Here is a 144,179-nt window from a genome sequence, read left to right on the forward strand (position 1 = left end):
ACAGTTAGCCCAGTATATGACTTCTATGAGGGCAGAGAAAGATGTCTGTTTTGTTGACTACAGTATCTTCAGGGTCAACAGGAGTGCCTGGCAGTTAGCTGTCAGTCAGTACGGTTTGGTGCATTTTCCAAATAGACTGGAAGTGCAAAGTAGGGTGGGTTCTAGACATGGCGAAGTCTAGCTCAGGGATGTCATCAAGGGTTCAGATACTTTCCCTCTGTTTTCCTCCGCCACCTCAGGGTCCTCATCATTTTGGTCCCCAGATGTCTGTAGCAGTTCAGGGCTCATATCTAGGAATGGTAATATTTAGGCAAAAAGGGAAAATATCTTCCAGTGTTCCTTTTCAAAGAGAAAGAAAACTGACATGATACTTTCCAGAAGATATCCACCCGCATCAACCCAAACATATGCGACTGAATCTGGTCACATGACCAACGTAAAATCAGAGATTGTCAAGGATATTGGATGCATCATGATCGGCTTAGATGAACATGAGATGATGAGGAGTTTATCACAGTGTTCCCTGAAACACATCTGTGCACTGGTGTGATAAGATGAGAGGGAGGTCGGGGGCGGGGCCAGGAGAGAGAGAAGAGAGAGAGAGAGAGAGAGAGAGAGAGAGAGGTTGTGTGTGTGTACTTGATAGGGGGCGGAATTCTGGTACTCAGTGGTTTCAGATTGTAAAGAAACAGATGATGGTAATTCAGGAGGCAGAAGATGGGGGAAAGTTGACGTCTTGCATACAAACTCCTGGTCTGTTAACGGCATGAGGCTAACATCATCTGATATGTCCATCTCATACTAGGTAATGCTTTGACAGAGGCACCAGAAATACTCACAGTCAAGTTGGTAGAGACACTTTTACCCACACAGTGTTTAGATAGGCATTAAAAGTGTTTTATTTCATGGATGAGTAACCAACCCCTTCTGACTGATAACATCTTCTTCACATAGCCATGTTAATACCTTTATTCAAATCTCAAGGCTTCCCTGTCTTGGGACCTTCCTATTCTCTTATGTTGGGTTCAGTTTTGAAATAATATATACCTGCATACAAAAGAAGCATAAAACATATCTACAGAGATTTATAATGAACAATTATAACGTGAAAACCTATGTGACCACCACCCAAAACAATGAATCAAATAGTATTAAAACCCCAGAGCCCCTGAGGCTTCGCTCCCTGACCACAACCGTGTGCCTCCTTAGTAGACAAGTCTGCCATCCTAATCATTCTTCCGTATCTCTTTTTTTATTAATTAATTAATTCATTCATTTTGGGCTGCGTTGGGTCTTTGTTGCTGCGTGTGCGCTTTCTCTAGTTGCGGCGAGCGGGGGCCACTCTTCGTTGCGGTTTGCGGGCCTCTCATTGCGGTGGCTTCTCTTGTTGCGGAGCACGGGCTCTAGGCACGTGGGCTTCAGTAATTGTGGCATGCGGGCTCAGTAGTTGTGGCTCGCAGGCTGTAGAGCGCAGGCTCAGTAGTTGTGGCATGCGGGTTTAGTTGCTCTGCGGCATGTGAGATCTTCCTGGACGAGGGCTCGAACCCGTGTCCCCTGTCTTGACAGGCAGATTCTTAACCACTGCGCCACCAGGGAAGTCCCCAGTATCTCTTCTTGTTGTTCATTGTATCTTCACCTACCACCTATATAAAGTACACTAAACTATCTAGTTTCATTAAGAAACAAAAACAAAAACAAAAAACCCTTATGGCATCAGGCATCCCATGTCTGCTTTGAGTTTTAAGTGTACACTCAGAAAACCACCTCATGTAACTTGTTTCTAGAGGCTCCTTGAAATGTATAAAGAAATCCCTCTTCCCAGGTTAAAGGGACAAACCCTCTTCCCAAATATGTGCTTGGCGGTGAATTCAATGCCAGGGTATATATGAGAGCTAAACGGTGTTCTCTACCTCCAGTGAGTCTATAGTCTAAGTAGGAAGATGGTGCTTACCGATGCTGTGCACTGGCAGAGCTCAAGACAGCTCAGGTTAGCAGCAAGGCCATGGGTGAGATATTCGATGTGCCGCCTCTCCCTAGTTTGTGATTTGGGGTGAGTCTCTCTACATCTCTGAGCCCGTGTACTTACTTCTTAAAGAGAGATTTAAAACCTGCTCCCCAGGGTTGCCATGTGTGGACGTTTGTAGCTCTCTGCTGTAACCCACTGCACTGGTCCGAAGGAAGGGTGAACAATATTTCAGTTTTCTCTGAACAGTCTATAGAGCATACATACGAGTCTAGTGACTTTAGTACCTACTAGGTGTTAATGTGAGGATTTCTTTGGCCCCAGGAACACACCAAGGCAGCTAAGTGGAGTGGTAGGAGGCTGGACGTTAAGATCAGAAATATCGGGCTTAATGATTATAATCATGGTGAAAGCTAACTTGTACTGTGCACTGTAAGCCCCCACAGGCACAGGGAGTCTGCCTCCTAGTGGGCACCTCAGTGACACAGTAAGATCTGTGTACTGAGACCAGAAGCGTCTAGGTTAATGATGTACTTTACTTTTTAAAGAATTAAAAACGTTAGAGAGGCTTAAGTTCTGTTGAGTATTCCCTGCATCCAATCTATTGCTCAAAACATATTATATGCATCATCTCATTTAATCCTTACCATGGCCTGAGGAGGTAGGTAAACTCAGTGATTACCCCTATTTACCAGTCAAAAACCTTGAATTCAGAGATTAAGTAACTTTTCTGTGATCACACAGTTAATCATGAAGGACACAGGAAACGATCCCAGTCGGTATCTAGAACCCACATTACATTTTGTGAGGGCGATACTTTTTTGGGGAAATAATTTCAAACTTAGAGAAAAGTTTCAAAAATAGCGCAAGGAACTCCCATTTCTACTTCACCCAAATTCCACAATAGGTAATAGTTCCCATATTTGTTCTCTCTCTTTCTCTCTCTCCTCCACCTTTCTCTTTCTGTCTGTCCCACTGTCTTGTTTTCCTGTCCATACACACACCACACGCAGGCGCACATACATACAAACTTTTTCTAAATCGTTTGAGAGTAAGCTGCAGACATGTCCTTTGACCCCTAAATACTGCGGTGTTACTTCCTGAGAACTAGGGCATCCTTTGGGGTAAGCACTGTACACTTATCAAAGCCAGGAAACTAACATTGATACAGTACTATTATGTATCTCATCACAGACCTTATTCAAATGTGGCAATTATCTCAACAATGTCATTTATAGAAAGTTTTATAATTTTCTGTTCTACTCTCCAGTCTAGAATCACGCTTGTATGTATTTGTTGTTTCACTTTAGTCTTCTTCAGTCTGGGACAAGTCCTCAGACTTCCTGTCTTGAACGACCATAAAAGTTTTGAAAGTATGAACCATGCCACTCAATTTGGGTTTGCCTGATTTTTGATTCTCATGACTAGATTCAGCGTGTGTATCTTTGCCAGGGAAACGACGAAAGTGATAGTATATCCTTCTCAGTGCATTATATCAGTCTGCACATGCTATTTATTTATTCTGTACTGGTGAGGTTAAATTTGATCACTTGGTTAAGGTTGTATTCACCAGGTTACCCCAAAATAAAGTTATTATTTTCCCTTTGTCCACTTATCTATATTGTGGGGGGATACTTGGAGACTATGGAAATATCCTGTTCTACCATCATTGATGATTCTTCCCTAAACCCACTAATAAATGATGGTTGAAAAATCATGCATTTCCAACTCCATCATTTCCCCCCATTTACTAGTTGGGATTCTTCTGCAATGAAGAGCTTTTCTCTGACCCTCATTTGTGAATTATTCATGTCTTCATTGATATCCTATGAGCTCATGGACATATATTTTATTCACTGGGTATATAAACCCATTACCATCGCGATTCAGTTTGATGCTCCAATTTGCCCACATTTGGTCAGTGGAACAGTGGAAGCCCCGTAAATCCTGTTCCTGTATCCTTTTAGATGTACCCCTATTTCTCTTTGAAAATTTCTTTTGGTACAGCAAGATATTCCTGGCTCTTCTTGTACTTTCCCTGTTCCGGCCCTGGAATCAGCCATTTCCCAAGAAGCTCTGGTTTCTTTTGTGTCGAATGGTATTTAGAATCAAGTCTGTGCTTTTAACTATTGTTCTCTTACTGGCAGTATGAATTTATACCCCCCTACATTTCCCTTAACTTCGTTACCCAATATGTGGAATTGGCATAAAAATAGGAATTTTTTTTTGGCCATGTTGCACAGCTTGTGGTATCTCAGTTCCCTGACCAGGGGTCAAACCCAGGCCCCAGCAGTGAAAGCGCTGAGTCCTAACCAATGGACCGCCGGGGAATTCCCAAAAACAGGGTTTTTGTTATTGTTGTGTTGTAAGGTTTAGATACAGTAATGAAGCATGTAGTACAGTGCCTGGCACACAGGTAGTTTTTAAAAAATAGCATAATTTCAGCATCAAAAATAATAATAATAATAATGGTTTATCACCCAATGAATAAAATAAGAATCTATAAGTCCATTTGAAAATAAGTCTTAGCTATTTTCATCATCATTTTTGTTACTACCAAGTACTTCTGACTGTCAATAAGAGATACCTCTGGGAAAAACCTCAGGTTTACAATAGTAGCCTTGTCAAGTCAAGGCCAACTCAACAGCATCACAGAGCTTGCAAAAATAGAAACATGAAGCATGAGCACAGAAGCAGGCCTCAGGCCTTGGTGACTGACACCACTTCAGTATTAGAAACAAAGGACATGAAGTGAAGAGCACCAGCTACTCCTACAGCCTTCTTCTGGCACCCAGGACCTCCCTTATCATGGCCCTAAGAGCACTGTGCTGTAAACAGTTGTTTGTCTGCTTCATTCATTAGACTGTGAGCTGATGGATGTAACTTGTTTATGACTTATTCTCGGCACCTAAAACAGTACCTGTCAGATAGCAGACATTCGACAAATGTTTGCCGACTGAATGAATGGAAGTGTTGAGCAGTTTGAAATATCTCATTAGGATAACTAAGGAGAGGAGGAAACTAAGGCTCCAAAAGGTAGAGAAGCATCCCCAAGGTCATACAACTAGTAAGAGATAGAGGTGGAATTCCATCCTGGTCTGACTCTAGAAGCCAGAAGTCTTAGTTGTATTGGCCTCTTTGGACATTGGGCCTTCCCAGAAAGATTAACTTGTCCAGTTTCCATGTTTCCCAGAGTCAGGTGGGAGACCCATAGGCACCAGATTGCATATCCGAGACTGGTTCAAGGATCAGGCATTTAATTCAACAAATATTTATGGATCACTTACTATAGGCCTTTCCGTCTCGGGGGACAGAGCTCTGAGCACAATAGTCAGATCCCGGGTGTTCATCAATATTTCATTCTAGTGTGAAAAGACAGACAGTGAAGAAAGGGATAGATAAGATTTAATATGGTGGAAAAGTTACAGCTTGATGATCAAATAGGTAATCATCCATCATGTGTGTGTACAGAAGAGAGAGTGGATGTGGAGGTGAGAGAGAGCTTGCTGGGTTCAGGGAAGTAGGAGTAGTTTGTAATGGCTGGAGGTAGAATGAGATGTAGACTGGGGGCTGAGGTGGGAAATTGGAAAGCAGAATCCACAAGAAAGTGAGTCACTTAACTTCCCTGAGATGAAGTGTTCCTTTCAAGAAAATGGGGATTTGAATATCTGAGAAAATGCATGGAAATGTCTAAGGCTGAAATCTAAAAACAGTAATTTTATTGTTATGAAGTAATACGCATTTAAGATTCTTTCATGTCTTTTCATATCTTGAGAGTTCATTTCCTTTTAGCTCTGCATAATGTTTCATTGGCTGGATGGACCACAGTTTATTTATCCATTCACCTACTAAAGGCCATTTATTGCTTCCAAGTTTTGACAATTGTGAATTAAGTTGTTATAAACATTTGTATGCAGATATTTGTGTGTTTATAAGTTTTCAATTCATTTGGGTAAATACTAAGGAGCATGTTTGCTGGATCATATGGTAAGAGGATATTTAGTTTTGTAGGAAGTGCCAAACTCTTTTCCAAACTGACTGCACCATTTTGCCTTCCCACCAGTAATGAAGGAGAGTTCCTGTTGTTTGACATCCTTGCCAGCATTTGATGTTGTCAGCATTTTGGGTTTGGCCATCCTAATGGGTGTGTGATAGTAGTTCATTGTTGTTGAACATCTTTTCATATGCTTATTTGCCATTTGTACATCTTCTTTGGTAAGGTGTCTCTTCAGATCTAGTTTTTAAGCTTTATTGAGGTATAATTTGTATACCAAAAATTGCACATATTTAATGTATATATTTTGATGAGTTTGGTCACGCGTATACACCTGTGATATCCTATCCGCAATCAAGGTATTAAACATATCCATCACACCCCCAAATTTCCTTGTCCTCTTTTGTGTATTTTTTGTTGTTGTTTTGTGTGGGGTAAGAACAATTGACCTAAGATGTATCCTCTTAACATATTTTAAAGCACACAATATTATATTGTTAACTATAGGTACTATGTGGTACAGCATCTCTTCTTGTTGAGTTTTAAGAATGCTTTGTATATTTTGGATAACAGTTCTTTATCAGATGTGCCTTTTGCAAATATTTTCCCCAGGCTGTGGCTTGTCTTCTCATTCTCTTGACATTGTCTTTTGTAGAGCAGAAGTTTTTTATTTTAATGAAATCTAGCTTATCAGTTATTTATTTCATGGATCGTGCCTTTGGTGTTGCTAGCTACCATGTAGGGCTGCTAAAATTTTTTTGTTGATGAGATTCTCCCAGAAAGGCTCACAGTTGCCGAGTGGTCTGCTTGGAACCTGATCTCAGAAGTTGTAGAAATAGCGTCTGCAAAAATAGCATCTACTGTATCAAGTCCCTATTGGAAGTGGGTATCTTTCCAATCTGTGGTCTCTATAAAATATTAATTTGTTATTATGACAGCAAATACTCAGTTATTCCTACCATATTTCCATAAGTGTTCTGTACCCTGGATATGCAAAGACCAATGAAATATATGGTATATCATAATCATGGATTTCACCATCTTGTGTTGGAAACAGACAGACAAATGAAAAAAAGAAGGAACTGTAGACTCTGAGATATAAATCTGTACAGACTACAGTGGAAATGCTAAGGAGGGACACAGGAAAAGTGGACCAGAGAAATGGACAGAGAAGGAGTATCCCAAAATGTAGGATAAGGGCAGGAGAGCTGTCTCTTCCTTGTTAAGGTCAGAGTCTTCACCTTTACATGACCATTGATTTCTTCGTTGAATTCATATCCTTGTTTTTATCAATATAAACCTGAATGAAATATATCTTTATTATGTGAAATTAAATAATTTAATTATCAGACACATATTTGTTCAACTGTTTCTCCATCCAAAAAATAAATACTTGAGAAGCTATGTTAAAAATTAATCAGTTTATAGTTGATAAGTTTTTGGAGAATTACCAAATCAAGTCCAACTGTAAGTTCAGATCAAACGGTCAGAAAATAACAGACTGTCCCAAGTACATTGTGAAATCATACGTTAAGAAGTTCAGAATGTGCTGGTACCAGATATTTCTCAAAACAGAGCAATGATCAAGTACATAAACTTTCTCTAAATGAGGGTAAACTGAGTACAGTGATATCCTATATCCAGTAATTGATCATGGAGTTTCCCCAATGAACAAATGGCTCATAAAAAATAGCCGTGTTTTATTGGGTGATTATCAGATCATGGGTCATCCACATTTATACCATGAATGTTTATTCGGCACCTGCTGGACACATTTCCAGGCTATGTGCCAAATTCTGTGAACACGTGTGACGTAGACTGAGTCCCATTTTTCAGCGACTTCTCAGATTAATGAACATAAGAACACAGAAACATAATTTCTGGATTATTATCAAGACAACATGACAGAAGTAAGCACAGTGCACATTAAGAACAGAGAATGTGCTGCTAATTCACAATTTCTAAACTGCTTCTCATTCTTTATTAGATAGTTGCTATTATTATCATTCCCATTTTTCAGATAGGGAAACCTAGGAACAGAGAGAATGGTGCCAGGAAGATAGCAGACACTCGAAGTATTTGACCAACATTTCAGAGACAGATACTGTATGGAAGTAATTTTTATATTAAAAAAATTAATAATCTTTTTAAGAGCAGTTTTAGGTTTATGAAATATGAGCAGAAATTACAGAGTCTCCATATACCCCTTCACAACCCCCTTCCCCTGTTATTAGCGTCTTGAGTTAATGTGGTACATTTGTAACAATTGTTGAGCCAATATTAATATGCTATTAATAACTAAAGTCTGTAATTTATATAAAGTTTCACTCTTTGCATTATACCGTTCTCTGGGTTTTTGTAAATGTATTAGATGTATCTGTCATTACAGCATCATACAGAGTAGTTTCACTGCCTGAAAATCCTCTGTGCTCCACCTATTTTAGCCCTTCCTCCCTCCCCCCCACAACCCAAACCCCTTGCTGCCACTGATTTTTTTACTCTCTCCATAATTTTGCCTTTTCTACAGTGTCACGTCGTTGGGATCGTACAATATGTAGTCATTTCAGATTGGCTTCTTTAACTTAGCAATTAGGGATCCTCCATGTCTTTTTATGGCTTGATAGCTCTTTTTTTATCATTGAATAATATTCCATTGTATAGGTGTACCACAATTTGTTTATCCATTCACCTTTGAAGGATATTTTGGTTGTTTCCAAGGTTTGGCAGTTATGAATAAAGCTAGTATAAACATCTGTGTGCAGATTTTTGTGTGGATATAATTTTCAATTCATTTGGGTAAATACTAAGGAGTTTTGTAAGAAACCGCCAAACTGTCTTCCAAATTGGCTGTACTATTTTTCATTTCCACCAGCAATGAATGAGAGTTCCTTTTGCTCCATATCTTTGCCAGCATTTGGCAGTGTTTTGGATTTTAGCCATTCGAATAGATTTATAGCGGTTTCCCGTTGTTGTTTTAATTTGCAATTTCCTCAATAAATATGATGTTGAGCATCTTTTCACATGCCCACTTGCCATTTGCATATCTTGTTTGGTGAGATATTTGTTCATATCTCTTGTCCATGTTTAATCGGGTTGTTTTCTTATTGTTGAGTTTTTTCTTTATATATTTTGGATATCAGCCTTTTATTGTATCTATGTGTTTTGCAAAGATTTTTTCCCCAGTCTTCAGCTTATCTTTTCATTCTCTTAAGAGTGTATTTTGCAGAGCACAGTTTTTCATTTTAATTAAGTCTAAGTTATCAGTTTTTTCTTTCACGGATCATACATTTGGTATTGTATCTAAAATGTAATTGCCAGGGACTTCCCTGGTGGTCCAGTGGCTAAGACTCCATGCTCCCAATGCAGGGGGCCCAGGTTCGATCCCTGGTCAGGGAACTAGATCCCACATGCCGCAACTACAGATCCTGCATGTGGCAACGAAGATCCTGTGTGCCACAACTAAGACCCAACACGGCCTAAATAAATAAATGTATGTATGTATGTATGTATGTAATCGCCAGACCCAAGGTCACCTAGATTTTCTCCTATGGTTTCTTCTAGGTGTTTTATAGTTTCATGTTTTACATTTAGATCTGTGATCCATTTTGAGTTAATTTTTGTGAAAGATGTAAAGTCTGTGTCTCCACTCATTTATTTTGCACGTGGATGTCCAGTTGTTCCAGCATCATTTGTTGAGAAGACTTCCTTCGTCCATCAAATCGCCTTTGATTTTTTTGTCAAAGATCAATTGACTGTATTTGTATGGATCTGTTTCTGGGCTCTCTATTCTGTTCCATTGATCTATTTGTTTATTATTTTGCCAATATGACAAGGTGTTGATTTTGTAGGTTTATAGTAAGTCTTGAACTTGGGTAAAGTCAGCTACCAACTTTGTTCTTCTTCAATATTGTGTTGACAATTTTGGTATTTTGTCTTTCCATATAAACTTTAGAATCAGTTTGTCGATATCCACAAAATAACTTGCTGTTACTCTGATTGGGATTGCACTGAATCTATAGATCAATTTGGAAAAGCTAACATCTTGACAATGTTGAGTCTTCCTATACGTGTACATGGAATATTTCTCCATTTATTTAGTGCTTTTCTGATGTTTCATCAGAGCTTTATAGTTTTCCTCCTATAGATCTTGTGCTTATTTTGTTAGATTTTTTTACTTAGGCACTTCATTTTGAGGGAAATGTTACTGTATATGGTGTTGTGTTTTTAACTTCCAATTCAAATTGTTCATTGTCTGTACATAAGAAAGCAGTTGAATTTTGTATATTAGCATTGTGTCCTGAAACTTTGTTATAATTACTTATTAGTTCCAGTTTTTGTTGTTGTTGTTGATTCTTTGGAATTTTCTATATAGACAATCATGTCATCTGTGACCAAAGATAGTTTTATTTCTTCCTTCCCAATCTATATACCTTTTATTTCCTTTTATGTCTTATTCCATTAGCTAGATCTTCCAATATAAAGTTGAGTAAGAGTGGTGATAGTGGACATCCTATCTTAGGGGGAAAGCATCTAGTTTCTTGTCATTGATGTTAACTGTAGGATTTTGTAGTTATTTATCAAGTTGAGGAAGTTCCACTCTCTTCCTTGTTTGCTGAAGTTTTTAATCATGAATGGGTATTGGATTGTTTCAAATACTTTTTCTGTATCTACTGATATGACAATATTATTTTTCTTCTTTACCCTCTTGATGTGATGGATTACATTAACAGATTAGTAAATATTGAACCAGCTTTGCATACCTGGAATAAATCTCACTTGGCTGTTGTGTGTAATTTTTTATACTTGTTGGATTCAATTTTTAAATATTTTGTTGAGGATTTTTGCATCTATGCTCATGAGAGATATTGACCTGTGTCTCCATTTCCTATAATATCTTTGGTTTTGGTGTTAACGTAATGGCTGGACTCATAGAGTGAGTTAGGGAGCGTTCACTTTGCTTCTATTTTCTGCGAGAGATTATGGAGAATTGGTATAATTTCTTTCTTAAATGCTTGGTAAAATTCACCAGTGAACCAGTCTGTGTTTGGTGCTTTCTGTTTTGGAAAGCTCTTCATTGTTTATTCAGTTGCTTTAATAGATGTAGGCCTATTCAGTTTATCTAATTATCCTTATGTGAGTTTTGGTAGACTGTGTCTTACAACGACTTGGTCCATTTCACCTATGTTATCAAATTTGTGGGCATAGAGTTGTTCATAATATTCCTTTATTTTCCTTGTAGTGTCCATGGGATCAGTAGTAATGGCCCCTCTTTCATTTCTGATACTAGCGATTTGTGTCTTCTCTCTTTTTTTCTTAGTTAACCTGGATAGAGGTTTAACCAGGTCAATTATTTTGGCCTTTTCAAATAACAGATTTTGGTTTTGTTGATTTTCTGTATTGATATCCTGTTTTCAATTTCACTGACTTCTAGTCTAAGTTTTATTATTTTTCTTTTTATTTTGAATATAATTTGCTCTTCTTTTTCTAATTCCCTAAGGTGGAGACTTAGATTATTGATTTTAGGTTTTTCTTCTTTTCTAATATATGCATTCAATAGTATGAATTTCTCTCTCAGCACTGCTTCCACTGCATCCCACATATTTTGATAAGTTGTACTTCCATTTCATTTAGTTCAAAATGATTTAGAATCTCTCTTGATGTATCTTCTTTGACTCAGTATTTATTTAGAAGTGTGTTGAGGAAGTGTGTTTAGAAGACGTGATCTCCAAGTATTTTGGGATATTCCAGGTAACTTTCTGTTATTAATTTTTAGTTTAGTACCATTGTGGTCATTTTTGTTTAATTCCATTGTGGTCTTTGTATGATTTCTATTTGTTAAAATTTGTTAAGGTGTGTTTTAGGGTACATAATGTGGTCTGTCTTGGTGAATGTTCCATGTGAACTTGAAAAGAATTTGTATTCTGTATTCTGGTTTTGGATAAAATACTATATAAATGTCAGTTCATTCCAGTTGATTGATGGTGCTGTTCAGTTTAACTAAGTCCTAACTAATGTTTTGCCTGTTGGATCTGTCACTTATATAGTCTCCAACTATAATAGTGGATTCATCTATTTCTTCTTACAGTTCTGTCAGTTTTTGCCTCACATATTTGATGCTTTGTTGTTAGGCACATGCACATTAAAGACTGTTATGTCTTCTTTGAGGATTGACCCCTTTATCATTATGTAATGACCGTCTTTATCCCTGATAATTTTCCTTGCTCTGAAGCCTGCTTCCTTTGAAATTAATATAGCTATTAATATAGCTATTAATATAGCTACTTAAGCTTTCTTGATTAGTTGTAGTTTGGTAGACCTTTTTCCACCACTTTACTTTTAACCTGTGTCTCTATAAAAGTGGGTTTCTTGTAGACAATATATAGTTGGGTCTCGTTTTTTACCCACTCTGTCTTTTTATTGGTATATTTAAACCATTGACATTTCAAATGATTATTGATATAGTTGGATTAATAGCTATCATAAGTGCTACTATTTTCAAAACCAGGTTTTTATCTTATTTTTTTAAAGAATGAATACTCTTTTAATCATTTCATCTCCTTTACTGCACAGATACTAGCTACATTTCCTTGGCTTTGCTTGCCCATAAATTTGAAAACTAAATTTGCTCAGGATAGTATAAAATTGACCAGGAGAAAACGTCCAAGGCAAAACAGCTAAAAATCTCTGTTTTTGCCTAATGCCTAACTTAATCCTCATGGGAACATTATGAACTATTTTCTGACATACGGTATGTGCAATGATTTTCCTAATTCCACAATAGAGAAAGCAGAGGCACTTGATGAGGCATCTCAGGTCACTTGCTGAAGGTCCCGCTGCCAACAGTGGCTGAGGCTGGAATTTGAACCCAAGCGGTCTGGCTCATTGCCCATGTTCTTTAACTTATTCACATTAAGCAGTTGGGGCCCTGATAATTTTCAAAGGGGTTGTGCAGCTGCATACACCAATATCTTCTGTGATCTGCTACTGGGGCTAGTGAAGAAGATTGCTCCTTCAATGCTGTCTCTGTCCCCCAGGATCTTATTCATGCTGTTCCTCTGCCTGGACAACTCACCACCCACTCTCCACTGGGCTACCTCCTACTCATCCTTTAAACCTGAACTTACCGGTCACTTGGGAAGACTTATACCCTTAAGCAGCATTATAGTCCCCTGCCGTATGCTGCTAGAGCTCACTGAATTCCGCTCATCACAGAGTGCACTCATCACAGTTGAAGATTATTTGTGGTCTGCCTCCCCTCAGCTGACTGTGAATTCCCTAAAAGCAGAGTCTATGTCTGCTTTTCTCAGCTGAGAACCCCCAAATCTTCACTCTACAGGAGCGTGAGGTCCATAGATCTTAGAGGAATTCTGTTCCTGCTGGGACCAAATGATTGGTTGAGGGTGGGTGCTAGCATATATATGAATAATTCCAACATCTTTTTCTTATTCATCCAGGAAAAGTTTAAGAATGGATAAAAAGATACAGCTAAAGATTGACATTTTGATGGAATGAAAAATGATGGATTTCTAGGGAAGAGACTGGTTAGGTTATTTTATTAGAACATACTTACGTGTGTAGTACACACATGAGATTATATATTTGAACCATTAATGTATTAACAAAATAAAATGCTCAAAGTATTTTCCATATATATTATATGTAGTATATAACATATATAATATGTTAATGCAGTATATATATAGGCAGATACCTAGATAAAGGGAAATATTCACTTTACACAGTAATTAGTACTAGAACAGCCATTTAGGGTTTACAAAAGTGAACAATCTAGTACACTAAGCAAATGAAGCAGAAATTAGTAACTGAAATTAAACAGTGTCTCTAACAGAGTGCCTGTTATATAGTGGGTGCTCAGTAAGTATTTGTTGTGTAAATAAATCTGTGCGTCATTTTCCCTTTTAGTTGGCATTCATGGAGCACTTCTTATGAGCTTCACCTAAATGCCGCCTGGAAGGCTTTATGTTTTTCTGTAGTAAGTACTCTCTTCCATCCTGCACACAGCTTTTCAAAACTTCTCACCTCTCATCAGACCTTTCCTTTCACTTATCACCTCCACCTCAGTCATAACATATAAGCCTGACTACTTAATCAAGGAAGGAGGAAAGAAATCTAGTCATTTTTTAAACAGTTCTACTGCATTATAGTTAATATATCAAAAAAATTACCCGTTGTAACTCTAAATTTAGAGAACTTATAGGAAATGTTTACAGTTGTTCAAACATTACCACCCACAATCCAGTTCAAAAACACTTACATTATGGATAAAATTCCCTCATACTTATTTTTTAACAGCTTTATTGTGGTATAATTTTCATATACAAATCAAATATACAATTTGATCTTTTCACATATGTATATACTTTTGAAACAATTACCACAATCAAGATAGTGAATATATTCATGTCTCTTTCTCACTCCTCCCACCACTCCTTATCCTCATGCAGCCATTGATCTGATTTCTATTATTTTTTATTAGTTTATATTTCCTAATTTTATATAAATGGAATGACACATGCAATTTCTTTCTGGGTTCTTTCACTCAGATAATTATTTTGAGATTCATCCATGTTGAATTATTTTGAGTTATTTCTTTGTGGTTGCTTTGAGGATTACAATATGCATTTTAATTAGACCAATCTACTACAGATTAATACTAATCTAAATGCAGTAGTGTATAGAAAGTTTGCTCCAGTATAGCACCCTTTTGTCCTATTATTTCATATGTATTACCTTTATGTTATAAACCCAAAAATACAACAATGTTGTAATTTTTCATTAAACAGTCTTATATTTTCAAAGAAACTAAGAAAAAAATATATATATATAATATATATAAATACTGTATATAGTATTTACTCATATATTTACTATTTCTCGTGCTTCTCATTGCATCTTATGTTTTCAAGCTAATGCCTGATATAATTTCCTTTCAGTTTATAGGACTCCCCTTAGGATTTCATATAGGGCAGGTCTGCTAGCAATAAATCCTCTTAGTTTTCATTTACCTGGGAATGTCATTATTTCCATTTATTTTTAAAGGATAGTTTCACTGGATATAGAATTTTGGTTGACTTTTTTTTTCCTTTTAGTACTTTGAACATATCACTGTACTATCTTCTGGCCTCCATGGTTTCTGGTGTGAAGTCAGCTATTATTGTATTGTTATTCCACTATAAGTGACTGGTCATTTTTCGCTTGTTCCTTTTAAGATTTTCTCCTTGTATTTTAGACTTCGACTATGATGTGTTTAGGTAGGGATACCTTTCTGTTTATCCTACTCATGGTTGGTTGGGCTTCTTAGATCTATATATATTGTTTCTATTAAATTTCAAAAGTGTTGGCCATTATTTCCTCAAATGTTTTTCCACCTTTCTCTCTCCTCCCCTTCGGGCATTCCCATTAAATATATATTTAGGTGTATGTTGTTTCACAACTCTCTGAGGCTCTGTTAATTTTTCTTCATTTTTTATTCTCTCTGCTTTTATTTTAAAATTTTTATTGACGTATAATTGACGTACAACATTGTATTAGTCTCAGATGTATAGCATAGTGATTCGATATTTGTATATATTGTGACATGATCACCACAATGTCTAGTTAGCATCTGTCACCATATATAGTTACAGAATATTTTTTTCTTTGTGATGAGAACTTTTAAGATCTACTTTCTTAGCAACTTTCAAATATAGAATACAGTATTCTTAACTACAGTTGCCATGCTATAAATTACATCCCCAGGGCTTATTTTATAACTGGACTCCCTTCACTCATTTTGCCACCAACCAAGCCATGCCTCAGCAACCAGCAATCTGTTCTCTGTACCTATAAGCTTTTTTTTTTTTTTTTAACATCTTTGCTGGAGTATACTTGCTTTACAATGGTGTGTTAGTTTCTGCTTTATAACAAAGTGAATCAGCTATACATATACATATAATCCCATATCCCCTCCCTCTTGCATCTCCCTCCCACTCTCCCTGTCCCACCCCTCTAGCTGGTTACAAAGCACAGAGCTGATCTCTCTGCGCTATGCGCTGCTTCCCACTAGCTATCTGTTTTACATTTGGTAGTGTATATATGTCCATGCCAATCTCTTACTTTGTCCCAGCTTACCCTTCCCCCTCCCCGTGTCCTCAAGTCCATTCTCTATTAGGTCTGCGTCTCTATTCACATCTTGCCCCTAGGTTCTTCATGACCATTTTTTTAAAATCACACTATCTTAATGATTATGGCTTTATAGTTGCCCTTGTAATGTAGCTTTGAAAGTCCTTCAAATTTCTTCTTCTGGATGGCTTTGGCTGTTCTTGGATCTTTGATATTCACATATATTTTAGAATCAGTTGGCTAATTTCCATTTACAAAATATCAGCTGGGATTTCAACTGAAGTTAGATTGAATCCATAAATCATTTTGATGAGAAGTCTCTCTTTGATTTAATTTTCATAATGTTGTCTTCTAATTAATGAACATGATATATCACCAATTTATCTAGGTCTTCTTTAATATCTCTCAGAAATGTCATATAGATTTCTGGGCAGAGGTCTTGTGAATATCTTTTATTAGATTTGTTGCTAGGTATTTGATGTTTTCTGATTTATAGTGAATGGCATTAAGATTGTTTTCTTTATAATTTTTGAAGCTAAAATATAGAAATACAACTCAATTTTATAATAGTGACCTTATAACCAGCAATCATGCTAAATGCATTTATTAATTCTAATATTTGATATATACATTCTTTAAGTTATTTTATGTAAACAATCTGTTATGTCTCTTCTACTTTTCAAAAGCGGAGAAACCATTCCCCAAAGACCCCAAAGCTACTTACATTTATATCTCATTAACCACAACTGGGAAATATACATTCACAAAGCAGTCACTGGAGTAGTAATGAAGTTACTATGACCTGGTTAGTCAAACACACTGCCCTTTATATATCAAATACATTGCATTATGATTATGATGCCACAATTTTTCCTTATTTTAACCAAATATATAAATATTTACATATTAATACTTTGATTAGAAGGTTGAGAATCAGTAAATATATGATGATGGATTTTTTGTGGAATATTCCTCCATGTAAATGAGTTGAAATTATATTTCTTAAGTTATATAATTTATTAAGCAATGACTAGTACGTTTCATACGTGCAAAACATTTGTAGCTTGTTGAAGAAGAATAAATTTTTAAACTGAAAAAAAATTAATTCATTTCAAAAAATACCCTTTTGCTATTTATTAAAACACAATTATCATAGAAAATTTAATACATACACATATCAAACTTTTAGCAATACTGATCAATAACTGGTAGGATAGATCATGATGTAAAATTTGTCTTAAACTTTTTTGAATAATGCAAATGCTCTACTGCAGGGTTTGTCAAAGTGGACACTGTTGGCATTTTGGGTCAGGTAATTCTGTGTTGTCAGAGGCTCTCCTGCACATTGAAGGGACTGATAGCATCCTTAGCCTCTGCATACTAGATGCCAGTAGCACCTCTCCCTCCCCAATTGTGATGGTCTCCAGACACTTCCAAATCCCCACACCTGGGGGGCAAAATGCCCCCCTCCCTGTTGCACTATAGTGAATGAAATTCTAGTATATGTAGAAAGCTAGGTAGATGTAAAAATAAATATACAGTTGTAAACATAGATCAGTAGATAGAATACATCATGTGTTTTCTGTGTAACTATCATGGCCCACAGCATTAAACTTTTAAAAAAAAAATCCTATAAATGCTGCATAGGTTTATTTTATGGACATCCAGTATCCTATTGGAAATAGGATTTCAGGTTATTTAAAATAAATGACACTATAATAATCACCTTTGAGCACATAACAGTGTGAGTATATATGAGTATTTCTTTAGAGTTAATGCCTAGAAGAGAAATTCTAGTGTCAAATGGACATTTCATCGGCAAGATGCTATGAATTTATAACCCCATCCAGTAGTATATAGGATAGCCTGTTCTTTTTGTCTTGTTTTTACAACAGCTTAAAATCTAAACAAATATTATAAATTGTTTTAAAAATGCAAATAGCTCTATGTTTTCTGAGTACAAGAGTAATGTATGCTCATTGAAAACATTCAGAAGATAAAGTACGAGAGAACAAAACTCACCCTTCCGGATTCTTTTTCTATGAGCACAAACATACATAAACACTATCTCTTAAACAGGAGCACTGGGAAAGCAAAAGGAGAGGGCACTGAAGACACACCAATAGAGTTAAACAGAGGGACTTCCTTAGCATAAAGTTTGAGATCTTAGAGAAGAGCAAATCAATAAGTGGGGAAAAACTATATACATCTCTGTATCTATATAGATAGCTCCTTTAAAGAAAGCAGGGATGGGGGCATTTTAGTTATTACTAAGTCACGGATCATGACTAAGACCCAGAGATTCTAGAAAGGAGGAGGAGGAAAGGAAAGATCTCAGAGAGTAAACTGAAATGACTCTTAAGAGGAAAACTGCATCTATGAAACTGGTGAAAGTTGACCTATAGAATTAAGAGAATGGCCATGAGATAAGTTGGGGTTCATAACCCTAAATCACTAGGACAACTACAGAGCACATAGTGGCTAATATGGTCAGAACAGATCACTGATTCCCACTGTGACCCCAATATTCAAGCCCTCCCTATTCCAGGAAGTGACACCATCTACCCAGATACTCTGGCCAAATGATTGTTGTCCTTCCCTTATGACCTCACAGCCATTCAAGTTTTCACACCTGAGGCTCCAGACATTGTGGAGCAGAGATAAGCCATTCCTGCTCTAACTTATCTGAATTCTAGCTCTACAAAATCCATGAGCATCCTGAAATGGACATTACTCCACAACACTATATTATGGAATGGTGGATGACCAGAACACATTCTATTCATTTATTCTTCATTTAAGTCCATCCTGCATTTCGTCAGTATTTGATTTTACATATTCCATTAGCATTCAATTCCTATTCCATCCTTCATAATCTTGGATTCTGTTTTTCATTCCAAATTTCATTCCATTCTTTTATGGTACTTTTAAATCTATAGTGCATATTTCATGGTCCATTTATTTCAGGCCATTGCATATTGTACTCCATACTATGGTCGTTCCTATTTTGATTTCCTTCTATTTTCTTTAATATTTTATATCACACCATACTCCATTTCATTCCTTTTCTCATATAACATTTTTCTTTTATTCCGTAGGCCATTAGATATTGCCATTTTGCATTCCATTCCATCTTCCCATTATATTCCATTCAATTTTCCATTTGATATGCTGTTCAAGTCCATATTCCTTTTCCATTTTATTCTAATTTCCACTACAGTCAGTGTCAATTTCATGACATTCTGCATTCCATTTCAAATCCATTTTCTACTCTCTATTATTTAACACTCCAAACACCATTCCATTCTATTCCTGTGTTGTTTCAGTCCATTTGTTCATCCATTCCACTAAATATCCCATTCCATTCCACCAAAATCGCTGTAACAGCAACTTTCAGGAGAACCACTTTCCTAAATTCTTATCAAAGAATTACGAATGTGTATGGCCCGTATTCAGAATATCCTTTTCTGGGAATTTATCCACATCAAGTTCACATTCGAGGATATGAACAATTTTTAGTAAAAAGGAAAGGTCTTACATTGATGTGTTATAGAGAGTGAAAAGTTGGAAACAACATAAATGTTGATCACTATAGCAGTTTGAAAAGGTAAGCTTCCTGGACTTCCCTGGTGGCGCAGTGGTTAAGAATCCACCTGCCAATGCAGGGGACGCAGGTTCGAGCCCTGCTCCAGGAAGATCCCACATGCCATGGAGCAACTAAGCCCATGCGCCAGAACTACTGAGCCTGCACTCTAGAGCCCGTGAGCCACAACTACTGAGCCCACGTGCCACAACTACTGAAGCCTGCATGCGTAGAGCCTGTGCTCCACAACGAAGAGAAAGCCTGCACACAGCAGCACGAAGACCCAACTCAGCCAAAAATAAATAAATAAATTTATTTTTTTTTTACAAAAAAGCAAATGTAAGCTTCCTCCATAAAAGGAATATTTTGTAGTTACACAATGGCCTTGTGGAAATGTATTTATTGACATGGAAAGTGTGTTTTCTGGACACAATAAGCAGGTTACAAAACAATATGTATGCATGAATAATTCCAGTTTTATAAAACAAAAGGACTATGAATTATTTATGAATGGCCATTCTACCAAAAAATAATGAAACATTCCCAGTACTTGCCTGCTGGTCTGTGGGAATCTAGGTTCTAGTTTTCCTACATTTACTTTTGTTTTGGGTACTGAACATGCAGTAATAATGACTTTTATAATAATGACTAAAAATGTGTCCAAATATTGCACTTCAAGCCTGTGCACCACACCATATTTATATGAGCAGAAACTAGAGAGTAGGTCAAATAAATTTATGTACGTTCATCAGTGGATTACTATGCAGCCCATCTTTAAGGGCAGCATCACCCTTAATCCCAGGCAACCTGTCTGTGTTCAGGGAGCAGGGCAGGGGGAAGCATCTTGCTGAAGAACTAACTTCCCCCCCGTCCCGCATATGTGGCAGCATACTGAACATCCTGAGCCAAGACCCCCGTGTAGGACCCATCCGTTTGCTCGCTTTCAGGCCACTCTCCAAGCAAACCTTCCTGTGGGGTCATCTAGATGCCCGGAGCAGTTCCGGGACCATCCCCTCCAGGGTCACAGTTACGGGTCCAGAGTCCTGACTATATTCCAGGAGGGACACCTGGCTAAGGGTTGAGCCACCAGAGTGGTGCTATAAGCTAAGCTGATTCGGTGTGACCCGAGTCATTTATATAGACAGCCTTGTGGCCCTCAACCCCTCTTTCGAGACGCACACACTCCTAGGGTAAGGATGGGGAATTCCCAGCATTGACCCAGCATGCTGAGCGGGGCGGGGCGGACCAAACTCCTGACGTGTGGAGCACACCCTCCTGTTTGTCGCTGGGTGGAGCCAAGTTGGCCCCTCCCCGGAAGACGAAGGTCACGTGACATCCAGCCCACCAATCAGAAGCGAAGACTCCACGGGGCCCGCCCATCCTCCTCCCTCTTGGCGCCCAGGGCTTCTCTGAGGTAACGGTCGGCAGCCACGTTCTCGTGTCTCTGAGTGAGAACCTGGCCTTGCGGCCACCCAGTCGTGCTGTGAGAGGGAGCCGAAGCCTCAGCAGGGTAAGATGCCGGCCAGGCCAAAGAACAAGGTCGCCTCTGCCCCTGGCGACACCCGTGAGACTGAAAACCCCGATCCCGGTGCCCTGGTCCCCACAGTCTCGAGCAACCCATCTCCGTCAGGTGGCGGCGCCTCAGGCGGTGGCACAGCAGGTTCTTCATCCTGCAAGATGGCTGCCGCCGGCGCCATTTCGCTCACCGGGGAGGACCCGGGGCCCCCCTCCGTGGACGGTGTGCAGGAAGGGGGGCGCCCCGACCTCCATGGCGGCGGGAGTCCCTACGCAGAGCTGAGCTGTGTGGTGCCCAGGACGGGCCAAGGCGTCCAGACAGTGCCTGTGCTCAGTGGGGCCTCCATCTGGCAAGCCGCTGGGGGCGCTGGCCAGCGTCCAACCCAGACCAGGAGCCCAGGGGATGGGCGTGGGAGGAAGCGGCCCAGCCGCGAGGAGGCTTCCGTGTCTCTGAAGCTTCCACGGCGCTGTCTGTTTCCCAGACCTCCGGTGTTCCCGTGGTCGGCCAAGCCATCTTTTCCAAGGTCTGAGCCTAGCAGCAGTGGCCATTTTCAGGTTTCTCTGGGGAACCATGCATCACAGCCGGGTCCTGTCCTTGAAAGCCAGGGTAAAGCACCAGGCCCTGCTATCCGCAATCAAGCAGTCAGACCAGGCCCAGCCCTCTGCCGCCGCGCCACCCAGTCTGGCCCTGCTGTCCGCAGCCGTGCATCGGTGCAACGCCCTGCTCGCCGCGGCCGCACCTCCCCGTCGGGTCCCGTTCTCCGCAGTCAGACAGCCAGGGTAGGCCCTGCTCTCCGTAGCCACACATCTAAGTCCAGCGCTGCTCTTGGTCGCCGTGCAGCTGAGCAGAGACCTGCTCGCCGCCACCACCATTCACCCAAACAAGGCGCAGCTCGTTGCCGTCCATACGTGCCGGGTGCTGGTCTCCGGCGCCCAGCATCAGTGCCAGGCCCTGCTCAACGCCGCTGCTGTACACCCAAGCCCGGCCTTGCTCATCGCCGCCGCCGTGCTTCCGCGCCAGGCCCTGCTTCCCGCCGCCGTGCATCTGGGCCGGGCCCTGCCATCGACAACCAGTCCAGCCCACCACGCCCTGCTCATCGCCGCCGCCGTGCTTCCGTGCCAGGCCCTGCTTCCCGCCGCCATGCATCCGGGCCAGGCACTGCTGTCAACAACCACTCCAGCCTGCCAGGCCCTTCTCATCGCCGCCGCCGTGCTTCCGCGCAAGGCCCTGCTTCCCGACGTCGTGCATCTGGGCCAGGCCCTGCCATCGACAACGACTCGAGCCCACCAGGTCTTGCTCATCGCCTCCGCCATGCTACCCGCCACCGTGCCTCTGCGCCGGGTCCTGCCATCGACAACCACTCCAGCCCGCCAGGCCCTGCTCATCGCCGCCGCCGTTCTTCCGCGACAGGCCCTGCTTCCCGCCGCCGTGCATCTGGGCCGGGCCCTGCCATCGACAACCAGTCCAGCCCACCACGCCCTGCTCATCGCCGCCGCCGTGCTTCCGTGCCAGGCGCTGCTGTCAACAACCACTCCAGACCACCAGACCCTGCTCATCGCCGCCGCCGTGCTTCCGCGCGAGGCCCTGCTTCCCGACGCCGTGCATCTGGGCCAGGCCCTGCCATCGACAACCACTCCAGCCCGCCAGGTCTTGCTCATCGCCTCCACCGTGCTACCCGCCACCGTGCCTCTGCGCCGGGTGCTGCCATCGACAACCACTCCAGCCTGCCAGGGCTTGATCATCACCACCGCCGTGCTTCCGCGCAAGGCCCTGCTTCCCGCCGCCGTGCATCTGGGCCAGGCCCTGCCATCGACAACCACTCCAGCCCGCCAGGTCTTGCTCATCGCCTCCGCCGTGCTACCCGCCACCGTGCCTCTGCGCCGGGTGCTGCCATCGACAACCACTCCAGCCTGCCAGGGCTTGATCATCGCCACCGCCGTGCTTCCGCGCAAGGCCCTGCTTCCCGCCGCCGTGCATCTGGGCCAGGCCCTGCCATCGGCAACCACTCCAGCCCACCAGGTCTTGCTCATCGCCTCCACCGTGCTACCCGCCACCGTGCATCTGCGCCGGGTGCTGCCATCGACAACCACTCCAGCCTGCCAGGGCCTGCTCATCGCCGCCGCCGTGCTTCCGTGCCAGGCCCTGCTTCCCGCCGCCGTGCATCTGGGCCAGGCGCTGCTGTCAACAACCACTCCAGCCCGCCAGGCCCCGCTCATCGCCGCCGCCGTGCTTCCGCGCAAGGCCCTGCTTCCCGCCGCCGTGCATCTGGGCCAGGCCCTGCCATCGGCCACCACTCCAGCCCACCAGGCCCTACTCATCGCCGCTGCCGTGCTTGGGCAACAAGCCCTGTTTCCCGCCGCCGTGCATCTGGGCCAGGTGCTGCCGTCAACAACAACTCCAGCCCGCCAGGCCCTGCTCATCCCCGCCGCCGTGCTTCCGCACAAGGCCCTGCTTCCCGCCGCCGTGCATCTGGGCCAGGCGCTGCTGTCAACAACCACTCCAGCCCGCCAGGCCCTGCTCATCGCCGCCGCCGTGCTTCCGCGCAAGGCCCTGCTTCCCGCCGCCGTGCATCTGGGCCAGGCCCTGCCATCGGCAACCACTCCAGCCCACCAGGCCCTACTCATCGCCGCCGCCGTGCTTGGGCAACAAGCCCTGTTTCCCGCCGCCGTGCATCTGGGCCAGGTGCTGCCGTCAACAACAACTCCAGCCCGCCAGGCCCTGCTCATCCCCGCCGCCGTGCTTCCGCACAAGGCCCTGCTTCCCGCCGCCGTGCATCTGGGCCAGGCCCTGCCATCGGCAACCAGTCCAGCCCACCGGGCCCTGCTCATCGCCGCCGCCATGCTTCCGCGCCAGGCCCTGATTCCCGCCGCCGTGCATCTCGTCCAGGCGCTGTCGTCAACAACCACTCCAGACAGACACGCCCTGTTCTCCGCGGCCATGCACCCCGGCCCGGCTCTGCCCTCGAAGCAGCAGCACGACTCCGGGCTTTGTGCACCGGAGCCATACCACTCAGAGAAGATCAGGCCGTAGCATCCGCCCTTTTCTGCCTGGGCTTAATAGTCAGAGTCCTCCTTCATCGCCTGGGTTCGCCTTATGAAGGGTAGTCTTCCAGAGCAGCTCAAGCTCTTCTGATTCTGAGGTCCCAAACTTTCCTACCCAGCAGGTTTGGCATGCAGTTCGTATGCGTGCCTCCTCACCATCACCTCCTGAGCCATATGCTGACAGTTTCTCCTCCTCCTCCTCCTCCTCCTCCTCCTCTTCCTCTGCTCCTTGGTCTCCGGGCCAGAGCCCCTCCTCCTCCCCCACTAATTTTCCTGGCAGGAGTTCCCATAGGTTTCCTGGCCTGAGCTCCATCTCTACTCCTAGCCCCACTAGCCTTAGGCGCATCTGGCTGCTCGAATTTGATGCCCTGAACCCTCTCTCTTCAGAAGAGCTGGCTGAAATAGGGAGCATGCCTCCCTCTCCTACATTTCCTATGTTGTGATCCTCCATGAGCAGACTCATAAGGCCTGCAAAAGAAATCAACATCCGCCCACTGTCCTGAATGGGCTGCCGGCTCTGCCGGTTAACTGTGAGGTTTCCAAATGCTCTAGCTATTAAGCAACATCATGAGCAGTTTTGAAGTTGTTGTTTGAAGAGGCAGTTTTGAAGCCTCCCATTCCCATAATAGCAGTACCTAGCACTTATCTGCTGTTGGCACTTGATTCCAGCACCCCCTTATCCCCCAAAAGGGCCTGCCTTGGCCTCTGAGATTTCCCTTTTCCAAGTTGCCTTTCCATAATGAAAGTTTTGAGTGAACAAATTAAAATGTTGGTTGCATTTAAAAATTGTAGCTTTTTTTATTGTCCAAAAAACGGTTAATCCTGTGTCTTATTTAGAGGACTTAAGAAAGTTGTTGGCATACTAGCTTACTCATTGGTAGGGAGGGGGAATACAATATTATCCTAGCAATCATTTATTTCCACTGTCTAACATGGAGTTCTGTCCAGGAAAATTCCATTTATATATTATATATGCTCTTTGCATAGGTGGTTTGCAACTATGGACAAGAAAAGGGGGCAGGGTTTAACTCAAGGTGGCTAGAGAAAAGGAGGGGTGATGGAGATATCCAGGTTGAAGAAAGAGGCAGGGCATGACCCTGTATGGACAGGGAGAATACTTCCTCCTCAGATGAGAGTAGGGGGTGCTAGAAGGAAGACTCAGGATCAGGAAGGGGGAGAACAGCAGGAGTCAGGAGCAGAAGGGGGAAGGTCTCAGTTTCTAGGGGAGAAAAAAATTTATGTGTTGGGAACAGGGGCTCTTGAGGTCTGTGGGGAGAGGGGAGGGGAAGGTATAGGAGAGTGATTCAAGGTTAATGACTATGTAAAAATGGTCGTATATTTAGTGAAAACTGTGTTAATGGATAATCCCATTGAAAAAATTATTGTGCCTAAGTGTGAGCAGATATGCGAGGGTGAGTGTGTATGTGTGTGTTTGTGTGTGCACATACAGACGTATTTGGAGACAACTGGATGGACATACACCATGCTGTGATCAGGGCATATATCTCATCTTTGGAATAACTGGTGGTATGGTCTTCTATGTTCTACATTTTCCACCATGACCGTATTGCTGGTTCTATGATGAAACTCAACTCAGCTGTTTTTTTAAGAAGTTTCGTTGTAGAAACATGGTAGGAGACCACATTAAAAGAATAGAGTGAAAAAAATTTAAGCCAAACCAGTAAAAGGAAACTCCTCCCTACTTTCCCATATTTTTTTCTCCTTGCTTTTCTGGTATGTGGCCAGTACTGGCATAGTACTGGCCAAGAAGAACCCTCTTCCTGGGCCCCACATTATAAAGGTTCCCACTCAGGCCCTCTTCGTGCTGTATTCAGACCAAAAAGCTAGGGACATTGACCACAAGGACAATGGGATGTTCTCACCAGGTCCCAACACCCTGCAACATTTGTGTAAAATGTTTAGGTTTCCTTATTCCCCAAGGGTGCTTCCAGGTCCTGTGAGGCCTTACTTTCAGGGTCCTTCCTAAGGAAGGGAGGTCTGGGCCTATGGTATGCAAACTCAGGCCCAAAAGGTGGCCAAGTGGCCACTGTAGAAGCAAAGGGTAGACGGAGCTTGGAGATGTAGGCTGAAGTGTTCTCTGGGTTAGGTGTGAGCGATCTCTTGGTGTAGGACATAGCTGGCAATGGGAAGAGATCAAGGACATGGACCAAGGGCCTACATTTGTACTTTTGTGCCAGACATACTGCAAATGTTAGCGACTGCCCTGGATGTGTAGTTAGCTCTGTAGCCCAGCCTCAGAGAGTTAGAGACACTAAGGGATATATCAATATATTTAGGAAGCCACATCTTGTCCCTGGAAGTGGCTCTGACCATACAACAACATCAATATCTCAAGATGTTGAGGGAAGCAATAGTTCAGGTCCTAGGTTTGGTCCTTCCTGCAGTGAGCTAGCATTCAGTGGGCTGAATCAGAGATGCCACCACTCTACTGCATGTTAATGTTTTAGTGCGTCTCCTGGCATTTGATCTGTTTGGGAGTGGACCTCAATCCAATGTCCTTAACTCAAGCCCACCATACTAAAATTTACATAGCTGCTATTGGCCATAAGCATTTCTTCCTTCTCTGGACCCTCCCTATGAAAGTATCAATTGTCATCACATAGCAGACCTTCCTTCTGCAAAATCCAGTGGACAATTCCTAGATTTCATCTTGTTTTTTTTTTTTTTTGGCTGTGCAACGTGTGGGATCGCAGTTCCCTGACCAGGGATCGCACCTGGGCCCTTGGCAGTCCTAACCACTGGCCCACAGGGGAATTCCCTGTACACGTTAAATTTTTTTTCGTTAATTGTGATAAGATACGTATAACAAAATTTACCATTTGTAAGTGTACGGTTCTATGGCATTTACTGTTATGCAACCATCACCACATTCCATCTCCAGAATTTTTCATCTTCTCCAACTAAAACTCTGTCCCATCAAACCATAACTCCCCATTCCTCTCTTTCTGAAGTCCCTGGCAATCAACATTCCACTTTCTCTTTCTATGGCTTTGACTACCCCCTTTTTAAAAATATTTATTTATTTGGCTTTGTCGGGTCTTAGGTGCGGCACACAGGCTTCTCTCTAGTTGAGGCGCATGGGCTCTCCAGTTGTGGCGCTCGGGCTTAGTTGCCCTGTGGCCTGGGGGATCGTAGTTCCCCGACCAGGCATCGAACCCACTTCCCCTGCATTGGGAGGCAGATTCTTAACCACTGGACCACCAAGGAAGTCCCTGTTTTGTTTTTTGATAGCAGCCATCCTAATAAATGTGGGGTGATATCTCACTGTGGTTTTGATTTGCATTTCCTTAATGATTAGTGGTGTTGAGCATCTTTTCGTATGCTTGTTGGCCATTTGTGTATCTTCTTTGGAGAAATGTCTATTCAAGTCCTTTGCCCATTTTTAAAATCAGTTTTCTTGTTACTGAGTTGTAGGGGTTCTTTATATGTTCTGGAAGTTAGCCTCTTTTCAGATGTATGATTGGCAAATATTTTCTCCCATAGGCTGCCTTTTCACTCTATTTAAAGTGTGTCCTTTGATGCAGAAAGTTTTCATTTTGATGTAATCCAATTTATCTATTTTCACTTTTGTTGCTTGTGTTTTTGTTGCTTGTATTTTTAGCGTCAAAACCTAAAAATCATTGCCAAACCCAACATCATGAAGCTTTTTTTAAAATTTTTATTTATTTTATTTGTTTATTTATCTTTGGCTGCGTTGGGTCTTCATTCCTGCACACGGGCTCACTCCAGTAGCGGCGAGCGGGGGCTACTCTTCATTGCGGTGCACGGGCTTCTCATTGCAGTGGCCTCTCTTGTTGCGGAGCACGGGCTCTAGGCACGTGGGACTTCAGTAGTTGTGGCTCGCTGGCTCTAGAGTGCAGGCTCAGTAGTTGTGGCGCACGGGCTTTGTTGCTCCTCGGCATGTTGGATCTTCCCGGATCAGGGCTCGAAACTGTGTCCCCTGCATTGGCAGGCGGATTCTTAACCACTGCGCCACCAGGGAAGCGCTAGATTTCATCTTAATTCACCTTTTGGCAGCATTTGACACAGTTAATCATTCCCTTTTCCTTTATATATGTTCTTCTTCTTCTTTGTTTTTTTTTTTTTGGTGGTATGCGGGCCTCTCACTGCCACGGCCTCTCCCGTCGCGGAGCACAGGCTCCGGACGCGCAGGCCCAGCGGCCACGGCCTATGGGCGCAGCCGCTCTGCGGCATGTGGGATCCTCCCGGACCGGGGCACGAACCCACGTCCCCTGCATCGGCAGGCGGACTCCCAACCACTGCACCAGCAGGGAAGCCCTAGATTTCATCTTAATTCACCTTTTGGCAGCATTTCACCTTTTGGCGGCATTTGACACAGTTAATCATTCCCTTTTCCTTTATATGTGTTCTTCTTTAATCTTTGAAGACTGTTGTCTTTATGTCCACCCCACATTCTCCTAGACCTTTCTCATTTTCCACACCTCTAAGTGTTGGATTGCCCAAGGCCTCCGTTTTTTTGCCTTTATTGCCCTTTTTTTCGCTATACACATTTACTTCCTAGGTGTAACCTTCCTAGGTGAGACCTAGGAGACCTACATTTTGTTTATATATTCATCAGTTGATGGACATTTCGGTTGTTTCCATTTTTTGGCTATTATGAATAATGCTGCTATAAATATTCATGAACAAATCTTTTTTATGGAATATGTTTTTATTTCTCTTGGGTATATATCCAGTAGTAGAATTGTTGGGTTATGTGGTAACTCTATTTGTCATTTTAAAGAACTGCCAAACTATTTTCCAAAGTGGTAGTAATATTTTACACATGAGGTCTCCAATTTCTCCACATCCTCAATAGTGCTTGTTACTTTTAGTCTTTTTCATTATAGTAATTCTAGTGGGTGAGTAGTATCTCATTGTGGTTTTGATTTGCATTTCCCTAATAGCTAATAATGTTTCATGTACTTATGGTTCACATGTGTATTTCTTTGGAGAAGTCTATTCAAATCCTTTGCCCATTTTTAATTGTATTATTTGTTTTATCATTGACTTATACATATTCTTAATATTCTGGATATAATACAGATTGTTGATCATTTCAAAGAACCAACTTTTAGTGTTGTTGATTTTCACTATTGTTTTTCTATTGTTTAATTTATTTTCATTCTATTCTTTTGTATTACTTTCTTTTTGCTTGTTTTGTGTTTACTTTGCTCTTCTTTACATAGGAATTAATAATTATGAATTATCCTTTAAAGTACTGCTTTAGCTGCATCTCAAGTTTTGGTGTTTTAATTGTATCCATCTCAAAGTATTTTCTAATTTCCATCATGATTTCTTCTTTAACCCATTGGTTATTTAGGAATGTATTGTTTAATATCCACATATTTGTTAGTTTCCCATATATCTCTCTCTTGTTGATTTCTAATTTAATTCCATTTTGGTTAGAGAACATAATTTGTATGATTTCAATCTTTTAAATCTTTTGAGGCACGTTTATGGCCTAGCATACAGTCTTTTTTGGAGAAGGATCCATGTACTTGAGTGGAATGTTCATTTTGTTGTTTTTTGGTGGAGTAGTCATTAGATGTATATTAGTCTAGTGTTTTATAGTGTTGTTCCCCTGTTGCTACTAGTGTCCTGGAGCTACCAGGCCCCTCTTAATGGCTCACCATTAAGATCCCCATCGTTTTTTTTCAAAAATGCCCTTAGGCATAAATGTTTCCAGGTTCTTTTCCAAATAAATTCAGTCCCTTCAGGCAAAGCTGCTGTGCTTAGTTCTTACAGCCTGCTTCTGCACCCAGGCAGAAACTTCAGACAACTATACCTGAACTGGGGGTGGATATAGCAGGACACTTCTCCTGCCGTAACACCCCATTGGGCATTCAGGGGAGATAGTAACACCTGGTTATTTCAGCTTGCCTGTCTCCATGTAGAAACTTCACCCTATCAATGAACTTGGGCAGAGGAGATTGGGATCCCACTTTTACTGGCCTCTCATGCCTGAGGTCAAGCCCTCACCCTATAATTGGGAGTTAGTCCTCTAGCCCAGGCTTGCCTGGAATAGTGCCTTGGCAACTGTGGTGGAATAAAAGACACTGGTGCCCACCTCCTGGGATGAAAGTATGGCCCTAGACTAGGAACTGAGGGGATAGGGAGCCATCGTCTTCTTGGGCACATCCATATCTGGAGTAAAGCTTGTCACATAGAGCTGTGGGAGATGGAACAGGTTATAGCTCAAATGCCAGATTCTATTTTTACAGAGATTTAGTAGATCTTTTTGAACAAATGTTTATCCATTTGCTGTATGCCCTTATGACAATTTCTAGGGACTTTAAACGTGTGTGTGTGTGTGCGTGTGTGTGTGTGTGTGGTATGTATGTATGTATATACATATTTGTCACCAATTAAATGGTGTTTCACTGGGGAGTGGATCCACCAAGATCCTCACACAACTATTCTGGAAGTCCTGCACCCACCCTTAAATGTTGATATCCCTCAGGGAGAGTTTCACTGTCCTCTCTGTACACCCTCTCCTGGATGACCTTGACCCACCTCTTCACCTATTATCCATCTACTGATGATTCCAAAAATCTACACTTGCAGCTCATTCCTCTTTCCTAAGCTGCTTGTCTATGTATCTCTGGCCTTTTGGACATGTCCAAGTTAATGTCCCTTGGGTACCAGAAACTAACAGTTATAAAACTAATCTCATCTTCTCAGTCCTCCGTAACTAATGCTTTCCCTCTATTAAATTCCACCTAAGGGGATGGTACCATCAACTCAGTTGCTCTAGCCAGATATCTTTAAATATCTCTATATCTACCTCTCTCTAATCTCCTACATCTAATCAATCAACTCATACCCCTTTAAACCCTATAAATTTCTAAAATGTGTCCACGCCTATAAATATACTCAATTACCCTAGTTCAGGTCACCATCATTTCTCACCTGAACTACTACCACAGTCTTCTCTCCCTTTACAAATAGTTTTCCATTCTTCAGACAAATTGATGTCATGTCTCCTCTCCTCAAATCCCTGAACAAGTCACATCAGACCCTCTATAATCTTTTTCTTACCCCATTGACTTCATCACTAGGAGATCCTTTCTTCTTCTCTACATGCTCAAACTATGTTCCAGACATAATGAACAAGTTCCTGTTCCTAAAAGCAGCATACTTTATCTGGCTTCTAGAATCTCACACCTGCTCTTCCCTCCTTCTGGAGGAATACTCTCCCACTACTTCTCCTGGCTAAGCTCTATTCACCCTTCAGGTGAAGGCACTTTCTCTGATAATCTCTCATCCCCGCTAAACTAGGTTGGTTTACTATGTGCTGCCAGAACCCACTGAATCCCCACTATCATAAAAACTGTACATTTTGCTGAGATTTCTTGTTTTATCATCTGTCTCCCCAGTACACTGAGAGCTCCAATTAAGGACTGAGGTACTAGATAAATGCAAATACTTTCCTATTTATCTACCAGGTTAAAGCTAGATGAAAGAACACAGCTTAAAGACTTGAAATTTTATTGACTGGGACATGATAGAGGGTCTTTCTTCATATATAACATATTAAGATTTAATTCAGGATTATGAAAAAAATTGTAAATAGACTTGGACAGCAAGGTGCTCTTGGGCAGCAAAGTACTGATATTCCTGGGAAGGGTTTCCTTGCTCTAAACAGAATGCATCCAGGACTGGGTTAATTCCTAAAATGCCCACTAGGGATTGTGATGCCATCGCTGATACCACCTACTACGAAGGATTTTGCAGTCCATTTATCTTTTGTAACACCCAAGAAAAGAGGTCTAAGTTTGAGTGCGTAGACAAAAGGAAAAGAGAGAATTGATACCAACTCTGTTCCAAGTCCTCTATGCCCTCAGCACTGGCCCCAAAGAAGTCTAAACTTCTAGAGGTCCTGCCTGCTTTTTCACACTGCTGTGTAGGATTACACAGGGGCAGGGTGTTAAGTCTTCTTGGACCATGGATGGACATTTTGGTTCCCTATGTTTACTATCCTGGGAAGAGGTGGAGCACTGAGCTCACTGTAAGATATTGTCAGCCCTGTTCTTCTTCATCTTAACATGAATCATGATCTTTGGAGTAATAGGAGACTGAATTTCTATATCCAACCCATCACATTCTAGCCCTTTGCTCCATTCCATTGATTTCAGGTAAATTGGAGACACTTTGAGTACTTTTTAGAGATTGAGTTGTGGGAGCAGCTTTCCCTTCTCCATGGTGAGGATCAGTTTATCCATGATGTGAAACTGCAAACTCTCAGGTTTTTGGTAGTGATGGGGAGTGGGGGGTTGAGGGACTTTCCTAGGCCATTTGGAGTCAGCCTGCATTAGGGAATTGGTCTAGCAATGGAACCTAGAAAAGATATGAACTGTGCAGTAGGTGTAAATTGTGTTCTTTGCCTCACAAAATCTGGTAATCTTCAATAAAATCTCATCAAAAGTTACGGCCTTGTCTCTGGAGTACTGTAGGAAATGAGGGATGGATAAGGGCACATTCTGGGGTAAAAAGGTAGAAGGGTGAGAACAGGGTTCCATTTCCTGAGTCCAGAGTGGTGGTGCCCTTGTTTACCAGTTGAAAATCACTGTCCCCAGAAGAGCACATGAGGGTCAGAGGCTGCAGACATGGTAGCTTGCTGAGGAGTCAGAAAAGACAGAGGGAACTTTCTGGAAAACAAGGTAGTATCAGGCCTGCTTTTAGCCAATACATTGCAATGTGTGATTTAACAAAGGGGCACTCCCTCTGAATTGATACTTCCCCCTCCCCTAGCAGCCTCAGTGCTTGGTGAGTAGAAAGTTTGTGTGGGAATTAGAAGAAAAACCAAACCAAACCAAGCCAAGCCTATTCTGCCCTACATCAGGACTTGGTAGAGAGCTTGGTCTGGATTTCACCCCCAAGTTTTGTGCCATGCCTGCCGCACTTGTGCAGGAAAGAAGTAACACAAATTCCATGACGGCCCTGAGCCTTAGCCTAAAAAACTGAGGAACAGCAAGGTGCCTGTGTGGTGTGTGCTTAACAAAAGGGGTCATGGATTTTGGGAAATATTCTGGAGGAAGGGGCTCACCTGTGCCATCTGTGCCTGGGTTACGTATGTTTGTATTTGGAAAGAAAAAAGGCTGGAATACACATATACACACACACACACACACACACACACACTTTTTTGAACTTGGTTATTCTGGGTAGGGGGATCATGTGTGATTTTTGATTCATTTATTTTGGGGGGAATTTTACAAATTTTCTGAAATTAAGATGAATTAATTTTGTAATCAGGAAAACAATTCAATTTTTTTAAGGTAAATTGTAGAATGGGGAGTGGAACCTAAGCTTATGTCCACCACTGGGGTTCAAAACTTTCTGGTCATATCTGACATACTGATGCGACTAAAAGTCTTTTTACATGTAGAACTGGGAGACCTCCAAGGAAAGAATTCACACTAAAGGAAGAGCAAGTCTGCTAACATGTCAGCTCGGGAACAAAACCTAGGTTTTTGGAGGGGAGGAGAGAGTCTGGCAGCTGGGCTGTAGATTGATGTTCCAACCAAACTTCTCTACTTAAGTCTTAGGGATAGAGGGGGGCCTACAAGTAAACTCTGAAGAATTTGTTTTCAATTTTTATTATGGAAAATGTCAAACATATACAAAAGTATAGAGAATAGAATAATGAACTCCCAAATATCCATCACGCAGCTTCAATAATTATCAATTTATCACCAATTTCCTGTCAACTGTATGCTCACTTACTCCACCCTCAGATTATTTTGAAGCAAATATCAGTAGCATATCACTTCATGTGTCAAATTTACAGTACATTTCTCTAACAGATAAGAATAAAAAAACATAACCACAGTACCATATCACACCTAAAAAACCCCAATATGTTGGGGAGGTGTGTTTTTATTTCAAATTCTGTAAAGGTTGGGGGAACAATTACTAAATAAATACATTTCACTGGTAACATGAGGAAGGGTGTAACACTCAGATGGAGCCCATTTTTTTCCTGATGTAATTGCTTTACAATGCAAAAGAAAGAAAACTACCATATTAAAGCCACTTTAGGGACTTCGTAGGGAGCTGGGGAAGAGTGCTGACATCACAAACCCCACGGCAGAACTCCATAAAACTTCCTCTAAACACCATTGTCATTTTCTTAAAGTTGATCTCCTGGAGGTAGCTGACCCAAGTCCTCTCTAAATCTTTCATTTTTGGTTCCCTCCCAACAGAAGTTTTTTTTTTTTTTTCCCCCAATGCCTTTGCCAAGTGACAACAATTTAGTTGTGTTTCAGTCCTCTGCATTCTCACATACAGAAACCAGGGGGGATGAGGAGCTAGCTGATGTATTGGAAAAGGGGAGGAAAACTGTGGCCAACTGAATCACTAAGAGATGCAAAAGAAACCTAGGCAAACTAAGTGGCATGATTAACTTTGGAAACTGCCTATAGCAGTCTTTTTGCCTCTGGCATCAAATAATACAGTACACTGAATCTGAAAAATAAGAAAAAACATCTTTTCTTCAAAGAGATGTTAAGATTACATGAAAGAGCTGGTTAGGGCAGTGCAAAAACATTAAATTTATTATTTGTATATCATTTTAAAATTTTTATAAAAAGCACATTATCTTATGTTCATTGTATTTATTTTTATAGTTACTTTTATAGCAAGTGATATTTTTGAATAAAATTTTAAGCAAATTAACAACAGTACAAAAACACTGAAGTTGTTACACAAAGGACTGATTCTACAAAATGCTGCCTTAAGTGATGGGTAATCTTAAAACTGCCAGCCACTGTGTGGTATGACTTAGAAATATGAGTAATAATTCTTGTCCTTGAATATCTTACAACTGCCTTGAAAAGTTTCTGAAACACCTGATACAGACAAGCCACACACGTGGTGCCTGGACAGCATATACTCTACTAGCACCAGATTGGAAGGGGGATTGTTTTACCATGTAGTGATTATAAAATATGAGTTGAATCAAAGAACCTTCAGTGATGCCAACCATATTTCAAGTAGTGTCTCAGATGCAGAATATGCAAAGAGTAAGGAAACGTGGTCCTTGCTCTCAAGGATATCATAGTCTAATGAAGAAGGCAGACATATCAAAAAAGCACAATAAAAGGCTACGGGTGCTGAATAAGAGTCTGTTCACATACAATAGTACAATCACCAGGGCAAGAGGAGTCAGTGGAATAGACAGGGAAGGAGTGTCCCAAGATGTACGAGTAAAACCAGATGAGCTGTCTCCTTGGAAACATGGAAGTGCTCACTTATACTTGCCAATTCCATTCATCAGTGGTTCACATCAATGACTCTTTCAAAGCAATCCTGGATATCTTTGCTGTTCATCTGGAGAAACAAACCAACATACAATTAGCAGGCTCATACTAATTTGACAATTCTTCCAATTGATAAATTTACAAAAGGTTTATTATCTGCATCACTCACTTTGCATCTGGAAAGCCTTCACAGAATTATCTAATGCAGATGCAATGTGAGTCTGGATCCGCAGCTGAGGGAGTTACAGGTCAGTATATGTTACAAAACAAAGAAGTCAGGAAAGCAGTGATACCACAAGTTTTGCAAAGGGGGGAGTGGTCATCTAAGACATAAAAAAGTCCTAAAGTCCATGTTCTGGACTCTAAGCTTATGGCAATTATTCAGGCTGGTTCCTACCCATCAAAAAGTTTGTGGTCTACTGGCCACACAGCCATGCAAATAGAGAAGTACAATAAATTGTGAGAACCATGACACGCACAGAAGAGGATATGTTGACCCAGGTGGTCAGAAAAGGCTTCTCATAGGAAAAGTTTATGAATTAACTACTTTTATTATCTTCAATTTTATATTAAAAACCCCTGAGCATCAGACAGTTAGACAGTTTGGCTGAAGTTACAGAATTTACAAAAACTGGAAGCAGTTTTCAACCCTAGGTCTGTTTGACTTCAAAGCCCAATGTAGTGTGATGTATCACATCAAACTCTCATAAAAATGTCAAGTTTTTGGGCTTCCCTGGTGGCGCAGTGGTTGAGAATCTGCCTGCCGATGCAGGGGACACGGGTCACAGCTGAAAATATATGCTGTTTATAAAACATGCAGAACATAAATTTGATTCATTTCTGCAAACTTCAATTAGCTATGGAGAGTACCCTTTCTCCGTTTCTACCAAGGGGAGGGCTGAAAAACCAAACAAACAACATATAAGTGACTTTTTAACACTCTTAGAAGGAAAAAGAATCCCAACTGTACAATCTTTGGAGCACTGAGGTGGTAGAAATTTTCTATATATGACCTCTGCTCACCTGTTTAGCCTGAAACACTTGGTCTTAAAGAGAAAAAAACCAAAATCTCCTTGGAGCTTTAAACTATTTTAGGCTAGGTTCCAGAGAATATTTCACAAAAACTACTTAGATGAACCTAACGGTCAATCCTAAAAAATAGCATGACAGGGCTTCCCTGGTGGCGCAGTGGTTGAGAGTCCGCCTGCTGATGCATGGGACACGGGTTCTTGCCCTGGTCCGGGAAGATCACACATGCCGCGGAGTGGCTGGGCCCGTGAGACATGGCCGCTGAGCCTGAGCGTCCAGAGCCTGTGCTCCGCAACGGGAGAGGCCACAACAGTGAGAGGCCCGCGTACCGCAAAAAAAAAAAAAAAAAAAAAAAAAAAAGCATGACATATTCTAAATGTTTCTGGCAAAAAACAACAACGACAAAAAAAAACCCAAAGAAACAAACAAAAAAAACAAACCCACAACATATTTATAGGCTAAATTCTTTATAACGGGTTAATATGAATATTGTACATTTTTGCCTTTGTCAGATACTTAATTTAAGAACCAAATAAGAGGATGCATTATTACCTCTAAGAATCACAAGTTAAGGCTCCAAAGTATTTGTGATAGCATTTCAGGTGGAAGGGGTTTTTATCTGCAAAATTATCTGTAAAATAAGAACCCAGTATATCTGCTGTGTTAATGTTAATGTAGAATTTAAGAATCTTCTAACCTAGAATAACTAGTTATTGGGGGAAAATATCTTTGGGTCTATTTGAGATTGAATGAATAGTAAAAGTCAGATTGTTTGGAATTAAAAATATGTACTCAAATATATATTCGATATATATCACTTTTGCAGAGAAAAACAGAAAAATACACAATAACCATAATTAATCAAATGATATAATTCAGATAATAAAACTGTCATTGGTTTTAAAAACCCACTCATTTTTTAGTTTACTTTGATAGCATTAGTACCGAAAATGTTTTGTGAACTGAAACTTGTACATTGTTTATCTGTGCTTGAATGTGTAATAAGATTTGTTTTCAAAAGAGTGGTACTGAATTTCTTTAGAAAGTGGAACAGAACCCACTTTTTAGAAGCAATCGTATAAGCATGTTACCAATTTGTAGAATTAAAATGCAACCAAATAGAGAAAAATATTTGAGTATTTTGAGGAACAAAATACACATAGCACACAAGGGGGCAGCACAAAAGAGTGTGTTCTGAAATTCAATATAAAGTTCAAAAGCAGAACTTAAAAGATAGGAGGGCGGAGTACTGATTAGGAAGAGGAATGCAATGGGCTTTTGAGTAACAGGTAATATTAATTTCTGGATCTGAACTCTGGTTACATGTATGTGCTCACTATATAAAGATTCATTAAGCTGTAAAGATTTGTCAACTGTTCTGTATGTATGCTGCACAACAGTAAGCTATGAATTAATTTAAGAAAGGTAACTTCCATTCAATCTTCAGCAGTAATTGTGTTTAAAAAGGTGACTTTGAGAACTAACAAAATGTTTTAAACAACCATTATTTTCTACCTTATTTATTTACTAGAAGAATGTTTTAAAAATGCTTAAGCGTTATATAAGGAATGACCTTTCCACCCTGATGTCCTCTTCAGAAAGTAGATTTTCCCACTACCTAACTGACGACATGGCTAGAGGAATAAAGGTAGTTCCAGAAGACAGACCTATGCACTTTAGACAGGATCCCTGATTTCAAACAAGTACTGAAGCAAATGTAAGAGCTTTTAATTTGGTAGCTTTTAAGTCTGTCATGTGACACAAAACCTTTATCCTAAATCTTCACAAGAGATTGTTCAGGCGTCCTGACAGTTTGAGAATTCTGTAGCAGCTGAATATCAAGAAGGCTAACTCACTCAACTGGGATGTAATTACCATATAATATTCCATTCCTTTGGCTACTGGTGTTCAGACAAGTTTAAGTGGACTATCATGAACTCAAATATGTGAACTAACTTTCTTTCAAAGACTAGTTTATAATGAGAGAACCATGTTGTTCTAGAGCACTGAGAAAGGAGCAATGGGAGTTGGAAGTTGAGCACGCTAAATCTCACTCAGAATACAGTTTTCATAATATGTACATATCAGGATATGTACATAACAATACCTTCCCGAGAGGGTCCTTATTCTATAAAATAATATTTTGCTAAGCTACATTCAGGCTCAATGGGAAATGGCCATTTCAAGTAAGAAGTAAAAAACTACCAGTTGTGAAAATGTTCTGAAAATCGAATTATCGACATATGAATTAAGCAATTTCTGAAAAGGGCAAATTAGATCACATATCTGAAGATAAAATTATTGTTCAGTGTGGAAAGAGCACATGATGTAAAATTCCTTAAATGCTTCTTTGAAATTCAACACTGGTCCTTCAAACCAATCACAGAAGGGCTTTCTGACAAGGGCTAATGCTGTGAATGAGAAAACAACTTAAGAGAAAAAACTAATGAAGTTGCCATACAACCAAGGTGATCAGATTTTAAAGGCCTTCACTACAAAAAAACCACAAGACTGGTACCAAAAGTGCATACACACGCAGACACACGCAGACACATACGGACACACACACACGTGTGAACTGTTAAAAAAAACAAACCACAACACGTATACACGTGTACACACACACACACACACACCCGCCCCCCAAAGACTGGGTTAGCAGTTAAGGCACCTTTATAAAAAACAAACAAACAAACAAACAAACCAAAAAATCCCATGTGGCTTTGGCTTTCCGAAATGTGTTACAGTGCTACCAAGAAGCGATTCTGAAAGCATCTGAAAAACGTGCAAAATGTCTGAAAACAGTGCCTGGCAACTGAGACAGTTTGCAAGCGTGATGCAGAGGTCTGCCAAGGAAACAAAAGAAGCCTCCCTCCTCCCGGTGAGACCGCACACGGCACCAGGGGTGCCCCGGGCACTATTTACTGTCAGGTAGGTAGAAAGCAAGAGTCTGTGCAGGAGCGGTACATACTAGGGATCGCTCTCTGGCAGGGACGGGGCCATGGAGTTTCCACTGGTTGGGGAACCGCCCAGCTTTAGTTTTTGCAGATATTCGGCATGCACGGGCTTGTGGCACTGGAGAACCTTGATCGCATCTTCGATTTTGAACCACTCTCGCTTCCTCCCAATGCTAACCGAATCTTCCCAATCCTCCAGAATCTCAGTGACAGTCAGTACATACACGTACGTTCTGTGCTTGCGATCTTGGTTCTGCTCGAAAATGCCCAGGAGCCGGCCTAACTTCCCCTTGACTCCCGCCTCTTCGTACACCTCGCGGACTGCAGCACCGCCCGGCTCTTCCCCGGGCTCCATGCCCCCGCCCGGCACGATCCAGCGGTCCGGGTACCGACTGCTACTCACTAACAGCACCTCGTCCTCGCGCTCGCTCCGGAAGCACAGGCACGCCGCCCGCTTCTTGAACCCCTCCGGGTCGTAGGTCCGCGTCTGGTTCGGCTTGCACTTCATCCTCGAGGCCGCTCGCCGCTGCTCGGGTCCCCGCTGCCGTCGCCACCGGGCCGAGGGACTCCGAGGTGCTGTGGAGAGAAAGAGCCGCGGGCAGGGGCGGGGAGAGAGAAGCGTCTCAGCCCGCGAGCCACGGGAGCTCGGGGAAGATGAGGCGGGGGCGGGGACGGAGGCGGGGGCGCACGAGGTACGTCAGTAGGTCCTTCCCCCCGCGCGGCCGGGGGGTCCCGGGCGCAGACGCCTGACTGGAGGAGGCGCCGCCGCCACCGCCCCCATCCCCGCCTCCGGCCCGGAGCCCGCCACTCTGCGCGGAGCCTAGCCGCGTCTCCAGTGCGTGTCCCCTTCCCTCCCTCCTCAGCCGACGGGGCCGGGGTTGAGCGAGGTGAGGCGCATTCGCGGGCGCGTCCCCGTCCCCGGGCACGTGCGCGTTCCCGTCGGAGGGCGGGGGGCGGGGGGCGGGGGTCTCGTGGCCCCCGCAGCGCGTGGCGCCTGGGGCGCACTGCGCAGGCGCCCCGCACCTCCGGGCTGGGAATGTGCATCCCCCGGGATGAAATGCCCCGCCTTGTGACTTGGGCCAAGCTTGCTTCCACGTGTGCCTTCGAGCCAGACGTGGCTGTGGCGCGGATGGACGTTTCTCCTCACTCTCCCCACCAGGTTGCAGGAAACACACACGCAACCGTTTTACACAGAGGACGGATGGTCAAGTGCGTGTGGTCTTCGTCATCAGCCATAAGGTAGAGTACCCGCTTACTTACAGGAAGGTCCCGGTTGTGTGAAGACGATCCTTGGTATTCTTGACAAAACAGAACCTAATCTTTGCTTTGTCATATCATGCGGTTTTGTTTCTTCAACAGGTTCTTCACCTTGCCAGGCATCTTGGCACAGCCCATAAGTGAACACCTTTCTTGAACCCCTGTTGACATCTTACCTAACCTCTGGTCCTCGGTTTCCTCAGCAGTAAACTCCTCACCTACTTGGTTCAGACCTTTGCATTTGGGGTCATGTTCACCCAACAGCTGGAGAACCACCCCAAGCAGTGTTTTATTAAATCCCAGGAATCTCTCCCCTCCACACACTCCACCCTTGTCTCTCTTTCTCATTGAGAAGTACTGGTTGAGGCTTTGGGAAACGTGCCTCTGGCAATCCCTTCATATTTTGCATTTTGATTTTTAGAAGCCTCCTGGCCAGGGAATCCAGCAAGGCCACTTGGTGCTCTCTCACCTCTGTCTGGTCATCCTGCCCCCTTGGCCAAGAAGTGGCTCTCCCACAGCCCCAGTTGTAACAGCCTAAAGCCTTCCCCCTCCTTTGTAATTTTTCTTATTGTTTCCCTGCTCTCACAGTAACCTATGGAGAAGACCTCTGATATCCCCTCCCTTTTGCCTTATTGCAACTTAGGCATCTTTGTCTTTCTCTTACCCACAGACCCTCTGCTGGCATCAGGCAAGCAGGATCACAACAGCTCACTTTTCCAGTGAAATAATCCACTCATGAAGGGGAAATTGAATCGGAAAGGTATGTGGAAAATGGTTATGAAACATACAGTCCGGTTTTTCAATAACAAGTTAGTTCAGCTTGCCAGGGTCTGTTCCATGCCGTGTATATGTAAATAGCTCATAAAAATGATTCTGTTCCTGGTGGCAAGACTACCCTCAATATCTAGAGCATAATAAGACAAAAATATATGGTCATAATATAATAAAACTGTATGAAGAAAATGATAAAATGGAGAAATGAAGAGAATGACCTCAACCAATAGCGATACTGGTGCTGATGACCATATTTTACCGATATATGGATGATCAAGGAACATTTGGAGGAAGGCAACATACCATGATTAAAAACAAACTAGGAGGACTTCCCTGGTGGCCCAGTGGTTAAGACTCTGCACTTCAGTGCAGGGGGCACAGGTTGGATCACTGGCTGGGGAACTGCCTCATGCCACGAGGTGCGGGCAAAGCAAACAAACAAACAAAACAAAACAAAAAACCCCAAAACCCTAGGAAAATAGATTTCAGCACAGGCTGTATACCTCAGTGTGCCCATACTCACAAATACACAAATGATGTTAAATAACTAGAAACAAAATCCATTATAGTCAGGATCTAGGCAAATATACCAATTATCACCCATATTATTACATATCATTTTAGATTTTCTTTCCCGTGTAATGAGATTGTAAAGAGAAAAAAGCCTACCATTTTGGTAAAGAAGACAAAATTGTCATTCTTAGCAGATGGTAGGAATATATTCTTGGGAAACACCTAAGAAACGATGTAAAAATAAATTTTTTTAGGGCTTCCCTGGTGGCGCAGTGGTTGGGAATCCGCCTGCTGATGCAGGGGACACGGGTTCGTGACCCGGTCCACGAGGATCCCACATGCCGCGGAGCGGCTGGGACCGTGGGCCATGGACGCTGAGCCTGCGCGTCCGGAGCCTGTGCTCTGCAGCGGGAGGGGCCACAAAGGTGAGAGGCCCGCGTACCGCAAAAATAAATAAATAAATAAATAATAAATAAATAAAAAATTTCTTTAAATGGTAGAAGTTAATAAACATTAACATTTAAAATCCCAAGAACTTTCATGTATGCCAGCAATAACCCTCTAGAACATATAATGGGGAAACGATGACATCACAGTAGCAATATCAACCACTACAGAATAAACAAAATACTGAGGGATCCTAAAACATATGGTTAGGGCATTGTAGTAGAAAGTGATAAAACTTGTACTCAACTCTAAAAGATATTTGAATAAATTAAGAGGAACTTTAGCAAAGCTGGGAGATTGGACTGGTGCCTGCAGGGAGGTGTGGACCAAACAGGCCCCAGCCACATCACAAGTCTGCTTCACAGTTACCAGGTACTATGTCCTTGTCTCACCAGAGGTGCTGTTTTATGGTCTGCTGCATCACTCCCACATCAGATTATGCCTATGCAATATGTCTGTGCCGGGGGTGGGGCATACTTATTGGAAGGGGGAGGAGAAGCAACATTATAATATGGAAGGAGGTAGAGACTGAATTCCTACTGGCAAAGCCATAGCATGTTCCTGGATAAAGAGATCCACGGGTTGTAGGTTTAGTGCAATGCCAAGGAAATTTTCAAATTAGTTTTTTTCCAAATTTCATAAAATAATTTTATTTTCTACCTGTTAAAACAATAGGGCAAGACAGTTTTAACTTCTTCTAAAGAGGAGTAGAAATCTGTTTTGGGAGACTAGCACTCTGCTGTCTGGTTTATCTATAGTTCATTGTTTCTCCACTGATGAACAGGGTTGTTTTATGAGCCACTGTGGTAGCAGACTTTTACAGCAATAGCTGTGATACGTGCTTGCCTCCCGCATCATCCTTGGCCTTGGCATGGAGCTTGCTTTGTGCCATGGGACCATAGCAAGTGTGAAGCAAGCAGAGAATTGAAAAGTGCCTGTGCACTGGGGTTTACCCTCTCTTGCTGCTCTTGAATCAAGATGACAGGAATGTGAAGAAGCCTGGGCTAGGTGGATGCTGAGAGATCCACAGTCCATGCATCGCCTTCACCCCACCTTACAGTGGATCCTTTGTCAGAAATGTAGGTGGGACCATCCTAGACCATCCAGCCCTCAGCAGAGCCAGTTAGCCGATAGAGCACCAACCACGGATGCATAAGTAAGCCTTCTGAGGAGAGCAGAAGGACCAGTCACCCGAGCCCAGCTGAAGTCGTTGAGCTGTAGAATTATGAGCAAAAGAATCAGTTGTTGTTTAAAGCCACTAAAATTTGGGGTGGTTTCTTATACATCAAGAGCTAGCTGACACCACCATTAACTGCCATCCATCGAAATCCAACCAAAAATAAAGAAAGTATGTTCCCCAGTAGAAATTCCACCTCTTCTTGAAGAGGTTGCCATTGAACTTTCCCTGGAGTCAGAAGGAGAGGGATGAAGTTAAGACATGTAATATTTGTACGTGTCAGTCTTTGTGCCAGACCCTGTGTTGAGCCCTGTATCTTGTTTAACTGACAGCCCATTAAATCCTAAGGAGACAGTTATTATTTCCGTTTCACAGAAGAGAAGGCTTAGAATGGAGTTAGTATTTGAATTCAAGTCTTCATATCTCTATAGCTGTGCTCTCACAAAGTCACCATGTCTTGTCAAAAGGATTCTTTTTATCAAGAGCTACGGTTTATTGTGGCATTTAAAAAATTTTATTTTATTGAAGTGTAGTTGATTTACAACGTTGTGTTCATTTCTACTGTATAGCAAAGTGATTCAGTTATACATATGTATACATTCTTTTTCATGTTCTTTTCCATTATGGTTTATCACAGGATATTGAATATAGATCCCTGTGCTGTACAGTAGAACCTTGCTGTTTATCCATTCTATATATAATACTTTGCATCTGCTAATCCCAAACTCCTAATCTATCCCTCCCCCAGCCTCCTCCCCCTTGGCAACCAGGAGGCTGCTCTCTGTGTCTGTGAGTCCTTTTCTGTTTCATAGATAAGTTCATTCGCGTCATATTTTAGATTCCACATATAAGTGATAGCATATGGTATTTGTCTTTCTGTTTCTGACTTACTTCATTTAGTATGATAATCTCTAGTTGCATCCATTTTGCTGCAGGTGGCATTATTTCATTCTGTTTTGTGGCTTAGTAGTTTTCCATTGTATATAAGTACCACGTCTTCTTTATCCATTCCTCTGTCGATGGACATTTAGGTTGTTTCCATATCTTGGCTATTGTGAAGAGTGCTGCAGTGAACCCTGGGGTGCATGTATCTTTTCAAGTTATGTTTTTCTCCGGATATATGCCCGGGAGTGGGATTGCATATGGCAATCATATGGCAACTCTGTTTTCAGTTTTTTTGAGGAACCTCCATACCATTTTCCATAGTGTCTCCACCAGTTTGCATTCTGTTGTGGCATTTTTGGATGACGTTCAGAGCTGACTTCTTAGGTAAGGTGTTCATTTGCTAAGGGTCACTGAGTTCAAAGGAAGCTATTTCCGCTCTGGATGTTGTTCTCCTGACAAATATAGTGAAAAGCCCACCAGACGGCCCATCTCACTCCCACCAATGAAGGGTGTCACCTTGACATGTTACTTAACACCTTGAAGTTCAATTTCCCCTGCAAGCATAAAATGGAATTAGTGTTACAGAGAAGAAGATGTTCTATTTTGTCATCATCCTGGGCATTGATTTTGATTTGTCGAGCGTCCGCTTTATGCATGTAATATTTATTTACCGGCTAAATTGAAAAATGAGTATCAAAATCTCCTTTCAACAGATTAAGAGACAGACTGAGATGGGTTTAAGGAAGTGAGGCAGCAAGTGATGGAGCTGAGTCACACGTTGGTCTGCCTGACACCAAAGGTAATCTTCCCTTCACTATGACAGATTTCGTGTGTGTTGAGAGTTGCTGAGATACACACACAGTACATGTCATTCCTTGTGGCACAGACTTCCTCCGCTCTCCTTTTTTTCTGCCTGGGAGATCTGGGCACCCAGGAGAACACAGCTTCTATGTAATGTTCTGAAACTGAGAGGATCTGCTCTGAGCGCAACAAGTCTGGGATACATATTTCCACATGTTTTCTGATTTAGGAAAGAGCAGGCAGATTGGAAAGTGACAGCAACATTAGAAGCATGGTCCTGGGAAGTTGGGTGCCTTTCTTGGTGAGATGGGCATGGAAGCTAGAGCTGCCTCTTTTGCCATTAATTTTAAGTGGAATGCAATTCTAAGAGGGAGGAGCTCTCCAGAACAGCTGTCACCACAGATGGAGAATGTTACAGACCTTCTGAGGGCCTTGTGGTCTTCACAGCTGGACCCAGCTTTCAGGAGAGTGACCACACATACCTGAGAGGATTCCTAGATGTACTAAAGGGAAGGAGAGTTGGGAAATGTGATTTTAGTAGTAGTCAGTGAGTGGGAAAACATTGGTGTTTTGTAAACCAAATGCCCTAGAACTTAAGTCTGGCTCTCTCAGTAGCCGTGCAGCCTTAAGCAAGTGAAAATCTTGGACCTTGATAGTTCTCATCTGTGAACTGGGGATAATAAAAGCACCTACCTCATTAACTTCAACCCTCCCCCAAAGGCTTTCCTGACCATGTGTACTCACCCAGCCCTTACACTGCGATTCAATGACCCTCGTCCATTTTACTGGGCTCCCTTGACTTTAATTCTGTCATGGCTCTAATCAAGGAGAACTGTGATGATCTGTCTGTATGTTTGTAAGCACCTGAAAGGCTAGGGTCCAGCCTGATACATACCTGTTCCCCCTGAGTCAGCACAGTGACCTGAGCTCGGCATCCAGCAGGATTTCAAAATACATTGATTGAATGAAAGAGTGTGACAAAGCCTACATGGATCAAGAAGGATGGTCTCATTGCACCTAATAATTGTTTATTACAAATATAAAATGAAAGACGAGTGAAGAGAGGCAACTCCACACATAGCTTTTCACGTGTGTGAAAAGGAAGGCTTCATCATGATCCTTGGATAATCTGTTTTTCCTTGAAGCGCAGCAAGGGCTTCAGAGTGGGGCTACAGTATGTAGTTCAGTAGAAACTCCGCAGATACAAAGGGATTGGAACAAAAAAATACCTCCCCATTTTTCTTTTTCTTTGCTTAACGGAGGCACCATGGGGATGAATACAGGACTTGTACGTTTGTGATTTTGTGAGTAACGGCACACGCGTGCACAGTCACGGGTGTGAGCCCAACGGTCAATGGAGGTCAAGTCCAGGCGAGTGTTTCCACTCTCTGGCAAAGGGGCAGCGCTCCTTGATTTCTCCTGCTTCTTTGATCACTCCCTCCGGTCCCCTGACTGCTGTATCCCCTGTCTTCACTGATACCGTCCTCTGTACAGACCTCTAATTCAGCAACTAAACCCTTCCTAGCGCTGTTCCGTTCATGGCTCAGAGTCAAATGCGAAACCCTCAGAAAGGTGTAGGAGGCCCTACAAGATCTGGCCCCATTTCCTCTCTGACTTTACCCCACCAGCCTCCCTTCAGTCACTCAGGTCCAGGACTCTGCAGTTTCTGGGTCTTGTCAGCCAGGCTCCCTCCTCAGGGTCTTTGCTCAAGCTCTTCCCTTTGCCCGGATGCTCCTCACCCACATCTGCCTGGCTGACTTCCTCATTTCCCTGGAGGCCTTGCTCAGTTCTCGCCTTCTCAGTGAGGGCTAACCAGGCCACAGGACAGCATATTGCCAAGTGCACCCGTCTTTCCCACCCTCCACCCTATCCCTGATCCCCTTTGCCTTGGCCTAAATTGTCCTTTTGTTATAACACTTATCAACTAACAGACTCTGTTATTTACTTCTTTGTTATGTTTGTTGCTTATCTCTGTCCTCCCCCAGAGCTCCCAGCTGTGAGGTCCTTGGTCTTAGGGATCTTTGTCTCTTGCCCACTGGTCAATCTCCAGCAGCCCAGAACTTTGCTGAGCGCACATTGTAGTCATGCAGAGGATATCTGTTGATGTAATGAATGTGTCTGCCTCCCTAGGTACATTGTGATACCCTTGAGGGCAAGGGCCATGTTTCACTGGTCTTTGTCAGTCCATGATCCAGGACACTTTCTGATACAACTGGGAAGGCACTACTGAATATTCATTGAATTAATCTATCCGTTAATTAATTAATTTGTGAAAGTGATCCTAACAGGGAAAACATTCTGTTTACAAACTGCAGTTATTCCAGTAGGTGCCATCTGTGTGAGCACCACGTCTGTATCAGCTGCCATGCAAACTCTGCTAGTCGGCGCGGCCAGATGTCTGACTCATTTTCCGTGGATCCCTCCTAGGCCAGCCCTGTGCTTACTACACAGCATGACTTAGGGTGGCGTTTCCAGACCTCAGGGCTTCGTCACCTAAATAGACTTTGCTTTATCTGCGCAGAACATGTACTAATTTACATAATATATTTTCTTCAAATAAAATTGTATCTTTGAGAATAAAAGGTAATCATACAGTTAAACATGGTGAATGCAAAAGAATGTAATGAGCTCGTTGAAATGGAAGTTGAGATTAATGTGAAGTGATAGTACACGCAGTGAAGGGCACCAAGCTAGGCTCTTCACTGATCTTCTGTAGTTGAATCCTAGGACTACAGGATTTGTAGTTGAATTCCTTCAAAGGAAATATTGTCATTCCCACTTCATAAGGGGGACTGTTGAGATGACGGACATTCTGTAAGTTGCCCACGATCTGGCATAGCGAGATTGCCCAAATGAGAGGGAAACTCGGGGCTCACCGATGATAACACCCCAGAAAGAGTGCAGCATAGGCAGACCCCCGCTTAATTTGCTCCCAGCAGTCCTGTCCGGTTCCCTTCCTTTTTTCACTGATCCAGCTCTGCAAAGCTTTCATCCCATCTCCTAACACTTGCAGAAGCTCTTCATCCCAGAGACCTCGCCCCAGCTGCTTTGGCCAAATGTTGGTATATTCAACAGTGATTCGTGCTGCGGCAGATGGAAGGTGACTATTCTGAGTCCTTGTGAAGGAAGAAAGTAATTGTTGTTTACACTCCTTCATGACTTTTGATGATTGTGGATCCTGGGGAGGGTCCTTTGTTGCAGAGCTAGTTTCCTTGTGTGAGAATCCTGTTCTTGGCAGGATGCCCTTTCCTTCCACAAAGACATCCAACTGGCCCAGGAGGGAAGATCAGGAGTTTACTGATCAATGCTGCTGTGCACCCACAGGCCCAGGCACCGTGAGACCAGTTCCCTCAGAAGCAATACTGCAGATTTCTCAGGGTTACCAAGCTGTTCTGCACATTTCGCAGGCTCCTTTGATGAAGACCACAAGTGAGGTATGGAATCAAAATTGGGATCAGGAAAACGGCCACATTCTCCCGGCACCCCCAGTAAAATCCACCTGTTCTGGGAAGGTGCACCGTTAGTGAGCAGCATGGTAGGGTGGCTCTGACCAGGGGTTCTGAGCCGGGCGTCATCCTCTGGAATTCGAGATTAGTAGGAAAACGGCTTTTCCTTTTCTTTTTTCCCCCCATCTTCTCCTCGGGTGTTTAATTTTTCAGGGCACATTGGAAAATCGGTGGTTTTCTTAGCAGTGTTCCCCAAATACGAGGTCTCCTAGGAGAGGACACCAATTAGACTCTTAGTTTCTGAGCTTCGCTTTAACTTTGATCAAAAAGCTTTTAGTACCAGCCTACATGTCAAAGGAAGTATCCTTGATTTGTTGCTTCAGATGAACTTTCTGCTGTGTGTAATTCGCAAAATTCTTGTAAAGGAATCCTTTTTTTCTGTTGCTGCTTTTTCCTAACTACATATCAGAAGACATGATAAAATCTCTTTGAGGGCCTACCATGTGTCAGGTGTTTACATATCTCACTGACAATTTTCATAAAGTCCCTGTGGCATAAGTACCATTATTCCAGTTTCACAAATGAGGAAATCAAGGCCCAGGAGGGTAGATACCTTGCTCATCACAGAGCTAGGAAGTGGGAGAGCTGGGATTTAGGAGAACTACTGTCTCAATCCATTGTCTGCATATCTCCACATTTTTTAAAAGTTTTGAAAAAAATTCCTGTGTTCTTGAGAGCCACCAATGTAAATTTTAAAATTCCACACCGTTGCTATGTCACCATTCTCTTTATTTTTCGAGTTTTTCTCATGACACATAGTACCTTCCTTTACAGAAAACATTAAGCTTATAACATTAGAGTTGGGGGTGGCAGACATGGAAAGGCTTACACATGGCTAAGTTCTGGGAATTGTTGCTTTTAGCCATATTGTGGTCTAAAGACCGTGCCACGTGCTTTGTAGAGGCCCATGGACAAATGAACCAGATCTCGTCCTCCAACACCTCCTAGGTTCTAGAAGAGTTTGCATGATACTCAAAAACCACACACATGCTACCTATATAGAATGCATCTACTGTCCTACTCCCAGATTGCAAGTGGATGTTTTTGCTGTCAGAGTTTCAGTATGAAAGAAATGCCTTCAGCAAACCTTCAGCAATGCCTACCATGTTTCATGCAGTGTACGTCGTACAGGATAAGCAAAGAGCAAAGAAAATATGGTCCTAGCCCTTAAGGATCTCACAGGAAAACAAACATAAAGAAAGAATGTAATTTCTGAATTAGAAGTATCCACGGAGTACATTTACAGTGCAAGAGAGGAAAAGAGGAAGAGGAGACAAAGATTTGGGTGATAAAAAAGTAGAGGCAGTAGGAGCAGGAGTCAGATCAGGGGAACTGGGACCTTGTGACTGTGAGCATGAAGGCCTCTATCTGAAAATTCCACTGTTTGGGGGCTCATGGATATGATTCCTTAATCCCGAATATTTGTGATCTTCAGCAAAACAAATAATCAAATTACCAGTCTTATATTCACTAATTAATTTCTGCAGTTAAATTTCTTTAAATGATTTTTATGCTTCAATCACTTTTCACTTACAAAGCCTAGGGGATATAAAAAAGCTCCCACCGTGAGGACATTTCAGAAACTGAGAGATTGTTAGAACGGCCAACACTGATCACGAAGCCAGGAAGTCCGCAGTGCACTGGTACTAGAAGCTGCTGAATACAGGGAGCTGGTGTAAAAGTCAGAAAATGTGTATGTTCCATGTGCCGTGGTAGCCTCTCGGGGTAGAGGGATCAGGCAAGCTGATCCAGCTGTCTTAGTACAGAAAATCACGCAGGCAGATCTTAAATCCAGTGGTCTGTAAAGATTTGTCAGGATTATCGAGGAGGCGTGTCACCTGCGCACACGCGCGCGTGCCCACACATACACATACACATACTCACACAGAGTTAATAAATTAGAACTCCGAAACACAGCTAGGATCACAGAGTGTTGGAGCCAGTCTGTCTACCTCTAAAGCCTCAAAGAATGTCTATGACATCAAACCCTTTTTCATAAAAATTTATTTCCATTTAATTCAGAGCCACTACCTGCAGTTTCCCTGACTGTGCTTGCCTGCTGTTGCCCTGTAGAGGGCCTGGGAACTGAGTGGTCTGCTTTATCTGAAGTGCAGGGACTGAGTGGGCAGCTCCAGTGTCCAAGCCCTTCACACTGAGTATGGCCTTATCTTACCAGGACGTGCCCTCGTGTTGCTGTCACACTGCAGGCTGTCTGTTCTTGCTTCTGTATTGCAGTTAATCTTCCACTACACTAGTGTTAGAATTCTCTGCCCTGTGACTTTGGTGGCGCTTATTTTAATTTGCACCTTAGAGGTTCATGTGGTTATGGCTGGGCCGGAAGTGATTCCTCACCCTCCCCAGTAGGTTGGATAGTACAGGGAATTACCTTACGCACAACAGGTTCAATATGCTAATGACCTGAATACTGGTGTATCAGCTTTCTAGTGCTGTGTAAGAAATTGCTGCCAATTTGGCAGCTTAAACCAGCACGTATTTATTATTTCACGGCTTCCACGGGTAACACGTGTGGCATGCATCAAGTGAGTTCTCTGCTTAGGGTCTCACAAGGCTGAAATCAAGGTGTCAGTGGGCCTGGGATCTTACCTGGGGGCTCCGGGGAAAAAGCAGCTGCCAAGCTTATTCATCCAGGTGACTGGCAGAATCCAGCTCCTGTGGTGGCAGGACTGAACTATGTCCTTGCAGGATGTCGTCGGGGCTGCTCTCAGATCCTAGAGGCTGCCTGTGTATGGTTTCCTCCATCTTTAAGCAAACAGTGGTGTGTCAGGTCCTCCTTGGGCTTCAGGTCTCTGTTGCTTTCCTCTGCTGCAAGCCAGAGAAAACAGTCTGCTTTTAAAGGGCTCCTGTGGTTAGATTAGGCCCTATTGGATAATCCAGGGTAATCTCCTTATTTTATGGTCAGGGGTTTAATAACCTTAATTACAACTGCAAAATCCTGTTAGCCATGCAGCATAGTGCAAATGTGCACGTGATTCCTCCTCTAATTCACAGTACCTGGGATTATGGAGGGGTATGTTGGGAGACCAGTTTTAGAATTCTGCCTACCACAGCCTTTACTAACCATCAGATGATTATTTGTTAAAACCCTGTTTTGCGACCCTGATGGGGTATCTGTAATTCCTGTGATCATACTGCCCACTCTGTACTGAGTTCCATCATGTCATTGTGTAGTTTTACTTGCACCAGGAGCTTGTGCCTTCCCACGTGTATTGGTCAGGGTTCCAGGGGAACCGGACCAATAGGATATTTAGAGAGAGAGAGAGAGAGAGATTTTTTTTTTATTAGGAATTGGCTCCCATGTTTGTGGAGGCTGATAAGACCCAAGATCTGCATTTGGCAGGGTGGAGACCCAGGAGAGCTGATGGTGTAGTTCCAGTCCGAGTCCAAAGGCCTGAGAACCAGGAGAGCCAGTGGTGTAAGTTCCAGTCCCAAAGTTGCTGGCATCGTCTCAAGAAGATGCGCTTTTTCAGTTCAAGTCCGTAGGCAGGGAAAGACCAGTGTCCCACCTCAAGCAGTCAGGCTTGAGTCCCTCCTGCTTGAGGGAAGGTCAGCTTTTTTTGTCCTATTCAGGCTTTCGAGTGGTTGCCATGCTACACTCCCGTTAGAGGGCCACCTGCTTTACTCAGCCACCTATCCAAATGGTGATCTCATCTAAAACTCCCTCACAGACACACTCACAATAATGGTCGACCTAATATCTGGGCATCCTCCGTGGGCCAGTCACGACGACACATAATATCACACATCACTCCTGGCACCTTGACCCAGTCCATAAATTAACATTTATTTTAAAATTCCTATTCTGTCTCATTTAACTGTTGGGTTTCCCAGCTTCGTTTCCTATAAGACGGAGTTGTGAATAATTTCACTTTGTTCGTTGCATTTAAACTAATTACCTTTAAGGTTATATGTATGAAAGGGAAAAACGGATCAGGAAGCAGCTTACATTCTTTACCGTATAGGAGAATTCTGCATCATGTGGCATGCAGATTTAATAATACCTAATATTTATGAAATATTTACCATATTTAGCAAGTCCTTTTGTAAGCTCTTTAAATGCTTTACCTCATTTGTTCAGCAAAACACCATGAGATACATGCCATTGTTAGTCCCCTTTCCATATGAAGAAACTGAAGCACAGAAGTTAAGTAATTAGTCCAAGATGACAGCTGGTAAGTGGCAGGCCCAGGATTGGAATCTATGGCTTCAGAGCCAATGTCCCTAGCCAATTAGTGTGACCATATAATTTGTCATCCACACCAGAATGAGAGCACTATTAAAAATTATACGTCAGTGGGCATAAAACAGGAAGACTTACACGTATGAAGACACTGCTCACTCTGTTAGTGAACATTCTTTGGGTTGCAAGTAGCAGAAAATTCTTTCCTAGATTGGCTCAATCCAAAAGGAAGTTCATGGTCTCAGAGTATTTGTAACATCAGCATTACTTTTCCTTCCTCTGCTCGATTATTCCTGTCAGCATACAAACTGGTGTGGTTATTTTTATTATTATTATTATTATTTTGAAAAAGCAAACACAAAACGACGTTCTTTTTGCCTCCCTCCCTCTTACCTCCTATGGGCCCATTTCTCCTCCCCTTGGTAGCAGACCTCCCATAAGGAGTGTCTACACTCGCTGTCTCCAGTTCCCCTCTTCCCATTCCGTCTTAATCTCACTCTGATCGAATGAGTACACCTTCACCTAAACTGCAACTGTTCCGGTCAACGTAAGAATGACATCGATATTTCTAAGTCAATGGCTGTGTCACAGTTCCCTCCTTAAGGGACCTGTCCATAATTTTGGACCCAGTTGATCCCTCCCTCCACCTGGAACTACTTTCTCCCCTGGTGTATTATTCAGCATTCTCTAGAGACGTGGAAACAATAGGATATGTATACGGGAAGTGATTTTTTTTATAATGTAATTCTTCTTTATTTGAGTTTTTGTGTTTGTATTTTTTGTTTACATCTTTATTGGAGTATAACCGCTCCACAATGGTGTGTTAGTTTCCACCCTACAACAAAGTGAATCAGCTATACATATACATATGTTCCCACATCTCTTCCCTCTTGCGTCTCCCTCCCTCCTACCCTCCCCATCCCACCCCTCCAGGCAGTCACAAAGCACCGAGCTGATCTCCCTGTGCCAGGCGGTTGCCTCCCACTAGCTATCTACCTTACATTTGGTAGTGTATATATGTCCATGCCTCTCTCTCACTTTGTCACAGCTTACCCTTCCCCCTCCCCATATCCTCAAGTCCATGCTCTAGTAGGTCCATGTCTTTATTCCTGTCTTACCCCTAGGTTCTTCATGACATTTTTTTTTAATTCCATATATATGTGTTAGCATACGGTATTTGTCTTTCTCTTTCTGACTTACTTCACTCTGTATGACAGACTGTAGGTCTATCCACCTCATTACAAATAGCTCAATTTCGTTTCTTTTTATGGCTGAGTAATATTCCATTGTATATATGTGCCACATCTTCTTTATCAATTCATCTGTTGATGGACACTTAGGTTGCTCCCATGTCCTGGCTATTGTAAACAGTGCTGCAATGAACATTGAGGTACATGATTCTTTTTGAATTATGGTATTCTCAGGGTATATGCCCAGTAGTGGCATTGCTGGGTCATATGGTAGTTCTATTTTTAGTGTTTTAGGAACCTCCATACTGTTCTCCATAGTGGCTGTATCACTTTAAATTCCCACCAACAGTGCAAGAGGGTTCCCTTTCCCCAACACCCTTTCCAGCATTTATTATTGTAGATGTTTTGATGATGGCCATTCTGACTGGTGTGAGGTGATACCTCATTGTAATTTTGATTTGCATTTCTCTAATGATTAGTGATGTTGAGCATTCTTTCGTGTGTTTGTTGGCAATCTGTATATCTTCTTGGGAGAAATGTCTAGTTAGGTCTTCTGCTCATTTTTGGATTGGGTTGTTTGTTTTTTGGATATTGAGCTGCATGAGCTGCTTATAAATTTTGGAGATTAATCCTTTGTCAGTTGCTTCATTTGCAATTATTTTCTCCCACTCTGAGGGTTGTTTTTTCGTCTTGTTTATGGTTTCCTTTGCTGTGCAAAAGCACTTAAGTTTCATTAGGTCCCATTTGTTTATTTTTGTTTTTATTTCCATTTCTCTAGGAGGTGGGTCAAAAAGGATCTTGCTGTGATTTATGTCAGCGAGTGTTCTGCCTATGTTTTCCTCTAAGAGTTTGATAGTTTCTGGCCTTACATTTAGGTCTTTAATCCATTTTGAGCTTATTTTTGTGTATGGTGTTAGGGACTGATGTAATCTCATACTTTTACATGTACCTGTCCAGCTTTACGGGTAGTGATTTATTAAAAGGGATTGTCTCACGCAATTGTGGAGGCTGAGAAGTCTCCCAATCTGGTGTCTGCAAGCTGGAGTCCCAGAAGAGCTGGTGGCCTAATTCAGTTTGACTGCAGTGGCCCGAGGACCAAGAGAACCAACGATGTAGCTTCCAGTCGGGGTCTGAAGACCTGAGAAACTGTAGCGCCGAGGACAGAAGAAGATCAATGTCCCAGTTCATTCAGTCAGGCAGGAAAGGCTCAGTTTTTCCTTCCTCTACGTTTTGGTGGGAATGTTTCATGTCCACGCGTGCTGGGAAGGGCACACTGCTTTCCTGAGTCCACAGATTCAAATGTTAGTTTCTGTTCAGGCCTCGAGGGATTGTTTCAGGCCTCGAGGGGTTGTTTCATGTCCACGCGTGCTGGGAAGGGCACACTGCTTTCCTGAGTCCACAGATTCAAATGTGAGTTTCACCTGGAAAGAGCCTTACGGACATACTCAGAGATGATGTTTAGCCAAATATTTGGACACCCTGTTATCCAATCAAGTTGACACATACACACCTGCATTTCAGGACAGTACTTTCCTGGTTGTTCTCTGAGGTCATGCAGCTGTGGCTCCTCAGACTTCTTGGCTGTTTCTCTTCCTCTTCCTGTGACCTCTTGATACCGATAAACCTCAGAACTGAATCCCTGTCCTCTTCTCCTCTTTACCTACACTCATTCCTTTCGTGATCTCATCCAGTACTGTGGCTTTCTATGCCATCTGTACCCTCTTCTCTCCCCAGTTTAGATATCCAACTTAGACTCCAGCGTCTGTTGCCACTGTCCACTTGGAAGACCACATGGATGTCTAATAGACATTAGATTTTAGCCCTGTAAAACTGAACTTATTTCAAACAGGCGACTTCTGTTCTTTGTCATCTCAGTTAACATTATCCTTCTAACGACAGCCTCTTCAATAAGTGTTGCTGGGAAAACTGGACAGCTACATGGAAAAGAATGAAATGAGAACACTCCCTAACACCATACAGAAAAATAAACCCAAAATGGATTAGAGACCTAAATGTAAGACTGGACACTATAAAACTCTTAGAGGAAAGCCTAGGCAGAACACTCTATGACACCAATCACAGCAAGATCCTTTTTGACCCAGCTCCTAGAGAAATGGAAATAAAAACAAAAATAAACAAATGGGACCTAATGAAACTTAAAAGCTTTTACACAGCAAAGGAGACCATAAACAAGACAAAAAGACAACCCTCAGAATAGGAGAAAATATTTGCAAACGAAGCAATGGACAAAGGATTAATCTCCAAAACATACAAGCAGCTCATACAGCTCAATATCAAAAAAAACCAAACAACCCAATCCAAGAAATGGGAGGAAGACCTAAATAGACACTTCTCCATAGAAGACATACAGATTGCCAGCAAACACATGAAAGGATGCTCAGCATTACTAATCTTCAGAGAAATGCAAATGAAAAGTACAATGAGGTATCACCTCACACGGGTCAGAATGGCCATCCTCAAAATGTCTACAAACGGGCTTCCCTGGTGGCGCAGTGGTTGAGAGTCAACCTGCCGATACATGGGACACGGGTTCGTGCCCCGGTCCTGGAAGATCCCACATGCCGTGGATCAGCTAGGCCCGCAAGCCATGGCCGCTGAGCCTGCGCGTCCGGAGCCTGTGCTCCGCAACAGGAGAGGCCACAACAGTGAGAGGCCCGCGTACCGCAAAAAAAAAAAAAAAATATATATATATATATATATATATATATATATATATATATATATATATACACACACAAACAGTAAATGCTGGTGAGGGTGTGGAGAAAAGGGAACCCTCTTGCACTGTTGGTGGGAATATAAACTGATACAGAAACTATGGAGAACACTGTGGAGGTTCCTTAAAAAACTAAAAATAGAGCTACCATACGACCTAGCAATCCCACTCCTGGGCATATACCCTGAGAAAACCATAATTGTAAAAGAGTCATGTACCACAATATTCATTGCAGCTCTATTTACAATAGCCAGGACATGGAAGCAGCCTAAGTGTCCATCGACAGATGAATGGATAAAGAAGATGTGGCACATATATACAATGGAACATTACTCAGCCATAAAAAGAAACGAAATTGAGTTATTTGTAGTGAGGTGGATGGACCTAGAGTCTGTCATACAGAGTGAAGAAAGGCAGAAAGAGAAAAACAAATACCATAGGCTAACACACATATATGGAATCTACAAAAAAAAAAAAGAAATGGTTCTGCAGAACCTAGGGGCCAGAAAGGAATAAAGACACAGACGTAGAGCACGGACTTGTGGACATGGGGAAGGGTAAGGCTAAGCTGGGACGAAGTGAGAGAGTAGCTTTGACATATACACACTACCACGTGTAAAATAGATAGCTAGTGGGAAGCAGCCGCATAGCACAGGGAGATCAGCTCAGTGCTTTGTGACCACCTAGAGTGGTGGGATAGGGAGGGTGGGAGGGAGATGCAAGAGGGAGGAGATATAGGGATATATGTATTATGTATAGCCGATTCACTTTGTTATACAGCAGAAACTAACACACCATTGTAAAGCAATTCAACTCCTATAAAGCTGTTGAAAACAAGCAACAGCAACAAAACAAGCAAACAGAAAAACACATTATCCTTCTAGATGCTCACTTAGAAAGATTGGGGTCAGTCTTGCCATTATATCCATCCAGAAATCCTGTTGCTTCCATGGTCTAATGCCTCCTCCCGTGCTACCACTTGATTCTAAGCCACGACACTTTATTGCCTTAGAACAACAACTTGCAACACCTTCGAAGTATTTACGTGGTCTCCAACTTTCTACAAGATTTGCTCGTGTTATTTCTCTGAAATCCAACTACACTACCACTAGATCCCTCCACATCTACCTTAACTCTAGTAGTTACACTTTAGCTGAAGCCTCTTGCATTGGCTGTTCTCTGTGTTGCAAGTGTTCTTCCTCCACATATTTAACGGCTCGCCCCATCAACTCCTTCAAGACTTTACTCAAATATCACTTTCTGAGGAAGGCCTATCCTGACCACTTCACAAAATTTCCAGTTTCTCAGCATTCCAGACCTAGTTTGCTTTTCATAACAGTGTAATCTTCCTACGTACAGTATAATTTAATCATTTATTTTATTTATTGTTTATACAGTTAGCCCAATATATGACTTCTATGAGGGCAGAGACAGATGTCTGTTTTGTTGACTACAGTATCTTCAGGGTCAACAGGAGTGCCTGGCAGTTAGCTGTCAGTCAGTACGGTTTGGTGCATTTTCCAAATAGACTGGAAGTGCAAAGTAGGGTGGGTTCTAGGCATGGTGAAGTCTAGCTCAGGGATGTCATCAAGGGTTCAGATACTTTCCCTCTGTTTTCCTCTGCCACCTCAGGGTCCTCATCATTTTGGTCCCCAGATGTCTGTAGCAGTTCAGGGCTCATATCTAGGAATGGTAATATTTAGGCAAAAAGGGAAAATATCTTCCAGTGTTCCTTTTCAAAGAGAAAGAAAACTGACATGATACTTTCCAGAAGATATCCACCCGCATCAACCCAAACATATGCGACTGAATCTGGTCACATGACCAACGTAAAATCAGAGATTGTCAAGGATGTTGGATGCATCATGACCAGCTTAGATGAACATGAGATGATGAGTTTATCACAGTGTTCCCTGAAACACATCTGTGCACTGGTGTGATAAGATGAGAGGGAGGTCGGGGGCGGTGCCAGTAGAGAGAGGAGAGAGAGAGAGAGAGAGGTTGTGTGTGTGTACTTGATAGGGGGCGGAATTCTGGTACTCAGTGGTTTCAGATTGTAAAGAAACAGATGATGGTAATTCAGGAGGCAGAAGATGGGGGAAAGTTGACATCTTGCATACAAACTCCTGGTCTGTTAACGGCATGAGGCTAACATCATCTGATATGTCCATCTCATACTAGGTAATGCTTTGACAGAGGCACCAGAAATACTCACAGTCAAGTTGGTAGAGACACTTTTACCCACACAGTGTTTAGATAGGCATTAAAAGTGTTTTATTTCATGGATGAGTAACCAACCCCTTCTGACTGATAACATCTTCTTCACATAGCCATGTTAATACCTTTATTCAAATCTCAAGGCTTCCCTGTCTTGGGACCTTCCTATTCTCTTTTGTTGGGTTCAGTTTTGAAATAATATATACCTGCATACAAAAGAAGCACAAAACATATATACAGAGATTTATAATGAACAATTATAACGTGAAAACCTATGTGACCACCACCCAAAACAATGAATCAAATAGTATTAAAACCCCAGAGCCCCTGAGGCTTCGCTCCCTGACCACAACCGTGTGTCTCCTTAGTAGACAAGTCTGCCATCCTAATCATTCTTCCGTATCTCTTTTTTTATTAATTAATTAATTTATTCATTTTGGGCTGTGTTGGGTCTTTGTTGCTGCGTGTGCACTTTCTCTAGTTGCGGCGAGCGGGGGCCACACTTCGTTGCGGTTTGCGGGCCTCTCATTGCGGTGCCTTCTCTTGTTGCGGAGCACGGGCTCTAGGCACGTGGGCTTCAGTAATTGTGGCATGCGGGCTCAGTAGTTGTGGCTCGCAGGCTGTAGAGCGCAGACTCAGTAGTTGTGGCATGTGGGCTTAGTTGCTCCACGGCATGTGAGATCTTCCCGGACGAGGGCTCGAACCCGTGTCCCCTGCCTTGACAGGCAGATTCTTAACCACTGCGCCACCAGGGAAGTCCCCAGTATCTCTTCTTGATGTTCATTGTATCTTCACCTACCACCTATATAAAGTACACTAAACTATCTAGTTTCATTAAAAAACAAAAACAAAAAACCCTTATGGCATCAGGCATCCCATGTCTGCTTTGAGTTTTAAGTGTACACTCAGAAAACCACCTCATGTAACTTGTTTCTAGAGGCTCCTTGAAATGTATAAAGAAATCCCTCTTCCCAGGTTAAAGGGACAAATCCTCTTCCCAAATATGTGCTTGGTGGTGAATTCAATGCCAGGGTATATATGAGAGCTAAACGGTGTTCTCTACCTCCAGTGAGTCTATAGTCTAAGTAGGAAGATGGTGCTTACCGATGCTGTGCACTGGCAGAGCTCAAGACAGCTCAGGTTAGCAGCAAGGCCATGGGTGAGATATTCGATGTGCCGCCTCTCCCTAGTTTGTGATTTGGGGTGAGTCTCTCTACATCTCTGAGCCCGTGTACTTACTTCTTAAAGAGAGATTTAAAACCTGCTCCCCAGGGTTGCCATGTGTGGACGTTTGTAGCTCTCTGCTGTAACTCACTGCACTGGTCCGAAGGAAGGGTGAACAATATTTCAGTTTTCTCTGAACAGTCTACAGAGCATACATACGAGTCTAGTGACTTTAGTACCTACTAGGTGTTAATGTGAGGATTTCTTTGGCCCCAGGAACACACCAAGGCAGCTAAGTGGAGTGGTAGGAGGCTGGACGTTAAGATCAGAAATATCAGGCTTAATGATTATAATCATGGTGAAAGCTAACTTGTACTGTGCACTGTAAGCCCCCACAGGCACAGGGAGTCTGCCTCCTAGTGGGCACCTCAGTGACACAGTAAGATCTGAGTACTGAGACCAGAAGCGTCTAGGTTAATGATGTACTTCACTTTTTAAAGAATTAAAAACGTTAGGGAGGCTTAAGTTCTGTTGAGTATTCCCTGCATCCAATCTATTGCTCAAAACATATTATATGCATCATCTCATTTAATCCTTACCATGGCCTGAGGAGGTAGGTAAACTCAGTGATTACCCCTATTTACCAGTCAAAAACCTTGAATTCAGAGATTAAGTAACTTTTCTGTGATCACACAGTTAATCATGAAGGACACAGGAAATGATCCCAGTCGGTATCTAGAACCCACATTACTTTTTGTGAGGGCGATACTTTTTTGGGGAAATAATTTCAAACTTAGAGAAAAGTTTCAAAAATAGCGCAAGGAACTCCCATTTCTACTTCACCCAAATTCCACAATAGGTAATAGTTCCCATATTTGTTCTCTCTCTTTCTCTCTCTCCTCCACCTTTCTCTTTCTGTCTGTCTCACTGTCTTGTTTTCCTGTCCATACACACACCACACGCAGGCGCACATACATACAAACTTTTTCTAAATCGTTTGAGAGTAAGCTGCAGACATGTCCTTTGACCCCTAAATACTGCGGTGTTACTTCCTGAGAACTAGGGCATCCTTTGGGGTAAGCACTGTACACTTATCAAAGCCAGGAAACTAACATTGATACAGTACTATTATGTATCTCATCACAGACCTTATTCAAATGTGGCAATTATCTCAACAATGTCATTTATAGAAAGTTTTATAATTTTCTGTTCTACTCTCCAGTCTAGAATCACGCTTGTATGTATTTGTTGTTTCACTTTAGTCTTCTTCAGTCTGGGACAAGTCCTCAGACTTCCTGTCTTGAACGACCATAAAAGTTTTGAAAGTATGAACCATGCCACTCAATTTGGGTTTGCCTGATTTTCGATTCTCATGACTAGATTCAGCGTGTGTATCTTTGCCAGGGAAACGACGAAAGTGATAGTATATCCTTCTCAGTGCATTATATCAGTCGGCACATGCTATTTATTTATTCTGTACTGGTGAGGTTAAATTTGATCACTTGGTTAAGGTTGTATTCACCAAAATAAAGTTATTATTTTCCCTTTGTCCACTTAACTATATTGTGGGGGGATACTTGGAGACTATGGAAATATCCTGTTCTACCATCATTGATGATTCTTCCCTAAACCCACTAATAAATGATGGTTGAAAAATCATGCATTTCCAACTCCATCATTTCCCCCCATTTACTAGTTGGGATTCTTTTGCAATGAAGAGCTTTTCTCTGACCCTCATTTGTGAATTATTCATGTCTTCATTGATATCCTATCAGCTCATGGACATATATTTTATTTACTGGGTATATAAACCCATTACCATCGCGATTCAGTTTGATGCTCCAGTTTGCCCACATTTGGTCAGTGGAACAGTGGAAGCCCCGTAAATCTTGTTCCTGTATCCTTTTAGATGTACCCCTATTTTTCTTTGAAAATTTCTTTTGGTACAGCAAGATATTCCTGGCTCTTCTTGTACTTTCCCTGTTCCGGCCCTGGAATCAGCCATTTCCCAAGAAGCTCTGGTTTCTTTTGTGTCGAATGGTATTTAGAATCAAGTCTGTGCTTTTAACTATTGTTCTCTTACTGGCAGTATGAATTTATACCCCCCTACATTTCCCTTAACTTCGTTACCCAATATGTGGAATTGGCATAAAAATAGGAATTTTTTTTTGGCCATGTTGCACAGCTTGTGGTATCTCAGTTCCCTGACCAGGGGTCAAACCCAGGCCCCAGCAGTGAAAGCGCTGAGTCCTAACCAATGGACCGCCGGGGAATTCCCAGAAACAGGGTTTTTGTTATTGTTGTGTTGTAAGGTTTAGATACAGTAATGAAGCATGTAGTACAGTGCTTGGCACACAGGTAGTTTTTAAAAAATAGCATAATTTCAGCATCAAAAATAATAATAATAATAATGGTTTATCACCCAATGAATAAAATAAGAATCTATAAGTCCATTTGAAAATAAGTGGTAGCTATTTTCATCATCATTTTTGTTACTACCAAGTACTTCTGACTGTCAATAAGAGATACCTCTGGGAAAAACCTCAGGTTTACAATAGTAGCCTTGTCAAGTCAAGGCCAACTCAACAGCATCACAGAGCTTGCAAAAATAGAAACATGAAGCATGAGCACAGAAGCAGGCCTCAGGCCTTGGTGACTGACACCACTTCAGTATTAGAAACAAAGGACATGAAGTGAAGAGCACCAGCTACTCCTACAGCCTTCTTCTGGCACCCAGGACCTCCCTTATCATGGCCCTAAGAGCACTGTGCTGTAAACAGTTGTTTGTCTGCTTCATTCATTAGACTGTGAGCTGATGGATGTAACTTGTTTATGACTTATTCTCGGCACCTAAAACAGTACCTGTCAGATAGCAGACATTCGACAAATGTTTGCCGACTGAATGAATGGAAGTGTTGAGCAGTTTGAAATATCTCATTAGGATAACTAAGGAGAGGAGGAAACTAAGGCTCCAAAAGGTAGAGAAGCATCCCCAAGGTCATACAACTAGTAAGAGATAGAGGTGGAATTCCATCCTGGTCTGACTCTAGAAGCCAGAAGTCTTAGTTGTATTGGCCTCTTTGGACAGTGGGCCTTCCCAGAAAGATTAACTTGTTCAGTTTCCATGTTTCCCAGAGTCAGGTGGGAGACCCATAGGCACCAGATTGCATATCCGAGACTGGTTCAAGGATCAGGCATTTAATTCAACAAATATTTATGGATCACTTATTATAGGCCTTTCTGTCTCGGGGGACAGAGCTCTGAGCACAATAGTCAGATCCCGGGTGTTCATCAATATTTCATTCTAGTGTGAAAAGACAGACAGTGAAGAAAGGGATAGATAAGATTTAATATGGTGGAAAAGTTACAGCTTGATGATCAAATAGGTAATCATCCATCATGTGTGTGTACAGAAGAGAGAGTGGATGTGGAGGTGAGAGAGAGCTTGCTGGGTTCAGGGAAGTAGGAGTAGTTTGTAATGGCTGGAGGTAGAATGAGATGTAGACTGGGGGCTGAGGTGGGAAATTGGAAAGCAGAATCCACAAGAAAGTGAGTCACTTAACTTCCCTGAGATGAAGTGTTCCTTTCAAGAAAATGGGGATTTGAATATCTGAGAAAATGCATGGAAATGTCTAAGGCTGAAATCTAAAAACAGTAATTTTATTGTTATGAAGTAATACGCATTTAAGATTCTTTCATGTCTTTTCATATCTTGAGAGTTCATTTCCTTTTAGCTCTGCATAATGTTTCATTGGCTGGATGGACCACAGTTTATTTATCCATTCACCTGCTGAAGGCCATTTATTGCTCCCAAGTTTTGACAATTGTGAATTAAGTTGTTATAAACATTTGTATGCAGATATTTGTGTGTTTATAAGTTTTCAATTCATTTGGGTAAATACTAAGGAGCATGTTTGCTGGATCATATGGTAAGAGGATATTTAGTTTTGTAGGAAGTGCCAAACTCTTTTCCAAACTGACTGCACCATTTTGCCTTCCCACCAGTAATGAAGGAGAGTTCCTGTTGTTTGACATCCTTGCCAGCATTTGATGTTGTCAGCATTTTGGGTTTGGCCATCCTAATGGGTGTGTGATAGTAGTTCATTGTTGTTGAACATCTTTTCATATGCTTATTTGCCATTTGTACATCTTCTTTGGTAAGGTGTCTCTTCAGATCTAGTTTTTAAGCTTTATTGAGGTATAATTTGTATACCAAAAATTGCACATATTTAATGTATATATTTTGATGAGTTTGGTCACGCGTATACACCTGTGATATCCTATCCGCAATCAAGGTATTAAACATATCCATCACACCCCCAAATTTCCTTGTCCTCTTTTGTGTATTTTTTGTTGTTGTTTTGTGTGGGGTAAGAACAATTAACCTAAGATGTATCCTCTTAACATATTTTAAAGCACACAATATTATATTGTTAACTATAGGTACTATGTGGTACAGCATCTCTTCTTGTTGAGTTTTAAGAATGCTTTGTATATTTTGGATAACAGTTCTTTATCAGATGTGCCTTTTGCAAATATTTTCCCCAGGCTGTGGCTTGTCTTCTCATTCTCTTGACATTGTCTTTTGTAGAGCAGAAGTTTTTTATTTTAATGAAATCTAGCTTATCAGTTATTTATTTCATGGATCGTGCCTTTGGTGTTGCTAGCTACCATGTAGGGCTGCTAAAATTTTTTTGTTGATGAGATTCTCCCAGAAAGGCTCACAGTTGCCGAGTGGTCTGCTTGGAACCTGATCTCAGAAGTTGTAGAAATAGCGTCTGCAAAAATAGCATCTAGTGTATCAAGTCCCTATTGGAAGTGGGTATCTTTCCAATCTGTGGTCGCTATAAAATATTAATTTGTTATGACAGCAAATACTCAGTTATTCCTACCATATTTCCAGAAGTGTTCTGTACCCTGGATATGCAAAGACCAATGAAATATATGGTATATCATAATCATGGATTTCACCATCTTGTGTTGGAAACAGACAGACAAATGAAAAAAAGAAGGAACTGTAGACTCTGAGATATAAATCTGTACAGACTACAGTGGAAATACTAAGGAGGGACACAGGAAAAGTGGACCAGAGAAATGGACAGAGAAGGAGTATCCCAAAATGTAGGATAAGGGCAGGAGAGCTGTCTCTTCCTTGTTAAGGTCAGAGTCTTCACCTTTACATGACCATTGATTTCTTCGTTGAATTCATATCCTTGTTTTTATCAATATAAACCTGAATGAAATATATCTTTATTATGTGAAATTAAATAATTTAATTATCAGACACATATTTGTTCAACTGTTTCTCCATCCAAAAAATAAATACTTGAGAAGCTATGTTAAAAATTAATCAGTTTATAGTTGATAAGTTTTTGGAGAATTACCAAATCAAGTCCAACTGTAAGTTCAGATCAAACGGTCAGAAAATAACAGACTGTCCCAAGTACATTGTGAAATCATACGTTAAGAAGTTCAGAATGTGCTGGTACCAGATATTTCTCAAAACAGAGCAATGATCAAGTACATAAACTTTCTCTAAATGAGGGTAAACTGAGTACAGTGATATCCTATATCCAGTAATTGATCATGGAGTTTCCCCAATGAACAAATGGCTCATAAAAAATAGCCGTGTTTTATTGGGTGATTATCAGATCATGGGTCATCCACATTTATACCATGAATGTTTATTCGGCACCTGCTGGACACATTTCCAGGCTATGTGCCAAATTCTGTGAACACGTGTGACGTAGACTGAGTCCCATTTTTCAGCGACTTCTCAGATTAATGAACATAAGAACACAGAAACATAATTTCTGGATTATTATCAAGACAACATGACAGAAGTAAGCACAGTGCACATTAAGAACAGAGAATGTGCTGCTAATTCACAATTTCTAAACTGCTTCTCATTCTTTATTAGATAGTTGCTATTATTATCATTCCCATTTTTCAGATAGGGAAACCTAGGAACAGAGAGAATGGTGCCAGGAAGATAGCAGACACTCGAAGTATTTGACCAACATTTCAGAGACAGATACTGTATGGAAGTAATTTTTATATTAAAAAAATTAATAATCTTTTTAAGAGCAGTTTTAGGTTTATGAAATATGAGCAGAAATTACAGAGTCTCCATATACCCCTTCACAACCCCCTTCCCCTGTTATTAGCGTCTTGAGTTAATGTGGTACATTTGTAACAATTGTTGAGCCAATATTAATATGCTATTAATAACTAAAGTCTGTAATTTATATAAAGTTTCACTCTTTGCATTATACCGTTCTCTGGGTTTTTGTAAATGTATTAGATGTATCTGTCATTACAGCATCATACAGAGTAGTTTCACTGCCTGAAAATCCTCTGTGCTCCACCTATTTTAGCCCTTCCTCCCTCCCCCCCACAACCCAAACCCCTTGCTGCCACTGATTTTTTTACTCTCTCCATAATTTTGCCTTTTCTACAGTGTCACGTCGTTGGGATCGTACAATATGTAGTCATTTCAGATTGGCTTCTTTAACTTAGCAATTAGGGATCCTCCATGTCTTTTTATGGCTTGATAGCTCTTTTTTTATCATTGAATAATATTCCATTGTATAGGTGTACCACAATTTGTTTATCCATTCACCTTTGAAGGATATTTTGGTTGTTTCCAAGGTTTGGCAGTTATGAATAAAGCTAGTATAAACATCTGTGTGCAGATTTTTGTGTGGATATAATTTTCAATTCATTTGGGTAAATACTAAGGAGTTTTGTAAGAAACCGCCAAACTGTCTTCCAAATTGGCTGTACTATTTTTCATTTCCACCAGCAATGAATGAGAGTTCCTTTTGCTCCATATCTTTGCCAGCATTTGGCAGTGTTTTGGATTTTAGCCATTCGAATAGATTTATAGCGGTTTCCCGTTGTTGTTTTAATTTGCAATTTCCTCAATAAATATGATGTTGAGCATCTTTTCACATGCCCACTTGCCATTTGCATATCTTGTTTGGTGAGATATTTGTTCATATCTCTTGTCCATGTTTAATCGGGTTGTTTTCTTATTGTTGAGTTTTTTCTTTATATATTTTGGATATCAGCCTTTTATTGTATCTATGTGTTTTGCAAAGATTTTTTCCCCAGTCTTCAGCTTATCTTTTCATTCTCTTAAGAGTGTATTTTGCAGAGCACAGTTTTTCATTTTAATTAAGTCTAAGTTATCAGTTTTTTCTTTCACGGATCATACATTTGGTATTGTATCTAAAATGTAATTGCCAGGGACTTCCCTGGTGGTCCAGTGGCTAAGACTCCATGCTCCCAATGCAGGGGGCCCAGGTTCGATCCCTGGTCAGGGAACTAGATCCCACATGCCGCAACTACAGATCCTGCATGTGGCAACGAAGATCCTGTGTGCCACAACTAAGACCCAACACGGCCTAAATAAATAAATGTATGTATGTATGTATGTATGTAATCGCCAGACCCAAGGTCACCTAGATTTTCTCCTATGGTTTCTTCTAGGTGTTTTATAGTTTCATGTTTTACATTTAGATCTGTGATCCATTTTGAGTTAATTTTTGTGAAAGATGTAAAGTCTGTGTCTCCACTCATTTATTTTGCACGTGGATGTCCAGTTGTTCCAGCATCATTTGTTGAGAAGACTTCCTTCGTCCATCAAATCGCCTTTGATTTTTTTGTCAAAGATCAATTGACTGTATTTGTATGGATCTGTTTCTGGGCTCTCTATTCTGTTCCATTGATCTATTTGTTTATTATTTTGCCAATATGACAAGGTGTTGATTTTGTAGGTTTATAGTAAGTCTTGAACTTGGGTAAAGTCAGCTACCAACTTTGTTCTTCTTCAATATTGTGTTGACAATTTTGGTATTTTGTCTTTCCATATAAACTTTAGAATCAGTTTGTCGATATCCACAAAATAACTTGCTGTTACTCTGATTGGGATTGCACTGAATCTATAGATCAATTTGGAAAAGCTAACATCTTGACAATGTTGAGTCTTCCTATACGTGTACATGGAATATTTCTCCATTTATTTAGTGCTTTTCTGATCTTTCATCAAGAGTTTTATAGTTTTCCTCCTATAGATCTTGTGCTTATTTTGTTAGATTTTTTTACTTAGGCACTTCATTTTGAGGGAAATGTTACTGTATATGGTGTTGTGTTTTTAACTTCCAATTCAAATTGTTCATTGTCTGTACATAAGAAAGCAGTTGAATTTTGTATATTAGCATTGTGTCCTGAAACTTTGTTATAATTACTTATTAGTTCCAGTTTTTGTTGTTGTTGTTGATTCTTTGGAATTTTCTATATAGACAATCATGTCATCTGTGACCAAAGATAGTTTTATTTCTTCCTTCCCAATCTATATACCTTTTATTTCCTTTTATGTCTTATTCCATTAGCTAGATCTTCCAATATAAAGTTGAGTAAGAGTGGTGATAGTGGACATCCTATCTTAGGGGGAAAGCATCTAGTTTCTTGTCATTGAAGTTAACTGTAGGATTTTGTAGTTATTTATCAAGTTGAGGAAGTTCCACTCTCTTCCTTGTTTGCTGAAGTTTTTAATCATGAATGGGTATTGGATTGTTTCAAATACTTTTTCTGTATCTACTGATATGACAATATTATTTTTCTTCTTTACCCTCTTGATGTGATGGATTACATTAACAGATTAGTAAATATTGAACCAGCTTTGCATACCTGGAATAAATCTCACTTGGCTGTTGTGTGTAATTTTTTATACTTGTTGGATTCAATTTTTAAATATTTTGTTGAGGATTTTTGTATCTATGCTCATGAGAGATATTGACCTGTGTCTCCATTTCCTATAATATCTTTGGTTTTGGTGTTAACGTAATGGCTGGACTCATAGAGTGAGTTAGGGAGCGTTCACTTTGCTTCTATTTTCTGCGAGAGATTATGGAGAATTGGTATAATTTCTTTCTTAAATGCTTGGTAAAATTCACCAGTGAACCAGTCTGTGTTTGGTGCTTTCTGTTTTGGAAAGCTCTTCATTGTTTATTCAGTTGCTTTAATAGATGTAGGCCTATTCAGTTTATCTAATTATCCTTATGTGAGTTTTGGTAGACTGTGTCTTACAACGACTTGGTCCATTTCACCTATGTTATCAAATTTGTGGGCATAGAGTTGTTCATAATATTCCTTTATTTTCCTTGTAGTGTCCATGGGATCAGTAGTAATGGCCCCTCTTTCATTTCTGATACTAGCGATTTGTGTCTTCTCTCTTTTTTTCTTAGTTAACCTGGATAGAGGTTTAACCAGGTCAATTATTTTGGCCTTTTCAAATAACAGATTTTGGTTTTGTTGATTTTCTGTATTGATATCCTGTTTTCAATTTCACTGACTTCTAGTCTAAGTTTTATTATTTTTCTTTTTATTTTGAATATAATTTGCTCTTCTTTTTCTAATTCCCTAAGGTGGAGACTTAGATTATTGATTTTAGGTTTTTCTTCTTTTCTAATATATGCATTCAATAGTATGAATTTCTCTCTCAGCACTGCTTCCACTGCATCCCACATATTTTGATAAGTTGTACTTCCATTTCATTTAGTTCAAAATGATTTAGAATCTCTCTTGATGTATCTTCTTTGACTCAGTATTTATTTAGAAGTGTGTTGAGGAAGTGTGTTTAGAAGACGTGATCTCCAAGTATTTTGGGATATTCCAGGTAACTTTCTGTTATTAATTTTTAGTTTAGTACCATTGTGGTCATTTTTGTTTAATTCCATTGTGGTCTTTGTATGATTTCTATTTGTTAAAATTTGTTAAGGTGTGTTTTAGGGTACATAATGTGGTCTGTCTTGGTGAATGTTCCATGTGAACTTGAAAAGAATTTGTATTCTGTATTCTGGTTTTGGATAAAATACTATATAAATGTCAGTTCATTCCAGTTGATTGATGGTGCTGTTCAGTTTAACTAAGTCCTAACTAATGTTTTGCCTGTTGGATCTGTCACTTATATAGTCTCCAACTATAATAGTGGATTCATCTATTTCTTCTTACAGTTCTGTCAGTTTTTGCCTCACATATTTGATGCTTTGTTGTTAGGCACATGCACATTAAAGACTGTTATGTCTTCTTTGAGGATTGACCCCTTTATCATTATGTAATGACCGTCTTTATCCCTGATAATTTTCCTTGCTCTGAAGCCTGCTTCCTTTGAAATTAATATAGCTATTAATATAGCTATTAATATAGCTACTTAAGCTTTCTTGATTAGTTGTAGTTTGGTAGACCTTTTTCCACCACTTTACTTTTAACCTGTGTCTCTATAAAAGTGGGTTTCTTGTAGACAATATATAGTTGGGTCTCGTTTTTTACCCACTCTGTCTTTTTATTGGTATATTTAAACCATTGACATTTCAAATGATTATTGATATAGTTGGATTAATAGCTATCATAAGTGCTACTATTTTCAAAACCAGGTTTTTATCTTATTTTTTTAAAGAATGAATACTCTTTTAATCATTTCATCTCCTTTACTGCACAGATACTAGCTACATTTCCTTGGCTTTGCTTGCCCATAAATTTGAAAACTAAATTTGCTCAGGATAGTATAAAATTGACCAGGAGAAAACGTCCAAGGCAAAACAGCTAAAAATCTCTGTTTTTGCCTAATGCCTAACTTAATCCTCATGGGAACATTATGAACTATTTTCTGACATACGGTATGTGCAATGATTTTCCTAATTCCACAATAGAGAAAGCAGAGGCACTTGATGAGGCATCTCAGGTCACTTGCTGAAGGTCCCACTGCCAACAGTGGCTGAGGCTGGAATTTGAACCCAAGCGGTCTGGCTCATTGCCCATGTTCTTTAACTTATTCACATTAAGCAGTTGGGGCCCTGGTAATTTTCAAAGGGGTTGTGCAGCTGCATACACCAATATCTTCTGTGATCTGCTACTGGGGGCTAGTGAAGAAGATTGCTCCTTCAATGCTGTCTCTGTCCCCCAGGATCTTATTCATGCTGTTCCTCTGCCTGGACAACTCACCACCCACTCTCCACTGGGCTACCTCCTACTCATCCTTTAAACCTGAACTTACCGGTCACTTGGGAAGACTTATACCCTTAAGCAGCATTATAGTCCCCTGCCGTATGCTGCTAGAGCTCACTGAATTCTGCTCATCACAGAGTGCACTCATCACAGTTGAAGATTATTTGTGGTCTGCCTCCCCTCAGCTGACTGTGAATTCCCTAAAAGCAGAGTCTATGTCTGCTTTTCTCAGCTGAGAACCCCCAAATCTTCACTCTACAGGAGAGTGAGGTCCATAGATCTTAGAGGAATTCTGTTCCTGCTGGGACCAAATGATTGGTTGAGAGTGGGTGCTAGCATATATATGAATAATTCCAACATCTTTTTCCTATTCATCCAGGAAAAGTTTAAGAATGGATAAAAAGATACAGCTAAAGATTGACATTTTGATGGAATGAAAAATGATGGATTTCTAGGGAAGACACTGGTTAGGTTATTTTATTAGAACATACTTACGTGTGTAGTACACACATGAGATTATATATTTGAACCATTAATGTATTAACAAAATAAAATGCTCAAAGTATTTTCCATATATATTATATGTAGTATATAACATATATAATATGTTAATGCAGTATATATATAGGCAGATACCTAGATAAAGGGAAATATTCACTTTACACAGTAATTAGTACTAGAACAGCCATTTAGGGTTTACAAAAGTGAACAATCTAGTACACTAAGCAAATGAAGCAGAAATTAGTAACTGAAATTAAACAGTGTCTCTAACAGAGTGCCTGTTATATAGTGGGTGCTCAGTAAGTATTTGTTGTGTAAATAAATCTGTGCGTCATTTTCCCTTTTAGTTGGCATTCATGGAGCACTTCTTTTTTTTTTTTTTTTAAGATGTTGGGGGTAGGAGTTTATTAATTAATTTATTTATTTTTGCTGTGTCGGGTCTCCGTTTCTGTGCGAGGGCTTTCTCTAGTTGTGGCAAGCGGGGGCCACTCTTCATCGCGTTGTGCGGGCCTCTCACTATCGCGGCCTCTCTTGTTGCCCAGCACAGGCTCCAGACGCGCAGCCTCAGTAGTTGTGGCTCACGGGCCTAGCCGCTCCGCGGCATGTGGGCTCGAACCCGTGTTCCCTGCATTAGCAGGCAGATTCTCAACCACTGCACCACCAGGGAAGCCCCCATGGAGCACTTCTTATAAGCTTCACCTAAATGCCGCCTGGAAGGCTTTATGTTTTTCTGTAGTAAGTACTCTCTTCCATCCTGCACACAGCTTTTCAAAACTTCTCACATCTCATCAGACCTTTCCTTTCACTTATCACCTCCACCTCAGTCATAACATATAAGCCTAACTACTTAATCAAGGAAGGAGGGAAAAAATCTAGTAATTTTTTAAACAGTTCTACTGCATTATAGTTTATATACAAAAAAAATTACCCGCTGTAACTCTAAATTTAGAGAACTTATAGGAAATGTTTACAGTTGTACAAGCATTACCACCCACAATCCAGTTCAAAACCACTTACATTATGGATAAAATTCCCTCATACTTTTTTGTTTTTGTTTTTGTTTTTGTTTTTTGCTGTACGCGGGCCTCTCACTGTTGTGGCCTCTCCCATTGCGGAGCACAGGCTCCGGACGCGCAGGCTCAGAGGCCATGGCTCACGGGCCCAGCCGCTCCGCAGCATGTGAGATCTTCCCGGACCGGGGCACGAACCCGTGTCCCCTGCATCGGCAGGCGGACTCTCAACCACTGCGCCACCAGGGAAGCCCCCTGATACTTATTTTTTAACAGCTTTATTGTGGTATAATTTTCATATACAAATCAAATATACAATTTGATCTTTTCACATATGTATATACTTTTGAAACAATTACCACAATCAAGATAGTGAATATATTCATGTCTCTTTCTCACTCCTCCCACCACTCCTTATCCTCATGCAGCCATTGATCTGATTTCTATTATTTTTTATTAGTTTATATTTCCTAATTTTATATAAATGGAATGACACATGCAATTTCTTTCTGGGTTCTTTCACTCAGATAATTATTTTGAGATTCATCCATGTTGAATTATTTTGAGTTATTTCTTTGTGGTTGCTTTGAGGATTACAATATGCATTTTAATTAGACCAATCTACTACAGATTAATACTAATCTAAATGCAGTAGTGTATAGAAAGTTTGCTCCAGTATAGCACCCTTTTGTCCTATTATTTCATATGTATTACCTTTATGTTATAAACCCCAAAATACAACAATGTTGTAATTTTTCATTAAACAGTCTTATATTTTCAAAGAAACTAAGAAAAAAAATATATAATATATATATAAATACTGTATATAGTATTTACTCATATATTTACTATTTCTCGTGTTTCTCATTGCATCTTTTTTTTTTTTTTTAGTTTCTGCTTTATAACAAAGTGAATCAGTCATACATATACATCTGTTCCCACATCCCTTCCCTCTCATTGCATCTTATGTTTTCAAGCTAATGCCTGATATAATTTCCTTTCAGTTTATAGGACTCCCCTTAGGATTTCATATAGGGCAGGTCTGCTAGCAATAAATCCTCTTAGTTTTCATTTACCTGGGAATGTCATTATTTCCATTTATTTTTAAAGGATAGTTTCACTGGATATAGAATTTTGGTTGACTTTTTTTTCCCTTTTAGTACTTTGAACATGTCACTGTACTATCTTCTGGCCTCCATGGTTTCTGGTGTGAAGTCAGCTATTATTGTATTGTTATTCCACTATAAGTGGTCATTTTTCGCTTGTTCCTTTTAAGATTTTCTCCTTGTATTTTAGACTTCGACTATGATGTGTTTAGGTAGGGATACCTTTCTGTTTATCCTACTCATGGTTGGTTGGGCTTCTTAGATCTATATATATTGTTTCTATTAAATTTCAAAAATGTTGACCATTATTTCCTCAAATGTTTTTCCACCTTTCTCTCTCCTCCCCTTCGGGCATTCCCATTAAATATATATTTAGGTGTATGTTGTTTCACAACTCTCTGAGGCTCTGTTAATTTTTCTTCATTTTTTATTCTCTCTGCTTTTATTTTAAAATTTTTATTGATGTATAATTGACATACAACATTGTATTAGTCTCAGATGTATAGCATAGTGATTCGATATTTGTATATATTGTGACATGATCACCACAATGTCTAGTTAGCATCTGTCACCATATATAGTTACAGAATATTGTTTTCTTTGTGTTGAGAACTTTTAAGATCTACTTTCTTGGCAACTTTCAAATACAGAATACAGTATTCTTAAATACAGTTGCCATGCTATAAATTACATCCCCAGGGCTTATTTTATAACTGGACTCCCTTCACTCATTTTGCCACCAACCAAGCTCTGCCTCAGCAACCAGCAATCTGTTCTCTGTACCTATGAACTTTTTTTTTTTTTTAACATCTTTGCTGGAGTATAATTGCTTTACAATGGTGTGTTAGTTTCTGCTTTATAACAAAGTGAATCAGCTATACATATACATATAATCCCATATCCCCTCCCTCTTGCATCTCCCTCCCACCCTCCCTATCCCACCTCTCTAGGTGGTCACAAAGCACCCAGCTGATCTCCCTGTGCTATGCAGCTGCTTTCCACTAGCTATCTATTTTACATTTGGTTCTTCACTAGTTTTGCCAGAACCATTTTTTTAACATCTTTATTGGAGTATAATTGCTTTACAATGGTGTGTTAGTTTCTGCTTTATAACAAAGTGAATCAGCTATACATATACATATATCCCCATATCTCCTCCCTCTTGCATCTCCCTCCCACCCTCTCTATCCCACCTCTCTAGGTGGTCACAAAGCACCCAGCTGATTTCCCTGTGCTATGTGGCTGCTTCCCACTAGCTATCTATTTTACATTTGGTAGTAGATATAAGTCCATGCCACTCTCTCACTTCGTCCCAGCTTATCCTTCCCCCTCCCTGTGTCCTCAAGTCCATTCTCTATGTCTGTGTCTTTATTCCTGTCCTGCCCCTAGGTTCTTCAGAAACTTTTTTTTTAGATTCCATATATATGTATTAGCACATGGTATTTGTTTTTCTCTTTCTGACTTACTTCACTCTCTATGACAGTCTCTAGGTCCATCCACCTCACTACAAATAACTCAATTGTGTTTCTCTTTATGGCTGAGTAATATTCCATTGTATATATGTGCCACATCTTCTTTATCCACTCATCTGTCGATGGACACTTAGGTTGCTTCCATGTCCTGGCTATTGTAAATAGTGCTGCAGTGAACATTGTGGTACATGACTGTTTTTGAATTATGGTTTTCCCAGGGTATTTGCCCAGGAGTGGGATTGCTGTGTCGTATGGTAGTTCTAATTTTAGTTTTTGAAGGAACCTCCATACTATTCTCCATAGTAGCTGTATCAATTTACATTCCCACCAACAGTGCAAGAGTGTTCCCTTTTCTCCACACCCTCTCCAGCATTTATTGTTTGTAGATTTTTTGATGATGGCCATTCTGACTGGTGTGAGGTGATACTTCATTGTAGTTTCGATTTGCATTTCTCTAATGATTAGTGTTGTTGAGCATTCTTTCATGTGTTTGTTGGCAATCTGTATATCTTCTTTGGAGAAATGTCTATTTAGATCTTCTGCCCATTTTTGTTTTTTTTTTTTTTTTTTTTTGTGGTATGCGGGCCTCTCACTGTTGTGGCCTCTCCCGTTGCGGAGCACAGGCTCCGGATGCGCAGGCTCAGCAGCCATGGCTCACGGGCCCAGCCGCTCCGCGGCATATGGGATCCTCCCAGACCGGGGCACGAACCCGTATCCCCTGCATCGGCAGGCGGACTCTCAACCACTGCGCCACCAGGGAGGCCCCCATTTTTGGATTGGGTTGTTTTTTAGATATTGAGCTGCATGAGCTGCTTGTATATTTTGGAGATTAATCATCTGACTGTTGCTTCATCTGCAAATATTTTCTCCCATTCTGTGGGTTGTCTTTCATCTTGTTTATGGTTTCCTTTGCTGTGCAAAAGCTTTTAAGTTTCATTAGGTCCTATATGTTTATTTTTGTTTTTATTTCCATTTCTCTAGGAGGTGGGTCAAAAAGGATCTTGCTGTGATTTATGTTGTAGATTGTTCTGCCTATATTTTCCTCTAAGAATTTTATACTGTCTGGCCTTACATTTAGGTCTTTAATCCATTTTGAGTTTATTTTTGTGTATGGTGATAGGGAGTGTTCTAATTTCATTCTTTTACATGTAGCTCTTCAGTTTTCCTGAGCTTGTTTTTTGTTTGTAGATTCCACATATAAGTGAGATCATATGGTACTTGTCTTTGTCTGTCTTCACTTAGCATAATGCCCTCAAGATTTCATTATTTTTATGGCTGAATAATATTCCATTATATATATATATCACATTTTCTTTATCCATTTATATTTTGATATATATTTTGTTTATTTCAGTATCTTGACTATTGTAAATAATGCTGCAGTGAACATGGGGGTGCATGTATCTTTTTTTAACATCTTTATTGGAGTATAATTCCTTTACAATGTTCTTTTTGAGTTAATGTTTTCATTTCCTTCAGATAAGTACTCAGAAGTCGAATTGCTAAATCATATTCTCTCTGCTCTTTAGATAAAATAGCTCTTTTGGTATGTAGTCAAGTCCACTGACTCTTTCTTCTGACATCTCAAATCTGCCATTCCACCCCTCTAGTGAATGTTTAATTTTATGATTGAATATTTCAACTCCAGAATTTACATTTGGTCCTTTTTAATAGTTTCTCTTTATCTGTTGAGACTCTCTATTTGTTTTGTCATTGTCATCAGATTTTCCATTAATTATTTTTGTATTGTTTCCTTTAATTCTTTCAGCATACGTGCATACCTTGTTTTATTGTGCTTCCCTTTATTGCATTTCGCAGATACTGCATTTTTTACAAATTGAAAGTTTGTGGCAACCCTGCATTGTCAGGGTTAGAATTTTTTTAGCAATAAATTATTTTTTAATTAAGGTATGTACAGTTTTTTAGACATAATGCTATTGCACACTTAACAGAGTGTGGTATAGTATAAACATAACTTTTATATATACTGGGAAACCAAAAAACTTGTGTGACTTGCTTTGTTGTGATATTTGCTTTACTGCAGTGCTCTGGAACCAAACCCGATCTCCATTGTATACGTGTAGTTATATTGGGTTGGCCAAAAAGTTCGTTCAGGTTTTCCGTAAGATGTTATGGAAAACCCGAATGAACTTTTTGGCCAACCCAATAACTGCTTTGAATGATCTGTCTGCTAAATATAACATCTGGGCCAACTCAGAGTAAGTTTTGCCTATTGTTTTTCTCCTATGTATGTGTCACACTTTCAATTTGGTTGTCACAAAACTTTGGGTGGTAAACTGGATATTTTAGCTAATATATTGTAGTAATTCTGGATTTGGTTTTAACTTTATGAGTTTTTTTTTTCTGGAGAGTTGCCTAGCTTTAGCATTGTAATTTCTCATTCCATGGTAAGCAGCCACTGAGATCTCTGTTCAGTTTTTTTTTTAATTTTAATTTTTTATTCTGTCTTCCTGTTGGTTACCCCTGTGCCTACATAGTTTAGTGGTCAGGCAATGATTTGGGAAGAGGTTGTTCTCAAATATCTTGAGGTTGTAAGGCTTCCACTCTCAGCTGCTCTGGGAAGCACCGTCAACCAAATGAACAGATTTTACCATTTGTTTCCTAATGAGTTTACAAGCGTTAGCCAACGGTGACCTGTTTTTTCCCCATCTGACCCAAATGGAATTTACTTCCTCTCAGAGTAAAGCTGCTAATTTTGGGGGGCCAGCCCATAGTTTGGTAAAACTATCCTTTTCACCTTCATAGCTGAAGGGGAATGAAGTAGGTGCTGTATGGGAATAGCCTCATGCAAGGCCACAGACTCCTATTCCTATACACAGCTCTAGTAGTTTTTCAAGGCAGTGTCTCAGTAAGTTGTATGTCTTCAGTAGACTTTCAGAGACATAAAATAGTTGCTTGTTCTGTATCGGTCTCAGCCTATCAATAGTGATGCTCTCAGCTACAAATGCCTGGGGACACTCATCTGGACCCCTACTACTTGTGGGGAGCCCCCACAGACATTTCCCCAACCAGAGCCAATCTGGCCCTTGTGATGCTTATTATGATAGCAAGACACACCTCAGCAGTAACCATCATGGAACTTCGAAAAATACAAAGTTTATTACTTACAAATCCTGGAGGGTACTTGGCATACCCAGGGCCACAAACGGATGTCACAGGGAGAGACAGAGAGAGAGAGAGAAAGAACCTGAACCTGAGGTTCTGCCTTTATTTGGGGTTGAAGGTGGAGCACCTAGGGTTTCGTGGGTTCACTTTTTATTGGTGAATTTAAAAGAGGAGAGTGGGTATTAAAGCATGGGAAGGGAAAAGCAGGATCACTCAAATGGTCAGTAATCTAGGTCAACCAGGGATTTCTAAAATGGGTGAGGTGGCCTGGCTCCTTATCTAGTTGTGTATTGGGCAATGTGCTTGTTGGAGATGGATGTTGGAAATAGATGCCTCAGCAATCAAAAGCTTAGTGTCAGGCAGTTACATTACAATCAGCAAAGCTAATTGTCTGGAACTTACTACATTACTTTCGACAATTTTTTCCATTTTTATACTTGATTTTGGCGGAGAGGATTAGCCAAATTCTTCAAGCCACCATAACCAGAATTTTCACTCTATCAGGTAGAATTCTTCTCATTTTCTCACAACCAAACCTAAAAACTTTGCCACATTCACTCTTGTATCATTTTGTTATTGCTGTACAACAAATAACCCCTATACTTAGTGGCTTAAAATTATACCCATTTATTTAGCTCTTCTTACTCTGGGTGAGCAATTAAAGCTTAGCTCAAATAATCAGTTCTTCTGGTCTCAGTTGGACCCATTCATATTCCTCTGGTGAACTGACAGATAAACCAGGGACTGGATTTTTTAAGATGGCCCCAGAAGGGATGGGTTGTCTATCTCTGCTACATGTGATCTCTCATCCTTCAGCCAACTGGCCCAGGATTATTCACCTGGAAACTGATCAGGGTTCCAAGAGTGAGAGCAGAAGTACTCAAGGCTTCTTTAGGCATATACTCAGAATGAGCACAATACCATTTATTCAGCACTTTATTAGTCAAACCAAGTCACAAGGCTAGCCCCAATTCAAGCTGTAGAGAAATAGACTACACCTCTTGATGTTAGGAGCTTCAGAGTCACATTGGAAAGGGATGTAACCCAGGGAGGGGTAGAGAATTCCATTTTTGAAATTGATCACAGCATCCATCTTCCCTTCCTTTCAAGTACAGTGGAATAGATGTTCTTTCTCCCACCTAAGATAAATCCATCCACTTGTGCTCTGTATGCTCACTTCTTCTACCTTTTAACTCTCCAGAGGGAAGGTATCATTGGAGCAATCAGGCAAAAAGAAGATGGTGGTTTTATTTATGGGTATTTATTTGAGAGATCATAATAATGGATGGGTTTGTCCTTTATGTGTGAATTTCCAGATACTCCCTTGTTCATTTGTAAGTATGAAAATGATGTCCTTGCCAAATATGGATGTTTTGTGTTACTAGACATTTTCCTTCTATTCAAGAATAGTCAAGGGTAGTATTGATAAACATGCATGTTCCCTAGGTCCTGATTACATTGTTGCTCTAATAATTATTATTGGCCCCATTTTACAGATGAAGAAAATGAGGCAGCAAGGCACTGCTCCGAGGTTAAGAAATGGGTAAGTACATATTTCAATCCATATATGCTCTTCCAGATTTTGTGTTTTCTCCATCACACATTTCAAGTGATATATTAAGGGTTTGGAGAAAAACGATCACAGCTGAAGTCCATTTTGAGGGATGGAGGTAACGTATAGAAATAAAGACTTTGTCACATTCCTGTTCCTGTTCCAGATTTCATTTGCTGCTCATCACATACTGCTTTTCATACAAGTAAAACCTTGAAATTTCACTGGCTGGAGCTTGATGGAGGTTTATTATAACTATCTAGAATGGACCAAGGTCTAATTCCTCTTCAAACAAAGATCACTGGAAATAAAGCCTGTTAGCGTGATTGATATATGTAGTCTAAAACATTACATGTTAGCTTTTTTTCTGTTGCAGCCTGCCAGATTATTGAATTGTGAAAGATACTTTTTGTTTGACTGACTTCAGTATTGTTATTTTAGTAGTATTTTTAGTTGTGAGAATGGAAAGTCATTAATGTATTTAGAAATGGGGGGAAAAAAAGCAACCACTCATAACATTTTCACATATTTCCTGTTCAGTCATTTTTCTGTTTATTTATAATGGGTAAATATTTTTATATTTTACATTTTTAGCAAATGCGCAATAGTTTTTGTCTTGGGTATTTTAGTTCATTTTTCTGATTAAAAACATAATAATTTTTAAAGTAAAACATAAACAGTGGAGATTTGGGGGAAAAGTAAACAGTCTGTATGGGGTCCCCTACAAAATTAAAATGTACACTAACAAGCATAACACTGGTTAAACAAATAATTCCTTATTTATAAGCAATTTGATTGTATATCTAGAAAAATGAAGAGAGTTAATGGTGAAGATAAGTCTCTTAATCAAAGTGCTTGGTAAATCATCTATATGCACAACAACTCCCAGTTTGATATTTCCCAGTATACCATAAATAATGACTTATTGACACTAGTAATAAAAACAAAATATCTTAAGAATAATATAAAAGAGATATGGGTCCTATATGAGGACAAATATTAAATGGAGTGAGAATAAAAGGTGATTTGAACAAGCTGAAATATTTACTGTGCAGCTGGATTTGAAAACTGTATTATACAGATATAAATTATTTTATACACTCAATAAATTTTCCAAAGGCACTCAATAATAATTCAACACCTATTCCCATTTTTTTAAAAATGTATATTTTAAAAGTAGATATGTAGTAGGCTATATCGATGTGAGGTTTTGGGGGTTTTTTTCTGTAAAAAGACACAAAATGATTTTATACCACTGGAGGAAATTCCATTAAAATTAGGACCAAGACAAATATGCTCATTATCCCTACTACCTAATACTGCTTTAGAAATTCTCTCCACCATAAAAATATGTTAAAAAGAAATAAGGGGGCTTCCCAGGTGGCGCAGTGGTTGAGAGTCCGCCTGCCGATGCAGGGGACACGGGTTCGTGCCCCGGTCCGGGAGGATCCCACATGCCGTGGAGCGGCTGGGCCCGTGAGCCATGGCCACTGAGCCTGCGCGTCCGGAGCCTGTGCTCCGCAACTGGAGAGGCCACAATGGTGAGAGGCCTGCGTACCGCAAAAAAAAATAAAAATAAAAAATAAGGCCTATAACTTTCTGGACGGAGAAAAAATAATCATTGCTTGAAGATGAAAGCAGTGTATTCTTGGAAAACACATTAGAAACAACATAAAATGCCTTGCTATACATTAATTCTATAAAAAGCTAGAATAAACAGTGACTATTTAAGATATCAATAACTTTTACGTGTATCAGCAAGAACCACATCCAAAACATAATGAGAGAAATGATGGCATTCACAACAGTTAGTTAAAAAGAAATGATAAAATTGAGAGTTTTGAAAGAAGGTTTGAATGATAAATGGAGAGACAGTTTTGCAGAGCTGGGGATGATTGACGTGGTGGCTGGGGTGATAAGGAAGCAATCACAATGCCCCTCTCAGATTATAAAGTCCCCAGGTTCTAGCCGTGTCACAGGGATCCCTCGTAATCATTAGGCAGGATTCCCATGTCTCATCTATGTGTCCTTTTGTATAATTCATTATAATTGAATAATTCAACACTTCCACAATGCATTATGCCCTTCCAATCTTTGCAAAGACCTGTGTCAAAGGGAAGGGGAAAGAGGAGAAAGGCGTGCTAACACAGGAGGGGAGTTATGGGATAGGTGGTCCCCTAATGATGAAGGTAGACAAAACTTTATTTCTAGAGCGCAAGGGCCATAACTTACAGGTTTAATACAATCCCAGTCAAAATGTCAATGGAATTTTACTTTCAGAACTCAGCATAACCATGTTAATATTCACCTATTAGAATAACATTGAAAGAATGAGTAATTTAAGAAGAGTAAAATCATCTTCAAAAGCTTGGCATTCCAATGTCTGAATTTGCAATAATTATTAAATAATTTGCTAATGTTGCTTAAATATTATTTGCTAACTGTTTTGAACTTTAACTCCCATCTTTTAGTTTCACCACAAGGTAGAGAGACAAAAATAACACAAAACTTGCTTTTGTAGTAGAAATTAAATCTATGGTCAAGCGGGTAAATGCTTAACATTGCCTAAGTAGAAGGAAAGGGAAGGGTTTAAGTCATCCAACATTGGTTGAGAACAATCTATGTGCCAGGTCCTGTGCTAAGCACTTCATGTTTAATTCTCATAACATTTTGCTATTGATGCTAATTATATTAAAGGAGACCAAAGATTAAAGTGGAGTTGGGATTTGAATTCAAGTTTTTCTGGCTCCCTATCCTGTGCTCCCTATCCTGTGCTCCTTACACCACCACCATGACTTATCTAAAGAATTATTTCATTGAGTACTGTTTTTTTGGTTATGTCAGTTTTGGTGGTGTGTAGAGTTTACAACTTAGATCAGTTCCTCATCTGCTTAAAACACTAGTTCCCTGGATGGTGTTGGCTGTGTTGGGTGTTTTCTTCTTCTGCAGGGTATAATGAATAATCTTGAGTTTTATCGTAATACAGATCTGCATTCCAATTACATTCCCAGCAGTTAATAGCTGTGTAACCTTGGATAAACTGTTTAAAAAGTTGGAGCCTCAGTTCCCTCAACATGCATAAAATTTCATGTAGTCACTCAGAAAAGAGGATAGTCTACTTTGCCATCACTCCATGCAACCATTTTGATAAAAATCTTCACCTTCACAAGGGATTCTGTGACATTTTGGGTAACGATGATATTGTCGAGTTGCCTTTATTGTACCTTAACTTTTGGGCGTGTTTATCATCCAGCCTAGTGTAGAATGTGAAGAAACAAATCTGGTCCACATCTAGAAACATCCAAATCAAAGCCTCAGGTAAAAATAACCAAGTTAAAAGTCATAATACAGGAAAATTTGAATTTTCTGTTTGGTGGGTTAGTAGTTTTCATAGAAGTGTTGGATACACTTTCAAATGGAATCACATTATCTTGCAGAGGAAGAGACCAAGAATGTATTTGATCAACTAGAATACACTGACACCAAGTATGTTAGGTGCTGTGCTAGATATGGAGGTGCAGAGATGAATCATATAGAAATCCTTCCGTCAAGATGTTAAGAGTCTAGTTGGAGGAGAAACATAAACAGATTAATAAATCATAACCTTTCTTGATGATCTACTCTGTGCCATGCAAATATATATATATTTATTATATATAATTACAATATACTATATATGTATATATATAATATATACATAATTTTTTTCTCAATGGGGTTTTCTCAATGTTGCTGAGAGGGTAAATAAATAAATAGTGCTAAAGCTGGGACTTACACTAAGTATTTTGACACTAAAGCTGATCCTCTTTCCACTCGTTATGGCAACACTTATTTCATATGTAGTAGCAGGTATAATTCCCAATGAGACAGTCATCCTGTTCCCAATAGGATTCATGTCTGGAAAATCCAGGCATACAGCAAGGCTTAGCTTCCCCGTAAAGAACCAGATCACTTTCAGTCAGAGCACAGATAAGAAATGTGCTTTGTGTTACTGTCATCTTAAAGAAAATCGCACAATGTAAAAGTTGTGAGTTAAGTTTTATTCTGGGACTTACTGAGGACTATAGCCCAGGACACAGCCTCTCAGATAGCTCTGAGGAACTGCTGTGAAGAGGTAGGGGAGGACCCAGGATACATACACATTTTTTTGGCTGGGAAATACATGTAGTCAAGCGTATATCTTGGTAAAAAATGACTGCTAACTACAAAGAACATATACTTCAAGTTAATGATTCTAGTGCTTTTCTATGTATAGGAAGATGCAAGGAGCAGGGGTCATTGAAATTCTTCCTTAGATATGCATGTTAACTATCTAGGGGCGGGGCCCACGTATCCAAAGCACAGAATGTTCCATCCTTCCCCCACACACACACCGCATCCCGAGTTCCCTTAGGGCACACTGTCAGTGGGCTACTGCAGTGGGTTGCAACTTAACCCTTTGCATAACTAGATGATGAGCAACACTCTTTGTTCTTTTTGTTTACATTAGGAATGAGTGGAGAGCTTGGAAAGTGAGAGCCACAATATTGCGCCCTGCTGTGGAAGGTGAGTTTTACCCAGTATAAAGGGCTGTGAAGCTACAGTTGCCTCTTTGTTTCTGCCATCTCAATGGGGTCCAATGCTAAGAGAACAGTTCTTCAGAAACAATTGTTCCATTGTATATATGTGCCACATTTTCTTTATCCATTCATCTGTTGATGGACACTTAGGTTGCTTCCATGTCCTGACTATTGTAAATAGAGCTGCAATGAACATTTTGGTACATGACTCTTTTTGAATTATGGTTTTCTCAGGGTATATGCCTAGTAGTGGGATTGCTGGGTCGTATGGTAGTTCTATGTGTAGTTTTTGAAGGAACCTCCATACTGTTCTCCATAGTGGCTGTATCAATTTTCATTCCCACCAACAGTGCAAGAGTGTTCCCTTTTCTCCACACCCTCTCCAGCATTTATTGTTTGTAGATTTTTTGATGATGGCCATTCTGACCGCGTGAGATGATATCTCATTGTAGTTTTGATTTGCATTTCTCTAATGACTAATGATGTTGGGCATTCTTTCATGTGTTTGTTGACAATCTGTATATCTTCTTTGGAGAAATGTCTATTTAGGTCTTCTGCCCATTACTCAGCCATAAAAAGAAACGAAATTGAGTTATTTGTAGTGAGGTGGATGGACGTAGAGTCTGTCACACAGAGTGAAGTAAGTCAGAAAGAGAAAAACAAATACCGTATGCTAGCACATATATATGGAATCTAAAAAAAAAAAGTCATGAAGAACCTAGGGGTAAGACAGGAATAAAGACACAGACCTACCAGAGCATGGACTTGAGGATATGGGGAGGGGGAAGGGTAAGCTGTGACAAAGTGAGAGAGTGGCATGGACATATATACACTACCAAATGTAAAATCGATAGCTAGTGGGAAGCAGCCGCATAGCACAGGGAGATAAGCCCGGTGCTTTGTGACCACCTACCGGGGTGGGATAGGGAAGGTGGGCAGGAGTGAGACGCAAGAGGGAAGAGATGTGGGGACATATGTATATGTATAACTGATTCACTTTGTTATAAAGCAGAAACTAACACACCATTGTAAAGCAGTTATACTCCAATAAAGATGTTAAAAAAAAAGAAACAATTGTTATTTTGGAAAGGGGCAGTTAAAGGCCTAGCTCAGAGCCTTCAGCCACTCAGAGCTGGGCAGATCTTTCACCTCCAGGGTTCCCCTGTGAGAGGTGTCAGAAAAAGTTTCTTTAGAGACTTCAACAGATTTTAAGTAGAACCAAAAGAGCCATGGGACATGTTTTGGAAGCCAGAAATGAGAACATACTGCAGGTTGGAGTCAAGAGACCCAGGATTGAAAACTGACTTTGCCACTAGCTAGCTGTGTGATACTGATTATAGAACAGTTCCTGACATTTGTATTCACTCAGTAAATATTCATCCATTGAATGAAGGTCTTTGTTTCCCCCACTAGATTATGAGATCCTTGAGAGCAAGGGCAAGCTTTCGTTGGTCTTTGTAAATCCAGCATCCACTGTCTAAATCCTGTTAAGGACCACTAAATTTTGAATTAGTTATCCTTTTGTGAGTAACATTGATAAGAAAATCATTCGCCCAGTGTGGACATAGTACAGAAGATATTACTGATGTAGGCACCACATATTTTGCTCTTGCATACAGGTACCAAGCAAATTAGTCTTTCTAATCAGCTGAGTTTTTGAGAGCACAGAAATCTGACTCATTATCTTTGGTATTCCACACAGAAGCTAGTATTTATAGTACATGTAATGATTTACTGCAGCTTTTCCTTGATCTCAGTCATTCAGGTGTCAGTCGTACGGTTTTTGCTTTATCTGTGCACAATCTGTACTTTGATTAAAATGTTTTCATTTTTTGAAATAAAAAAGTATCTTTTAAAGTGAAACATAACTCTAAAAATTAAGAACACAAAATAATGTTATGAAATATCTTAAAATGAAATTAAGATTCAGTACAAGTAATAGTAAGCTAGTATGTGCATTATACTAACTACTTTATATATCTTCTCTCTTTCAATACTCATAATAGCTCTTATAGAAAAATGTTCTTCCCATAACCACAGATGAGATTAAGACCCAGGGAAGTTAGGCAACAGCCCAGGGTCTCACAGCTAGGATAAGGGAGAACCTGAACTTTAACTGATGCTAACGCCCACATGGAGTGCACTGTCACTAACTTTATTATTCCCAAGTACTTCACCCTGAATCCTTTCCCCTTTTTCTCACTGATCCAGACTTCCCTCGTTTTCAGGCCAGCTCCTCTTCACACTTTCAGCAGCTCCTCATCCCATAGGCCACTCCCCAGATCCTGTGGCCCACTGCCTGTACATTCAACACTGAGACTTGCTAGAACAAAGGAAAATGAATATTTTAAAGTCTTTCTGAGAACATAAAATAATTGTTACCTACACCTTCCTGAGAACTATTAAGGGGTGAGCATCTGAGGAGGGCTCTTTGTGATTGAGTTTCTTGGAGTGAGAATGCAGATAGGGGCCTGAAGGAGAGATAGAAATTGTCCTCCTTGTGCAAAGGACTGGGGGAGGAGATGGAGTCTGGAGGATCTAGAGGCTGCTGTGGAGGGAGGAAGGGAGAGTGAGCTGCTGATCTTCAGGAAATGTAGGAGATAAGGGAGGGCTCATGGTGGGTACCCAGTAAATGTCCATAAATTTTAACTAGAGAGAGATGTGGTAAATTACGGGGAACCATATAATCAGGAAATTGCCTTCCAAATTGAAGCTGTGACCAGGAACTTTGCCTTTGGGTTAACAAAAATCTTTCTTCTGTTTCAGAAGCTGAGTAGCCAGATCAAGGAAACTTGAGGCAGCAGTGATTTGAGGTGAGATAGGATTCAAGGAATAATGAATCTGGAGCTGGTAGCTAAAGCCAAGGGATAGAATATGTAGTAAGAGGAAGAGGGAAGGGAACTATGTTGCTTATTGGCACCCTTCCTCCACCATGTCAGGTAATTTATGTATTATACTCCATGAAATCTTCAGAGCCAATCTGCAAGGCAGATGTTCCCCCCACAGGACAGATGAGGAAATAGGCTCAGAGTGATTGAATGTCTCATTAAAGGTCACACAGATTGAAAATGTCAGAGCCCAGGCTGTTACCTCTAGTTGTTTGTGCCCCAAAGAAAAAGTTTATGAGGACTCCTGGATTCTAGAGTAGGAACACGTGTTTGATAAAGGTGTCTCTACCCCCTTGGTAGAGAGCAGTGTGGTTCCCTGGAACAGACCCTAGAGCAACCACAGGACTGACCCAGGACGTGTCCAGTTTCCTTAGACTCATATAATCATGGTCCAAGCCACAGCTTCCAAACCTGGTGAAGCTGAAGCAAACTCTGAGTGAGTGGACCATGGAAAGAACCTGTCCTTATTCTTTAGTCAAACTCAGAGCAGGGTGACAGTTAAGACTAGTAAATCGTCACTTTTCAGAATTATCTGCATACTAGAATCTTCTAGGGGAGTCATAGATCTTAGGAAAAGGCTGACTTGGGTCAGGACTGTGTGTCAGAACAGCTAGGGTAGTCTTTGGATTCAGTGAGATTACACTGTGGATAAAGAATGTCACCTGCCAGATCAGTAAACAAAGGATGTTGTGGCCATTAAGCCATCAGCCACTGTACCCCTCCTCCCCAAGGTGCACCCTGAGGGCATTCAGGATGTAGAAAACAGGATATTGGCCCTAGATAGCTAAGGTGCATATCAAAGGAATGATTTCAGTGAGCCCAGACTCTTGCATTTTCCCCAACATAGAAAAGAGCTAAATTCATTAACTTGAGATATCTGGTTTTTCTTTAATTAACAGTAATCCTTTGATGTTCCGACTACCTGTTTTTTTTTTGTTTTGGTTTGGTTTGGTTTGCAAAATCTCCTGTATATATCCTAGCTCTTCCCTTACCTCTTTGGAACAGTCCCTCAGAGCTATCTAAGAGACTGTCTCTCAGGCTTAAGTCCTCAGCATGTCTGCTGAATAAAACATAATTCTCAACTTTTAGATTGTGCATTTTTTTTCCAGTTGAGAATACTGTGTCACTGAGGACAAGTCACTGAACATCTCTGAAGCTCAGTTTTGTAAAATGTGGATGCTCTTATCTACTGCCAGGATCTTGTGGGGAATGGAGATAATATTAGACAAGAGTTTGCCACAGCAGGTTAAGACCATGATATTAGCAGCTCTGGTTTTCGGAACATTTTTAAAAATTCCAACATACTTTGTATAAACTATGTGTGTATTTGCACATTAAAAAATATAAAGGTCTGTAATTCATAGACAGTAAGTAGTTTTTGTTTTCAGTTTTTATGGTTATGGTGAATGCTGCAATAAATTCATTCATTACAAAGGTTTTAATAAAATTCCTTTGCCAGCAAAACATCTAATAGAGTTCAGTTTATGTGTCAGTTTTTTTTTTTTTTTTTTTTTTTTTTTTTGCGGTACGCGGGCTTCTCACTGTTGTAGCCTCTCCCGTTGCGGAGCACAGGCTCCAGACGCGCAGGCTCAGCGGCCATGGCTCACGGGCCCAGCCGCTCCGCGGCATATGGGATCTTCCCAGACCGGGGCACGGACTGGTGTCCCCTGCATCAGCAGGCAGACTCTCAACCACTCCGCCACCAGGGAAGCCCTATGTGTCAGTTTTTATGTGTGTATGTGTCGTATATACATCCTAGTTATTCTATTTGAACATATCTAGATACATCAGAGATGCCTACTGAATACTTATACATTTATTTATTTAAAAAATAAAATTTATTTCCAAACCCTTAAACGGATAAATAAGACTTATGGAAAATAAGAAAAACTTCAAAAAAGAGGAAAAATTCTTAATTTTTTACTACTTTAAGCAACGTCCAGTGTATAACATAATTAAGACTTAGGCCACAGAGTTACATTTCTGGAATTATGGCAGAGACCAAGTCCTACTGAAAACAACACAAAATGCTATGGTAAATAACACTGTGATCTATCCTTTTGGGAGTATTTTGTCTGAAATTATTAATTGTTCCTATAAGAAAATATGAATTGATTTTTGTTTTGTTCTAACTCAACAGTCATCATTCAGACAGCCCCAAGTCATTCTAATATTTTGTGGAAAAGGGCACTTCCTTGGCTCAGGAAGGAGGAGATTAGCAGGTAGCATACCATTAATATCCATTTTAAAGAAAGTGGTTCTGACAGGTACTTGGTAAATGAGTGCTTCAGGTGCTCCTCCTCTGTAATACAGTCTCTTCCTCGTGGCTTTAGCATGCCATATCCACTAAATGCACAAAGTCTTTTCTCAAACTCTTTTTGATGATAGATTTTTCTAGAGAAAGTTGAAAAATCACTGTTATTATAGGATGTTAACTATATTCCAGGAACTGGCTTAATTTACCCCCAAATCCAAGGGAATACAAACTGTTAAATCCACAAAACAACATAGACAATACAGACAATTAATTACTGATTTTAGATATAAGGAAAGTGAAGCTCAGGATAAGCAACTTATCCAAGGTCATATAGTTAGTAGCTGAAAAAACTAGAGTTGGTGTTAGGGGAAACACTGACTGAAACTGCCTGCCCTGGCCAGGCAAAGACAGTAACAATTTGTATGAGTAATTTTATGACAGGAGATCCTGGTAAGGAACACAGAACTAACAAGCCACCACCAACCAGAAGAATATGGGAAAGGTGAAAAGGAGAGGAGACGCCAGTCTGTCTGTCCTACCATCCCCCCAGAATCCTTCTCACCGGAATCCATCTTGGCTGGGCGGTTGCGCACACCACCAGGAAGGACCCTGAGTCAGAATGATTGGCCAGAGACAACCCGGAAACTAACCCCATTATCATAAAACCCAAGACTGTGAGCCATGTGGCAGAACAGTCCTCCTGGGTTCCCTTACCCTGCTGCTCTCCGCCCGGGTGCCCCTTCCAATAAAGTCTCTTGCTTTGTCAGCACGTGTGTCTCCTCAGACAATTCATTTCCAAGTGTTAGACAAAAGCCCACTCTCAGGCCCTGGAAGGGGTCCCCCTTCCTGCAACGTTGGAACTTAACGTGGTCAGTGGTATGCTGGTAAATGTTTAAAAGCCATCAAGGGAAGAAGGAGAGGCCTGGGAGTACATATTTTGTAGAGTTTTCTGATTTCTGTGGTGGAAATAATCCACCATAACCAATTTCAAGGGAGGGATGCATACAATCAGCTCTCAAGAGCCAGTGTGAGCCAGCTCCGGCATACCACGACAATGGGGCAGGCAGTTAAACAGTCAGCATCATAATTTCCTCACTGTAAACTGAGACTGAGAATAACTGCACTGAAGGAATGCTCTGAAGGCTTACTGAGATAACAGTGGGAGAGTGCCTAACACTGGGTTTGGCCCACAGGTGCTATAATAGTGACAAAAATAACTGCTTTCTGTGTAACAGTAAAACAAGATCATTACCACTTTCCTTAACTAACTCCTGAATTGAATCTACTCTTTATGAGCAATAACTAACATATTTACCAGAATATTCCTGTATGGGCCTTTCCCTAGAGACAAATTTAAAAATTAACATATGAACAATCATTTATAACATGTAGCACAGAAAACTATAGACTGACCGGGTTCTGTGTGGCACACCTTAACTCTTAGTTATCTGCCCTTTCTGAGTTATAGCTCCTAATTAAACAGGCATCATATGAGTTACACTTCAAGTCTGGTAGGATAGTGACAGAATTTGGTGGCACATCTGACACGGAGTCTGGTACATAGTGCAAGCACTTATATATGGTACTTGCAGATTCATATAATAATTCATACCCTGAAGCTTTCCCTGATATAGTAATTTTCACCCTGAAATTAGGGAGGATGTTCTTTCCCCCAGGGACACTGAGAAATGGAATATTTCCTGCCATATCAACAAACAAAGGATGTCACAGTCAACAACGATTTCAGCCCTCCAACGTGAGCCAGTGAGCCAAGGAAATTCAGGGCTGAAAAGAATACCTGCCATCTAGCAGCCATCAGACTGCAGCCACTCCCTGTGGTGAGCCCTGAGGAAACTCAAGATGTGTCCGGATACTGGCCCCAGATAGCTGAGGTGCATATCAGAGGAATGATTTCAGTGAGCCCAGACTCTTACATCTTCCCATACATAGAAAAGCACTAAATTCCTTAATTTGAGGCGTCTGGTTTTCTTTAATTAACAATAATCTTTTGACAATCCCGACTACCTGTCCTTTGTTGCAAAACTCCTATACATCCTGGCTCCTCCCCTCACCTCCTTGGAGCAGTTTCTCAGAGCTATTGGAAATGCTGTCTCCTGGGATGCAGTCCTCATTTTGCCCTAAATAAAACTTAACTTGCGACTCTCACGTTGTGGATATAGTTTTTTAAGTCAACACACCAAACAAGACTAGGAGAAAATATTGTTTCCTTACCAGTAGCATAGTGTATGCTATCAGGCAGAGACTCCATGGGACCGGTCCCCACACAGGGTGCACATACTTCCTAGGGTCACCAAGCAGCTTCCGAAATCTCACAGATTCCTGAGATTGAAAAAAAAATAAAAGCTCACACAGCTATCTTTTTGGTCTCAGAATGTATGGTCAGTAAGTAAAATGGCTTGCATTTCCTGTTCATTTGTAGAAGCTTTTAAGTGCCTTTCTGTACAATCAGCCTATTCTGGAGTGATGCCTCATTAGCAGGCACCAATGGTAGAGAGGTTATGACCACAGGCTCTGATTCAGGCATTATTTTTTGGAATCTGTCTGGAAGGAAAACAACTTTTTCCTTTCATTTTATTTTATTTCAGGTTGTGTATTTCAGGACCATTTTTTCCAATAAGTAGCTGTATTTTAGTTTTCCCAAATTACAGTAATGCTCTGTAGGAGATGATATCAATCAGATGTTTAGTCTATGAGCTTCTCTTTTGCTTTAATCTGATAGCTTTCAATATCAATGTACATCTCAGAGGGAATCATCCTCAACTTAAAAAAATTTGTCTGTTTTTGCAATTACTAAGATGCCTATTTAAAAATTCCAACCATATGACAGACACTTTATGGATATGTGGTGTAAGACCAAAAATTTAGGCTCAATATTATGTATTGCCTTGACATGTGGTGAAATTAGGAGGGTGTTGAATGACCTAACCACAAGTTCCCCTCCCCAGTTATACCATGGATAAGGTCCTTTAATCAAACAGCCTTCCTTATCAGGATGACCAGGCACAGTTCCTGCTTATCCCTGAGTAGCAGGTTTCACTTCCCTGAATGCCTAAGGAATTATTCAAACAAGCCAATCAAATCCTTCCATGGGAAACAGGGGCACATCAGCCTCTTAACACTACAAAACCTGCTTTACACAACACTAGTTGTCTACTCTGCTCCCAAGTGCAACCCCTGTGTGGCCCTGCATGGCATGAGGTGTCCTTCTCCCCCAGGTTGTGAATATAGGTGACTGATAAACTACTGTTGATTTCATCTGTTCAGTGTTGAGTGTCATGTGTTTGGCCATCCCCATAACCAAAGTGCAGGAATATCTCCCTCAGCAAAGTAGTGAATAGAAGGCAATCTTACTGCTAATTATCACAAAACCCCTGTGACATAGGTGTTTTTATTACAATTTTACTAATGTCAAGAAATTAAGATTCAAAAAAAGATAACTGGGCTTCTCTGGTGGCGCAGTGGTTGGGAGTCCGCCTGCCGATGCAGGGGACGCGGGTTCATGCCCCAGTCCGGGAGGATCCCACATGCCGTGGAGCGGCTGGGCCCGTGAGCCATGGCCGCTGGGCCTGCGCGTCCGGAGCCTGTGCTCCGCGACGGGAGAGGCCACGGCGGTGAGGGGCCTGCGTACCGCAAAAAAAAAAAAAAAAAAAGATAACTTTCTCCCAGTCACACAGCTAGGAAGGTGCCACACTAGGGTTTAACTCAGTCCTTTCACACTTCAAAACCTGTGCTTGTGTTAGCTAACTTATCTCAAATGTCCAAAAAATTGAGAAAAAATCTGTTTATTTTAAATATCCAATGTAATAAACTTATTTTAAAGAGTCCATATTAAAACAAGGAAACAAATAAGCTAGATACTAGGTGCACGCACTGTAAGGTAAGCTCTTGTCAAAATGAACCCATATTTGCATGTGATTATATTTCCCAAAATGCTTTGAAAGAGGCATTGTGTTTTCCTTGCAATGAACATTCATTCCCAGTCATTTCTATTTTTCTCCCCTGAATCTCAGTGGCTGGAGACCTGGAAAATATATTTTTTTCCTAGACCTCGACCTCCTTGTCAGCAGGAATGTCAATGTTTTTATGTATTCAGCTAAAAAGATGACCTCTTATGAGATTTGGAAGGTGCAGGGGAAGCAGAAGCCATTTTTTTCCCCAGCTACAGTGGCTTATACATTGGTTTTGGTAAACATGGGTTTTGCAGGGGCTTCTGTTTTCCCTTATCAGTCATCTGCCTCAGAAATGCAAAGGATTAATGGAGTTTGCTAGTTTTCTGATCTCTGGGTGATAGCAGAAACTTCTGTTTTTTCAATGCTGTGGCAAAGAACCTAAAAACTAGAGATGAACCCTCTATCAGTTTCACTCACCTAATTCCACATATTAAATATCATCCACTGATAGCTTCATTCTTTTCCCTATATCCACTGCATCTTCAGGACTTTTCACTCATCTCTGTTAATAGATGACCAATTTATGTCTCTGTCTAAGCCCCATATTGCATGATCACTTCCCAAACTAGGTCTTCAACAAGGGATCCTTCTCAGAATCTTTACTTCTTATAGGAGGCACCTGGAAACATAATTCTTTCTCACTCTCTCAAAAGTTGAAAGCAAATTTCCTTGACACAATATAACTAAAACACTGATATGGTTCAGGTTGAAAACTAGTTTAAATTAACCAGACAGTTGCTGGAGATCCTGAGAAGTCTCTGGAATAAAGAGCTGGTAGAAACTCTTAAGAGGAAATTAGACTACAAACTTTGGGGAATTTCTTAGTGAGAAAAGAGAAGGGAATCAAGGCTAACTGTTGGGACAATAATCAAGATGGGGGCTGGCTATGCAAGTCTTGAGTACACAAGCAAAAAATGGGATTGAATACTACTTCTGAGCATAGAGTTGATTATAATATTTACTTATTATCCCATAAACCCTATAGAGTCTGTAGCAATAGCCCCTCTTTTATTCCTGATATTGGTATTTCGTGTGTTCTCTCTTTTGTTCTTGATCAGTCTGGCCAGAGGTTTATCAATTTTATTGATCTTATCAAAGAACCAGCTTTTAGTTTTATTGATTTTTTAGTATTATGTTATCAATGATAATGATTTCTACTCTTTTTCCTTCCTTTTGGCTTCTTTGAGTTTTATGTTGTTCTTTAATACTTTTGAGGTATCATTTACTTACCATGAAATTCACTGATTCTAAGTGTGCAATCAGTGGTTTTTAATAAATTTACAGTTATGCAACCATCACCAAAATCAAATTTTAGAACATTGATAGGCATTTGGGCTGTTTTCAGCTTTTGGTTATTAAGAATAATGCTGTTGTAGACATTCGTCAAGTCTTTGTAAGGACATATGTTTTCATTTATCTTGAGTAAATTCCTAGGGGTACAGTCATATGGTAAATTTATGTTTAGCCATTTAATAAACTGCTAAACTCTTTTCCAAAATGGCTGCTTCATTTTACATTTCCACCTACAATGTAAAAGAGTTTCAATTTCTCCACATCCTCATAAACACTTCTTGTTGTTTGTCATTTTGATTATAATCATATTCTAGTGGGTGTGGTGTAGATTTGTATTTCCCTAATGAGTAAAGATGAGTTTCTTTTTATGTGCTTATCGGATATTCATATATTGTCATCAATGAAAAACTATTAAAATGTTTGATCAATTTTGGTTGGCTTACTTGCCCTTTTGCTGTTTAGTCATATAAATTCTTTATATATTTAAGATAAAAACCCTTATCAGATATATGATTTGCAAATATTTTACCAGTGTGTGGCTTGTTTCTTCTTACTCTTCTGAAGTGCAGCTCTACTGATGTTGACGAAGTACAATTTATCATTTTTTTCTTTTTGTGGATTGGGTTTTTAGTGTTGTATTCAAGAGCTCATTGCCTAACCCTAGGATATGAAGATATGAATCTGTTTTTTTGTTTTCAAAAAACATTATATATAGTTTTAGCTATTACATGTAGCGTTAAGATCTGTTATGAGTTAACTTTTTGTATACTATGAAGTAAGGGTCTAAATTTGTCTTTTTGCATGTGGATTTCCAGTTGTCCCAGCACCATTTTTTCCAGCTCTGTTGAGGTAGTATTGACATATAACAGTGTGTACGTTTAAGGTGTACAACGTGATGATTTGATACACTTATATATTGAAAATAATTACCACAGTAGGATTAGTGAACACATACATCACCTTGCATAATTACCATTTCTTATTTATGGTGAGAACATTTAAGATCTACTCTTAGCAACTTTCTAGTATATAAGATAGTATCATGAACTATAGTCACCCTGCTGTAGTTAGCTCTCCGAATTTATTCATCTTATAACTGGAACCTTATATTCTTTGACCAACATTTCCCTATTTCCCCCTGCCCCCAACCTCTGGCAAGCACCATTCTGTTCTTTGTTTCTGAGTTTAGCTTTTTTAGATTCCACATATAAGTAATAGCATACAGTATTTGTCTTTCTCTGTCTGACTTACTTCATTTAGCATAATGCCTTCAAGGTTCATCCATGTTGTCACAAATGGCATGATTTCCTTCTTTCCCATGGTCTAATAATATTCTATTGTGTATGTATATATATACACACACATCACATCTTCTTTATCCATTCATCTATAGACAAGACACTTAGGTTGCTTCCATATCTTGGCTGTTGTGCATAATGCTACAGTGAACATAGGAGTGCAGGTATCTCTTCAAGATCCTAATTTAGTTTTCTTTGGATGTAGACTCAGAAGTGGGTTGATGGATCATATGGTAGTTCTATTTTTACTTTCTTTGAGGAACCTCCTTGCTGTTTTCCATGGTGCTGTACCAATTTATATTCCCACCAACAGTGCACAAGGGTTCCTTTTTCTCCAAATCCTTGCTAACACTTGTAATCTCTTGTCTTTTTGATAATAGCCATTGTGAGGTGTGAGGTGATATCTCACTGTGGTTTTGATTTGCATTTCCCTGACAATTGGTGATGTTGAGCATCTTTTCATGTACCTATTGGCCATGTGCATGTCTCCTTTGGAAAAAAATGTCTATTCAGTTCCTCTGCTCATTTTAAAATCACATTATTTGTTTGTTTTTGTTTTTGTTTTGCTATTGAGTTATATGAGTTCCTTATATATTTTGGATATTAATCCCAAATCAGATATAAGGTTTGCAAAGACATTCTCCCATTCCATAAGTTGCCTTTTCATTTGGTTGATTGTTTCTTTTGCTGTGCAGAAGCTTTTTAGCTTGGTGTAGTACCACTTAATTATTTTTGTTTTTGTTGCTTGTGCTTTTGGTATCGTATCAAAAATTCTTTGCCAAGATCAGTATCAAGTAGCTTTATCCGTATGTTTTTTTCTAGCAGGTTTATGGTTTCAGGTCTTATGTTTAAGTGTTTAATCCATTTTGAGTTAATTTTTGTGAGTGGTATAAGATAAGGTTCCAACTTCATTCTTCTGCATGTGGTTATCCAGTTTTCCCAACACCATTTATTGAAGAGACTGCCCTTTTCCCATTGAGTATTCTTGGCTCCCTTGTCAAATATTTGTTGAACATATTTCTGGGCTCTCAGTTCTGTTCCATTGGTCTATGTGTCTGTTTTCATGCTAGTACCATACTGTTTTGATTAACATGACTTTGGTCAGGTTTGTTAATATTTTGTTGGTAATTTTTACAAATATATTCATCCAGGAATATGGATGAAATATTAAATGTTTGGTGAAATTCACCATTAAATCATCTGGTTCTGAGCTTCTCTTTTTGAGAGGTTTTTGATTACCAATTCAATGTCCTTCCTTGTAATTGGTCTGCTCATAGTTTGTATTTCTTCATGATTCATTCTTGGTATGTTGTATGTTTCTGAGAATTTATCCATTTCTTCTAGGCTATCCAATTTGTTGGCATACAGTTATTCATAGTATTCTCTTATGATCCTTTGTATCTCTGTGGTATCAGTTGTAATGTCTCCTCTTTCATTTCTCATTTTACTTATTTGCATCTTCTCTTTTTCTTAGTCTAGCTAAAAGTTTGTAAATTTCGCTATCTTTTCAAAAAACCAACTCTTAGGTATGTTGATCTTTTCTATTGTTTTTCTGGTCTCTATTTCATTTGTTTCTTTCCTGATGTATGTTATCTCTTCTCTTTTGCTAACTTTTGGGTTAGTTTGTTTTTCTTTTTCTAGTTCCTTGAGGTGAAAAATTAGGATGTTTGTTTGAGATCTTTCTTTCTTCCTAATGTATGTGTTTATTGCTATAAACTTCCTTCTTAGAAATGCTCTTGCTGCATTCCACAAGTTTTGGTATGCTGTGTTTTCATTTTCATTTTCTTCACGTTTTCAAGTTTCTCTTTTGTTTTCTTTGACCAATTGGTTGTTCAGGAGTGTGTTGTTTAATTTCCACCTATTTGTGAATTTTCAAGTTTTCCTTCTTGATTTCTAATTTCATACCATTGTGGTTGGAAAAGATATTTGGTATGATTTCAGTCTTCTCAAATTTGCTAATACTTGTTTTGTGACCTATCATATGATCTGTCCTCAAGTGTGTGCTTGAGAAGAATATTTATTCTGCTGCTCTTGGATGGAATATTCTGTATATGTCTGTTAGGTTCATTTGGTCAGGTTCAATGTTTCCTTATTGATTTTCATCTGTATGATCTATCCATTGTTGAAAGTGGGGTATGGAAGCCCCCTGCTATTACTGCATTTTTGTCTATTTCTCCTGTTAGATCTGTTAGTATTTGCTTAATATATTTAGGTGCTCCAATGTTGTGTGCATATATATTTATGCTTATTATATACCCTTGATGAATTGACCCCTTTATCATTATATAACGACCTTCTTTGTGTCTTGTCACAGCTTTTGAGTTAAAGTATATTTCACCTGGTATAAGTATTCTATTCCTGTGCTTTTTTGGTTTCCACTTGCATGGAATATCTTTTTGCATCCCTTCACTTTGAGCCTATGCGTGTCCTTAAAGCTAAACTGAGTCTCTTGTAGGTAGCATGTAGTTGGGTTTTGTTTTTTGTCCAGCCAACCACTCTCTGCCTTTTGATTGAAGAATTTAATCAATTTACATTTAATGCAATTATTGATAGGTAAGGACTTACTATTGCTGTCCTATTAATTGTTTCCTAGCTGTTTGGTAGTTCCCTTGTTCCTTTCTTCCTCTCTTGCCACCTTCCTTTGTGAACTGATAATTTTATGTAGTGGTATGCTTTGACTCCTTCTCATTATCTTTTGTGAATCTGCTTTGGTTTTTACTTTGTTGTTACCATGAGGCTTACATAAAACATCTTATAATAGTTATTTTACACTGATAAAGATTTAACTTTAATTGCATACAAAAACTCTATTGCTTTACTCCCCACCTTTTTATGTTACTGCTTTCACAATTTACCTCTTTTTTATTATGTAGTCATTAACCAGTTATTATAGCTATAGTTTATTTTAAATATTTTGTCCTTTAACCTTTATACTAGAGTTAAGTGGTTAACACACTGTCATATTAAAATATTAAAGTATCTGAATTTGAGCATATACTTACCTTTACCAGTGTGTTGTATATTTGCTTATGTTTTCATGTTACTGATTATTGTCCTTTAATTTCAGTTTGAAGAACTCCTTTCACCACTTTTTGTAAGGCAGGTCTAGTGGTGATGAATTCCCTCAGCTTTTGTTTGTCTGGGAAAATCTTTTAACTCTCCTTCATTTCGGAAGGACAACTTTGCCAGATAGAGTATTCGTGGTTGGCAGTTTTTTGTTTTTGTTTTTTCCTTTGAGCACTTTGAGTATATCATTCCACTCTCTCCTGGCCTGTATGGTTCTACTGAGAAATCCTCTGATAGGCTTATGAAGGTTTTCTTGTAAGTTACAAGCTTATTTTCTCTTGCTGCTTTTAAGATTCTCTCTTTGTCTTTGATTTTTGACTGTTTTATTATAATATGTCTTGGGGAAGATCTCTTTCAGTTGAGTTTATTTGGGGACAGTTGAACTTCATGAAGTTGGATGTTCAAATCTCTCCCCAGATTTGGGATGTTTTCAGCTGTTATTTCTTTAAATAAGCTTTCTACTCCATTCTCCCTCTTTTCTCTCACGACTCCAATAATACGCAGATTTTTAAAAATGATTTTGTATCAATCACATAGTGTTTCTTTACTCTTTCCATTGTTTTTTCTTTATTCTCTGACTGAATAATTTCAAAGGTCCTGTCTTCCAACTTACAGATTCTTTCTTCTTTGATCCATTCTGCTGTTGATTCTCTTTATTGCATTTTTCATTTCATTCATTGTACTATTCAGCTCGAGAATTTCTGTTTGGTTCTTTTTTATTATTCCTATCTCTGTTAAACTTCTCATTTTGTTCTTTTTTTCCCTGATTTCATTGAATTGTGTCTCTGTGTTTTCTTTTTTTTTTTTTTTTTTTAAGAAGATGTTGGGGGTAGGAGTTTTTTTTTATTAATTAATTAATTTATTTTTGCTGTGTTGCATCTTCGTTTCTGTGTGAGGGCTTTCTCTAGTTGTGGCAAGCGGGGGCCACTCTTCATCGCGGTGCGTGGGCCTCTCACTATCGCGGCCTCTTGTTGCGGAGCACAGGCTCCAGACGCGCAGGCTCAGTAGTCGTGGCTCACGGGCCTAGTCGCTCCGCGGCATGTGGGATCCTCCCAGACCAGGGCTCGAACCCATGTCCCCTGCATTAGCAGGCAGACTCTCAACCACTGCGCCATCAGGGAAGCCCCTCTCTGTGTTTTCTTGTAGCTCATAAAGCAGCTATTTTGAATTCTTTATCAAATAAATCACAAATCTCCATGTCTTTTATGTCAGTTACTGGAAGATAATTGTGATCCTTTGGTGGTGTCTTGTTACCTTTATTTTTCATGCTCCTTGAAGTCTTGCATTTCTGTCTTCACATAGGAAGTAGCTGTCACCTTCTCCAGTCTTTCTGACTGTCTTTGGGAGAGAAATAACTTCTGTCTGCTCTGCTAGTGATTGTGAATTTTTCTCAGACCTTCTATGGATATGCCTGCTCCACACTTCTTGCTCCCTCTGTCACAGAATATTGAGCATATATGCTTTCTTTTAATTCTGCAACATACCAGGCTGAGTGCTGACATCCTCCCTTTGCTTTCTCAAGGATGGTGCTAAATCTGAAGTTTGTGGTCTCTCTCTGGCTCACACATTTGGGCCATCTTTCTGTATGTGCTCACTAGCCATCTGCCAGGCTTGCTCTTGCCACATTCAGGCGTGCACACAAGGAGCTGGCCACAGGGTGGGGAATTGTGTATGTGAGGTGTGTGGAGTACTGGAGGTTCCTGTGTTTCATTGGGGGAGATCAGCAAGTCAGGTTTCACCAGTGTTTCATAGTCAGACTTCTTAATGGAGTCTGCAATGTAGTTAGTAGAATCTGTTCCCATTTAATGCCCTCTGAGAGTCCTATCTGCTACTCTCCCAGCTTCCTCCTTCCCCCTCCCCTGCAGTCATCAAATTAACATCTCAGTGCTCTGGATGCAGCAAGAGAGAAATGGGCCTCTTTGGCAGCATCCGACACAGCTGGAGAAGCTGGACAGTTACTCACATGGTCTCACATTCCCCCATGGGAGAAATCACAAGCTGAGAAAGTCCCTCTTGGCACTAAATTGTGCTGCCTTAGGAGAGAGGGGACACAGGTAAAGTCAAACTTCCTCTTAACCTCTCCAGTGTATCCAAACTCATATATATATATATTTTTCTCTAACAGTGTGTTGGAACTTCTCTGCTGGACTCCTGCACTCATGGACTTCCATGAAGGCTCCCTTTCTATGCATGATTGTCTAACACAGTGTATTCCAAGGGCCTATAAACTATGGCTGAGAGGGACTGATGCCAGTTCATGGGCCACTGTAGAGTCTGCAATCAGGACCAAGGTCTATATGCCTATTACCCAATGCACAAATGGGCAAATACACTCTCAGGTCCCTTGGTGTATGGTGTTGGATTCTACAGCTCCCACAGAAGCACTCTTGTCTGTGGGTGGATGCCAAATTGTTATTATTGAGGGGGGGATATGAGCAAGGGACATCGTATTCGGGCATTTTGCTGATGTCACTCTTCCCAGCACCATTTGTTGAGAAAACTATCCTTTCCCCATTGAATTGCTTTAGCATCTTTGTTAAAAATTAATCATAAATGTAAGAGATTATTTCTGAACTTTCAAAATTATTCCATTGAACTATATGTCTTTATGCCAGTAAAAGTGTTTGATTACTGTAGATTTATAAAAACCTTTTAAACTGAGTAATATAAATCCTCCAACTTTTTTCTTTTTTTTCAATATCGTTTTGCCAATTTTAGGTCTCTTGTTTTCTGTATTTTGAATCAGATTGCCATTTTCTGTAAAAAGGGCTACTTGAATTTTTGTGTCAGGGTAATGGTGGCCTAGTAGAATGAAGTTGGGAGTGTTCCCTCCTCTTCAATTTTTTGGAATAGTTTGAGAAGGATAGATATTAGTACTTCTTTATAAGTTTGGTAAAATTCCCCTGTGAAGCCACCTGGTCCTGGACTTTTATTTGCTGGACATTTTAAAATTAGAAATTCAATTTCAATTCTAGTAATTGGTATGTTCGAATTGTCTGTTTCTTCTTGATTCAGTCTTGTCAGATAGTATGTTTCTAGAAATTTGTTCATTTCTTCTAGGTTGTGAAGTTTGTTGGCATATAACTATTCATAGTAGTCTCTTATGATTTTTTGTATCTCTGTGGTATCGGTTGTTATTTCTCCTTTTTCATTTCTTATTTTGTTTATTTGGGTCCTCTCTCTTGATAATCCTGACTAAAGGTTTAGCAGTTTTGTTTATCTTTTCAAAAAACCACTTCTTGGTTTTATTGATCTTTTCTATTGTTTTTTAGCTTTATTTTATTTATTTCCTTTCTGATCTTTATTATTTCCTTTCTTCTGCTGACTTTGGGCTTTGCTTATTCTTCTTTTAGGTGATAGGGTAGGTTGTTACTTGAGATTTTTCTTGTTTCTTGAGGAAGGCCTGTGTCACTCTAAACTTCACCCTTAGAACTGCTTTTGCTGCATCCCATAGATTTTGGAAAGTTGTATTTCCATTTTCATTTGTCTCAAGGTGTTTTCTGATTTCCCCTTTGATTTCATCACTGACCCACTGGTTTTTTAGTAACATGTTGTTTAGTCTCAATGTGTTTGCTCATTTCCCATTTTTCTTTCTGTAGCTGATTTCTAGTTTCATACCTAGTCTTTCTTTTTTATCTTAGTCAATGTAAGTTTTTCAAAGTTGTTTTTCTTTTCAAAGAACCGGTTTTGATTTCATTGATTCTCCTTTGTTTTCCTGTTTTCTCTTTTGTTTATGTCTAGTCAATCTTTATCATTTCCTAACTTCTGCTAGCTTTAGGTTTAGTTTTCTCTTCTTTTTCTAATTACTTAAGGTGGAAAGTTATGCTATTGACTTGAGATCTTTATTATTTTCTAGTATAGGTATTTACAGCAATAAGTTTCCTCTCCAAGCACTGCTTCCACTGCATCACTATAATTTTTGGTATATTGTGTTTTCATTTTCATACATTTCAAAGTATTTTAAAATTTCACTTGTGATTTTTTCCTTTGACTCACTGGCTATTTAAAGTGTGTTGTTTCATTTTCAGCTATTTGTATATTTTCCAGTTTTTCTTGTATTAGTTTCTCATTTCATTCCATTATGGTCAGAGAGAGTACTTTGTATGATTTCAACCTTTTAAAATTAATTCAGACTTGTTTTGTGATCTAACATATTGTATATTCTGGAGAATGTTTCATATGCACTTGGGTTTATCCTATTCTGGGTTCACTAAGCTTATTGAATCTCTATGTTTATATCTTTTGCCAAATTTGGGGAGTTTTCAGCCATTATTTCTTTGAATACTTTCCAGTCCCTCTCTCTCTCTCCTCTCCTTTTGGGAGTCTGATGATACAAATGCTAGCTCTTGTTTTATTGTCTCATAGGCCACTGAAACTCTCCATTTTTCAGCCCAGTGTCTCTCTGTTGTTCAGTTTGGGTAAATTCTATTGATCTATTTTCAATTTCACTAATTCTATCTTCTGTCATCTCCACTCTAATTTTGAGCCCTGGAGGGACTCACTGAATGTGAGAGGATTTTTAAAACTTTGTTTATTGTGTTTTTCATTTCTATAATTTCTATTGATTTCCTTTTCATAAATTATATTTTTTGCTGAGATTTTCTATTTTTTCATTTGTTTTAAGAGAATTTATTATGTTTTGGTTGAAGCATCTTTGTGATGGCTGATTTAAAATTCTTATTAGAAAATTACAATATCTGGCTCATCTCAGTCTTGTTGTGTATTGATTGTCTTTTCTTATTTGTGTTGGGATTTTTCTGGCTCTTGGCATGACATTTGATTTTCTGTTGTATACGGGACATATTAGATATTATATTGTGAGGCACTAGATCTTATTTATTTAATCCTCCTCCTTTTTTTATTATTATTGTTTTTTAATCTTTATTGGAGTATAATTGCTTTACAGTGGTGTGTTAGTTTCTGCTTTATAACAAAGTGAATCAGTTATACATATGTTCCCATATCTCTTCCCTCTTGTGTCCTCCTCCTTTTAAACCTAGTGTAGGGCCTCCCTGGTGGCGCAGTGGTTGAGAGTCCGCCTGCCGATGCAGGGGATACGGGTTCGTGCCCCGGTCTGGGAGGATCCCATATGCCGCGGAGCGGCTGGGCCCGTGAGCCATGGCTGCTGAGCCTGCGCATCCGGAGCCTGTGCTCCGCAACGGGAGGGGCCACAACAGTGAGAGGCCCGCGTACCACAAAAAAAAAAAAAAAAAAAAAAAAAAAAAAAAAAAAAAAAAAAAAAAAAAACCTAGTGTAGCTTCTGTCAAGGTATAGCACAAGGACCAGGTGAGTGTGTATGTTCAGCTCCTGCTGGGCCCTACCTATAGTACCCTGGCAAAAGTAAGTACTCACTAACACTGCCTCATTGCAAACTGCTGGAGTGGAAATTCAGCTTCCTCCTTTGATCCCACTAACTTCTTCATGATGGTAATAGGGTACCAACTTTCACTGTATCTGTTTCCTCTGAGTGCTGGTGTAAACCCAGATCCCAGTTTGGCCTTTTTGACACAATGTCATGGGTAGCAGGAAAGTGGAGTGCCAACTACCTTCACATCACAATATCATTGTCTCATTGATGCTGGGTGGGGAGGTGGAGGCTTCAGCTCCTCAGCCAGCCCTGCTGACACTGGCAGGAATGGCAGGTGAAGCATAGTGGTGACTAGCTCTACCTTGAACTCCCTTGTTAAGTCTCTTTGCTTCTGTATGTGATTGGACATCCAGCTCACTACTGGACCCCACTTACAACATCCTGGCAGGAGAGTCTGCATTGCCTGCTTCCACCAAGTGAGGGGTGGGAGATCAGCTCCTCTTCACACCATCCAGAAGTACAAGCCCTGCATGGGAATCATTAGAACATCACAGCCTGCTCCCTTCAGATAGAAGTGGAGTATCATTTTACTTCTTGGCACACTGAAACTATTCAGTGGGGCAATAAGAGCACTACCTGCTTCTTCCAGGTGGGAAATGTAACATTAGCTCTCTGCTCAGCTTCACCAATACTACTGGGTTAGAGAATTACAGGACTGTCACTGTAGGGGGAGGAGGGTGCAGTTTTTTCTTTGATGTTTGGCTGGAGTAGTGCCGATATTGCCAAAAAGGTTTTCTATTGTTAGGGCATACTTTTCTGGTCCTTTGGCTAAAAGGAACATCTTTTTTCTTGAAGCTTTTTGTCTATGCCTGTTAGCAGTTCTGGGTTGGAGGCTTCTGCAGAGCTCTGTCTGTCTGGAATATAATGGAGGCAATAAGGAAACTTGGGAAATCACTACCTGTGTCGTTCCTTGAGTCTCAAGGTCCCTACGCAGCCTGATTTTTTTCCACCTTTCAGGTGTTTTCATATTTACAGTGTTATGTCTAGATATTTTTAGTTATAAGAAGGAGAAACTTAAAGCAGTGGGGCTGCTCCATCTTGCATATATCACAAATTTTGAAAACATTATATTTTCATTTTTATTCAGTTCCAAATATTTTTAAATTTGTCGTTAAACTTCCTCTTTGACTCATGAGTCATTTATAAATGTGTGCTTTTGATTGAATATAGTTAGAGATTTTCCCAGATACCTTTCTGTTATTAATTTCTGGTTTAATTGTGCTATGGTTGAGGAATATATCTTATATTCTTTCTATTCTTTTAAATTTGTTAAGCTTTTCTCTTTTATGGTTTAGATGAAGGCCTATCTTCTTTAAATGTTCAACGTGTACCTAAAAAGACTGTTTATTATACTCTTATCAGGTGGGGCGTTCTACAAATATCAATTAGGCCAAGTTGGTCAGTGATATTGTTTGGGTCTTTTACAGCCTTGCTGATTTTCAAACCACTTGTTTTATTGATTGCTGAGAGAAGAGTGCCAATTCTGAAAGTTTAATTATGAATTTCTGTAGTTCTGCTTCATGTTCTATCAGATTTTGCTTCATGCACTTTGTAATTTTGTTCTTAGTGCACACATATTTAAGATTGTCATTCCTTCTTTGTGAATTAACTCTTTTATCATTAGCTACTGTTCCTCATTATGTCTGATACTTTTTCTTGTTCTGAAATTTGCTTTGACTGATATTATTTTAACTATTCCAGCTCTCTTTTGATTAGACTTTGCATGGCATCTTTTTTTCTATCTTTTACTTTTAGCCACCCATGTCATTTTATTTAAGGAGTGTTTCTTACAAAAGGCATATAGTTTAATCTTTTTTCCTTTACCTAATCTTACATCTATTTGTAATTAATTTGTTTTGAACATTTATATTTAATATAATTATTGTTATATTGGATTTAGCTCTACTATTTTATTTTGTTTTTGTTGTTGTTTTTCCCCTGCGTTTTAAATTTTTCTGTTCATTTCCTCCCTTATTTTATGTCATTTGAATAGTTTTCATATGCCATTTTATTTATCTTTTGTTTTTTTAACTATCTCCTTATATTAAGATTTTTAGTGGCTGTTCTAGGGATTAAAATGTATATACCTTACTTTAAAAAATCTACTTCAGTTAATGTTTTACCATTTCAAGTAAAATCACCTCCCCTTCATAGTTGTTGTAGGTCTTACATCTACCCACTGTGGTAACCCCACCAGTTAATGTTACAAGTTTTTGCTTTTTATAGCCATACATATTTTGAAAAATTTAAGAAGAGAAAAATAGTCTACTATATTCATCCAGAAATTTACCATTTCTATTTTTATTCATTCTGAAGTTCAAAGTTTTCTACTCCTATCATTTTCTTTCAGTCTAAAAACTTTATTAGCATTTACTTTAGACTTGTTTTTCTAGCAGCAAACTCTATTACTGTTCTCTTTATCGGAGAAGGTCATTATTTAAATGTCATTCCTTTAAGGGTATTTTTTGCTGAATGTAGAATTCCAAGTTGACAATTATTTTCTCTCAGCATTTTCAAGGTATTGCTACTGTATTCTGGCCCCAATGGTTTCCTAGGAGCAGTGCACTGTTATTTGAATCATTATCCCCTTATATGTGTTGCATTATTTTTTATTGGCCATTTTCAAGGTTTTTCTTTTAATCTTTGGTTTTTAGAAGTTTGATTTTGATTGTTCTGGGCATGATTTTCTTTGAGTTTATAATCTTTGTGGTTCACTGAGCTTCCTGAATCTGTATATTTATGTCTTTCACTTATTTGGGGAATTTTCAGAAATTATTTCTTGAAATGTATGTTCTGCACTAGTATCTTTTCCCTCTCCTTTTTAGAGTCCAATGAATACCACAATTTATGAGTCTCTGCTCATTTTATTTCCATCTTTTTTTTCTCTTTGCTTATGTGATTGGATGTTACTCAGTCTGTCTTTATCATTTCTATTCTTCTATTGAGCCCATCTAGTGAACTTTTAAATATCTGATATTGTATTTTTGATTTATGAAATTTCCATTTGGCTTTTAAAATAATTTATATTTCTCTGCTTAGAACATCTGTCTTTCCTTTCATTTCAACAGCATCTACCTTCACTTTACCTTCACCCATGGAGGATGGTTGTAATACCTTCTTTAAAATCTTTATCTGACAACTCTAATATCTGGGTCACCTTGAGGTTGGCACATGTTGAATTTTCCCTTATACTTCTTTTCAAACTTTCCTTGTTCTTGATATGTAGTATATTTTTGGATTGTATTCTTGACTATATAGTTGTATTGTATTCTGAATATTATATTGTTTGACTTTGGGTCCTATTAATATCCTCTGGAGAATACTTTTTTGTTTGGTTGGTTGGTTTAGCTAGAAATCAACCTGGTTAGGTTTAAAGTAAAAATCCTATCTCACCTTTGGATGATTATTCCACTTTAAGTTCAATTTGCAAAGAAATTGCTATGCTGTTTTGACTGTCTCACACATGCATCTCTCAGGATTTAGTCTGAGACTTGAGTGGTGTTTTATGGCATAGTTAAGTTCAAAGTATCTTACTATGCTGCTTTGGGTCTATGCTGTGCATGTGCAACTTAACAATAAGCCTGAAATGTATAGAAATTTCATTCACAGAATTAGGATATTCCCTTCTTGCACACTGTCCTATCCAAGATTCCCCTCTCCATATTCTCTGGCTTCCAAAGACCCCTGTAACTAATCTTCTGTCCAGAAAGATAGAGGTTCTTGGGTTTTTAATTACCCATGCCACCACAGGGGAATTCTGTGGTTGACAATTCTCTTTAGCTGTGAGTGGCACAGGGCTTTCAGGTAAGACATGACCTCTTCTTTCCCAGATAACAGCTGTTATTGAGAAGCTGCTCTCTTTGAAGAATGGGCCCTATTTGAAGGGCAGAACAGAAGAAGTGGCTCTGTTTCCCAAGTCCTTTAAACTCTGTAAGGTACCCATCCATCTTGTACTGTCTTTTACTTTTGTTGTTTAGGTCACATGCTCCATCTTCACCAATGGAAATTTAGAAAGATAGAACCCAATCTTGTTGGTTTCACAGAAGAGCCTTTTAGCTTTGGTCAAGAATACTTTATAGGGATGCTATGCCCTGTGAGGTGCCTATATTTTTCAGGATAAATAGTATTGGAAATGGATGACTATCTGTGGAACAAAGACATCTGTATCTCAGCAATTCTAACATAACTGAATTGCTTTTATCATCCCAAACTGAATATTTATCTACATGCTGTGAAATGGAAAATGGTCCATTGCACTCAGGTTCTTAACTGCATGACAAAAAAATTGTATCTAGCAGTATAATAAAATCTGTTTCCATTTTCAAATAATTAAATATATATTTTAAATTTCCTCAATATTAAAAGCTAATTTGGAAAAATATCCCCTTACATGAGTCTACAGCAGATATCTCCTCCTCATGCCTAAGTCCTTGAGCTAGAATTTAAACTCTGTAACCTCTCCCCCACCCACACTCTCTACAATAGCCTCTTTGAGAATAATCCTGATGGTCACTACTTTTTGATACATTGCAATTTAAAATCTTTATCTTTTTCTCTCTTTCTGGAACACGCTATCTACAGTTAGTCATGAAAACTTTCTTTTTAAACAAAATTATCTCTTGTATCCAAGGGCAAGATGCAAATAGAAATCAGTGGCTAAGCATAAAATATACTTTTAAAGAACAATATAGTTCTGTTTCCCAGTATCCATTTCACTTCACCAAACTTGGAATCCAAGGTTCCACTATTTTTCCTAAATATTATACTGGAACATAGAAATTTTACTGACAAAATGTGTAGCTCCAGGACAGACTTGGGCCGGAGGCACAGAAATAATTTTTAAAAATTTAACATTGTCTGTTCATTCATTCCAGGCAGCCTGGATGGACACACACACACGCATGTGCATTACAGCAAAAGAATCTCATATAAATTCTATGTTGGGAATGTTTGTTTATGGAAGATGCTGTGTTAAGCAAACAGGGATGTTGGAAACCTCTGAACACTGATTTTAAACCAATTACCTCTGAACTGATTTTTACAGAAATATTGATACTAATACTTATTGACTACTTAGGATATGCCAGCACTGCTTTAAGTACTTCGTGTTCTGGGACTGACTTAATCCTTACTGCGGTGTGGGCACTATTACTTTTTAAATATCACACATGGGTACATGGGGAACCTTAGTCAATTTACACAGCCAGCGAATGGTGGTGCTGAGATATGAATCCAAGCATTAGCCTGGTCCCCATATCCACAATCTTAGCCTACTATAGGACACTATTTCCTTCTTATTTGTGAAAAGAAGAAACAGAAAGACATTTTAATACAGAAATACAGACATGGTAAGAATGTAACACTTTCTCTTATTAAACCACTCTCTTTCCCTCCCCGTTGCTGCCACAGTCCATCAAATCCATGCTATGTGATATTGCACACTTCTAAATTCAAGTGCTCCTTTGACATTCTTTGACTACAACCTCAAAATAAATGGATACTCTGGGAGAGACACGGTTAATACCAGAGACAAAGAGCCCTTTTGGCATGTTAAAGGAGCTGTAGCCCTTGGAGACTCTCCAATAAGTGGAAGTGATTGACTATAGCAGTTTCTCCTGAAAACAAAATGTCTTGGTTGTCAGATTACCTGCAAGGGGTGTATTAGGGAAAATGGATCCTAAATTCATTCTTAAGGCAGGGGTGGATAAAGGAGCAGGGATGGAGGGTAGAGGGTGGGGGGCAGACATAAAGGGAAGGTGGGCATCTCTGTGTGAGGGCTTAATTGTTTCTACCCCACACAAAATACATCACTACTTCTTTGGATTCCAAAAATACTAGGTCCCTTGGCACTGGACAGTGTCTCCACAGTAGAGGGCTGCCACTTCTGGGGTGGTGATTTGTGATGACAGGTGATTCATGAAGAAAAAGTACAGGAGGTTACAGGGTACTGGACCTGGAGTTACAGCAAAGGGACAGGTTGGAGAACCTGCTTTGTTTTTTTTTTTTTAATTCTTTGGGTGGCAGGCAGGGACTTTGGGAGGCAGAGGAGGGTGGGAGGGTTGAAGGGGGTGGGCTTCTCTGTGTGACTGGCATTATAGGTTATTTCTGTTTTACTATGCTCATGTGGGAATAAATGACTCTTCATTTGAATTTTTATGGATTTTTACAAATAGTTTATAATATTCACTCGGTAAAGAATTTAGTAATTTTCCAAGGGAATTAAGTGTATTGATCAATAGATTCTCCATCCATTTTTACCTAAGTGTCGCACATTGTACACACTGTTCTGTACCTTGCTCTTTGGAATTAGCACTGTAACCATAGACAACCAGAAAAAAACCCTAAATGTTTACCAATGTGGGTGGTGATTAAATGAATTATATTATGACCATGAAATTGGACATCATGGAAACATTAAAAATGATGCAGGCATATATTACTTGACGTAAAAGTATATTCACCTTCTAAAGCCAAATGAAAAAGTGACTTTTGAAATAGAGAAATGTGTGTGTGTGTGTCTGTGTGAGTGTGCATGCATGTGCATAGCCAGAAGTTTGGAAAGATACACAAACACAATCATGGCTGACTGTGGACATCTCTGAGTGAAGGCATTATAGATGCTGTATTTCGCCATTTTTATGTGCATTTTGTTATGTTTATGTTTGCTACCATGTGAACAAATTGCATATTTGATTGTTTTATTTCTGATTATAAGTCTTTCACAGAATTTAAAAATCAGCAAATAAGACCAAGATCTTATTCGGGCTCAGAAGAATTAAATTGGAAATAGAATTTGGGATTTCTATGAAGGGTTTTCTTGCTCCTCAGAAAGGACACACAGGAGAGAGCAGCCTTCTTTTTCTGCTGAATGTAGTTGTGCCTAGACTTGATGCCTGGAACTCTTATGGCAGAGGAAAGCGTCATAAGTGAAATATCTTTTGATGTCAGAAGGCTCAGTTCTTTGACCCTCTGGAGACAGAAACCATCTATCTGCCAGCTTCAGGGAATCTTTCCAGACTTGCTGAAAAGGAGCCAGCCAAAACTTCGGCTTCACAAGGAACCTATCCAGGATTGTACAATTTCCCCCAATATCCACTGGAGGTTGCTACTCCATTGCTGCTATCATTTGCCATTTTCCAGTGAGAGTAAATGTGAATCATTTACAGCCTATTATTTATTATAAGTGCTCATAGCACAGAGCACATAAATGTAAAATAAAACAGGTCCAGGATTTAGTTGTATGGACAAAAAGATAAAATAGAAATTGTAATGTTCCTGCCACTGGCCTTATTTCCCCCATCCCTGGCCTGAAGACTCTTGGGGTCCTGGCATGCTTCCCTCCACACTCATGCATGGATGACAGAGGCACAGTGTGAATGCTCTTCCTGGAATGGCGTGTACTATTCAGCAACTCTACGTAAAGGATGCCATAATCCAGGACTGAGGGATTATCTCCAGCTGTGAAGTGCAAAATGGCTTATTCTAGACAAGATTATTAACTGTTTGCTTACCTATTCCACCACCTTCATGTGTAACTTTTCAATCCAGGCCTAACTGCAAAGCCCTTTCTCTTTCCTGAAAGTAAGAGCTCTCAAAAGTGTGGAACACAGAAAACTGGTGACACCCAGAATAGTTTTAGTGCTACTTGGACACTAAAAATTTAATAGTAGGGCTTCCCTGGTGGTCCAGTGGTTAAGACTCTATGCTTCCACTGCAGGGGGCACGTGTGTGGCATGGCCAAAAAATATTTAATAGTAATATATGTGTTTTATTTGGCAGTAAACATATAGCTAATCACAGCCACTTCAAGGCCTTGGTGGGATGATGGGGAGTGCATTGACATTACACACTCCATGGAATATCACCATAAATTTTCCTATAAATATGTCTGCTCTTTCTCCCAGATTTCTTCCTTTATTGGCAATTGACCAGTTTCTCTCTCCCCACTCTCACTCCCTCTCGCTGTCTTCCTCTCAATCCTCCATCCCTTATCATACTTCTTGATTCTCCAGGAATAAAAGCTGCCTCTCCTTCCTTCCCCTCTATCATCTGTTTTTCCAGAAGACAACTCTAAGCTTCTCATTTGCATACTTTCTCCCAGAAACCATTTCTGCAATAAAGGACTCTCCTCAGGATACAGTTTTTTGGATGACAGCAGGACAACTGTAAACAGCAATGAATTTTCCCTCTTAGAAAGTGTTCAAATAAATTACCCTGTCCCCAAAAGACAGAAAACATAACTACATTTCAGGAAGAAGAATGCCATACTTAATCTCATTGGGGTGTCGTGAGCATCTTGCCACAGGCTCTGGGGAGATGTCTCAGGGGTGATAAATTGGCTGATAGTATTGAGAGGAAATGGGATGTAAACTCCATAAAACTGTGTCAGAGAGAAAAGGAAAGGGACGATTGTTGGTAGATAATTAAGCTGAGGAGCACCTGCACGGCCTGCTCAGCAGTCTTTGTGGGCCTTGGCATCGTATGACTGTGGGTTTCCATGCTAAGTCTGTGACATAGCACTTCTCTTACTTTGTGCGTGTCTCCAAACTTCTCAGATCTCAGTTTACTCATCTTGAAAAATGGAAATGGTATTATGCATTCTGGATTGTCTTATGAGAATTAGATGAGAGAATACGTATGAAATGTTAAGTAGTATGGACATCAATTCATTTCACTCTTTTTATTTCAGTTTAAAATTTAAAATGAAAACGTAGAAAAAACTTTTAAACATCTTGTTGTATTTATTTTTATAGTTATCTTTCAATTACCATGATTTTTCATTTCAATCTTAAGAGTCATTCAATTTTCCTGAAAATGTTAGAAAAAATCAGCACAGTGGCATCCAGATATGTCACAGTCTTAAAAGTGGGGAATGAGTGACTGCGTTGTGAGAAATGCTAACCCAACTTATGCCCTGTGATGTGGACTGCTGGCTACAATGAAGGATGACACTGAAAATGGGTCAGAATTCCCCTCTCTATTGTACCTCATAGCGCAATAGAGAACTTTACTTGGCATCTAATACACAGCAGCCAAATTATGGTACCGACTTTACTAATTCCAGATTGGAAGACAGGTTTCAACAAACATTCAATGATGCTTACTATATTTCAGTCTGGATTTCCTGGGTGAGGCCGATGCATGCACGGGACAGCATAAAAACAGGACTGTAGGAGATGAGTTAGAAGTCTTTACCCGGTACAGCAGGAAGAAAAAGATTAATTCATATAGGTTGAAAATGAGTGGCCAAAGGAGTAGGAGGAAAACCAGGAGAGTTATCTCCTTGTGAGTGTGAAAATGTTCACTTATATTGGCAGTTTCACTAATCATTAGGTTGATGAATTTAATTCTGCCAGGATTTAATTCTTTCAAAATTCTATTTATGAATTTAAATTCTAAAATTAAATAATACAGTTGTTAGGCTTACATGAATTCAACAGTTTATTCACCCAACAAGGATTTATTAAAGACTCATTGTGTATAACACCGTTTGTATTTGGGAAAGTTTCGGTAAGTCATCTAAGGTGCTCTCACCCTGAGGCCATATTAGTGGATAGGATGATACCAAATTGTCCAAGATTCATTAATAAGCAAATAAGTCAGGAGTGGTAGGTCTGGAGGGTTCTAAACATGATGTAATGATGAAAACTACAAATCTCCCTCTAAGTGAAAGGAAGTTTGAGTACAGTGGTGGGATAACAGCTGTCCTTTGCTGAGGGATGGGTCACACAATAAATGTTTACTGAGCACCTGTGTGTACCACAACTGGGATTTCTAGACATGGAGAGGAACAAAGACAAGGCTACAAATACTTGTAGTCTAGTGGACAGACAGTTATACAGAAATGTCATCACCAAACATTTGACAAGGGCTTTGACAGGGTTAGGAAGAAAAGGCACTGGAAACAGGGTAAGGCTTCTAAACACCAGGCTGAGGGGTGGGCAAGTGTGATCAGGCTGTAAAAAGGCTTATCTTGGTCAGGGACATAGTGGTGTAGTCAGTTCTCATCACTAGTGGTCCATGCAATTTACATTACCCCAAGCTCCCACCTATAACAGTGTCATCACTTTTAATTCAGGACTCAAATGTACACTGCCCCCTCGCTCTGCTGTCACTTCCATGGTGCCTTCTCTTTCCTGACTCACTATAGAGAAAAGTTGTTGGTTTCAGGCCTATTGGTTTCAGAGCAGCAATTTTGAGATCTAACTCAGCACTTTACAGGGATACTCTTCCCTGATGGGTTCCTAGATTTTGCACGTGTGAACCCTATCAGAAAACATAATGCATGTCTCATCAGGAAGGACAGGTATAACTCAGTAAGTATAACGTAAGCGAAATGTCATAGTGAGTGGATGAAGGTCTGGCTTTGGAAACAGACAAACCTGGATGTGGGTCCCAACTCCATCATTTACCACCCGTTACCTAACATCTCTCAGCCTGTTTCCTCATCTGTAGAAGGCAGGGAGTGGGTATTGAAAAATACCTCTCAGAGTAGTTGGGAAAGAAAAAAATCCACATATTGAGATGATCTGTTTATGTTTCTGTATTGTTAGACTGTAAGTTCTCAGTGTAGGGACCTTTTCTGAGTCATCTCTGTGACCTGAAAATTCCCAGAAATATGTCCAGCCCAGTATAGCCACTCTGTCTAATTTCTCGTGCCATTTTTCTGAACCACGTTTCAGCTGCTTCTGCTCTGAAGTGACAATGCTTATCTTGAAGATTCCTTCTTGCGTATCTTGGAGTTTCTTTCTTGCGTCCTAGAGGTCTATGGAAACTTTTCATGTGCCAACAGTGATGGTCCTCTCCACAGACGAAAGTATATTTTGCTCCATTGTGACTTTTGCTGTCATTTGAGTTATTGAGCTACACTTGGATGGAGCTGAGCCAGAAACAACTTGTCACTCTCTCTTCCATGTTAAATTTTATACACAGATGATTCAAGAGGCAGGCTGGAGGCCTTTTAGCGGTGTATGACTTTATTACCAGAAAGGTTGGAAGGATGTGAACAGCAGCAGCTTCTTTTACTCCATCTGCCAGGGGCACTCTTATAATATCCCTGTCAGAGCCCTAATCCCATTGCACTGTAAACAGTGCTAACTTGTCTATCTCACCACTGTGACCTTCCAGGGGCGAGGAAATGTATTTATTCCTCTTTTTATTCTCAGCACCCATGACAGGTTCCTGGTACATAGAGGACATTTGATAAATGCTTCTTGAATAAATGAATGTGAGCTTTTGTGAATTTTATACAACTGTGCAGAGGGGATAACAGGCTAAGAGTATTCCTAAAATAATCTTAATGTCACACAACTTGCAAGTGAGAGAGGCAGAATTCCATCCCAGTTCTGCCTAAAGCAGGAAGCATGCACTCTTTGTTGTATTAGTTTTACTAGACTCTGGGACTCCCTACAGCTTAACTTGGCCACCTTCCATGCTACTCAGAATTCAGAATTCATCCTTGTTTAGGATGGACCTTGTGTCCAAAGCTGGTTCATCGATCAGATTATTCCTGTAACAAGTATTTATTATTCATTTAAAATGACTAGGCACCCCTGCAAAGACAAGGGTTAAAACCACAGAGAACAGAGCACCAAGCATAGTAGAGTCTCTGCATTGGTCCAATACACCCAAAGATGATGGTGACTGCCTGGAGTAAGGGGGTAAGACCAGTGGTGTGCTGTAGGCAGCTCATACCAACTCAGAGCAGATGATTAAAAATAAATTATTTGAACTTACAATAAATTAATTATATAAAAAGGTAAAAATACTCAAAACTTATTGCTTCCTAATTATTTTATTACATTTTACTATTGTCTGTGTTCTTGAAGTTATTTATATCTTTTGTATCTGTATTGTGGAAATGTTATATACTGGTATGCAACTGCATATCTCTACTTAGATATGTATCCAGTGCCTTTACATTGGTAACTGGAAACAGGCCATGATGAGGGCATTTACAGCACACCATAGAGATCAGGAAATCGGGGTTTGATCGATTGTTATGTTGATTGTCTAGAATTAAGAAAGTGATGTAAAATATGTTTTTTTTTTGTGGGGGGTCTTTGTTTTCTTTGTCTGTGAGACTTGGGGGATGTTAGTTCCCCAACTAGGCATTGAACCCGGGCCCACAGCAGTACAAGCGCCAAGTCCTAACCACTGGACCACCAGGGAATTCCTTAAAATATGTTAATGCAGATTAAATTTAAATGTGTTTTGTTTCTGTAGCCATTACATTGTGAATAGAATAGTACACAGAATTGAGGAACTAGTCTTTTAGTATTTGAAAAACTGTTGTGCAATTCAATAAGGAAGTCGTGGAAGTCATTAATGAATTAGTGAAGTTCTGATATAGGTCTTCACCTCTGTTTGAGTTTTGTCTTACTAGTTAACATAAACAACTTAAAAAACAAAATTCATGTCAGAACTACACTTGGAGAGACACGTGTTAAGTATTTATTGGGTCAATACCCTTAACTCCCCCCCCCCCACACACACACAAAATAACCTGGCCTCCCAGCACTGACTAGTGGTTCCGGAGCAGTGTAGGTGACATTGGAAGAGATGATTAGAGAAAATGAGCCATAAGGTCTTGAAGCAAGGGGTGGGAGTTGGGTACAAATGGAGGAAGAAGGAGAAAATAATGAAGAGGGGGAGGAGTTAGGCCGTTTCTATGAGTAAACCTGTGTGAGAATATATATCTAATGTTTACTTTAGATTTGTTTGTTTACAAACTTCAAAGCATATTCTATGCAGATCCAAGGATATACATGTACACAAATGTACACACACAGATAGATTTCAAGCATATAAATATGATAGATGTAATGAATTTTATTTCATTTTAAAATAAGTTAAAGCATAGACATGGCAGCTTTTACAGTAAATGTTCAAGAATTTTCAAAAACACTGGTTGGTTCTTTCCCCACTTTTTGTACTCAAATGGTAAATACATTTTTCAGAATTTCTTACCATTGGCAAGAAATAGCTATATTTTAATTTACATACTTTCTGAATAAGTTTGAATTTTATGAAAAGCTAGTAGTAGTTCTACTTCAATGTCTGGCACATTGTGGGTGCTCTTAGTTTATATATACATAGATATTTATTGAATACTGATGTATCAGATGCTGTACTGAGCACTTGGGCTTTAGATAGAATTGGTTAGGATCCTTACCCTCAAAATGCTTGCAGAGAACAACAAACAAATACAATTTATGATCGGATATTGAGGCCAGAAGTCTGTTCCTCATGTGCATCACACTCTCTACAACTTCTAAGACATCATATATATTATTCCTTTCCCTGGAAAATTCTAGTTCCATTTTACACCTGACCAACTCCTGTTTACTTCTTATGTCTCATATGGCAAGTCCCTTTCTTTGAAAGTCTATAGCTTGCCCGATCTTGATCTGTGTCAGGACATGTTGAATTCCCCCATCACTGTGAGCACCTACCAGAGTTTGTTGTAGTTTCTGCCTCCTCCAACAAGCTGCAAGCTTGGCAAGGACTGAGACCAGGTATAATCCCAGAACCTATTTCAGGATGTCAATGAAAAGATGTCGCTTGCCATATCAGGAAACAAAAGATGTTGCAGCCATCAAGCCACTATATTACAACCACCCCGACGGTGAACCCTGAGGGAACTCAGGATAGAAACAGGATGCCCACCATCAAGCCATCAACCACTGCATCCACCCCCCCAACAGTGCACCCTCAGGAGACTCAAGATGAGAAAGCACAGGATACTGGCCCCAGATAGCTGAGGTGCATATCAAAGGAATGATTTCATTGAGCCCAGAATTTTTAATCTTCCCATACATAGAAAAGCACTAAATTCATTAACTTGAGATGTCTGGTTTTCTTTAATCAACAGTAATCTTTTGAGGTTCCAACTACCTGGCCTTGTTGCAAAAACTTCTATATGTCCTGGCTCCTCCCTTACCTCTTCAGAGCTGTCCCTCAGAGCTATCTGAGAGGCTGTGTCCCGGGGTTAAGTCCTCAGTTTTGTCCGCCAAATAAAACTTAATTCTCAACTTTTAGGTTGTGCAATTTTTTCAGTCGACAAGTACATACCACACTGATATTAAAAAAAGGCACTATGACAGCTGGACGTCTGAGTTTATAGGGTAAGGATAAAAAGCAGACAGAAATAATGCATCCATGTCAATTTCTTATCCACATGTCACAGGCAAAGCTGGATGAACAGACATGGCTAAGGACTGGAAATTTATTGATAGGGGTTCTTTTCTTAAGCTACTATATAGTGCAAGATCTTATTCAGCCAGAAAAAGAAAACTGAAAATAGAATCTGGGAGCAATGATTTTATTAAACATTTCCTATTTCATGAGAAGAGACACACAGAAAGAGACAGGTCTTCTTTTTCTACTTGACACTGTTTTTCCTGGTTGTAATTCCTGGAACAGTTATTGTAGAGGAAAGCATGCCACCCACTGGGGTTCTTTCCCAGAGACTCTGAGAAAGAAAGCTTCACCCATTCCCTTTGAATTTCTCAAGTGTTGCAACAAAATCATCCAGTAATGTGACATTACTTACAATGTCCACCGGAGGGCGATATGCTCCTACTGATACCACCTGTTGCATAATCTGCGAGGACTAACTTTAGTTACTTATAGTATTAAGAACACATAATAAATTAAATAAGTAAAATAAAAGACGCCCCTTCGATATATGTAAAGACATAGAGGAAAAGATGTAAATGGTACCAATCCTGCCCCCACTCCCATTTCCTTACCCATGGTCCCAGGGTAGACTAGATTCCCAGGGGTTCTGGAATGCTTCTGTTCCACACTGATGTGTGACACAGGGCACAGAGTTAATGGTTTCCCCTGGAGTATAGCTGGTCTTCTTAGGTTCCTCTGTATCTCATCCTGGAGAGAGGACAAGATTAGGAGATGAGTATTATTATTTTAACCATTTTAGAGATGAGGACCCTGAAACTGAAGCCCAGAGAAGTTTACTATCTGGTCCAAGAATAGGGGCCTCATCTCTGTGCTCCCACAGCACCCTGTTCTTTCCCTAGCCACACTCTGTTGTAAGCTGACTATTATTTGTCTTTCTCATCCACTAGATGGAAGTGATAGATGCCTAGGGACTGCATTTTTTTTAAATGCAAATGTTTTTATATTTATATAAATTTATTTATTTATTTTTGGCTGCACTGGGTCTTCGTTGCTGCACATGGGCTTTCTCTAGTTGCGGTGAGCAGGGGCTACTCTTCGTTGCGGCGAGCGGACTTCTCATTGAGGTGGCTTCTCTTGTTGTGGAGCATGGGCTCTAGGCACACGGGCTTCAGTAGTTGTGGCACACGGGCTCAGTAGTTGTGGCTCTCAGGCTCTAGAGCACAGGCTCAGTAGTTGTGGCACAAGGGCTTAGCTCTACGGCATGTAGGATCTTCCCGGACCAGGGCTCAAACCCATGTCCCCTGCATTGGCAGGCGGATTCTTAACCACTGCACCATCAGGAAGTACCTACATTTAAAAAATTTTATTAAAAATTTAAAAAGTTTATTTTATTGAAGTATGATTTGATTTACAATGTTGTGTTAATTTCTACTATACAGCAGAGTGATTCAGTTATACATATACACATACATTCTTTTTCATATTCTTTTCCATTATGGTTTATCACAGGATATTGAATGTAGTTCCCTGTGCTATACAGTAGGACCTTGTAGTTTATCCATCCTATATATAATAATTTGCATTTGTTAATCCCAAACTCCCGATCCATCCCTCTCCCACTCCCCTCCTCCTTGGCAACCACAAGTCTTTTCTCTATATTCATGAGTCTGTTTCTGTTTTGTTTCATTTGTGTCATATTTTAGATTCCACATATAAGTGATATCATATGGTGTTTGTTTTTCTCTGTCTGACTTACTTCACTTAGTACGATAATCTCTAGGTCCATCCATGTTGCTGCAAATGGCATTATTTCATTCTTTTTGATGGCTGAGTAGTGTTCCATTGTATATATATACCACATCTTCTTTATCCATTCATCTCTTGATGGACATTTAGGTTGCTTCCATGTCTTGGCTATTGTAAATAGGGCTGATATGAACATAGGACTGCATGTATCTTTTCGAATTATGCTTCTGTAGGGACTGCATTTTGTTCACTGCTCTATCCTAGCATGGAGAGCAGTGCTAGGCAGCTAGTAAGCATAAAATGGAGTAAAGCTGGAGAGATAATAAGGTATGAGGTGGGGTAGGATGAGGTTCTATCTGACGTGATTCCTCTGTTAGTGGCTTGGATGAATGAAGACAGAAGTATGTCTGAGAGGACAGAGAAGAAATGATGTATGTTGTCTGATGAGTCCATTAAATGGGGAAAGAGCATCTAGCATCCTGCAGACTTGTAGCCTATTACTTCTTCTATTCCATCACTAGACTGCTCTGACTCTCACTTCAAGTGGCCAAAAATGGCACCTGAGAGAATGTATATTAAATTATCTGGATCCTAGAGCCAACTACAATCATGATCATTGATCCTTCTTATCAATGCCCTGATATAGTAACAGCAACAACACTAGCAAATTCTTATTGCGTGCTTGCTAGGTGTCACTCACTGTTCCAGGAGATTATATGCATGACCTCATTTAAACCTCACAGTGAAGTTGAGTGTAGGTTTTTCCAGATTTTACAAAGCCAGACATCAGTAGGTAGAAGACTTGGGATTTCAGCCCAGGCCCAAATGCCAAGTCCTTGCTCTTTCCTTGAAGTAAGAGATGCCTAAAGCATGGCACATAGACCACTGTAAGTGTCCACAATGACTTTAATGGTACATGGATGAACATCTCATATACAATTTTAAAGTATATTATATTTTTTGTGCAATAGAAGAGAAGACAGCTAACACATGAAGAAATATTGAGGCCTTCCTCAGAGGCAGGGGGAAAAACATTGACATCACACAGCCTGTGCAAGACCCTTTAAAGACTCCCTTGAACACCTCTGTCCTTTCCCCACTGGGTCTAAGCTGCTTAGCGCTTCTCTTTCCCTCCAGTTCCCCATCACCAAACACCTAGGAGGTCATCCCCTTTCCCCAACAGCTTGTCCAGTGTCAGGTTCTAGCACTTCCTCTCATCCCTTTTCACCAGCACAACAGTTCTCAACTTTCATTCTCACACCAGCCCAGGACACATACATTGTATGCCAGCTTAACAATGTTGTCTGAAACTCCTGAACATGGGTTTTTAACCAAATAAACTCATGAATGATTTGCACATGGCATAGAGAAGCAGAAAATAGTCAACATTCACTTTGAAAGAAAAGTCACTCTGAGGAAAAGAGAAAAATCATATATACACATTTCTTTGTACAAAAGCACTAACATAATAGAAGCATGAAGTCTTGAACCATTTTTTTCTTTCTCTCTCTGGATCCCATCCATGCAGTGGAATGTCATATAGGTATAACTCAAGTGCAATTTAGTATTTTCTGACCACCAAGATGATGGAATCTCCTGGGGCATATATGTAAGTTAATGTTCTTCCTCCATTTCTACCTTTTCTAGCTCAACTCAATCTCTAGATGGTGAAGAGACAAGCTATTCCAAATAACAAAGGAGGAAGCTTGCAGAGTAGGGGGACATGTTAGAGAAACCAGGTCATAAATTCCCTCCCTCCAGTTTGGGGTGGGGGATGATGGAAAAATGAGGGGTAGGAATTGAAGGATGACAGCTTCTCTGTGTGATGGCACAGTCATGTTACTCACAGTTATACATGGAAACATATGTACTTAGTTGGCTTTTATTTATTTATTTATTTTTAAAAATACATTTAAATGCTTTTATTATTATTATTATATTTTTTGGCTGCACCATGTGCAGCTTGTAGGATCTTAGCTGCCTGACCAGGGATCGAACCCGGGCCCTCAGCAGTGAAAGCAAGGAGTCCTAACCACTGGACCGCCAGGGAATTCCCCTGAGTTGGGTTTTAATTTGTTGATATGTCAAGTTAAGCAATTCAATGCATATTGTATGCCCATCTAGTGAAACATATGTACAGAAGAGAAACAGCAAGAAAATGACAAATTGAAAGAACTCCAGACCCTTTTACCCAAGTGCTAGAACACTGAAGATATTTATTGGAACTTTACTCCTATGAAATATTACCTCAGTGAAAAGCTGGAAAAAAACTAAACATCCATCAGAAGTTGGTTAAATAAGTTATGGAAGAGCCATATTTTAAAATTCTATGAAGCCATTAAGTGATGATGTTTATACATATCATTTGGCATGAAAAGACACTGACCACCTATTGTTTGATAAAAATCTCCAGTATCAAGAAATTACATATAAATTAATGCTGATTTTGTCATATACAACATAGTAATACATATTTTCTACTTATTAAGTATTTATTTCTGAATACTTAACACATGTACAAGATAGGAATTTCAGAACATCAAACAGGGCATACAGTGCACAGATATCTCTCTCACTCCTCTGTCTCCCTGTCCCCCTACCCAGAGATAGATTCCAAAACAAAACCAAGCAAAATGAGCACAATGAGGTATGTAATACTAATAAATCTTAAACATAGTATATAAAAATACATTAAATAAACAATGTAGCTGAAAATAACACCTATGTCTAAGTAGCGAAAATGTGAGTGCTGACCTAAAACACACACAGGGATAAGCAATAGAAAACGTCCAGAAAATGTTTAGGAAACCGTTTGGATATAGTGGTCCTACATACCAGATGCAACTGCTAAAAACAATCCTGTTCACAATAGCGCCATAACCGTACAGTGCATATGAACAATCTGCAAATGATTTGTGAGAACTGGGTGATGTAAAAGACGATTTGAAAAAGTAGAGCCACTACTTGCTGATTGGACTGGAAAATTATCATTATCGTTGTACCCAGACAAATGTGTGCTCGGGTTTTTTGTTTTTATTGTCATTATGAGCAAGTCCATTGGAAAACACTGGCGGGGCAGGGGTAGAAACTTGGCGCGACATCACGGGTTCACCAGTCCAGAAACAGACCTCTTTCACACACTGTCTTTGACAAGCACTGAGGTGGTTCCCTCGTGTTTCAGGTGTGTTGCGGGCCCAGTGCCTGCCCCTCTTCGGGAAGAGAGGCAGGGGCTCACTTGGTAGACCCACTCTGGACGGCTTTGTGCTCCTTCATGACCCCCCCCACCAGTCGCCACTGTTGAGCTCCTCGACAACCACGCTGCACACGGTGCTTGCGTCCAGGCAATGCGTGCTCGCGTCCAGGCAGTGCGTGCCTGCGTCCAGGAAGTGGGAGGCGACGCCGTAAACTCTGGGTTGAGAGACTAATGCGTGGAAACTCTGCACTCTGCACGCTACACCTGCTGCAGAAGCTGTGAAGAGCTGGGTGGGTGCGGGATCGGTACGTCATGATGCTCCTGGCGCCCAGGAAGAGCATGAAGCGCAAGACTGGGACAAGGAAGTGTGGGTGCTGCTCCTTCCTGCACAGCCAGCAGCTGCAAACCAGAACTCACAGGTTTGCAGGGGCCCAGGCTCAAGTTTAACCGTGCAGCAGTGGTTCATCCCCAGTGTAGTTCACCAGGCCTGGGGACTCGAAGGTGTCCAACAAACTTGGCCGTATGCGTGCAGCTGAGGCCTCACAGCTTCCCCAATGTCTCTAGCGCTCTGGCTGCACGCCCAGGTGTATCTCGTTGAGGGGGAAACGGAGGGCGCCGGCAGCCTCGGGGCTTGTGGCACACCTATGGAGCCCTCCTCCTGGGCCCGCCGCCACCAGCGCTTCTGCTGAATCCTTACCAGATCCCACCTGGCCGTCGCTGGCCTCCTCCCACCGCGTGGCTCCCCACCCGGATTTGGATAGGTGGGCACCGCGTGTCCCTGACCAGATGGCTGCGCAGGCGGCGGCAGGATCCCCGGTTTCCTTTTGGACCCGCGGCTGAACGTTCGCGCTGCTCCTCACTCTGCCCAAAGTGCCCGCAGCCTTCAAGTGTGTGCCCACCGCCCTTGGTTTCCCAGTAAGTTACTGAGCAGCCTCATTGCATCAGCCTGATTGACCACTTGTGCTGTGAAGAGACCCTTCCCTTGCCCCTATGAAACAGCCTTTGCTGGCCTGAAATTCTGGCTGAGCCCATCAGCTGCTTCTTCTCCTAACTACTGTTTTCTATTGTCGATGCAAATCAGCAGCCTAACCTTAAAATATTGAAACACTGAAAATAATGCAGACCTTTTAGCTAGCATGCAGCAGCAGGCAGAACAGTTCAAAATAAGCATTGTTCACCTAGTAGAGTCAAACTGAGGCATACAAAAAGACTTTCAGGGATGAGAGTGTGTCGTGTGTGAATAGTTGTGCTAAAGTTGGGAGTAGTAAAGATGATGACCCACAATACTGTGTTACAACACACCAGTGGATCCATAGAGAAACTGGATGTTAACCTCAATGTAGGACAAAAAGTCACTTATTTAAATTCGTTCTCTATGAACAGGAAGTAAAAGAAGAAAGAATACATTAATTTGTCCATCTGTACCAAGAACAAATTAACAGCTCTGGGAAGCATAGATAGGAAGCTGAACTGTTCTCTGGAGATTGATGTGATCATTGGGCATGGCCAGAGGAGAGACCCCACAAAATGAACATAGATCCTATTCCCTGAGGTGTAACAGTTAAACAGTGAGGAGTCTTCAAAAAATTACTTCCTGAATTAAGTAGTGACATCTACACATATTGGCTGCAAGCAGAGATGCACAAATCCACCTGCAATCTAAATTCAGTCATTCTTAACATTTTGTCATATACACATATCTATATGCATGCATATATGTATGTAGTTTTTCAAAAACATTTTAAAGTAAGATACACATATCAGTGCCATTTCGTCTCTCAGTACTTCAGCACTCCTGGCCTAAGAATAAAGACATAATTTATAGCCACAATATCATTATCACACCTCTAAGTCAATGATAATTTCCTAATTTCATCTAACTTCCAGTGTAGTAGGGAAGAACTTTTGTATTCTATAACAAGTTAATCACTAAAGGGATGTTGCCTGTAAAGCTTAAATTATACATAATGGCCCATCTCTGGGAACCCTGCCTCCCAGGTAATGAGTGTTAAGCTAAAATACCTTTGTTTAGCTCATAGGAAATGTCCTGACCAGGCCCACCTGTGAATGGCTGTACAAAGGAACAAATTAACACATCCCCTCCGGAGTCTGGCTGGAACCAGGGCTTTACCCCCTCCCCTTTTAGTATAAAAGAAGCCTGAATTTTAACTCAGGGAAGGTGTTTCTTTGGGACACTAGTCCACCATCTTCTTGGTCTTCTGGCTTTCCGAATAAAGCTGCTATTCTTTGCCCCACCCAACAACTCATCTCTCAATTTATTGGCCTGTCGTGCAGTGAGCAGCACAAGCTTGGACTCAGTAACACCAGTATATATTTTAAATTTCCAAATTGTTTCCTAAATGTGTTTTTAAAATTTCCCCCCTCAACACAGGATCTATTAAAAACCACACATTAAATTTGGTTATGTCTTTTTAGTCTGTTTAATCTAGAACAATCTCACCACCCTTTTTTTTCTCCATGATATTGATTTTTTTTAACAGACCAGGTCAGTTACCTGCTGATTTTACCTGATTGCTTCCTTGTGGTGTCATTTAGACTGTTCTTCTACCCAATATATTTCCTATACAGCTAAAACTCAGGGCTAAAGGTTTGATTAGATTCAAGTTACACATTTTGACAAGTATGTTGTTATGGCAGATGTTGTTGCATACATCATACTGCATCACATCAGAAGTTCATGATGTCAAGTTATCCCAGTAGTAATGATACTAAATGTTACTCTTCATTAAAATGATGATTTCCAGGTTTCTCCATTGTGAAGGTACAGTTTTTCCTTTGCAATAAACAAGTAATCTGAGAGGTGTTATTTTGACACTGTGTAACTATCTTGTTCCTTTCCAACCTTCTGCCTAATGGTTTAAGAATTCATTGATAACCTTTGATTGAACCAATTATTTTATTGTTAAATTACAAAATAGTGATTTTCTGATTCTAAATTTCCTTCTACTTTTATTAGCTTTCATTCATCCATAAAGATGAGCTTTCTCTCATCAACTGCAGATGGACTATTTCTCCTTTAAAGGCAGGGTATGTACTTTATTCTTTACTCTGCAAACTGATAATTATAGGTAAAGAGTAGAAGTAATATTCTAATTCGAAAAGATACATGCACCCCAATGTCATAGCAGCACTATTAACAGTAGCCAAGACATGGAAGCAACCTGAATGTCCATCGACAGATGAATGGGTAAAGAAGATGTGGTGTATATGTATATACAATAGAATTTGATTCGGCCATAAAAAAGGATGAAATAATACCATTTGCAGCAACATGGATGGACCTAGAGATTATCATACTGAGTGAAGTAAGCTAGACAGAGAAAGACAAATATATGATATCACTTATATATAGAGCCTAAAAAATAATACAAATGAACTTATTTACAAAACAGAAATAGATTCACAGGCATAGAAAACAAACATGGTTACCAAAGGAGGTAGTTGGGGTGGGGGAGGAATAAATTAGGAGTTTGGGATTAACAGATACACACTACTATAAATAAAATAGATAAACAACAAGGATTTATTGTATAACACAGGGAACTATATTCAATATCTTGTAATAATCTATAATGGAAAAGAACCAGAAATATGTATAAATGAATCACTTTGTTGTACGCTAAAGCTAACACAATGTTGTAAATCAGCTATTCTTCAATAAAATAAAAATAAATAAAAATTTAAAAAGAGTAGCAGTAATAGTTATCTCCAATTACTGAAAATTATTCCCTCTCTCTGTCTCTTTCTCTCTTTTCCTCTGGGTATTATTTTGGACTCATGGATTTTTATTTATTCAGTAATTTACAGTCAATTTTTTAAAGTTTAAGTTGTCCCAACTTTGGCCCATGGGAACCCTTTCAAACCAGCTCCTTTCTGTATCCTTTTGCATTTACCCATTAATCTTTGAGCACTTCCTTGTTTTCCAGATCAACTAGATGCCCCAGGCTCTCCTTGGACTTTTACTATCCTGGCCCTGGAATTACACATTTCTACAAAGAGCTCTGGTTTCTTTTAGTGGAGCATTGTATTCAGAACAATGCCTGGGTACATCATGACACACTTTTTATTACTGAACTTTTTATTGTGGTAATTGTAGATATGCATACAGTTGTAATATATAACATTGAAAGATTCCTTGTACCCCTTACCCAATTTCCCCCAATGATAGCATTTTGCAAAACTATAGTATGACAACCAGGATATTTTTATTGATAAAATCCATCAGATTTCCCCAGTTTTATGTATACTCTCTTGTGTGTGTGTGTATGTATTTATTGATAGTCCTATAGTATAAGCCTGACAGTTGGCTTTTCTTTTTGTAATGCAAGTACCTGACTTAAGCTTTGATTGTCCAGGCATCCACTTCAAAGAAGCATCCACTTCAAAGGTGGCTACCTCAATAAACACAATTGCCGCCTATGTGACTACATAAAGAACCTGGCTGAACCCCACAGTAACCCCAAACTCCTTTTAGAGATCTTGGATGATTTTTATAACTGATCGTTTGGGCCGCTTGTCTTTTTTTCTTCCTGACCTTTAAATTCCCACTCCTATGTTTTAAATTCACCAATATAAAGTGCGGACAAAAAAATGTTTCTTGCCATTTCAGTAAACAACAAATGTTGCCCACGACCAAGCCATCAGCCACTGCAACCAATCCCCCCACACACAATGGTGCACACTGAGGGGAATTCAGGATGGAGAAAAACAAGATACTGGCCCTAGATAGTTAAGATGCATATATATCTAAGGAAAAGTTTCAATGACCCCAGTTTCTTGCATCTTCCCCTACATAGAAAAACACTGAAATCAACTTGAGATGTCTGTTTCTGTGATTAGCAGTAATTTTCTGATGTTCGACTATATATTTTTTTCAGCAAAAACTCCTATATATCCCGGCTCCTCCTTTACCTCTTCAGAACACTTCCTCAGAGTTGAGAGGCTGTCTCCCAGGCAACAGTCCTCAGTAAGTTCCCTGAGTAAAACATAACTCATGACTTTTAGGTTGTGTGTTTTTCTTCCATCGACAAGAGGGAGCCCATAAAACAAAAGCCCCCCCCCACTCTAGACCTCTAAAAGCAGAACCCCAGATCTTGCCCTCTATCTCTACCTGTGACCTTGCTGTGTGGCCCCAGGTGTGCTATGTCATTTCCAGGACCTGTAAGTAATAAACCTTTTTTTCAAAGTTTCTTGATGGTTATTGCTGAGTGTGTCTTGTGATTATAATAAGAACCACTAGGGCCAGTCCAGCCACAACATTGATTATTGATAGGTTAAGACCAGCACAAAACAAGTTCTATGCAATTATATCACATATATAGGTAATTATCCCATTATCACAATTATTAACCACTGGTATGATAAATCTGTTTAATATTTCTAAATTTTGTCATTTCCAAAATTTGATATAAATGAAATCAAACAATATGTAGCTATTTGAGATTGGCTTTTATTCACTCAGCATAATACTCTGGGTAACGTCCAACTTGTTGGGAGTATCAATAGTTCATTCTTTTTATTGCTGAGCAGTATTCCATGGTGGCTGTTTTATACAGTTTGTTTAAAAATTTACCTGTTGAAAGACATCTGGGATGTTTCCATTTTTTAGTTATCACAAATAAATCTTCCATGGACACTATGTACAGGTTTCTGTATGAACATAAGTTTTCTTTTCTTTAAGATAAAGAGTTCATTTGCTGGGGTGTTTGGTAGTTGTATATTTAGTTTTATAAGAAACCGCCAAACTACTTTCCAGAGTGGCTGTATAATTTTACAATTTTACCAGCAATGCATGTGATCTGATGATGTCTCCATATTCTCCCCAGTGTTTAGTGTTGTCATTAATTTTTATTTTAGCCATTCTGATAGGTGTGTGGTGATATCTCATTGTGGTTTTCCCTTGCATCTTCCTCATGGTTAATGATATTGGACATCTTTTCATGTGCTTATATGCCATCTGTGTATCCTCATGTCTTTGTCCATTTTCTAGTTGGGTTTGGTTGGGATTTTTTTTTTTTTTTTTTTTTTTTTTTTTTTTGCGGTATGCGGACCTCTCACCGTTGTGGCCTCTCCCGTTGCGGAGCACAGGCTCAGGACGCGCAGGCTCAGCGGCCATGGCTCACGGGCCCAGCCGCTCCGCGGCATATGGGATCTTCCCGGACCGGGGCACGAACCCGCGTCCCCTGCATCGGCAGGCGGACCCTCAACCACCGCGCCACCAGGGAAGCCCTGGTTGGGATATTTTTGTTTTGCATTTTTACTGTTGAGTTTTAAGAGTTATTTATATATTCTGGATAGTTTTTTGTTGGATATGTGGTTTACAAATATTTTCTTCTTGTCTGTTCTGATTTTTTCATCCTGTTTACAATGTGCTTTGCAGAGCAAAAGTTTTAGATTTTCATTACATCCAATTTATCAATTGTTCTTTTACTGATCATGACTTGCTGTCAGGCCTCAGAACTCTTTGACCCTAAACCCCAAAGATTTTCTTAAGTTTTATCCTCAAAGTTTTATATTTAAGTCTGTGATTCGCTTTAATTTTTATATAAAGTGTTAGGTTTAGATTAAGGTTTCTTTTTTTTGTCTATGGATGTCCATTGACTTCAGCACCATTTCTTTTTTTAAAACTATTTTATTTTATTTTATTAAATATATATATTTTTTATTTTTTAGCACCATTTCCTGAAAAGGTTATGAGAAAACTATCCTTCCTCTATTGAATTGTTCTTGCACCACTGTCAAAAACCAGATGAACATATTTGTGTGGGTCTATTTCTGGGTTCTCTATCCTGTTCTATTGATCTATGTGTCTATACTCACACTAATACCACACAGTATTAAGTATTGTAGCTATATAGTGTGGCTTCATATCAGATAGACTAATTCCTTGCACTTTATTCTTCTTTTTCAAGATGATTTATGCTATTCTAAGGCCTGTGCTTTTCCATAAATTTTTTTTTTTTTTTTTTTTGCCACACCGTGCAGCATGCAGGATCTTAGTTCCTCAACCAGGGGTTGAACCTGCGCCCCCTGCAGTGGGAGCACGGAGTCTTAACTGCTGGACCACCAGGCAACTCTTCCATACAAATTTTTTCTTCTCCAAAAAAAAAGCCTGAGAATTAGATGATTTATTTTCTTATTGTTATTTTTTTAGAACCTGGAGGGAGATGGCTTTTATTTTTTTATACATCTTTATTGGAGTATAATTGCTTCACAATGCTGTGTTAGTTTCTATTGTACAACAAAGTGAATCAGCCATATGCATACATATGTCCCCATATCCCTTCCCTCTTGAACCTCCCTCCCACCCTCCCTGTCCCACCCCTCTAAGTCATCGCAAAGCACCGAGCTGATAAATAAGCTTCTCTAGGTCTACAAAAACCTGGCTGGAATTTTGATATTGAATTGCATTAAAACTACAGATCAATTTGGGGAGAATTGATATCTTTACTATGTTGTTGAGTCTTCCAATTTCTGAACATGGTATGCCTCTCCATTTATTTAGTTATTATTTGATTATTTTCATCAGTATATTTCAATGTTCAGCATAAAAATACTGTACATGTTTTGTTAAATACATACCTAAGTATCTTAGTCTGTTTGGGCTGCCATGACAAATTACCATTGACTGGGTAGGTTAAACAACAGAAATTTATTTTCGCACAGTTCTGAATGCTGGAAGTCCAAGATCAGGATGTCAGCATGGTCAGGTTCTGGTTAGAGTTCTCTTCAAGTGCTTACATTGCATTTCCTCAGTGCATGCATGTGAAGGTGCAGGGGGAGATCTCTTCCTCTTCTTTTAAGGCCACGAATCTTACTGGATTAGGACTCTGACTTTTTGAACTCATTTAACCTTAATTACTTCCTAAAAGCCGTATCACCAAATACAGTCACATTGGGGCTTAGGGCTTTAACATATGAATTTGGGTGGGGACACAATTCAGGCCATGGAACTAAGTAATTCATTTTCTTTGGCGTAATTGTAAATGGTATTGTATTTTTAATTTGGTTTCCACAGATTCATTGTCAGTATAAAGAAATGGGATAGATTTTAATGCATTGATCTTTTATACTGTGACATGGCTGACCTCACTTATACTAAATAGTAGGAGTTTTTTGGTAGATTCCTTGGAATTTTACATGTAGACCATCATGTCATCTGCAAATAGAGACAGTTTTATTTTTCCTTCTAATTTTTATAATTTTTTCTTTATCTTGCCTTATTGCACTACCTAGAATTCCAGTATTATGTTGAATAAAAGTGGCGAGGGCATAAATCTTTGCCTCCTTTTCAATCTTAGGGGGAAAGCATTCAGTCTTTCTTCATTAACTATTTTGTTGGAAGTAGTTTTTTTGTAGATGCTCTTTACCAAGTTCAGATAATCATTCCCTCTATTCTTAACTTGCTTAGAGGTTTGGTTTTCCCTCAGTTTTTTTTAAAAAATGAAATTTATTTGACATATAACTGTACATTTCAAGTATACAACATGGTGATTTGATACATTTATATAGTATAATATGACTGCCATTGTAGCAATAGTTAACACCTCTACACCATCACCCAATTATCATTTCTTTTTTGTGGTGGGAATAAATAAGATCTAGTCTCTTAGCAAGTTAGATGATTATAACACAATATTGTTGTCTATATTCACTACACTGTAGATTAAATCTACAAGACTTATTTATCTACTAGTTGCAAGTTTTTGCCCTTAAACAACATCTCTCTCATTCTCCCCAATACCCAACCCTTGATAACCAACATTTTACCCTATGTTTTTATGAGTTTGGCCTTTTTAGATTTCACATGTAAGTGACAGCATACAGCATTTGTCGTTGTCTGATTTGTCTCACTTAGCATAATGTCCTCAAAGTCCATCCATGTTGTCACAAATGGCAGAATTTTCTTCTTTCTCATCGCTGAATAATATTCCATATTATTATCGGTCCATAGCAGACACACATATTATCTGTCCATAGCAGACACACATCTTACATCTTCTTTATCCATTCATCTATTGATGGATACCTAGGTTGTTTCCATATCTTGGCTATTGTGAATAATGCTACAATAAAGATGGGAGTACATATATCTCTTTGGTATCCTATTTTCATTTCCTTTGGGTATACAGCCAGAAATGGAATTGCTGGATCATATGGTAGTTCTAATTTTTTTATTTTTTTTGAGGATCCTCCAGTAGACAGAACTTAGAGCAGTGCATCTTGTTGTTCATTTGGCTTGAAGGAGAGATGGTCAGATATGTGATTATATCCCAATTCAAGGGCTATGGCCAGAGGTTTGACTGGATGGTCAGGGATTTAGAAAGAACATAGAAAATTGTTGACAAGGAAATTTGGGGAAGAGGTATGTGAATAGACCTCTCTGAATGGGCAAAAAATACAAAATTATTTGTGTCCCTTGTTGATGTCCTCTTAAGGGTGACCTCAGCAAAGCATGATTTTAATAATCCACTGACACATTCTCTAAATACCAGTCAGCCTCCTTCACCAGCCCACCACAATCCCGGTCATTGTTTATTGGGCTCATGAACAAAGTGACCATGGTGTGAGGGATGGACGTTATGCATGGTCCCAGCCACATGCACTTCCACTCACCAAGGTTGACCAGGCTGCAGCCACTGCTGAGTGCTCAATCTGCCAGAAGCAGAGACCAATGGTCCCCAATATGGCACCATTCCCTAGGGTGACCAGTCAACTACCTGGTGGCAAGTTGATTAAGTGGGACCCCTTCTATCATGGGAGGAGCAGTGTTTTGTTCTTACCGAAAGAGGCGCTTACTCTGGATATGGATTTACATTCCCTGCATGTGGTGCTTCTCCCAAAACTATCATATGTGGGCTTACAGAATTACTTATCCACTGTCATGGTATTCTACATAACAGTGCTTGTGCTTCTGATTACGTTACTAACTTTATAGCAAATGAAGTGCAGCAATGGGCCCATACTCATGGAATTCACTGGTCTTACCATGTTTCACACCATGCTGTTCTGTTTTGATAGAACAGTGGAATGACTCAGTTACAACTCCAGCTAAGTGGCAATAAGTTGCAGAGCTAAGGCAAGTTTCTCAAGAAGGTTGTATATGCTCTGAATAAGAGTCCAATATGTGGTGCTCTTTATCCCATAGCCAGGATTCATGGGTTCAGGAATCAGGGGGTGGAAATGGGAGTGGCAACAGACACTGTTACCCCTAGTGACCCACTAGTAAAATTTTTGCTTCCTGTTCCTGTGACCTTATGCTCAGCTGGCCTAAAGGCCTTAGTTCCAAAGGGAAGAATGCTTCCACCAGGAGACACAACAATGATTCCTCTGACCTGTAAGTTAAGACTGCTGCCACACCACTTTAATCTTTTTGTGCCTCTGAATCAATGTAAAGAAGGGAGTTACTGTGCTGGCTGGGTGGCTGATCCTGACTACCAAGGGGACATTGGACCACTACTCTATAACGGAGGTAAGAAAGAGCATGTCTATTTTACATTTGGTAGTGTATATATGTCCATGCCACTCTCTCACTTCATCCCAGCTTACCCTTCCCCTTCCCCGTGTCCTCAAGTCCATTCTCTACATCTGCATCTTTAGCTAGTGGGAAGCAGCCGCATAGCACAGGGAGATCAGCTCGGTGCTTTGTGACCACCTAGAGGGGCGGGATAGGGAGGGTGGGAGGGAGACGCAAGAGGGAGGAGATATGGGGATATATGTTTATGTATAGCTGATTCACTTTGTTATACAGCAGAAACTAACACACCATTGTAAAGCAATTATACTCCAATAAAGATGTTAAAAAATAGCCAAAAAAAGAAAGAGCATGTCTGCAACACAGGAGATCCCTTAGTATTTCCACACCCTGTGATTAAGGACAATGAAGAATTACAAAAATCCAATTCAGACAGGATTGCTAATGGCCCAGACCCTTCAGGAACAAAAGTTTGTGTCACCCCACCATGTAAATAACCATGACCAGCTGAGGTGTCTGCTGAAGGCATAGGGAATATGGAATGGGTAGTAGAAGAAGGAAGTTGCAAATACCAACTACAACCATGTGACAAATTACAGAAAGGGGGACTGTAATTGTTATGAGTATTTTCTCCTTATTTTGTTATGAATATGTTTTTGTCTATATATACATAAAATAAGCATGTATCTTTTTTCTTTCCTTTCTTACCTCCTTATCATATGACATAAGATGTATTAACTTCATATGATAATATTTAAATGTTTTTAATTTTACATCATGGTATTTTTTTTTTTAGCAGAAACCAGTCTGATTTTATTTGGAAGACCAAGATCGTCATGGCCATAGTTCAGTGGAATGCTACCTAAACTCCATGGGTTTTGAGCAACAAATCAGGACAGTTACACACTAAGTTTGAATTTGCTTATAGGGGAGAGCTTTTATATAAATGTATTCCAAACCATCCTTCCCTCTACATGGGAGATCTGCTGGCTCTAGGGAATCTGGCTGGAATACCAAAAGCTGCTATAAAATGTACATTTTGTTGCCCCTTCCGATTATGTCTGGTTACTGCCATATGGTCTTTATGACTTCACAGTTATTCTTAGAAAATATCCTTGGGGTGTGGTAAAAATGCACAGGACAGAGAAATATAGGCAAATGAGAGTTTGGTTTTCAACCACAGATTCAACAATCTGGCCCTAAACAAGACTTCTGGCCTTACAACTAAATGCCTAGGAGTGGAGACAAGAAAACAACAGAAAAATGTAGCCATATCTGTCATTATTACTCCTGGTAGCAAGTGTAAGATGCCTATATTAGTTACCTAGGGCTGCTATAACAAATTGTCACAAACTGGATGACTTGGAACAATAGAATTCCATTGTCCCACCATTCTGGAGGCTAGAAGTCTAAAATGAAGGTGTTAGCAGGACCATGCTCCCTCTAAAACCTATAGGGGAGGCTTCGATTCTTCTTAGCTTTTGGTGATTTGCCAGAAGTCTTTGGCATCCCTTGGCTTGTAGATACATCACTAAAATTCTCTGTCTTCACATGGCCTTCTCTCTGGGTGTCTTCTCATTGTCTTCCCTCTGTGTTTGTCTATGTGTCCAAATTTCTCCTTATGACGATATCAGTCATATTGGATTAAGGCCCATCCTGACCTTATTTTAAGTTGATTACATCTGCAAAGACCTTATTTCCAAATAAGGTCACATTCTGAGATACTGGGGGTTAGGACTTTGACAGATCTTTTTTTGGGGGGTGGGGCATAATTCAACCCATAACCTCCTAATGCAGTTGCATTATTCTTTTTTTTATGGTTGAATAATAATTTATTTATTTATTTATTGTGTGTGTGTGTATGTGAATCTTTTTTTTAAACACCTTTATTGGAGTATAATTGCTTTACAAGACAACCCTCAGAATGGGAGAAAATATTTGCAAATGAAGCAACTGACAAAGGATTAATCTCCAAAATTGACAAGCAGCTCATGCAGCTCAATATCAAAAAAACAACCCAATCTAAAAATGGGCAGAAGGGGCTTCCCTGGTGGCGCAGTGGTTGAGAGTCCACCTGCCGATGCAGGGGACGTGGGTTCGTGCCCCGGTCCGGGAGGATCCCACATGCCGCAGAGCGGCTAGGCCCGTGAGCCACGGCCACTGAACCTGCGTGTCCGAAGCCTGTGCTCCACAACGGGAGAGGCCACAACAGTGAGAGGCCCGCGTGCCACAAAAAAAAAAAAAAAAGGGCAGAAGACCTAAATAGACATTTCTCCAAAGAAGATATACAGAATGCCAACAAACACATGAAAGAATGCTCAACATCATTAATCATTAGAGAAATGCAAATCAAAACTACAATGAGATATCATTTCACACCGGTCAGAATGGCCATCATCAAAAAATCTAGAAACAATAAATGCTGGAGAGGGTGTGGAGAAAAGGGCACACTCTTGCACTGTTGGTGGGAATGTAAATTGATACAGCCACTATGGAGAACAGTATGGAGGTTCCTTAAAAAACTAAAAATAGAACTATCATATGACCCAGCAATCCCACTACTGGGCATATACCCTGAGAAAACCATAGTTCAAAAAGAGTCATGTACCAAAATGTTCATTGCATCTCTATTTACAATAGCCAGGACATGGAAGCAACCTAAGTGTCCGTCAACAGATGAATGGATAAAGAAAATGTGGCACATATATACAGTGGAATATTAGCCATAAAAAGAAATGAAATTGAGTTATATGTAGTGAGGTGGATGGACCTAGAATCTGTCATACAGAGTGAAGTAAGTCAGAAAGAGAAAAACAAATACCATATGCTAACACATATATATGGAATCTAAGGGGGAAAAAAAGGTCATGAGGAACCTAGGGGCAAGATGGGAATGAAGACACAGACCTACTAGAGAATGGACTTGAGGATATGGGGAGGGGGAAGGGTAAGCTGTGACAAAGTGAGAGAGTGGCATGGACATATATACACTACTAAACGTAAAATAGATAGCTAGTGGGAAGCAGCCGCATAGCACAGGGAGATCAGCTCGGTGCTTTGGAACCACCTAGAGGGGTGAGATAGAGAGTGTGAGAGGGAGGGAGATGCAAGAGGGAAGAGATATGGGAACATAAGTATATGTATAACTGATTCACTTTGTTATAAAGCAGAAACTAATACATCATGGTATTTAAGTATGGGTGATCAAGGAGAAGAGTGACCATAACCCAAGAAGTTTGTATCTTTTTCTGAGGAAAAGGTTAGTGCATTTTCAGTTGTACATTTTCAGTGTACATGATAGCTGTATCATGTTAGGTAGAAGGATGACCTTGTTATTGTCTTTATTTGGAGATTAAGTATGGTTTAAGGAGATGCATACAGGTACCAAGTTGACATGGGGTGAACTTGTAATGCTTAATTTTATGTGTCAACCTGGAGGGTGTTTTTGGGTGAGATTAACATTTAAATCAATGAACTCTGAGTAAGCAAATTGTCGTCCATAATGTGGGTAAGACCCATCTAATCAGTTGAAAGCCTGAATAAAACAAAAAACTGGCCTTCCAGAGCAAGAGGGAATTCTGCAGCAGATTGTCTTTGGACCTCTTAAGCACCATTGGCTTTCCTAGGTCTCCACCTGCTGGCTTTCAGACAGGAACTGCACCATCAGCTCTCCTGTGTTTCCAGCCTGCCAGCCAACATTACATTTTTTGAATTTGTCAGCCTCCATAATCGTGTGAGGCAATTATTTATAATAAGGCCACACACACACACACACACACACACACACACACACACACACACACCCTATTGGTTCTGTTTCTCTGGAGACCCCTGACTAATAGAAATACTTTTTGAGCCCCACATTCTTTCTCATCTCCTTCTGGGGCATCAATGATATGAATATTAGATTTTTTGCTAGACTTCAACAATTCCTTGATACTCTGCTCATTTCATTTTTTCAGGCATATACTTTCTGTTCGTTAGATTCAGTTAAATTTATTGATCTCTCCACAAGCTCACTAATTCTATTTTCTGTCATCTCTACACTACTATTGAGCCCATCCAGTGAATTTTTTGTTCTGTTATTATGTTTTTTGGTTCTATAATTTCTATTTGCCTCTTTTATATACTTGTACTTCTTTTCTTAGGTTTTTTTCCTTTTTTCAAGCAAATTTTTGATTACTTTTTAAAATTTAATTAATTTTTATTGAGATATAATTGACGTGCAACTTTCTGTTAGTTTCAAGTGTACAACAAAATTATATGATATTTGTATATATTGAGAAATGATCACCACAATAATTCTAGTTAACATCCATCACCTCATATAGTTACATAATTTTTTTTCTTGTATTGAGAACTTTTAAGATTTACTCTCCAGAGTGAAGTAAGCCAGAAAGAGAAAAACAAATACCGTATGCTAACACATATATATGGAATCTAAAAAAGAAAAAAAGAAAATGTCATGAAGAACCTAGGGCCAAGACGGGAATAAAGACACAGACCTACTAGAGAATGGACTTGAGGATACGGGGAGGGGGAAGGATAAGCTGGGACAAAGCGAGAGAGTGGCATGGACATATATACACTACCAAACGTAAAATAGCTAGTGGGAAGCAGCCGCATAGCACAGGGAGATCAGCTCGGTGCTTTGTGACTACCTAGAGGGTGGGATAGGGAGGGTGGGAGGGAGGGATATGAAGACTGAAGAGATATGGGGACATATGTATATGTATAACTGATTCACTTTATTATAGAGCAGAAACTAACACACCATTTTAAAGCAATTATACTCCAATAAAGATCTTAAAAAAAAGATTTACTCTCTTAGCAACTTTCAACTATACAGAACATTATTATTAACTAATTTTATAACTGGAAATGTGTACCTTTTGATTCCCTTCACTCACCTCCCAACTCTCTCCTCCCCCCGCCTCTGGCGACCACCAATCTGTTTTCCTGTTCTCTACATTTATGAGCTTATTGTTTTGCTTTGTTTTTTTAGATTCCACATATAAGTGATATCATATGGTATTCATCTTTCTCTGTCTGACTTACTTCACTTAATATGATAATCTCTAGGTCCATCCATGTTGCTGCAAATGGAATTATTTCATTCTTTTTTATGGCTGAGTAGTATTCCATTGTATATATGTACCACATCTTCTTTATCCATTCATCTGTTAATGTACATTTAGGTTGTTTTAACATTTTGGCTATTTTAAATAATGCTGCAATGAACATGGGAGTGCAGGTATCTTTTTAATTTCGTGAGTTTTTTTTTTCTTTTATGACTAAATACTCAGAAGTGAAATTGCTGGATCATACGGCAGCTCTATTTTTAACTTCTAAATTATTTCCATAGTGTTTTCCACAGTAGTGGCACAAATTTACATTCCTACCAACAGTGCACTAATGTTCTCTTTTCACCACATCCTCAGCAGCACTTGTTATTTCTTGTCTTTTTGATAATAGCCATTCTACCAGGTGTGAGATGGTATTTCATTGTGGTTTTGATTTGCATTTCCCTTATAATTAGTGATGTTGAGCTTGTTTTCATGTACCTGTTGGCCATCTGTACGTCTTCTTTGAAAAATTGTCTATTCAGATCTTCTGCCTGCTTTTTAATAAGATTGCTTGTTTCTTTGCTATTGAGTTGTGTGAGTTCTTTATATGTTTTAGATATTAACTTCTTATTACATATATGATTTGCAAATATTTTCTCCCATTCTTTAGATTACCTGTAATTACTTTTTGAAGCAGTTTTATAGTGACTGCTTTAAAATCTTTATGATATAGTTCCAACATCTAATTCATCTCAGTATTTGGTGTCATTTGATTGGCTTTTCTTTTTTTTTTTTTTTTTTTTTTTTTGCGGTACGCGGGCCTCTCACTGTTGTGGCCACTCCCGTTGCAGAGCACAGGCTCCGGACGCGCAGGCTCAGCGGCCATGGCTCACGGGCCCAGCCGCTCCGCGGCATGTGGGATCTTCCCAGACCGGGGCACGAACCCGTATCCCCTGCATCGGCAGGCGGACTCTCAACCACTGCGCCACCAGGGAAGCCCTGATTGGCTTTTCTTATTCAAGTTTTTATCTTACTGATTCTTGGTATAATAAGTGATTTTCAATTGTTTTATGAACACTTTAAACATTAGGTTAAGAGACTCTTCGCCCTTTTTATATCTTCTATTTTATCAGGCAACCACGCTGTTAGGTTTAGTGTACAGGTTCTGGCCTGTAATTCCAATGACAATTTAGTTTCCTGAGATTTTTCAATGCCATTTGATCTGCTTTATCCTTCTGACTCTGCTTGAGCTTCCATTGTTACCACATGCAGGGAAAGAAGGTGCTTCCTCATCTCCCAGTGTAGTTAAAGTGAGTTGTGGGGAAATCCAGACCCATAGGACAGAAAACATTTCTCCTGACCTGTTTTCCAACCACTCACTGCCAGGAGCTTCTCACTCTATCTCTGATAGTGCAACCAGGGATGGGCTGCCTTTTGCCATTGTGTGGAAGGCCAGAGCCATGGGTCTGGGTGGTGGGTCAGGAGACCCTGGCCCTGTTCATTTTCTGCCACTGAGTATAGACCCAGGAGGCACCAGGCCTAGGATGACTTCAGCCGTTGGATGGAAGGCCAGGACCCCTGGACCTAGGTGGCTGGCTGCCAGTGAGTATAAGATCAGGAAACATTGCCTTGGGCTGCCTTCTGCATTTCAGTAGAGGACTGGGAGACACTAGGGCAACTGGCATTACCATTGCAGGTGGAAGGTCTCATCTGTTGCCTCCTGATGTGGAGCTGGGAGAGTGTCAGCTTTCCCTAGTTCTGCTGTTACTGCTTAGAGTAGATCAGATTCTGCTGCTGCTGCTGGCTAGTGTGAAGCTTAGGAGATAGATTGTCCTCTCTGTCCCAACTCAGCTGGTGAAGCTACCACAGACAGATAAGCCAGCTGCTGCCACTGGGTATGGATGTCCCTGCTAAGCTTTCCCTTTCCCAGATCTTTGTTCAGAGAGAAAAAGCTTTTTTTCCTTTTCCTTTTTTTGGGGGGGGGGGAATTTTTTGGTCTGTACCTGTTGGCAGTTTGGGAGTTGCAGACCCAGTCTGGGTTATGGGAATGATATAAATAAAACCCAGGGAACTCTCTGTGCTGTCGTTCTTTAAGTTCTGAGTTCACTATTCAGTCCATCTTCTTCTATCTTTTAGAGTCTCTTGAATTATTTTCAGGATCTTAATTGTATTTAGAGAAAAGTGAGCCCATGCCATTGTCCCAGAAACAGACTATAATGACTAATTTTGACATACTATGATCTAAGTATCATTGTTTTCTACTCTCTCGGCTCCAGCCAAGAAAGGTTTTGCTTTTTAGACAAAATAAAACTCTCAGTCCCAAAGGGAAATTCTTCCTGGAATGCAAGTGGAAATCAGTGGTAAGTCATACAACAAGTATCTAAAATCATTTTGGTTTAATTCTCCAGGGTCTGCTCTTCTCCAGCAATAAAGGAAAACCAAGATTCAACTAGTTCTCTAAGTATTATACTGGAGCTAGTTCATTTTTATTATAAACACTTGCAGCTCCAGGACACAGTAAGGCAGGAAACATGGAATATAATAAAAAATGGCTGTATCCCAGTTGCCATGAGAACATCTAGCACCCAGATCATTGTTTCTGAATGCTATTTCCTAATGAAAGGAATCACAGCTCCTTGGACAAATCACTGATTCCTGCGAAGGCATATGGAAAGTCTAAGATTAGTGTAGGACAGAAAATAAAGGAGTGGTCAAAAAAATTATGTGGGGTTGTCAAAAGAACACAGGAGGCAGCTTGAATGGAGCTCACACTGCCTAAATCTGCACAATATGAGGATTAGAATAGATAATGATTTAGAACATTCCCTAGGATAAATCATATGTTGCACCACAAAGCAAGCCTTAACAAACTTAAGATTGAAATCATATCTACTATCCAAAATGGTATGAAACTAGAAACAGGAAGAAAACTGAAAAATCCACATATACGTGGCAACTAAACAATACGCTGCTGAACAGCCAATGTGTCAAAGAAGAAATCAAAAGGGAAATTAGAAAGTATCTTGAGACAAATGAAAATGAAAATACAACATACCAAAACATAATGGATGCAGCAAAAGCAGTTCTAAGAGGGACATTTATAACAATAAGTGCCTACCTAAGAAAAAATATAGAGATATCAAATAAACAACCTAACTTTATACCTCAAGGAATTAGGAAAAGAAGAACACAGTAAGCCCAATGTTAGCAGAAGGAAGGAAATAAAGAACAGAGCATAAATAAATGAAATAGAGACTAGAAAGACAATAGAAAAAAATCAACGAAACTAAGAGTTGTTTTTTTTTTTTGGAAAGAAACAAAATTAAGAAGGCTTTATCTACACCAACCAAGAAAAAAGAGGGAGAGGATTCAAATAAACAAAATTATAAATGAAAGAGGGGACATTACAAATGGCACTACAGAATTACAATGTATCATAAGAGGCTACTATGAACAATTATATACCAAAAAATTGGATAACCTACAAGACATAATTCTTAGAAACACACAAATTACCAAGACTGAATCATGAAGATATAGAAAACTTGAACCAATAAAGACTAAGGATACTGAAGCAAAAATCAAAACCTTTCCCAAAAATAAAAGCCCTGAACCAGATGGTTTCACTGGTGAATTCTACCAAAATTTAAAAAAGAATTAATGCCAATCCTACTAAATTCTTCCAAAAAATTGAAGAGGGGAGAACATTCCCAAGCTTATTTTGTGAGGCCAGCATTACCTTGATACCAAAGCCAGATAAGGACATTACAAGAAAAGAAAACAATGGGCCAATATCCCCAATGAATACAGATGCAAAATACAAGGATATATTGTACAACACAGGGATATTTTATAATAACTATAAATGGAGTATAACCATTAAAAACTATGAGTCACTATGTTGTACACCTATAACTTATATAATATTGTACATCAGCTATATGTCAATAAAAAATAAAGTCTTTTAAATGAAAAAAATTCTCAATAAATTCTAGCAAACCAAATTCAACAGCACATTAAAAGGATTATACACCATGAACAAGTGGCATTTATCCCTGGGATGGAAGAATTGTTCAACATACGCAAATGAATAAATGTGATACACCACATTAATAGAATGAAGGACAAAAATCATATGATCCTCTCAACAGAGGCAGAAATAGCATTCGACAAAATTCAACATCCTTTAATGATAAAAGCTCTCAACAAATTTGGTATAGAAGGAACATGCCTCTACATAATAAAGGCCATATATGACAAGCCCACAGCTAACATCATACTCAATGGTGAAAAGCTGAAAGCTTATCCTCTAAAATTAAGAACAAGACAAGGGTGCCCACTCTCGCCATTTCTATTCAAAATAGTACTGGAAGTCCTAGCCAGAGAAATTGGGCAAGCAAAACAAATAAAAGGTATTCAAATCAGAAGAGAAGAAAACTTGTCTTTTTTTTATAGATGGCATGATTTGTAACATCACCAACAACTGTTAGAACAAACAAATGAATTCAGTAATGTTGCAGGATACAAAATCAACCTTACAAAAGTCAGTTACATTTCCATACACTGACAATAATATATCTGAAAGAGAAATAAAGAAAACAATCCCATCTACAATAGCATCAAAACCAATAAACTACTTAGGAATAAATTTAACCAAAGAGGTAAAAGATCTCTACACTGAAAACTGTAAGGCATTAATGAAAG

The 144,179-nt window shown here is 40.0% G+C and overlaps 1 protein-coding gene across 1 annotated transcript; it reads right to left on the reverse strand.

The window, feature by feature from the left end:
- Window positions 1-39,503: 39,503 nt before the first annotated feature.
- Window positions 39,504-39,998, reverse strand: LOC307069385 (diphosphoinositol polyphosphate phosphohydrolase 3-beta; the record flags this gene model as incomplete). Its single annotated transcript, XM_079727729.1, has 1 exon — window positions 39,504-39,998. One exon carries the CDS (start codon window positions 39,996-39,998, stop codon window positions 39,504-39,506), a length of 495 nt encoding a protein of 164 aa, XP_079583855.1.
- Between the last annotated feature and the right edge of the window lie 104,181 nt (window positions 39,999-144,179).

This window comes from Hyperoodon ampullatus (assembly GCF_949752795.1).
Source record: "Hyperoodon ampullatus genome assembly, chromosome: X".
NCBI classification, from domain to species: domain Eukaryota; kingdom Metazoa; phylum Chordata; class Mammalia; order Artiodactyla; family Ziphiidae; genus Hyperoodon; species Hyperoodon ampullatus.